The sequence below is a fragment of the Puntigrus tetrazona genome, chromosome 16, assembly GCF_018831695.1.
Source record: "Puntigrus tetrazona isolate hp1 chromosome 16, ASM1883169v1, whole genome shotgun sequence".
Taxonomy (NCBI): domain Eukaryota; kingdom Metazoa; phylum Chordata; class Actinopteri; order Cypriniformes; family Cyprinidae; genus Puntigrus; species Puntigrus tetrazona.
In genome coordinates, this window is record NC_056714.1 from 21,054,109 (window position 1) to 21,198,287 (window position 144,179).

Below are 144,179 nucleotides of genomic sequence, written 5' to 3' on the forward strand. Positions count from 1 at the left end.
CTCTCCCCAGTCAAGACATATCAGTAAAGCAGAACATGATAAGGTGTCTGATAACACAGTTCTGATAATGAGACAGCTCTGATAGGACCACAACAAACAAAACAACAGACTCTTGGCTATCGAAGCTCTCTGAAGCTCACAGCAGTGAAAGCTTTCTGTTTTCTGACATGTGGAAAAGTGATCACAGTATAGTATGTGGTTAAGATTTGACGGCACACTGGAACGCCCGTTTATAAAGTGGACCTGAGAGATAACAAGCACAGCTATGAACTTGAGTGCGCTAAAATGCGTGAAACTCTGCTTCATACTTCATACAAATCTGTAGTTTTTACAAAAACATTTTGGCAGTCAAAAACTGTACATTTACGGTATTAAACTGTCATTTACAAACAAGAAAATGTAAAATGTAAAAGCTGAAGAATGACATGAAGATAATTTTACCGTAAAACTGCATGAAATGTCTGGTTAGAACTTTTACTGTTAACATATTTTTGTTTTTGTCCTTAGCATTTTACAACATTTCACAGTTAAATTTACAAATATTTTTACAGCGTTGGTATCCCAAAATGCTAATTGGCAGAAACATCACTTCCCCTCCCATTGGATCCCCTGCAGTGAATGGGTGCCGTCAGAATAAATGTCCAAAAAGCTGATAAAAACAGTACAAAAGTAATCCACACGACTCCAATGCATCAAATAACATGCTGTGAAGTGAAAATCTGTGTGCTTATGCTTTTTTATTTCACCAGGTGTTAATTAATACGTTGAAGTCATGTAGAGTGTATTATTGTGATATTTTATCTGTTTAGACCCATTCACTCCAGAGGATCCCATTGGTGACAAGTCATGTAAAGCTAAGTTTCTCCAAATCTCTCTTCGCCTCAACCTTCATAGTCTTTCATACTAACAGTGTCACAAACAGCATTACTAGTAAGCGGTACTAGTAATCCATCACTAAGACAAACAGCTGTAAAAACAAATACATTATCTGATGAAATCAAGGATGGTATTGCGAAGAGCACTCCATCTTGGTACAATATGTGCAGTTGAGTTGGCAAGATTATTAAAGCCATCTTTTGGATTATCTTTAATGGGGAAATAACAACAACATTCTAACATTCACGTCATGGAAAAGTCGATAAGTTTAATGAATGTCTCGGTTTGCTTCAGAGATAAGAACAGAACAATGGAGAAGGCTGACTGAGCGCTAGAGTCTCTGTGCCTCAGTGTTTTCTGCTATTGATCTTATACCGTTGCCTTTTACTCAGCTCACTAACTTCGAGCTGTGAGAAATCAGCCAATTTTGGTGAACAGGCACCTCAAAACAGGTCGATTAATAACTGTAATCATAAAACACCAGGGGTTTTAGAAAACAATGAAAAATGCAATTTGTCAGTGCAGTGCAGTTCTTTCAAACCTGGAAGAACCGAGCAATGAACTAGTTACAGGTCCTTCAAAAGTCAAAAATAAAATAAAGCAAATAAAATAAAATAGCATTTAACATTTTTCTTAGTTTATATTTGCAAGAATATGAATTTTATGAAATATGACTTGAATGCACCTCGCATCACAAAGTTGTGTGCAATGAGAATTGAATGAAAAATTCTAACTGAATCCAGAAACTGAACTTATTTATCAAGCAGAACAGAGAATTGTTTAAGAATTTAAGTTTAAGAGAAACATAGTTTTTAATAATGCATTTTACATTCCTTTGAACTATTTCCAATGTAATCTACCCACAAACACACAACATATGAATACATTTCCATATGTTAATATATTTTTAACATTAAAACACAAACATATGAATACATTTCCTTTTTTATGGAAATGACTCATGTTTCATTTATATTTTATAACTGACATTGAAGTGCATATTTTTAAAGGAAGACAGTGGAAATATTATTTAATATGAAATATTCATCATTTGATATTAAAATGTTTCAAGAAAAAAGGTACAGCATTGATGCTGCGATTCAAATTCTGTGGTTCAAAATGTAAATATATATATATATATATATATATATATATATATATATATATATATGTGTGTGTGTGTGTGTGTGTGTGTGTGTGTGTTTGTGTGTGTATGTATATATTTATATTATTAAAAATACTATATATAATTTTTTTTTTTTTTTTTACTTTTGATGTATTTTTATTTAATTTAATATTATAATATTATGTTTAACAACAAAACTTGAGTTGGATACATTTTCTGTTGTGTGAAGTTGAATTGCTGCTCAGTAAAATTCCTAAAATTAAGCACAACCCTAACAAAGTATTTGTGCTCTTACAATATGAAGTTGCATCACAGGTAGATCTTAAAAGTGCATAAGCTGATCTATATAGTTGTTGACCGACAACATGTGAGTAGGTGTGTGTGTGCTTTATAGTTATCTTACGGTGTTCTCCTGTGCCGCCGAGAGCAGCTCTTCATAATAAAGAGTTGATCTACTTCAAAGCAATCATCGGGCCTCTCCACCAGCTGGATCAGAGCCTGTCTGATGTTCTCCTCACTCTCCTGCTTCTGTCGGGCCTGCTTCAGACAGTCATAGACCTTCAGAAACACCTCCTCTCCTAGCTTCTGGCACACCGTCCTAAAAGTCCAAATTTAAATTATAGTTAAGGTAATCCGGTTCGCATTCATGAAGGACTGCAAAAGTCGCAAAACCCGAATGCAAGGTGATTTATGAAGTTCTTGTTCTAAATGTATCCCACAGCATTCGTTCTCGCAATGCATCCAAGCGGGACCTCCCGTAAAAAACACCCCCCCTGACAGGTGTCGGGTATGTGATCAGGCACCGTGAATCACGTCCTCTTCTCAATGTCATCTCTATCAGCACCTTTGGACCCCTCAGCAAGAGCAGAATCTTACACACAACATGCATAATGTAAAATACGTCCACAGCTTACAGACCAAAAATAGAACGTCTTTCCCTTCGAACAGAGTTTTAAAAATAAGTACTGCTTTTGTGAATATGTCCATTTAGTGTGAGACAGCGAGATATCTCAATGAATTATGACTTGATGTAAGTGTTGACCAGGATGGATATTTCCATTTCTTTCTCAAAAATTGACGGTCTAGAGATAGATGAGACAGTATAGTAGTAATGGTCCAAACGAACTCAACGGTGAAGGTCAGATAACAGAAGAAAAAGTAATTAGCTCCATCTGGGTATATCAGAAATTAATAAATGTCATTCTTATAAGCTATGGAATCTCTTGTCTAGGGAACTAAATTGATTTGGACTTTCCAAGACAGGGTACTTCATTGTACTGGGCGATGTAACATTTGCGACTGAAAGTGTAAAAAAGCGAATGATGGATTGCTGGCTGCTCTATAGCTCAGAGGTTTCTGCCGCCATGTCATCTGAGAGGGTTTAAACTTACAAGGTTTGGGTTTGCTTCACTCAGTAGCCTAAAGTCAAAGCAATGCCATCGGTTACAGGATGTAGAAAGAACAAGGAATGAAAAGAGACAGCTGGAAGAGATGAACAATATCACCCTTAAAAGCCAATTAAAAGAAACACAAGGGGTCCAGAAGATATAGTGCCTTTCTTTTGTGTCAGTCCATGTGTATACAGAACTACAGAAGTAGCATCTTTAGCCATTAAGGCCTTGCACTAACAATTTTAAACAAATTATTACATGGTATCACTTTTGATTTTGGTACCTTTGTAAAAAAAAAATACTTAAATCATAAACCTCAGTTTTCTGACAATATAAAGAACTGTGATGGTGATTTTGGTTTTTAACCACCTCCACAAAAATGTAATAAAATAAATCTCTTTTATTCTTTATGATTCATCTGTGCATATGCAAAGAAAAAAATTATGTGTGTTTGTGTTTTGAGACAAGCAACCAAAGGGCATAACACATAAAATTATGATACCGTCACATTAAAATCTTTAGTTTAAATCGATGAACCCACTGTAGCTTTAAAAGTTTGGTATGTGCACTAAAAATATTTTTTACACAGAAATTATTATTATTAAAAAACTGCTATTAAGAGACTGTGTACAATTATAACATAAATGCTTCCATTTCATGCATTTACGAATCATTTATCATTTATAATGAAACGTATTCAAATAGAAGCTAGTTGTCTCAGACATTTGGACCCCATTGAATTTTTTCAAACAAGAAACACCACCTACCACTCAAAGAGAATATGGAAAAATAAAATAACAATTTTGGTAATATTTTGGCCTGGCCTCTAAATCAACATACTTTATGAAAACAAGTCAACTCAAACTGTGTAATGCCCACAGTACTCTTTTAAATGTTTCTCCTTGTGCTCATAAGAAGAAAAAATAAACCCTAGACGAAAACTGTGACTTTCAATTTTTCATTTTTATCTGTATCAAAACACACAGTCACTTCTTATGATAGATAAAAATATTTTAATGGAAAAAACACCCCCTGTTGACAGTTTTATTGATAGTTTGAGAGCATTTTCTTTTGCCCAAAGTTTTGCTTAACTTGGCAGTCAAGGGCATGAGTGAAATTATAAAAACAACTTTATATGTACAACTCAGCAAAACAGGGCAGAAAGGTCAACATTATGATTGTGAATTGATTGTACAAGAATGACTAGGGAAAGATGATTAAAACTGCACTGTCTAATACAAGATCACTTTGGAGAGATGTGATTGAGAGGAAAACAGAAGCAGTTAGAGGGGCCACACTGTTAAATATAAAAGGAGGAAGTGCTGAAAGATATGCATCATTAAAAGGTGGGAAATGGCCAAAATTACATTTGTGAGTCATTTTTGCAGTTCTTGATTAGTCCATTTTCACGTATCTCTTGATGAATAGAAGCAGTTATATGAGAGAATCATATTTAATCAAAAAGAATATGTACACTTCTTTACTGATTGTGGTGGTGAAATCGACGTCCTAAATTCATCTCAAACCTCGTTGGTGCTTTTGTGCCTTAATTAAAGCAAATCGTCACATCCACCATCCAGTGGCCTTCCAGTCTTCCCAGTTAAATGAAAGCCTTTAGAGAGGAACAACGTCAATTAATGTCATTGCTGCTGATTCTGGGTGGGCCTGGTTATGACATAAATCATCCGTGCCCGAGTCAGACTTGTAAAAAGACAAAAACCTAGAGCCACGAGCGAAAAAGGACCAATGGAGTCATTACAGAGAGACAGTGACATGGAGTTAGAGAAATGCTAATTAGCATGTGAATAGTAGATTTAGCGATGATGAGCTGATAGAGTCTGGAATATTTCATTACTTCAGTTAGAGTCTAGTTTGGATTTGGAGGCCATTTGACAAAATAAACAAATGTCTTAATGACAGTTCAGCTATCTAGAATTATTTAAAAATGGTTAATTGCAATTAACTGCTGCAGTTAATGTTTGTTCATTGAAATTAATTTGAAATAAAATAGAAAAATATAAATGTAAATATAATCAAATATATAAATGTAATATCATTTAAAATTGATATTTGAAGTTTGAAAAATTAAATGGATAAAAACCTAAAGAATATATATATATATATATATATATATATATATATATATATATATATATATATATATATATATATATATATATACTGAAACAACAAAGTAAATGACTATTTAACAACATTTATTTTTGAAGTAACAAAAAATATCCATAAATCTTCATGACGTAATCTCTTTTTTCCCACATCTGTTATTTATGTTTGTCAAAGGGGCGATGAAAGGCCAATCCTTTTTAAGCGATTTTATACAGCAAACAGCTGATCAAATGAAACATTTGTGATTTTTAGAAATATTAGTTTCTTTTGCAGCAGTCTTGTATTTCCATAGAAGCATAAAATTAAACACAATTGAACCATATTACAATAAAAACATATTCATATAATGTTCAGTGTAGCGCACAGATTGATTTTAAACACTATAAACTGGTAAAACATCCATTTCATAGACTGCTCCTCCACTTTAACTTTGCCAAACTAAAGCCATTACACAAGCATCCGCAGTGTTTTCCGGTAGGATACCTGTTGTCACTACTTCTCATTAGTTCTGTTATTGCTGTCTTAACAAGATATAACAGGTCACCTGAGAGTGTCGACTGTCAACAGGAAAGTTATGCCTCGAGGCAGACAGCAGTCATATCTTACAGGTGTCAGGCCTGATGAGCAGCAGACAGCTGCTGATGCTGAGGAATGGCAGGGCTGCGGTGGCATCAGCTCCAGCTTCAGTGAGCGCAATCCTCCAGCCTGCTCCATCCTCAGCAGTAATGGGGAGCGTATGCGGTCTGGGATTAAATCGATTGTGCCCCCACCCCTGCCCACTTCAGCGTGAGGTAATTGCTGTCTCCTTCTTTCCACGCTTTCCTGGAGTTTGACTGTGACTCTGGAAGTTTGAGCACTCCAGCACGGTGAAACGGAAAGAGCAAATTATTTGATTTTATGAACTGCATGGAATATGCTTTCAGTGATGTGAAAGTGGCCCATCGTGAGAAGGTTATGGCAATGTCATGAACATGCTTTTAATTAATAGCAAACTTGAAAATAAAAATGTAAAAATATTACAAACTTAAATAATTTTCTATTTTAATACATGTATTATTATTTAAAATATTTTATTATATATTATCATATGTATTCGTTACATATTAATGTATATTAAAATGTAGTTTATTCCTGTGATCTTTACTCAAGTCTTTAGCATGACAAGATTCATTAGAAATCATTCTAATATGATTTCCAGCTTAGAACATTTTTGAAAATCGTATCCAAATTAAAATTTGGATTAATTATCTATGCGTACTAAATAAATTTATTATGTATAAATACACACATACAGTATAAATTTTGAAAATATTAACGTCTATACATTTATATTCTTATATTTTATATTATGTATAAATATATTAAATATAAAAAACATCTTTCTTAAATATATACTTGCATGTGTTTGCGTTTGTATTTATATACACATAATAAATAAACACACACATCAAAAACTTTGATTTTGGAGGCAATTAATCATGATCAATAATCATTTGAGAGCACAAAAAATGTATTGTCTTCCAAAGTGTAACGTTTATGTGGAAAAAGCGATCAACTGTATTATATATCTAATGTATATCCCAATAAAGGAACGGACCTTTTTCCAACTATAAACGTATTTAAAAAATATCTCTCTCTATATATATTTATAAAAATATTTTGCACTATCAATTTCTTTTCCACTGGGATATGATTGCTAGATTAGGGATATGATTACCAGCATTAAAACGATTTGTTATTGATTTTGACAAATAACAGTCTATGCTCAATGTTACTGTCAAACTCTTAAAACTCTGGGGTAAAAAAGGACCAAAAATCTTTGTGGAAATAATATGTTTGTTCATGAGTCAATCAATCGAGATGCATTATAAACGTCCTTTTTTTAGGAAGGACAAAGCTAAATCACGCTAGTTCTAAAGTTTAAGACAATGTAAACGAAAGCAATCAGGCTGCTCTGTTATTATGACTCACGAATTTGTCAGGAAGCCAGGAATAAAGTCAATTATAACTGAGAGACCTCTGAGATCGCAACGACCAGCCCTCTTCAACGCTGTTGTCTCTAAGTCAATTTCAGTCAGTGCTTTCATATAAGAGAGGCGTTCCCGTCTAAGTTGACAAACTTGCTAACACACACACATAAGCCCACCTATATACACACACGCAGTCCATTTCCAGCTGATTAGTGGTGGTAATCAAGGCTGAGCTGCAATCAGCCCCCACTCCCAGCATGATAAACACAGCTCTCCACCCGCCCCTCCACTTCCTGGCCAACTCCAGGCTCTTTCCTCTTGCAATCACCACTCGCCATCCTTCTACAGAGAGCTCCCAAAACCCTGGGAACCTCCTAAACAACAAAAGCGTAATGACTTACAAGCATCTACTGCTCTGGGCCGTTACTTCGACAGCTCAGACATTTCTCAACGGTACCGCTCTGATAAAAGAGGGCCGATATCTCAGTGAATGTACGCTTCCTACCGCAGCTTTGATCAGCTATTTTCAGAGGATTAATGAGCTGCAGTCAACAAAAGAAGTCCTACATAACGATCAACAGAACGTTAACAAGTTTGAGAGAACTCGTGAACCCGTCATGCGCGGATGAGCTTGGTGAAGGAGCGATATCGTCATCAAACGATCGCATCAAACAGCATCATCTTTTGTTTTCAGATATGCCCTTGAGAGCTGTCCTCGAGATATAGCCCAAATGCACATACTGTATAATGTAGCGGAATATAAAGAGGACAATGAAAGAGTTTTTACTGTCAGAAGGGCTGACTCAAGGAGATTCATTCTTCTCAGAGGAAGAGCATGCTGGTCTTCACATGGGGCGTGGGTTCAAATCTTGCGTTTGAAAAGAGGCTTTTAGAGAATTTCTACCAAAAAATAAAAAATAAAAATGAGTTGATACAGGCATGCAACTGTAAGAGGCATTAGAATAGAATGTTATTAAAAGCATCCTTTGCTTTCGAGGTCAAGATTTTGACATGAAAATTTACAGAAATGAAATTAATCACACATGCTGTGACAGGCTAATAGTTAGTCTGATGACATCTGATGATGCTGGTGACCCCGTATCATGTGTCCTTGGACAAGGTAGGATGAGCAACTGAAGTTTAGCTTCAGATTCTTTAGTGAGGGGCACTTTTGATATGTTGTATGATTTTTTTTTTAATTAAAAGTAAAATTAGGTAAAATTATGGTTTTCGTTAAATGAAATAAAATATAAATTGAAAAACTAGAAATGTTTTTCTGTTAACTATCAAATGTAAATAAATAAATAAAAATGTTTATATACACACACATATTTTTAGTTGTAAAATGTTTATTTTATTGTGTGGTAAACGTTTTATAAAAGCAATAAGGTATTTGAGGCAGTGATGCTTATTCATGATACAGCATAGCTTTTGTTAGATAGATAAGATTTACAAACCTTTCCAATATTACCAGATTAAAAATATTTATGAAAAATACACATTTACATTTAGATTTGGTGTACATCTTTCTCCCCTTATTTTCTAACCTCCCTAAGTGGCAAGTAAACATGTTGCCCAATTTCAACAGTTTATTAATTTATCATTGAGAGTAAATTCTAAAATCTTTACTCAAAATTGTGGTAAATTTACCTTTCTGCATTCTTTAACAATCTTTTGAATGTTCTTTAAAACAAACAAATTCAAAATATAAAAATAATAATAAAAAAAAACATTCTAAAATTATTTTGCTACAAAGTTCTTTCAGTTGAAAAGTGACTCAACTGAATAAACCTTACAAAGTAAGAGAATTTGACTTGTTCAGCACTAGAATCTGCCTGCACCTGCATATACCTGAGAACGCATTCACTCCCAATGAAACAAATAGGAGCTGAGAGGAGCTGCATCTGGAAGAACAAGACCGTAGAGTCACCGCACAGCTGACGAGAGGCTGTGTAGGGAGAATGCAGCTGTTGTAAATTGCTACCTGTGCTCTCCTCCTCCCTCCTCCTCATCTTTACGCTCTTATGAGACGTGCAGAGAGGGAGCTGACAGCCTCTAATTCCTGCCCTCACAGGAAGAGCGCTTCTGTTATTAATATCTTCAACCCACACTCAGTAGGGGAGCACAGGCCTGGCCTGCCGTCAGGAAAGGTTCTGCAGTCACGCTGAAAGGAAGACAGAGGACTCTACCAAGCTTATATGGAGAATGGTGCGATACAATACAGATTATAATAATATCAAAAAAGGTATTTTATTCCAGTGACAGCCATAGAAACAATAATGCTGTCTAGGCATATGAAAAAGTATTTTCCAGAAAACTGTTTTTAAATATTTCTCACTGTACAACATCATTTTATTTTTGCTAAAGAAAATACACAACCATTCAAAAGTTCGGTTATACGTTTACATTTCGTCTTATGATCACCAAGACTGCATTTATTTGCAGCCTGAAATATTTTGGAAATATTATTACAATTCAAAATAAATATTCTCTATTTTAATGCATTTTAAAATGTTATTTATTTCTGTTATGAAAAGCTTAATTTTCAGCAGCCATTACTCCAGTCTTAGGTGTCACATGACCCTTCAGAATTCAGTCTAATAATATTCAGCCTTCAAGAAGCATTTCTTAACAATATAAATGCTGAAAACATTTTTCTGCTTTATTTGATAAAAAAAGTTTAAAGGAACAGAACGTATTGAAATTTTCTAACACTGTAAATGTCTTTCCTTTTACTTTTGATTAGGTTAGTTCATCATTGCTAAAGTATAGATTTCTCTCTAAAGAAACCTGACGTTTGCAGGGAATACTTTGTTGCTCTTGCACAGATAAAACAGATAGTGAAGAGAATTATCTCTGTGGAGAGAAAGATGTGTATAAACAACCTAGGAAATGAGAAAAGAAGCTGACGGTAAACAAAAAATGACATAAGATAATCTCCTAAGGAAAGCATCTGTGCACAATAACCTGAAAAATAATAAATTAGCTATATGCATCATAAATGACAATCCAAGCAGAACCTCATATTAAAATGCACCTAGATAAACACTCCACAGGGAGGAGTCACCAAGATTATTGGGTTACAAACACAGCAGCCGCAAATAATTATATATATGTAAGTGTACAAAAAAAACAATAAATATAAATTTTATTGCTTTCAGACATTTGTTCATGTTTGAAAATGCTGTCCAGAGGCCCCTAAATTTAATCTTGAATTCATATAATGTTCATACTATACTCATATAATGCTTAAATTGAATCACACATGGAACAGTGATATATAAAAAAAGGAAATGTGTACTAGAACCTGCCATTGCAATTCAAAGTAATACGAAAGAAAATTGAAACAAAAGGAAATGACAAAGCCATTAAAGTGCTAAATGATCATTTCTAAAATAGTGCTACAGCCTTGATGACATTTTTGCATGCTAATTAGCACCGAAGCCCCTTTTCTCATGTTTGTGGCCTGCTGATGCAGTTTTAGTACTATTTCTGAAAAATCATTAGAGAGTTCACTGTCAGGCTCATGCTGGTTTTAGCTGTGAGCCACACATCTGTCTGGCCCTGTGAAGATCAGACCCGGGCTTTGGGGATTGAAGAGTGGCAGGATGGGTTTAGCTTCATGATCAAGAAAAGCAGGCGCAAATACAGAACAACAGACAATATGCTGATTGCAGTGGAAGGTGGGTTATATCAGAAGTGACCTGGTTTTTAATGGAGCTGGTAAAGCAAAATGTCTGCTTGGAACGGGTCAGCACTGCTTAGACTTTTTTGTTGGGAGACACTTTACACCGTATAGAAACCAAGAGAAACTTCATAAAATCAACAAAGCTATAGGATAGAAGGATGTGGAATGCCCATAAAATGGTTCCAAGTAAGCGCAATTATCAGTGAATAAGACCCATTGTGAGTTGCCTGGGGTGTGTTAGAAACTCTTAAAGAGGTGATGGTTGTGAATAGGTCAAGGATGACACACTCACTCTCTCATGCGCTGTATTCTGCCCTCAGCCATGGAGGTATTGATGCTATTCACTCCCAGAGAACCCAGCTGAGGCTTCTGTTCCTCCGCATCAGATACTGAAACACAAAGGAAGTGCATATACAGTGTCAGATAATAGGTTTGACTGATTTGAATTTATTTGTTATGATTTTGCGTCAAAATACTTGAAATTTGAAAACTAATATAAATAGCTGCTACACATGACTGCATTTACACTGTATGTAAATAAATAAATAAAAATTTTACAAGAAACAAAACTGTAAATGCTTACATTTAACTTTCCATTAAAATACTTACTATTCATCAAATAAATAAGTACAAAAATGTAAGCAGTTTCTTGAGGAGCAAATCAGCATATTAAAATGATTTCAGATCAATCAGATGAATCAGAAGACTGGAGTTATGGCTGCTAATAATTCAGATTTGCCATTGCATTAATACATTAAAATTTAAATAACATTTAAATAGAAAAAAATATTATATGTTTTAAATAATATTTCATAATACTACGGTTTTATTAGTTATATTGATCAAATAAATGCATAAGAGACATCCTCAAAAATATCACCTTTTTTAACAGTAATGTATGTACATATTAAAAAGATTGACTTGGGGTTTCTAACAAGGGGTCTGAATCTGAAGCAATCAGCCTTATTGATTTGGTTTTTCACACAGAGATATACATAACAGATGCAGAAAAATAAGCTAATAATAATAAAAATAAAATCACAAACAACTAACACAGTGCATCCAGTGCAGTGCAATAAATGCATTTATCTGCACATACTTTTCATGTTTTATTATGAGTTATGTATGAGCTCATGTTTATAAGTAGGTGTTTAATTGAATATTGAATATCTAAAAGAATAGTGTATAGAGTTTTCATTGACATCATACTGCAGCTATCAGAGAATAAAAAAAGATAACTGGGCGCAAGAAGATATTTTACATACATAAAGCAAAAGGTTTGTTAACGTTCACTTTTATCCAGGCCAGCCTTGAATGAAGTGAGAGATGTGATAGTGGAGCTCAAGCAGAAAGCAGCATTTCTGAGCTGTCAGCCACAGTGACATGTGCGTTACGGTTCACCAAGCCAAAGCAGATTGTGTGTGTGTGTGTTTCACCAGGTGATGAGGGGACACAGAAATCATGTGTCAGGGACTGTACGTCAAATATGTGTTTGTGTGTATAATATCACTGCTGGTCTTTTAGCAGCATGATCATTAGATGACTAACACTCAATGCAACTATTAATTCTCTCTTTTCTTTCAATCTATTCTTTTTCTTTTGGCTGAGTAAATCTGACACTCTTTGCATTGACAAGGTGGTTGGGAAAAAAAGAAAGAAGATAAGGTTAGAAAATAGTTTCTTCTACTAATGCCAAAAGACCAACCCTGGGCTGATATTACCTGTCTAGAATTGTACTGCTATCATTCATCTTACTCTACAGATGAGATGAGCTCAGAAGTGAGGAGTAACATTTTCATTACAGGTCAATAACGTAATGTTATAATATACGGCCTGATTTAGCAAATTGCCTACCGACTTTCGTGAATAACAGACTTTGACAAAAGCTACTGAGAAATAAAGCTACTGAGAATATCAGCATGCATGAACACACTCACAAATAAATGCTACCTCAAGCCGATATATACAAACACTCAGAAATGTATAGAAAGCCATTGCATTTGATAACAATACCAAGCAGGATGAAGAAGGAATGCACAAACAAGCTTTTCAAACCAAATCATTCCTAAAAGGTGCTATATGATGCGAATAGATTAGAGCAACAACAAAGAAAAGAAAAGAAAAGAAAAGAAAAGAAAAGAAAAGAAAAGAAAAGAAAAGAAAATGTATATAGCACATTTTCACAGTGGTAATTCCAAGTGCTTTACAGAAAAAAAAATCTTAAGTTTCATAAGAAATAAAAAAAAAATAGTGAAAGAATGAAAAAAAAAAACCCATTAAAATGAAGTAAGATTCTAGATTAAAATAAAAATAGCCAGGGATTGATGTGGTCCAAAATGGCAGTTTATATAAAGCACTTGAAACCTAAGAAGGTAAAATAAACCAGGAAAGAAACTAAGTGCTGGACATAAATACTCCAGTTCTATCGATGCACAGAACTTATCAGATGTGGTCAGAGCCTGTAAATAGCCTCATATGAATTGCCTAATCAATGTCTCCATGGCTTCAAGTGGCAGACAAACGGGCTTCCTGACATTCTCACCTCCGAGTCATCAGGAACAAGCAAAAAATCCTCTGTATCACACAGAGAGGGGTCACACTGGAAAATGGGTCATTCATTCTGGAGCTAGATGAGGATTCTCATGTGTCTTTTTTTTTTTTTTTTTTTTTTACGCCTGTGACCTTCAAAAAGCAGTTTTTGTCTGTTCATTGACCTCGTGTGTAATTGGCCAGTCACTATTGTAAAAAGATGCTATATATCTCACAGTGGTAATGGACCAGTGGGGATCATCCAAGAAAAAAGTAGATTTGATGGATTAGTCTTTGTTTTATGCATTTTTTGCTTTGGTTTTAAGTTTCCTGTGTGCAATGGCAGGGAAAATAACATCATATTAATACTCACCAATCGAGTCACCATTCAGAACATCCTCCATGTGTCTGATCATGACCTCCAGGTCACTATCCTGTCACACACAAGGACACACAAGATGGGACACGTTCAGTCTGAAACATACCATATGTTCCCATTGGCCCACATACAAAGACATAATATTATTGGAAATTATAGGGCTGAGAGGGTGCCTCCTGTTAGATCAACTCTCTAATGTCAGCCACACAGGGGTCTTGAAATAAAGGTCCAATAAACGCCATTCCGGATCAATGGCTCTCCAATTTGACATGATGACATGACCAGAAGTGGGGATGTAGCACCATGATAAAGGCAACATGAAGGGTTTTATACTCCCTTGAGACATTCACCATGTTGAGATGAAAGTCTCTAGGACAGACTGAAACAGGGCTAAGGGTCTATCAGCAAAATAATAAGCTGCACTTTTTCCCTTTATGGACTCCAGAAAATAACCTCTTCTAAAATGTATTCACACTCTTACTATTTTTAATAACTCATGAAGAAGAAAAATGTTCATATTCATTTATCACACATTTTTGTTTTTGTAAATCATCATTAACATTTCTATCAAAAGATAATTTTCACCACCTATAAATACAACAAAACCTACTTCTGCTATATTTATATTCATGCAGTTTATATAAATATATTTCATATATATTTTTCTTAACTATATGCATGCATGTGTTTGTATTTATATTACATAATAAAGGCATACACATATATATTATGCACTAAAAGCACTTACAAATGTATTATATTATATTACAGTTTCATTGAAAATTATGCACAATTAATTTTTACAAACTAAATATGGAAATGATTTAGAAATATCTCTAACTCCACTTTTAGACTTCTATAGTTTTGAAATTGCAATACTTATTTCATACTACTATTTTTTAATATTAAAGGTCTTGGACATAAAACAATCCAAATATATACATAAAACTGCATTTGAAACACATGAAGCAGGACCTAGTTTACTGTGAACGAGGCAGGTGTATTGTGGTAGAAGGTAGGCCTTTGGGCAGTTCAAGAGTATCAAGTAGTGCCATCTATGCAAAGAATCGAAATGAGAAAAGAAAAAAATGCTGGTGCAGAAGAACCGGCAATGTATTATTCTGCTATTTACAAAATGCAATTCTTCTATCTGCAATTCTGAAGAATCTCAGCCGGCTACGGCTGGCGGCACAAACGTCGCCACTCCACTCTTACTGTGAGCCAGCTAATTATCAAATATCCACTGGGGCAGAAGTCTATTCCACTCTCTCTTTTGGTTTCATACTTATACCATCAGTTTTTTTTCTTTCCTTCCTCTCAATGGTGACAAATAGTTTTAATCTATCTTGGCCTGGCCTGATCGAATCCTGAAGAAGCTTGGTATTGGATTGCCGTTTTAAGAGTGTGCTGAGGTGCGTAGTTTGTGATCTCTTGGGAGTCCAGATGAGCCCCTAGCTCTTTTACACCTGAACTGAACGTATGTGTTTGCTGTTGTGCCACAAAACTCAAGCACTACAAAGTACCTGCAATAATGAGTTTGAGTTTTGCTGAGAAACCCTCTATGGGCAAAATAAATTTGCATAATGCAGACAACAATGCCGCAGACAAGTGGTATCATATTACCTGTACATTAACTACAACCACTGCATGTGAGATATGACTGAAATCATCTTATTCCGTGCTTCTTAAACAGATGATCCTGTCAATGAGGGCTTATTAAGACTTGAGGGTGTCTTTGAGTTTAGTGTGTGAATAATTCAAAAAGATACTGGAAGGGAAAAGAGGATACTTGAGGAATATCAAACCAAAAGTGTCCTTGAGGATGGAAGGAAACATTGCATTAGCATATGGCTAGTTGATGCAGTTTATATCCAGATATATACTGTATGAATGTATAAAGGAATGTGTAAGTAATTGGTCACCATTTATATGTTTTTCAGTTTAAAAAACATGCTGCCTACCCTAGTTTAACTGAAATGGTTGCAGTGCAAAAAACATTTTAAAACAATGATAACAGAATAAATGTTTTTAAAGTGCCCCTATTATAGGGTTATGAATTTTGGTTCAAGACAAATCGTTCAAGGAATTATTTTTCCAAACTCTTCCGGTGATTGGTTGATTTCATATTGCATTATTTGTGAGATATTAATGCCCCAATCTGTTAAAGAATGAATCTGCCTTTTATTCAGAACAAATTGAAAATACCAAGATGTGGGCGACAGTATGCTAATGTTTCAATTTGGAACTCATTTTAAAAACGACTCATTTCAATGATTTAGAATTGGCTCTTTCTTTTGAGAGACAATAACTTTCTACACTTTATGCACTTTCAGATTTAAGACTTTCCAGGATGCTTTCATTCACTTAGAGCTGTGTTACACACTGCATGAAAAGTATCCACAGAAATCCATAATAGGGCACTTTATTGTAATATATCCTTGCTGAATAAAAGTATTCATTTCTAATATATTTTAACCTAATATGTATAGATTTAAGAAAAAAAGTGCATATCTCACACTCTAAATGTCTCTAAACTTTTTTGTTGTAATGACAGAAACAAAAACTCTAATTACAGTGTGTACAAGATTGAGGCAGCACAGATAGTTAAACCTTCATTAAATGTGAATATCACACAGTCACATAAACTGATTGACAAGAGCTTCTCTCAGGCGCTGGATCTCTCCTCACCTGTCCACATGTCTGACAGGAAGGGTCTGTGGGGAGATTATCCTCTGAGTCTTCCTCTCCATCTGAATCTTCCTCCGAGCATGACTCAAATTCATCTACTGAGTAAAATGCTTCCGCCGCCTGAGGATCCTCAGGGATTGCTGAAACGATTAAAAAAATAGCAAAGATTTAACAGATACTGTGAACTGTCGAGCAATGTTTTGATTCAACAGGTAACCTCTATCATTAACACTTCACATTTTCTGCTCAATGACACTAAGACAATGAGAATGAGCCTGTGCCAGTTTCATCTCTGAACCAGAAAGCAACAGAATACCTCTACACCGAACACGTGTGAACAAATGAACACTGACAACCTCTATCACACACACACACACACACACTGGGCCTGCGACCAAGATGATTACTCAGTTCCATGCCTCTGATTGTATTAGTCAGTGACTGGACTTTCACAACTGGAAAAACAAAGATGGCAGGAGAGATGGAAAGAGATTGAGGAGGGTGTTACTTTACTCTAAAGGAATTTCCCATTCAATATCCATCTATTCACTATCACTATACATTTACACGTGCATCCCACAAACAGACACCTTAAGACCAACAACTACAGGGATAAAAATCCCACCAAAGTGCAAAAAGGACAGAAGCAATTTATTAACAAGGTTCAAGGTTGAGAGGCTGCTGATAAAAAAGATGTAACTGCACTATCTCGCAGGAATTAAATTTAAATGTTATGTTATGTTTTTGTTGTGAGCTAATAACCTGAGAGGCTAATGTCCTACCACACCATGCTCTATTTTTCAGTCTTGTTTAAACTAGTAAATCGCTGAGCCCAATATGAAAGCACAACCTGCAATTTACAATTAAAGAAAAGAGCCCCGGGATCACATTTACAACACTACAGCACTGTTTTATCCAGTAAAGAGGATTAGTCATGACAAAGAGCAGAAAGAGCATTCTACTGCATCACTGTGCAGGAAGCTTCTGTGATTCAGCTCAGTCATTTCATATGATCATTTGTTCAGGCCTCAGTCTTGCCTCATTGACTCTGCTTTTGTCTGTTTTGCACAAAGACGTCATCACAAAAAGTGTGGCCTCAGAGTATTTCTGCACATATTTAAAGAACTTTAGGTGAATTTTGCCAAGGATTGCAGACGTTTGTATTTCTTTATATACACTATCATTTAAAAGTGGTTTTTAATACTTTTATTCAGCAGAGCTGCATTTATCAAAAGTGGCAGTAAAGACTTTTACATCGTTACAAAAGATTTTAAATAAATGTAGTTCTTTTGAACTTTCTATTCTAAGAAAAAAAGTTGTAGAGGTTATCTAAAGTTTTCCACAAAACTATTAAGTAGCACAACTGATTGATAATTGATTGATAATAGTAGCTCCAGATTAGCATATTACAATGATTTCTGGAGGATCATATGACACTGAAGGCTGGAGTAATGATGCCAAAAACTCAACAAAAAAACTGGAAAATAGAAAAGTTATTTTAAATTGTAATAATGCTTCACAATATGTTTTTACAGTCAAATAATGCACTATAGTGTATATTGAAAGAGTATTGTTTTTGTGTAGCATGTACATATTAGACTTACCACTTATTGTACCATTTTACAAGATACAAGGCACAAAATGAAAATCTTTTGTAAATCATTTGGCAGTAGATATTATTAATACAATTTCAGATTGTACTAAAGCATATGACTGTGTGCCATCCAAGAACAATTTTAGATGAAATCCTTATTTTACTTTTAGAATCGATGAGTTTTAAATGGAGATAAATGAAAAGTCCTACGGATGACAGCATGCATTTTTCAGACAACCCTCAATTCCTAACTTTTTTTTATTGATTCTAATTAGCGATGCTAATGACACCCCAAGATATTTAACAACGACTAAACCACCATTAGCTGTTTTCTGGCCATTTACTTTATGCTCTGTTAGTCAATACTAAAAGCTTTTAGAGTCCCAGTCCTGAGGTCAAGGTTTCCTAATAGTGCCCCAGCAAATGACCCTTTACATTCTGTGCCTATAGCTAACCTTTACCAGATAAATTATAATCTTGCATTTTTTAAAAATGCTGCAAATGTTCAAAATGTTATTATTATATTAATGCACCAATCCATACAGACAGATTCTTGGTAAATACACTGACATGCATAGCCTCTTGTGGCTTATTGCTTTATTAAAGCATTATTTCATTTGATGCAGTATACTCTACTGTACAGTATTAATTAATAATAACAGTACGGATGTGTGCATACAAATAAAAGAGAGCCAGTCATAGACTGGAGACAATTACGCTGACAAGATTTGCACATAATGTGCTTACTGACAGTTTTATCATTTGAAAGGCATATTTCCAAGGCGCAGAAATCCCTAGTGTAGTCATTATGGTTTAACTGCAGACATGAGCAGAATCGCACCGTATGTTTATTTACTTCCAGAACTCGACAAGATCATCAGAAAGGGCCGCCTGGGTCCCTGAATAACACGCTAATATGAAACTATGAACTTTCAAAATGACAGGAGCAGTAATGTCTGAATTCCATCCCAGAAGAGCATTTATCTTTATTTGTGATGTAGCAGCGTTAACCTGTTCAATGTTTCTGCTCGGCAACTAAATGCCAACTAAAATGATCCAAAACATGCACATTTTAGCATTAATTATGCATTATTCATTCCCTGAGTTTTTGGTTTTGTTTTTTTTTTGCCTTTGAGAGAACTTAAATCATGAGGTTTTACGGAAGCTGAATAATAAATACATTAGCTAAATTTAAGGACAAGAGATTTAACTCCATTAATTTCAAACCCAGCAGCAATACATCACATCTTTAATTTTTAATAATAAAGATCCACACACTTACACATAAGCTTTGCTACACACTTCTCTTTCCCAAATGCTCCCACTTACAATACAGTAATATTTCAGATTTACGGCAATTGCACCCCCAGCGTCCTCTATCGATAAATCACACCGTGTGTGGATTCTCCCCGAGTCGTCTAAGAGCACAGCTGTGGCTCTCCACTCGTTTAAAACATCTCATTTACAGAGGAATCTAAAGTGATTAGAGAAGGGAACTGATAGATAACCTCTCAGGACTTCCTGAAAACACGTCTCTGAGATTTATCATCGTGATACCAAAACCAGATTAAGGAGGCGTTTTGGCCATAACTTATCTTTCCCTTGATGCATATAATGACGCTGGTAAAAGAATGAGTCACCGAAAACCAGCATTACGCCAGATCAGACTCGCATATTCATAGCCAACTCAAAATTACAGACATGTCAAGAATCTGGTTATCGGCCTCCACACAAATATTAACTTAAGCCAATTGTATTATTAAGCAATATGATTAATGCAAATGAGCACCAGAAAATGACAGGTCATCTTAAACAAATATGCCAACCTAAACACAAACCATGAACGTAATCATATACAGTGGCCTTAAAAATATTTGGACACAATTAAATGTCAATGCATTAGATAACAATATATTAACCAAGTGCTATCTGCACTATTTCCAAAACAAACTTCACTTTCCTGAGTCATTTTTTGGATGGATATTGTTGGATATTAACTTTAATCCAACTTGTGTTAAGGGCTGTGTCCGAAACCCCAAGCATCTGTCGTACTGTCCATCTGCTAATTACTCAACAGACAGTGACACCTACAGTAACTGATTTACAAGTTCATTTTAGACACAAGCAAGAATTTTAAGCTACTATGTTTATTTTGAACTGGAAACAAAATGGATATTTATTAGTTAATTCACCTCATTTAATCATTCTATTTCAATTTTCTACCTGCTACCAGTGACAAACTACATGTAGCCTATATTTGTTATTTTGAGGCACTGTCTTAGCTCAATATGTGAGTTCTTTTGTATTGTGTTGTAAGGGTCCTGGAGAAACGTTGTCTCATTTCACTATGTACTGCACAGCCATATGTAGTTGAAATGACAATAAAAGCCACTTGACTTGACTTGACTTGACTTGACTTGAGATAACGTTTAAGCTGTTTTCAAAAATGTTTTTCAGGTTTAGGACACAACCAATGTCATTTTAGTGGAACAATTTAAATGCAACGAGTCTGTTTTGAGTTGGGAGGTAGTTTTTTTTTACAGTGTAACATTAGATATTTACTGTATTTTGATTCAATGCATCCTTGCTGAATAAATATTGAAATGAATATAAATGGAATGGAAAAATGTGGTTTGGAAACACTTTATTTTAAAGTTTCCATTGCACAAAGTAATTTCTAAATAAGTACTTAGTAGTAGCTGTTGTACTTACGTAAAACAAAATATAACAATGTAACTAAGTTATGAAATAGTTTGCACTTATAGTCTTCTACACGGCTACTTATGTAACCAAAAGTTTGTCACATATGTGTTGCAGACTTTATACAACATAGTTATAAATTCAAGTACACGGCTAAATAAAGTGTATCAAAATTGTACTTATGTCTACTTCGTGTGAATCTATACTGCACACCTTATCTAGCCTCCCCTGTTCGACTTAACCCATTAGCACACAGTTTAATTGCATGTAATACAATATATTCTAATTACATTAAAATTACGGAATATTACATAAAATGCTTAAAATGAAATGTTTCAAGATTGTACTTAAGTGTAAGTAGCTGTGTAGCACACTCGGTCTGTTACACATATGTGTAACAGTAGCTACCTGTTACATCTACATAATTACAAAATGTAATTACAGCCTGTTCCATAATTTAGTTAGATGATAAGTACATTTTATTTCATGTAAGTACAATGGCTACTACTAAGTATCTAATTAGGTAATTACTCTGTACTATGACACCTTAAAATAAAGTGTTACCAATGTTTTGCCCTCTTCTATCTGTTTACATTGGAGCTCATGTAGTCATTATAAGCTTCAAACACACTATAGTAAGTTGTCCCTGATTTGGATAAATGTGGGATCTGGATACCTCTAAAAATGGCATCATATTTTTAAAAACATTAACATTCCTTATCATTTGTTCAAAAGGCAGGCAACTTCTGCTCTAATAAATCTATGAAACATCATTAAAACTTCTAGGAATCATTTGACTTTCAAATTGCAATGGAATATTGCCCCCAACCCCCAATCTCTTTTAGTGTGTGTGTGTGTCTGACAGCACAGTGTAATACTCATGGTACCTCGCTCTGTTCTGGGATCTGTTGTTTGTTAAACCATGGAGAAAGAGGCACTGGAGCGCCAAGCACACAATGAATTTTAATGAAGATGTAGAAAAAGAGAAAGTCATTTCTGACGGAAAGTTAAACTTTCTGATTTGGAAGAGATGGGTAGAATTTCATCAGACATGCATTTCATGATAGACTCTAAAAAGCAGGAGAAACGCACCAGGGGAGCTAGGTTTCAAAATGATTTAATTAATCTACTTTATGAAAGTTTAATTAATCTCCCTTTTCTAACTGTAGGGCTTTTCACGCCACACTTAAACCCTTGCTTACGGTTTTAATAGAGCAGTGGCACTTTTTAACCCTCACAAACGCAATGTCTCACTCTTAAAATTCTGAAAGAGGGTTAAGCGATGCTTTTAACCCTGGGTTATGGATTTTGTCAGCCATCTGACCTTCAGTTATAAATACCACTCACCATGGTCTTTTGACACAGACTTGCACATCTTATCAGAGTTTTGAGAAATGCTTTCTGATAGCTTGGAGTTTCTGTCTGGCGTCTCACTCTGAATTGCTTGAGTCTGGTTAACTGTTTCTTCGGTTGTCACCTTTGGAAAGAAATAAAAAAACAACTGCTGTATGTCATATGTCTATCACTAAAAAAACTAAAATGTCTTATGCATAATAATAATGGTTGTGGTTGAGGAAATCCTCACCACACAATGTAAAGTGCTTTGATTGTCCAAAAAAACTGTAAGGAATTATTATAATATTCTGGGAGCAATATTAGAAACATACCTGTAAAACATCCACACTAACTTTCTGGAAATTTTTGGACTTGTACTCTTGCATGCGCAGGTGGTTTTCTTGATATTTTTCCTCCACAATTTGCCTAGAGTAAGACAAAATTTGTATTTAGGTTTAGACTTCACACAAACCATGTGTATAGGATCTGAAGAAATGTAGCATCACATCAATTTTTTCACCAGTGTATTCCTTTGGAGTGAATAAAAGTTACAACAGCTGATAAAGACATTCCAATACACCCCAATTAATCCACATGTCTCCAGTCCATCTTGTCCATGTCTTGTAAAGTAGAATGCTGTTTTTAAGAAACAAATCTATCACCAAGACATGTTTAACTTTAATAGTTTGTCTTTAGCCAAATACCACTCTATGTTATATAATATAGCTTTCCGAGTTGCCTCTGATATCATGATCCACTAACAAATCTTTCTGCACATATTTTTCTAATTCAGACTGGAGAAGGCAACATTATGGATATATAAAAACGTATTGATGTTTATTTCAAAACATGCAGCTTGCAGCTGCTTGAGGTATTAATTTATGGACTGGAGTCATGTGGATTACTTGTAGATTATTGCAATGTTTTTTTCAGCAGTTTGGACTCTCATTCTGACGGCACCCATTCCATGTAGAGAGTACAATGCTGAGTAAGTGATATGCTACATTTCTCCAAATTTGCCATGATGACGAAATGGATTTATCTACAAAAGAGTATCTTCTGTTCTGTAGAACACTAAATGTCATACAGGTTTAAACAATAGGAGGGAGGTAAATAATCACAGAATAAAATAGTATAATAATGTGCATAATACATCAGTCTGTTTTTGAGTGTGACAGCTACTCAACGCAAAGTATCAGAGCTGACGTGAAACATGCTGCCAAAAATCCTTGCACCGTGAAAACAGAAAAGCCTTGACACTCATGCTTACTTTATGGAATATGAACTGCGAGTCACATTGATTAACATTCAGTGTGACACGGTCAGCGCAAGAACGTCACTCACTTCAGCTTTCTTGCTTTCTCATCTGCTGCCTGGAGTTTCCGGAGCCGCATGCGTTCTCTCGGGCTCATTTTCTGCACCTCTGATCTCTCCCGCAGTGTCTGCAGATGTACCTTCTTCTGCCTGTGGGGTTCAAGGACTACATTTATTGAAATGACTAATGACTACTCCTTTGCTTTACAGACATTGTTTGAACTGTGTGATCAGAGCTGATGTGATGAAGTTGTTGATGTTCATGAATTTGGCATTGGGGTTTATTAGTCAGCATATATTACTTTGTGGAAATGTGGAAAAGGAATAAGAAAAAGAGAATGTGTGTCCACATTTTTGACTGGTTGTGTATTTATAATTAATGACAATCTCAAAAGAAATAGGCCGTTTTATTTGAAGTTAGGATTTAATCCAACAAAAAAAAATAGAATCCAAACAAGGAAAAATATATCATTAGGTTATTCATGAGAACTTGTGTGAGACAGCTTCAGATGCTGTGTGTGCAGTCTTTGGACACCAAGCATACTAGAATAGTGTTTGAACGAGCTAATGAGCAAAAGGTTCAGTCAGATTTCTCAGTTCAAATCAAGGCTGCATATAACCTCATGCATATATCTTTTGTGCCTCACAACGAAGACAGGCAAAAAAGAATATATAAAGGAACTCCCTAATTTTACTGTAAAACAAATTATGTCGAACATTAACTGCCATTTGTTTTTAAAATAGTAGTATTTAAATTTAAAAATGAAGCAAATTATCACTTAAATGTTCTTACCACAAACACACTATAGAATTTTATTCATTTATTAATATAAAAAAGTTTGTTGTGCAGTATCACATACTACCTATGAAACCATGTTTTAATTACAGATCAATACTATTTTAATATAATATAATGTGTGAAAAGAGTATCTTATGCTTACCAAAGCCTACTTATGTGATCAAAAAGAAAGTAAAAGACAGTCTTACTCCACTCTTCAGTGTCACATGATCTTTCAGAAATAATTCTAATATGCTGAGCTCCAAAAACAACTGTTACTTATTACTTTTGTATTCAGAATATATATATATATATATATATATATATATATATATATATATATATATATATATATATATATATATTATTATTATTTTTTTTTTTTTTTTTTGGTCAGGATTCTTTGATGATCGGTTCAACATTTAAGTGAAACAGTAAAGTCTTCTAACATTATAAATGTTTTACTGGCACTTTTGATTCCTTGCTGCATTAAAAAAAAATACTTAGTAATGGTAGTGTACCCAATTTTTGCCTCAAGAACCAATAACTGCAGTTGGCAGATCTCACTATGCACTGTTGACTTTAACAGTGCATAGATTTTCACTAGGTCATAGCTAATTATGATTGGCACATGCTGCTGTGACAAAGTTTTTAATTAGCATGGAAAGTGATGACTGAATTAATGAAAGTATGCTGCTCATAGCCTGCCACCTGATTAACATGTTCCATATGCTGGGTACACAGCAACAGAGCTATATACATATTTTTAGGTTCCCCCCAACAAGGCACTTTGAAAATGACAAAAAAACAGCCCAGAAATCCCTGGTGTAGATAGTGTCATGCATCTCTCAGCTGACAGCATCACTGCAGGAACAGAGAAGTGTGACTGCCTGTAAAATATCTCTCTCTCTCTCTAAATCCACAACTTACAGCGCTCTCAGGATCTGCGACGCGTCTTTCTCACCCCCCATAGATTTGTCTCGCAGCGTCAAGCTAAAAAACCTGTGTTTCATGCTCTGCAGTGAGAAAAATAACAGAAGAGACAAAAAAAAAAATCGGTTAATGCTTTTCTCTGAGGCCTTGCAAAAGGTAGTGTTTTGAGAGCAGACGCGAAAACAAGAAGCAAAACAGCAGCAACAAAGCTAGTTTTCAATCAGTTTAAACTGTTGCACAGACTCCTGCTTGTCTCAGAACTCTTGATTCACAGCAAAAGAGGAAAAAGGGGGAGAAAAAGACTGATATTATCCTCAGGGAAGAATCCGTAACAAGCACATTTAAAGAACAATACGAGACATTTGTAACGCGCAAATTACATGGAGAAAAAAGACTTGAAACCGTACACAACAACAGAGGAAGGAAAAGCCATCAGAGAGTATTGTGTACAGGGTTGTCATTTAGATGCCCTTTCCCTCTCTGATTACATGTTTCTGCGATGGTGATGGTGTAATAGCCAGTGGAAGAGACGCATTCAGATGGGGGTTTCCAAAGGCAGAAATATATTGCTAAATGCGAGTAACAAGTCAATATGTCTGCAAGGGATGAAAGGGTGATATAACTGCAGATATTGTAACTGAGATGCATTAAACAAGGGCTATAAAAAAATAAAAATCAATGCACAGAGCCATTAAGAGTACACACCATGATAAAGATGCCTATAGTGCAATTATATTTTCACAGTGGGATGGTTTCATAATTCTTTATGTAATGAAGAACACTAATGACATGTACAGTAGCTTTAGGATGTTAAGTAGTCATTAGATTAGATTTTTACATGATCTTTGGGTTGCAGTTATTAACAAGACATCTTGGCTGGATGTGGGCGTTAAGGAGGTCATGTGATCTGAGTGTTTACATCTTATATACTGTATTTGATGCAATTATGCATTATGTTATAATTAAGGGGAGAATTCATTAAGGATTATTCCTAAACACAGCTTTGAAAGAAAAATTAAAAGAAAATTGTCCTGTCCAAAAAGGGTAAAGAAATGTTTGCGGAAACGTTTTGAACTTTCATACATTTACAGACTAATATATTGTTTGAGAGAGACATAAAAATTCATATATTCCAGGGAACAAGGCCAACTATGACAAGCCACAATCAATACAATCACCAAGCGGCAACGATGCCAATCACTGACATTTCAAAAGTAGAATCTGAAAAGGTTACGCACCGGGTGAGTCAAATGTGATGGCGAATCGATAATGTGATGAGTATGCATAACAGACTTTTAGAAACCTATTGAGCTTGGCCAGCAATCAAAGTCTTCCTGGTGCATTATGGCCCGTCCCATTAACCTTTGAAGCAGATACTCAGAACAGCTGGTCAGATGCCCTCCTGTCCATCTGATCTGATTAACGGAGCCTCCTCACCTGCAAGCTCTCCTCGATGAACCTGCTCCTCAGCGCATCTGCTGCCGAGATCCTGCATGAAGAATCCTTTTCTAACATGCTGGCACCACAGGAACAGAGAGAGAGAAAGAGAGAGAATTATGTTTAAGACCTCATGAAATGCTGATAGTTCTAGCTGAATGCTTCTAAACCTGCTTGGATTTTGCATAATCTGCTTTGAAAAACATCGGAATCAAACAAGCCATTGATTTGTGTCTATCTACTCATCCACAGCGGGCAGACAGGCAGATATAGTCTGGCGGTGTGGGTTGACATGGGTACAATTTGTGCCTGGAGCAGGGCAGCATCTGTTTCTGGTACCTTTGCATTAGAGAGTTGAGCTGCCATGAGTATGTTTCTGGCAAGGATGGAGTAGGTCCCTCTATAATCTTCATCACCACAGCCAGGAAGTTCTGCCCCTCAAAAGCATGCACCAGACAGCACATTTCATAGAGGATACAGCCTAAAGACCTGCACCAGGGGAACAAATAGAGAAGAAATTCTCCAGGGATACTCTATTGAAAAATTACAATTCTGTCATCATCTATTTACACTTGGGTAGGCAATATACATTTAGACATGATTAACCGGTAGATATCTGTTAACTGGAAGAGATTTTGGACTATTGTCTCTATCGAGGTTACATGCTTAGGTGACGTTTCTTTGCTACCTAACCTAATGTTTACTTGCATTTTTAAGCATTTTAGTTTAAAAACAAGTGATTTTAAGCTGTTGAACAGCAATCAAATGTGAAAGAGAACTTTGTGCATGTGAAGTCGCATAGAACAGGGGTCATCAAACTTGATCCTGGAGGGCCGGTGTCCTGCAGAGTTCAGCTCCAACTTGCCTCAACACACCTTCCTGGAATTTTCAAGTATACCTAGTAGGACCTTGATTAGCTGCTTCAGGTGTGTTCAATTAGGGTTTGATCTAAACTCAGCAGGGACACCAGCCCTTCCAGGACCGAACTTGGTGACCCCTGTCACAGAGAATATCATATTTTTGCTGCTTTATAGGCCTTGAACAGTTAAATACACACAAATGTATATGTGAAAATGCTGAAAATCCCTGAAATACGACCCATCAGAGTGTATACAACAACTGCGTATCTATTCTCTAAGCTCAGTTGGTCGCACGTTGTTATACGATGATATATGATATATGATATATGATATGATATCAGGTGATTACTATCATGAGTTCAATCCCAGAGAACGCATGTGCTTATAAAATGTATATGCACTATAGGGTAGGTTTAGGAGTGGATTAGGTGTGGTCATTTGTTTTAATTGCATCTAATAAAATATGTATGATTTCCGTTCAAATGTTGCTGTGGGCACCATGATCAGGAGTTGTTGTGAAAGTGAAACTACTTTGTTTATGCTTCTAAAAGTGGACATAACCAGAAATCAGTGGTTAAGTTGTTCCAGAACAGTTCAACCAAAATATAACAGTCTGTGCAGTGCATTTACAGAGGACTGATTCATTAAACCTGTAGAACAGCCTATGCTGACTGTGCTCAGAGAATAGTGAGGCAATTCCAACTCTGCAAGGACAGCCTGGCACTTCTGACTCACAACCTTTAAGCAAGTTTATTAAAAGTTTTTAAGAATCTGCTACCCGTGAAGCAAAAAAAGACAGTACTAAATCATGATAATCAGTAATTATGTCCCCACTGTATGCAACAAATGCCTCGTTTGTAATATGTTTTATTGTTTTGGTGTCATAGCATAGTAAGGGGCGTGACATTTCCTACAGCACACTGGACAGCTGGCCATTTAGCATTCATGTATAGTATGTGTAAAACCTTATACTGCACCTTATACCTTATACTGCAAAAACACATTGCATTACACCAAATACACAAAATAATGTTTTTTTTAAGCAAAATATTACCCCTCTAATACATCTTGCAATAAGAATTATAGTAAAATAAATGTAAGAATTAGAGAATTATAATTATAATTGGCCTATTTAAAAATAAACAATAAAAAGAGAGAAATAATAGGAATAATAATTTGCGTGAGGGTGTCTCCGTTTTAGCTCATCCTTCTGCTCTCTATCTCTGTTAAGCAGCACAGTGAACCCTTTCCTCCAGTGTGCTTGGTGCTTGTGTTCTTACAAACTCAAGACCACAGTGTGAAGAGTCCAATTCCCAATGGGCTGCTTTATGAGACTGAACAGAGACCCTCAGCTCTCGGTTGCACATACACAACGAGGTGATTGCGTGAGGAAAAGAATGACCCTTACGTTAACAGCTAGCGCCTGTAGCCGTTTGGCAAATGAGATTGTCTTCTCTCTTTCTCCTTCATTCAATCTTATTGTTTTCTGGTCATTTTTCCCCCTCAGTTTTTCTACTTTACTAATATGCTGTTATCTCACTGTTTCCCAGTGGATCTTGTTTCCCCATTTCCCCCCCTTCATATATCTATCTGGGCACATGCTGTAAGTGGAGGAGGAGGAGAGGACAGAGCTCTGGTGGTGTTAAGGGGCTGTCTAGTGAAGATCTTTAATGGGGGAACCTCACTTTGGTGCCTTTGGAGTCTCATGCCATGAATTTATATTCCACTCTAGTACACATACACACTTACAGCTCAGATAGAGATTGTTACAGCTCAATAAGCAACTGGAGATATCAGATTTTATGCTAATTATGCTTGCCATTTTTCACCTGCACTTTCAACTACACCTGATTGCATCTTTCAGTAAATTTCTAGCTAAAATTACAAAAATAAACATTGACGCAATGAGCTTTCATGGATTGCCAGAACTCACAAATTAAAGACATCCATTCGACAGCAATTAAACACAATACCTCGTTACTTGCAATTTTGCATAAGGCATAATGATTGATTGTTTTTAAGGATTATAAGTTTTGAATCAATGTGGGAATAACTTTCCAAATTACTTGATGAGAATTAAAAGTGCTGGACGATACATCACCAGTCAAATGTTTGGATGTTTCCATCTTTCATAGTCTAGAATATCCATTAAAGAAACAACAACAAAATAAATAAATAACTCTAAGGAACTGAATAATGCTAGGAAAATTGCTAAAGTAAAATCATAGTAAATTTCACAGATAATAATACAAAGTGCACATTGAATTAAATGCAAAATATGAAAACAAATAGTATTATTGTTTTATTCAAGATTGAAACGTACTGAGAGATTATGAGAATTGTGAGAATTAAGCATAATACTTTAAAATTAGATTAAATGATTTTTAATACCACAAAAAAACATAAACTCAGTGAAGTGTGTCCAAACATTTGATTAAGGGCAATGTATAATACAATATAATTCAATGATTTAATGAAATGAATGATGCAGTGAAATGATTGAATGGTTTAGTTATTCTTACCAGATGTCGGATTTGGAGTCATATCCTCGGTGACTGAGGGCTTCAGGGCTCATATAGTATGGAGTGCCTGTGAAGGTAGTCGCCAGGTCACATGACCCCATCAGCAAACAGGATACACCGAAGTCACCTTAAAAGAAGAAAATTAAAAAAGTTCTATCAGCGGTAACTTACATTTTCTTTAGTGTTTAATTAACTAACAAATCTCATAATGGCCTTATAACCTTATAAGTAATGCTGCAGATTTGTAAATAATTTAGTAGTTGCCAGCATGCTTTAAAGCATAAATTATACTTTTACTGTTACAAGATTATTATTGTTCCCCTTTGTTACGGTTTTATTTTTCTGCAGTTGTTTTGTCATTACAGTTTGTTGTGTAATGTTCAGCATTCATCAGTGATATGCTTAACTGTCACAGCTCTTGAGGTTTATGCGTTACCATACACGCAGAGAGTCTATGTGGGTCTTCTTGATTAAAAAAAAGAAAAGAAACATTTTTAGCCTGCAAGTTGTTTTCTCAAAAGCCTTGCAAAATGTTTTTTCCTTCAGAGCTAAGCAGTCATTTAAAACGTAATGATAAAGACTATGCTTCCTGTGTTGCTAATTGAACATCTGCCGAACAAGAGATCTGTGGTTGCTGTGACACAAATTTATTAGACAAATGTGACATTTAACATTTAGTGAATGTGCAAATTAAAGTTGACTCCATTTCAATGCATCATGACTGTTTTTTGATCACGTAAAACCTGACATTATAGACACTTTTGCTACAACTTACAACTATCTTGCACAATGCTGACATGAAATTATTAGTCTCCTCAACATTTCATATTTTACAGTGTGACCAGAGAATTAGTTTGAAGCAAACACTGGCAGGCTAAGCAGCAAACTGACGTGAAGCAACACAAATGCACAGATTAGTGTTCAAGTGAGTTGGCTGTACAAAAGAATTTAACACCCATTATTTACAAATCCATTATCCCACACTAAAATGAGCAAAACGTGACTTTATGCTGACAGGTTTATAACAAAAAGAATGACAGGAAATTTTGTGTGTCCATCAATGCACTGCAACTGAAAATAATGTTCAAAAGCAATGCCCATCTGGCTTTTCTTGCGTTCAATCAAAACTGAGGTACCTGACTGGCACACACTTTTTTTAAATGATCTTGTTTCCTTGTAGATGAGCCTCTTAACTGTCATAAAAAATGGCCTATCTTATCAAATGGGAGGTGTTTGGGCTTTTGGTGCCATTAAAAATCGCCTTTTAAAGCATCGTCGGAACATCAAACACACATCAAGCATCCTTTGGGCTGTGAAGCAGAGCTTACCTATTTTAACAATATTCTTCCTTAGAAATATATTTTTGGCTTTTAGATCTCTGTGAAGTATTCTCCTGTTTAAGCAAGACAAACAAGAATCAATAGTAACAGAAGCTGCGAGAAGCAAGTATTTAGGAAAGTGTTATTTCGTTGTGGGCATATTTGTCTTGTAAAGTTCAAACTTAAATGTAAGGGCCAGCTATAAAAGACTTAATTCATTTTGAATGTAAAAATAGAAAATAGGTCAGTTATGAATTATTCACTGCAAAAAAGAGGAGCAGTGTTCTCGGCTCACCTCTGATGTATGTAATGTACTCCCAGCAGCAGCTGACAGAGCCATTCGCAGACCTGAGGCTCTGATAACGTCCGGTTTGTGCTTTTCAACTCTTCCAACTTACAGTCCAAATCTTTGTCCTGCGAAACAAAGACAAATTAAAGAGGCACAAATATTATAAATGAAAACGCATTGATTTTTGCATAAGCACTGGGAGTCCTGACTACACAGAGCAGACAAAAACTAGATAAAATAAACAGTTTTTGTTCCCAAAAAGATACTTCAAAGAGTAATACTGCAGTGTTTTTCTATGGTTTCCTATGTGTACATTCTCTCTGATCTTTCTCTGTTTGCATTAGTGGATTGTGAAGTTGTCTTTAAGAATGTAAGTCTTTGGGCACCTATTTACACTTCAGACAAACCCACATTTTCCTGCTCAGACACACACTGGCAGCACTAGTCACGATGCCCGGAGTCTCCTGAGACCTCTGCAGGGAGCGTGAGAGAGAGCAAGAGAGAAAAAGACCCCACTGCTAATGATCAAAGACGATTCAAAATAATTCAGGGTGTCAATTAAAAACATAGTTCATCCAAAAATGAATATTCTATCATAATTAAGGCCTACTCACTGTGATTTCAAACTTTTTATGTTTTTTTTTCTTTCGTGAAGCATAAAAAAAGAACACACTGTAACATGCATCTTCACAGCCTAAGAACTGAGATGACAATCAAACAAGCGCTCTTATAAAATGCCCTGTCCTTGTCTCAAGAGCCATGAAAAGTCTGATTCTTTAGTGAATCAGCTCTTTAAGAGAGTTTATATAAATAAACAATTCACTGGTCAAATAAACCCAGAACTTTTTTGTTGTATTTAGTGCATATTAGTGTCAATGCTGTCACCTTCATTTTCATGCCAGAGAAATACAAAATAAATAGCTAACATCTGTTAAAGAACAATACAGTAGGTCATTCAAAAATTTGCTGAAAATGAATCCACTGGCTAAAATGTAGAGGAGTTTGTTTCTTCATCAGAACAGATTAGGACAATTTTATTATTACATCACTTGCTCACCAATGGATCCTCAGCAGTGAATGGGTGCTATCAGTATGAGTCCAAACAGCTAATACAATCACCACAATAATCCAAACAAATCCAGTCTATCGATTAACATCTTGTGAAGTGCAAAGAGGTGTGTTTCTAAGAAACAGATCTACCATTAGGACAAATCTAGCTCAATGAATCTCAAATTTTTTTCGTAAATCAGGATATATGCACAGATGATGCACTTTTTACATTAAACAGTTCTAAAAAAGGGAACATTTTGATGTGAAAGAGTAACAGGGGAGGGAGTTTTTAAATCACTAAACTATTATGGATTATGGACTTGAATTTCGGTAAGAAGTGTCCTTTTAAAGTGAAAATATAATGATGTACTTGTTTCTTATAGCTTAATCATATAATCATATAGCTTTTAATTTTTTGAGACACTGACCCATTGAGTTTGAATGTTCAGCAAACAAGATTTAGAGCTATGATGGAGAGAAAGTTTTGAAACAATCTGAGAGCATTTTTTTGGTTAAACTACTCTCTGGATGTACAGTAATGAAATCAGAATGAGCATATAAACATGCAGCGTATTTAAGGATCTCTCTGTTTTCACCAAGTGCCAACAATAGAATAATCAATCCCACTGATGATATGACTGAAGCGGAGCTCAGTTTGAACACATAGTTGAACTCATTTCAATAACAACAGACATTTGTCAATTTCTCAAGAGAGTGAGTTCCATTAGGAAAGTCTTCTATCGGTAAAGCAGTGACAAGCATGAGTCAGATTAGCACACTGGGTAGAAATACTGCGGGCTTAGCAGTTCATTTGAAATGTCTTTGGATAAGCCCTCTGCACACTGCCCGAGGGAAGTGTTTGCTCAATGTAAGTGTGGCTCGCCACACATCCAAGCAAAGGATGATTCGCATTATGAGTGTAATTGGGACTGGCTAATTTGTTGGCCCCCTTATATATTTATCTACGGTTATGACCATCATCACTCAAAAAGCCTCCTCGAATGCTTTCAAAAAGCTTTCATCAATGCTTTTCATGAGTGCAAAGGTTTAATTGAGCAATGAATTTTGGAATAAGCATTGCAGCATGAACAGAAGTAATGAATACCTCTCTGCCAGTCGTACTTCCATTTCACACACAGTTTTTCATTTATCAGAATGTCATGCATCTCAAATGAAATATATTATGTTTTCGAGCAAATGCATCTGTGATCTCTAGAAAAGTGGAACACAAAAGATTTCTGCAGTGACAGTAAAGACATTTATAATGTTATAAAAGATTTGCAAATAAGTGCTATATGTTTATCAGAGAATCCTGAAGAAAAGTATGCAAAGAATTGTTTAGGAAAGGAAAGGAAAGGAAAGGTTCTATGTACAATTCAGGGTTTAACCATATTTTTCCCTACATTAAATTCAGGATGTTGATACCGCTGAAACCCTAGAGTCAGTAGAAGTATAAGAAAAGGCTATGACTAATGGCCTTTCCATTAGCAAACATACAAATAATTTTTCTAAAGTTAATTTGTTTTGCATCAAGCAGATCTGGACTGCAATCTCTCAGTTTGATTGGGCACGACACTTCTGGTCTCAACAGCCTCTTTGATATCTTGAGATGGGAGCAGCTGGTGGGGTGAGGACTGGCCTGGTTAAAGAGATGAGATGACTGGCATGGACAGATCTGAGCCACACTGCTGGAGAAAGAGCAGTGCTCCTTCTTTATCAGCTCACTGTTACCGTTCAAGCGTTCAGGTGCAAAGTGCTCCGGGGCAATCAGATCACTTTCTTCATGCAAGAGTGTGTGTGAGTGAGTGTGTGTATGAAGGGAAACGGCTGAAGCGTAATAGAGGCTTCCCATCTCTAATGATTCCCACCCAGAGCTGTTTCTAACAGGAAGCCAGACCCACTTTCTCTGTGTGTATGTGTGACTTCAGTCTCTGAGCATAGAGACATGACATTTATCCAAAGGAGTAGGTGGTAATGCGATCTGCAGTGAGTCATGTAGAGGAAATTTTTATTAATTTATAATAGAATATTTTTTTCTCGTGACTATATCAAAGGCAACATTTCCACAAATAATTGCATTGTGGTATGCCAGACAGTTAGACAGTTCAACACACACACAGCCAGCTCCATATTTGCGCCCATTATGCTTTTATAGAACATCCTGAATAGTCACAGACAATCAATTCAGCTTCAGCATATTTGTGTTTTGTTTTTTAATCTGACAGCTGATGGAATAATTAAGGTTTTCTGAATTGTGACAATTCCCACTCAAATTCTCATTATTGCAAAGGGAAAAAAACAATTCTCATTTGCTTAATATATGGTACAATTTCCTGATCTTAATATAGTTTATTTTAAAAAAGGCATATTAGACTAAATATAATATAATATATAGTAATAAGGGTCATTTACTAATTATACACAGAAACCTTACATAACAGAAAAGCAGTATACTTGCAATACAGACGATATCAAAGAGTAATGAGTCTTGAATTTTGATTATAGTGAGTGCCTATCAGATGCAAGTCAACCTATGTGGAGCACATTGACAAACATGAACAAGATGAAAGAGAACAGAGCGAGGAGAACTAGAAGCCGGAAGCAGAGATATTCTTTCATTCTATTCATAAGCTTTTCTATTTGCTTTGTTCAACTGCTGTATATCAGAGTGAACCTTGCCTCGTTGCAAGACACAAGATCAATGGAGAGGCCTATTGTTCATCCCATCTCTCTCAGGAGAGTGGAACTCAATGCACATGCTGAGCACAGGAGGACTCCCCTTAATCTACGCTGCAACAGAACACAATCAAAACAGCACTAACATTAAAACTGTTTTTATGGCATCTGTGATCTTTTTTACCAGCTTGGAAATTATGTGGAATCAACAGTTGGTAAAGTGTTATTGGGTTTTTGTTTTTGGCAAAAAGCTGACAATAAGCTTCTCATAAACTAAAACACATCATCATGACATATATTAATTTGTGCAAGGTGGCCAAATGTTATGATGTTGTGTAATTTTTATCATATAAAACCTTTTTCCCTGTCAAAGAAAAACTTAGAACTTGTATGTTTTCTAACAAGTTCACCATTTTATAAATTAGCATGTCAGTTCTCAAATAGTCATGTCTGATATATAGAAGACAGTTATAAAATAATCTAAGCAACACTTCATTTTTGCAAACGTTGATATTTAAAATTGTCACAGACTAAAAATTCACTTTTTTTAAATAAATAAATTGGCACTCAATTAAATAATAAAGGATGTTCATGAATGTTTCATCACCTTAATATAATATAAAAACAATATAACACCAATAGATCAAATTATATATAAAAAATATATATATATTAGCATCTCATAAGACGTCAGTGTTCATGTTTGATATAAAAAGGGCAATCTAAGAAAAATGGAATTAGACTTTTCACTTTTTCAAATGTTGGACATTTGAAATTTAGTTCGGTCAACACAGGTTCAAATTTTGTGACAGGTTTAATAAAGCTAATAATTTAGTATGGTTGTGGTCTGACACATCAATTTAGTACATCAATTTGGACAAGAAAAAAATAATAAGTGTCCTAAGGCAAACTATCTCCATTGCATTCCAAGGGCAAGAAACACACTTCCAAGGTAACATAGATGTAGCATCTCCAATCAAAACAAAAAGCCCTGGCTTTTGACACTGAAAGGCATGAAACATTTTATTGCTACCCAGGAGACTTCACAGAGTTCTCAGTTATGTGTAATCTAAGTATCATCATAAAGCACAAATTGTTGGCATATAGTAAACATTTGATGAGAAATGTCTTTGCATTCAAATCTTTGGCTGTTTAGTTTGTAACATTTAAAGGGATAGTTCACACACACACAAAAAAAAATTACCTGTATGTTGTACAGGCATGAATTTCTAACCAAACTGGTAGCCATTAGTATAAAAAAGGATGTCAAAGGCTGCCAGCTACTGTTTGGTTAGATGCTTCAAAATATCTTCTTTATTGCGCAACAGTAACAGAAGAAATAAATTCAACATGATGATGAGTAAAAGATGAACTGCCCCTTTAACGTATCTTTTGAGATATATTTCAGTATTTGAAATATCTGAGAAGCAGACAAAGTAAACATCTTAATCTGCTCTCCATTTTTTCTCACTGTTGTTTAAGAGATCAGAGATCTCATTCCTGATTTTTCTTTCCTAAGGGGAAATGTCCATTAAATTCACTGAGAGTTACCTGCGGAACAAAGCAGCTCCGGACAACAGCCTGTATGCCAAACAAAAAGATAAAGGATACGTGCAAAATGTAATAATCACTGACCAAGCCTTCTAAAAGCACAGGGCAGAGATGACACAAGACCGGTCTGACCTGCAGATATGTCTTAATAAGTAAGGAAAAGATGAGAAGATCAGATGGTGAGATTGAGACAGAAGCTGTGGGGCTGATGAGCCTGACCTCTGAGCGATGTCAGGATGCTCTCAGCATCTCTGATCCATCGCTGAACACAGAAAAGACACCACAGGGATGAAGGAGGAGTAGGCAGAGTGCTTTTGAAAGCTGGTTAAAGAATAGGGTTAGGAGCAAATACAGCTAAAAGGCATATGCAATCCATTTTACCTCTATAACATTATGTGAAATTCAAAGAGGAAATGAAAAGAGCAAGTTAATACGTTTCAATGACTTTTTGCACTGTTGAATCATGTATAATAACACCAGAAGCATGTGCAAAGAAATTTTGATTTCATATTGTCTTTAAGATTATAATTTTAAAGCCCTCAAGGAAGAGGGTGACTGTATCGCTCACTTTCATTTGGAACGTCCCTGTAAATAGTATTCCCTCCCCAGAGTGTTTTCCAAGGGCATAACAAGACATTTGCCTAAAATGTCACCACAACAGGCAACCACAGTTTACAGGACAAGATCACATGACTTGCTTCAGGCTCATTATGAATAGAAATGCCCATGAAAAAAGAAATATAATAATCTAAACCAGGTGTTGCCAAAAGGACGATATACCTCACAGTACTCAGTGATGATGCAGAAGGCATCTCTCTCCAGGAAGCTGGTGTAGAACTTGAGGATGGCAGGATGGTTCAGCTGGGAGAGAAGCTGAGCCTCTTGAGTGGCATGGACCGTCTCATTGGGTTTCAGACCACCAACAGGAATCTCTTTCAGCACTTTCCTGCACAATAATTCACAGAGAGGAGGGTAAAAAAATTAGGAAACAACAAACTTGACTTGTTATTAACTGCATGTCCAATCAAAAGATTTTTTTATATTTTTGAAAGTGTGTCATGCTCAGGCTGCATACAAAATTGTGAAACATTATTACAATTTAAAATAACTTTTTCGTAGTTTAATTATATTTTCTATTATAATTATATTCTATACAAAATTCCGCTAAATTGTAAATATATTTCTATAATAAAAAAATATACATTTTAGAAACTTAATCTCCCGTAAAGCTGTTTTGCAACCATTAGTATTGTGAAAAATGCTATACAAATTGAATTTATATTTTTATATTTCAGAATTCAATTTGTTCCTGTGATGGCAGAGCTGTATTGTCAGCAGCGATTGCTCCAGTCTTCAATGTAGCAATCATGCACAATTATTAATGAGGGTTCTTAGCATTATACATTTTCAAAACAGTTTTTGCTGCTTAATATTTTTGTGGTCCATGTGATATAGTTTTCAGGATTATTTGATGATTAAAAATGTCAAGGAACAGCGCTCATTTTAGTCATTTTAGTTCAGACTTTAATTCTCCAGTCTTTTTTCAATTTCCTACTTCTGCGCCCTTCCACCGCTGCTCAGATGCACCATGTTTATATAAGCGTCACGTCTCTCAATTACCAGCTGTAACCTGGCCTCAAAAATGTCATTTAGAGAAGAACAGATTGTTTTCCCTGACCTTTTCGAGCTTGATGGGATCGGGAAGCCAGGGCCACGGACGAAAATTCAGTCTGTCATTAGCTCACAAATTATGAAGGGTCACTGCAATTATTTTGCTTTTAGTGTTAAAATTGAGGCAGAAAGATCCATTGACAGAAAGTTGCCTTGGCCTTTTTGACCTTTTTTCCTTCTCATTGCAAAAGAATTCACCACTCTCTTATGCTTTTCAGACGAAAGACACTCACAATGAACCTGATTTAAAAACAGAGAAAATCCATCTGAATAAAAACAATAAGCATAAATTATCATGCTATTATTAAATTCTAAAAACCAACGGTCTTGAATAATGCAGAACTTGTGATCATTAGCCATTTTTAAAAACGAAGAATGATCTTGGAATGAATGATAATTGGAGAGAAACTCTGGAGGACCATTTTTCCTCTAGTCGGCGGTGAATATGACTGCCACGACTGCTGATCAAACTTTATGCACGTCATAATTCAAGTTAAAGCGACAAATAAAGACTGCTCAGAGCGGCTAATTTAATCCCATTGGCTTTTAGCGAGAAGAAAAATGCAAATGAGCATTTAACACAAAGCATGGGTATAAAATCATATTTTAGTGACCTTATTTCCAGACCTTAAGGGAGTTAATCAAATACCACCAACAGAGAAGAACTGCACTGCATCTGCCTCCTGGTTTTGTTGTAAATTGGTTCTCAGGTTGTTGAAGGAGGACTCTCATTTACCTCTCCTCTCTCTCTACTCCTACATTCAGTTTTTTCCTCTTCCTACTTGAAAATCATTACAGCAAAGGGAACGGGTAAAGTGCACTTCACTAGCTCAATGCTGGCCTTCGATAGCTCTCAATCGGCATGTTTTCCTGGAAGTTCAGACATGGACGTAATAAGTAATATGTTTTTAAAAATGCAAGAAACAACCTCTGAATGAACTTCTCCATTAACAACTAAACATTTCGTCAGGTCAGGTCATTCCAAACCCATATGATTTCATATGGTCAATGGTGCATTTAAGCACCAAAAGTAGAAGAACAAAAGTATCATAAGATTAATAAAAGTCATTCACTTTATGTGATTATTGAGGTCGCATTTGTAAGCTTTTGCAGAGATATTGCAGGTAAAAAAAAGGTCTATAATCCATAGTATAAGAAGTGATCACAAGTGAAGTCTGTAAAATTTTACCAAGCAATGGAAAAAGTGAACACTTCATATAACAGCCATGTGATAAATATACACTTATTGAGTTGAATTAGATATGATTTCATGAACAAATCACTGAGAATGATTTTGTGATCTGGTATGGAGCCAGAATATAGTGATGGAAAAAAACTTATTTGAAAAAAAAAATTATATTTCAATGCTTTGCATTCCTTAGAGAATCTTTGAAATTACTTGCAAAACTTTCTCTTGCAAAAGTTCTGAACTTCTTTAACTTCAATCTTAAATCTCTGAGAATGCCTTTGATATTAGTAAGGGTCTGCTAGCCTTAATGCACTTTTTCAAAACTGTATTTTTTTCCTGCCCACTGCTGTTGTTATCAGTATGTCAGTGATTGCAATTTTGAGAGTTAATCTTACATTTATATGCATATGTTCTTCCCGACACTTTACATCGTGTATGTGGATGCTGGTCTTAATGACCAGCATTAAATGCAAAGCATTTATTCAGATTATGAATGCATTATATGTAGCCTGTAAAGCTCCATTTATAATCAATAAAAAGCTGTCACTTATCAGAGACCATAACAATTTCACAAAGTTCTGTTGGAAGCCATAAAGCTTTACATAGCACAAAAAATGTCTTATTTATTTGTCTACACTTTCGTAGACGATTCACAAACAATTCAGAACTCAACACTGGCCAAAAACTGTTTACAGCATTGAGTGGTTTCAAACTGATCGGCCAATGTGTTAAAAAAAACCTCTGATGCTCTCCAGAGCACAAAAAACAAATCTGTCAAATCTGTTTTGTCAATTTGCTCTAACCAGTTTCAATTTAAGGTTATCTTGCTTATGTGTTAGTATAGATTTTCCTTTTTATTACCAGTTGTTTTGCAAAGGAATGCTAGTGTTTTTTGGAGCTAATGCTTGGAAAAATTATTTCTACTACATAATATAGATTTTTTTTTCATCACAAAACAACTAGTTCACGAACTGGACACTGCAGGAGCTTCGTGTTTTCCTAAAGAAAAATTGTACCAAATTTGCACCGAATGAAAGGATATGAGAATAAGGAAATTATGTCAGATCTTTCGTTTTTTTTGTTTAACTATCTTGTTAACCTTTTCAACGTGCACAACAGAATGTTTTGCACACACATAATACCTCTAAAATGGCACTAAACCCCCAGGGAAATAAGGCAAGATTTCTTTATCATAATGTAAGATATCATGTCTCTCTAGAGGGAAATAAAACTAATGCTCAACTTTAAACGAAATATTCAAGCATACGTGATGGATAACCCCAGGTCTGCTACGTTATGGCTCAAACCAACAATTATAGTTTTTGGACGTTTTGAAATATTACTTAGGTTTCAGTTAGCGGTCCAGATTTTTAACCACCCCTAACAAACAAAATGTGCAATATGATCAACTTCATAAAGTGAAGTAGCAGATCAAATAACAAACAATGATTTTAATGGCACAAACACTAAGCCGCAATATTCTGAAGCTCACATTGGTAGACACACAAAGAATCATTACACTGAAGTATGACAGGTCGGTCTAATTTCGAAAATCTAATTTCGTCTTGGCTACTTCCTCTCATGTCTCATTAGAGCTAACATACCTTGATAATGCATTATGTCACAGGACCAATCTCATGAACAGTTTAGCTGATGTTGTGGAAAGCTGTTTACACTCTGGATTATGGATTCACATTAGAAGCTTCTACCTGAATAATGATAAGTGATCAAAACAACAAAATATTATGATCATCCATGACGCTGTTCCATCATCCAAGATAATGCATTTATGTTAATTCACTTTAAGTATCCAGTCGGTTTATGGACAAATTAAATCCCATTTACAATTGCACAACCTACATGTTGATAACATGTTAAGGATTGTATCTTCTACAACTTAATAGCTTTGCTTACAGAAACATTTTCATGAACCTTTAACATTAAGCAGTTATTTGTAACTATAATCACGAAAGCAATCTCATTCTTTATTATGCTGTTGTATATGAAATCTATAGCACAAGACATGAAAATTCATTCAGGCTCATCTTTGTTAATGTAAAGATCCGCTAAACAATGTTCCCTAGTCTGTTAGATAATAAAGGATAGATAGTTCCCTTGTGTCAAAGCAGACCATCCCTTTTTAACTAGGACTGTAAAACAGTATAAAATACCCTTCTATAGTTTAGTCTTTAGTTTACAAATTTGTCAAGGACAGATACAGTAATTTAAAATACAACAATCTTGATATTAACTTTATTTTGAAGTTAAACACAAGACTGTCCATTCTCTATAATAGGGTGACATAAATGTAAAAAAACATGATACAGAATGATGAGCCTGTTCTGCATATATACTTTTCTGTTGGTAAGGTTGAATGATAAGCACAACGACAATGCATCATTTAATTTAGTCCAAATATAAATATATGAGGGGTTACAATTTCATCCTCAATGTTTTGTTTCACAATACATGTTTATTTAAATCCAAGGCATTTTTTACATTTGCAAGAATGTAAAGAAAAGCTCAGCCAGACCTCTTCTGACAGAAAATGGTATATCATCAATAAAAAACACCAATCACTGAAATTTCCCGTGGTGAATAATTGAACACGCGTTCATGTCCCATTTCTTAGTCTCTCTCTGGAGGCGTAGAGGCAATTTAAGATCTATTTTAAGGATATTGGAAAGCTGAGCAAATAACCAACCGCAATCCTTTGCAATTTTAACCTCCATGGTTCCATATTCTATTTCAATCCATAGATCAGAGGAAACAGGTATGAATATACAGTAAATCTCAGGGCTCTGTTGATCAACTCCAGCTCATTTTCACAGTCTACATCCCTTGAACCAAAGCTTTGCCCCAAATTAAACTGTCACCCCTTATCTGTGATGAGGTTTTGCACAAAATAATGACATCATCCTAGATTATTACATACACAATTAAACCATTAAAAATGTATACTGGCTGCAATATGGATGGATTATATTCACCATTAACTGAGCAACTCTCTTTATAAATGTGGCAAAATGTTATGCTTTTTGAGGTGTTAAGGTCGGATAACCCTAAAAGGCACTGTCAAAATTATTATGATGTTTAATGTAAAAAAAAAAATGGAGAGAAAATTCCCATGATACATGAACCAGGCCAGTGAATGAACCAGTTTAAAGGTCTGGAATCAAACAGATGTACCAAGAAAGCCCCAAATCTGTCATGCAGTGGTGTGCAAGGAAATAGTACCTAAGAGAGAGAGAGAGCAAAATCAGTGGAGAGAGACCAGCCTTTATGAGAGTCTGGGCACCTGCAAACAAATTGGGAGATTTCTGGTGGACCCGAACCCAAGTGGGAGGTTGCATAACTGGGAGCTGGATCATGAGGTGAGCAGAAACAAGCACTGCTGCCAGGAGTCTCCAGGGAATCTTGTCTGACAGGAAAACCCACAGAGGATAAGCTGAAAGTGGGCTAGCGGAGCTGAAGAGAGAAACATTTCCCTCCTTGAGTGAGATTAGCCGCTTTCTGGCCTCTGAGAGGAGAATAAACAAATGATATTCATAACGCTCTAGATTCGCTATACTGCTTTTGAGACTTAATGAACTTATTCATCCGGTACCGAATGCAAGAAAAAGTCATAAAAACACCACAAGCATCAATTTTGTAGTTGTTAACTAAAACTAAAACTAAAACTATTCAAATAAATTTCAGTAACTGAATAAAACCTGAAATGAAACTCACAAATACATTTGTTTTTGTGAATTTTAGGGACTTTATATAGTCTTCTCTTAATTTTATACTGACCAACGTACATTTTTTAAAGCTAACTAAACAGGCACAACATATAACTACTCCACAGATGATCACATGTAAGTGATGAAAAAAATATTTTTGGGTTAAGTATTTCTTAAAATACAATATGAATTGCAATATCTTAACTAGGACGAAGTTGTTAAACCGTCTTCTATTAAAATCATCTTTGTCCCTTAAGTATGTGGATTTATTTAGAAAACATCACCGCTTGGAGATCCTTTGCACCCACAGTGGTACTTCTGGCACATTTGTGAGACTATTAATGAACACCAGAGCACACGACAGGCTGCTCTGCTCACTTTCATTTTTTTTAATAGACATGTTGTTTGAGTAAAGGTCGCACTTTTCAAAATTGCTCCCCATCTGGATGAAAAACAGATTGTGTCAGACTGCATATATATTAGATTATCTGTTCATATACATCAAATTTTTGTGATACTTTACAATACGGTGTCATTTGTTGACATCAGTTAATGTATTAACTAACATGTACAAACAATGAACAATACATTTATGTATTTAATCATCTTTGTTAAGATCATAAAAACACGATCATTAATTGGTTAGTTCACAGTGCATAAAATTTATATAAACAAACACAACTTTTGATTGTAATAATGCATTAATAAACACTGAAATTAGTAATAACTGCAGTCTGCAACTCTAGTTGTTAATAAACGGAACTGCTTGTGCCTTGAGGAAGAACATTGTAGCCGGATCTACTTCTCTCTGTTTATGTCTATGGCGAATCACGCAGTACTGGGCTACTCCACAGCGGTGCTTACCCAAACCAGTCTAAATAGTCAGAATATGAACAGTTATTGTAGGTGTACCACAGTAATTCAGGACAAGCCAAAAACACAATTTGGAAAATGGATTCGCTCATTATATACATTTCTGTAAACATATACGGAAAAAAGTTACGAACTGCAGCTATAACTAATAAAACTTATTGTAAAGTATTACCCCATTTTTTTCCTAATATACAACACCAAATAAGTCGTTCAGCAGAATGTCCAAGCTGCTCTTTTATCATACAAGAAAAGCAGATGGTGATTTGTATTCTCATGCTCCAAAAAGGATCTTTAAGTAGACGAATTTAAAGTGATAAATGAGATGTGAAAACAAAAACAAACCAGAGGTAAGCAATATGTGTAAAACATACATCAAAAGTAGGTAAAGAGGACACCATTATTTACAATCTCAAACAAGCAATAAACACGGCCATGAAAACATACAATCTCCACAGCTTTACTTCATCATCAGTCTCTCTCTCTCTCTATATATATATATACATATACCAGTTCCAGCCTGAATACATAAAGCATTCAATGGACAGACCTGCTATGGGACCCACAGGATGTGAGCCCTACTTTTGGGGCGAATTCGGAACAGGAAGTCATTTGTCTGGGCTAATAAAGCCCAGTGAGGAGCCAGCTGGAGGAAAGGGATACTGCAGTCTCGGCTCACAGCACCCAGCACTGACATTTGGCTCTCACAAAGAAACAAAGGAGTTCATAGCACTGTAAGAGCCACTGAGTCAGTAACAACAAAACACACACCCAGCAGGATTTTAAGGCTGAGAGAAGACTAAGGAAGGAGAACTGGTGTGTAAGTGTGCTGGAGAGAAAGGAACAGGAGGTGCGCTGGTATCCTGAAGGTGGGCATTCAGGTTTGGTGGCAGCACACTGCGTGTGACAGGTCGGAGGCTGGCAAACAGCTGCGATGGGCTAACAAGCAGAAAGCTCAGGGCCAAAGGAACAGTAACCCATAGCGTGACGCCACTAGCCTGTGGGCAGCTAAACGTGGAGCTCTTCCTAATTGGCCTCCATTTCTATCAGCATCTCTCCTGCTTTCAGTTCCAGCTCCTCGTCTGATATGGGCTTCACAGTATGTTGCCAAGCAGAGTGTGATAGACATGAAGAACAGTTAAAAGCAGCAAATGAACTGACAGCGTTGTAACTGGCTCTTCTCCAGGCAGTTTGCTCGTGTATATGAATCCAATTATAAACCCACAGACCAAAAACTGTAAAATTCAATAGGAGTAGGACAATATGCCGCAAGCTGGTCTAAACAGCAAAATACGATGATCAAGACTCTAACAAGCGACAAGCTCTACTGTCCAATATCTATAATACACAGATGAAACTATCCATTAGAAATCCAATATATCTTTAATGGCAGTTTCTAGGACGACCCATACCCTCTAAACTGAATTTCAGGCTATCACTTACACAAATCACATGACTTCAGATGTGAACGAATTTTATGAAATGTGTTTGTGCTTTGCTTCCTCGTTAATTTTAATTACTACGATAGTAACTATGATTCAAATTTCTCCTTTCGAGTTCTACAGAAGGAAAATAAATGTAAGCAATGATATCAGGGTGAGTAAATTTAATAAAACTAATTCCATAAATTCTACTATTCTTATTTTATTTTATTTTACTCTCTACTCGTCAGGAAAAATGACATGAAACTGTGTAGAAATTTGGTTGCCTAGAAAAAAAAGATCAATAGTTTAGGGCTTATTTTCACCTTTGACCAGAATCAACAGGCACGCAATAAATCCACGTATATAACACACACAGCCAAATATTTGCTCTGTTCTGAGAGCAATATCCTCATGAAGTAAGAGCTGTTGGTTTTAAGTCATTGTGGGAGCTTTGCTGTGAACTGAATCTGGGTAAGATGTAATATTGCCATGATCACCAAAGTACCTAATGCCTCCTGAAAAAATGACTCACAATTTCCTTTTTTCTTTTCTTATCTCTGTTTCGACAGCAAACCTGCCTGTTTAGAACCGCAGTCTTCTACAAAAGCAATAAATCAACTTACATATTTCACAACACATCCAGATGATACCAGTGAAAACTCCCCTCAGGACTTCAAATGTAAAAAAACTATAAGAATCTAGTAAATCGCATAATACTACATGCAATTTAGCTCTGACAGGCCATTTATTCTGTGTATACAGAAAAAATATAATGTGCATCTATACAGAAAAATGAATATTTACATGTTAATATTAAATTCCAAACATGAGTTGGACCATGAGTGTATTAAAATTATATGAATTGTAAATATTGCTCTCTAATGAAAGAATAATAGAGAGTTTGATCTTACACCATTTGTGATCATAAGGAATAACAGATATGTTTATAGTAACATCAAGGTTTCCTCCACTATCTCTAAGGAAAATAATGCTGGTTAGTTATAAAGGCCAATGCTGCTCCCAGGTGGATAGACAGAGAAGTGAATTTAAGATCAACAATAAAAATAATAATATATATGTTTTAATATTGCCCAATTAAAGGCTATTTCAACTAAACCAAAATGCACAGGAGAATACATTTTCTTTCCTGCGAAAGATGGAATCATCATTGCAATTCATGAAATCCTGCGTTTAAAAAAATTAAAAAATACTAGTAAAGTAACTAATAAATAAACCTATCTAACAATAGACTATTTAAAATAAAATAACGATGCTACTTTCAGAAGGACTTTTTAATAGAGCATTTTATGCATAGCAGTAAGACTTGCTGTAAGCTTCAAAGCTTACATTAAAAAAAATTGGGCAACATTCATATACAGTATAGACACATAATTAGGCCATGTGCACATGTGTGGGTGTGTGTGACAGTGTGCTTATGATGGGGGTTGTGTTTGTGTGTTATTGGAAGGTTGCCTAAGTACATGCAGTTTTTCCTCAGTTCTTCAAACACATCGGAAACTGATGTAATCTGTGTTATTTCCCACCTCAATTATGATAGATTCTAATTTATGACAGCATGTTATAGCATATTCTTTGCTTACCCATAAATTACCCTGCCTTGGCTAATATTATAACAACCCTAAATGCATTGTGGAACTCTCTCCACAAAAACTGAAGTATTAGAGGGTTTAATTTAGCTGTCAAAGTGGGACCTCTGGAAGCAGACTGTATGGGAATCGCTGCTGGAAAGAAGAATGAGAAATATTAAAGGACTTACAGTCTCTCTGCTGCTGCTGCCTTTGTGTCTTTAACAAGGTAAACAGTGCCGAAGCTTCCCTTCCCGAGTCTCTGCTGGATGATGTATCTGTTAGCTATCAGACTGCTCTGGACAGGAGGTGTTTGAGCGGCAGGGGGACAGTGAGTTTGGCCTGGTCGCTCACGAAATCTGGGCATTTTTCAGGCATGAATGCAGAGCAGTTAACTACAAAGACGTAAAGGTCAACAAAATGTCAGCAAATGCCCTCTTGCGACGTTATTTCTTTTTCTTTTGCTTATTTCTTTTGCGCTTTGGTATTTTAAGGTCTATGCATATGCCACGTAAATAATTATTTTCAGAATGACAATAATTTATCATTATCCGTTTTTATTTATCATTTTATCATTCTCGCTAACATGAACGAGATATCAAAACAAAACTACAGTAGGCTGCAGTGCGACGCATACAAATTAGATAATCAAGAAGACTAACCAAATTCGCCACATTTTCTCACTTTGTTTTATATAATTTATTAAATGTGTTGATTTTTACCCTCACCTGTGCGTCGGAAGTTTGTTCGGACACATGAGTTCCACTTCCGTGTGTTACGCCGTTGTCATGGGAACAGTGCAGTGGGATTTCTCTCCTTTAGATGGCGCTAATGTGCGATGTACATTTAATGGGACTTTGCTGTCAACTGGGCTAAATTAAGATTTATGTGCTAGTCAGAGTTTGGATATCAAGGAAGCATCAAATGGGATCACATAGGCTTATTAAGGCAACACTGATACAAATAAAAATATCACAAAACTTTATTATGCTTATTTGTTCTAAAACAAAATTTGCTCATTCGTAAAATTATTTGCATTTTTCAAAAAATAAAAGTATTAGCAAAAGCAACAAAGTAGTACACTAAACTATGTCCTACAGTTTCAAATGCAGACAGCCCAGCAATTAAAACCCCCCACACAATAGAAAGCATCACATGTAACAGTTTTACTTATAGATATATCTGTAAAGAACGTTATAATAGCAATTGCACTTGTTTTAATTGGAGCTGTATTTGACCCAGTGGGTTTTTACTGGTAATTGGTGACCTTCTATTGGTGGCTTGTTAAAACCAATGTCCCACACTTTTTAAAATGGTTTTAATGGGTAAAAGATAATGGTTTAAAAGGTATGCTAAATGGTAGGCTATTTCTACTAAAAAAAAATCATAGAACTTTTGTAATGGTACTATTGTTTTTTTTTTTAGTGGGGAGATGAGAACTGAGTTATTTTTAGAGACAAAACAAAACTCTCCCACACAAATATACAGTCGGCATTTTACAGTAGAGATGTATATCTTCACTGCTGAATGTGTAAGATTAACCGTTAATCACTGCGCTGTAGATGGTTGAATCATCCCCCTGCTCTGTGTTTGCAGGCCTATAAGAAATAAAGATATGAAATAAATATATAAAGTTTTGAACTCACTGTTATGAAACAAAGATGACAGTGAAATACTCACATACTCATAAATATTACGAATTGCGTTGCATGATGCATCACCGTCATACTGGTCAGATTAAATAAAGCAATTACAGTACGTATGTAGAAATATTTGAGCAGTTGTGAACGCTTACATTTGAAGCTGTTCTTTGGGTTTAATGCTGACAGATGCGTACTCCACCTCATCTTTCTGCTGTACATCCTTGGCTTCTGGTTGATTTCTACAAGCCTAACAGCAAACAGACGAACAGAACATGTCTTTTACTTGCAACTGTAATCTTTTGTCCCGTTTTAATGCCCCGCTGAAAAGACCAGCTTAGCTCAGTATGATCTGTGTGGTTTTTCTGATGAAGCTGCTTGACCTAGGATTTGCAGATATACTTACAGCTTTTTGAGGGATGCTGTAAAGACAATCCTGGGCTTCTTCTCTTTCTTCCGTTGGTTTTCTTTGAGTTTTCGCTTTCCTTCTAAGAGTAAATGAAAATTTACACAGAAATTGATTATAAATAGCAGAATTCAGCTAACTTTGATGATTTCAGAAAAGGGGGTTGATTCTGAGAAAATGCTTACAAATATTATTTATTTCTTTAGTCGTTATTAAATAATAATAAAAAAAGAAATAAATTGGTTGGAAAAAAGTATAATGTCCTGGCTTTATTTTCCTAGTTATTTCCTTCTACCCTAAAGCATAACACAATTTATTTTGGCTGTATGTTTGTCAACTTTTTTGTCGTAAGCCTTAGAGTCCCTGGCTTCATCAACATTGCAAAATTCTTTTCTAAATTGTGCAGTGTCCGTTTATGTTTTATTTAGACTGACTGTATAAAGTAACTCATGCAAAGTACAAACCACTAAAAAATGTCCTACCTTCTTATCAGCATCGCAGCTGCTGTGATGAAAACAAGTGAGACTAAAGACGCCACAATAATCAGAACTGATGGGGACCCGGCGACATCTGCTGGGGACAACAAAAAGAACAGTACAGTATGTGAAAAAAATACTGCATTTTCCAAATATGAATATGATTGTGTACAGCAAATATAAAAATCAGTTTACCCAACCTTCGATGTAAATGGTAAATTCTTCAGATACAGCATTTCGAAAGTTTCTCAAAGAACAAGAGTAATTGCCGGAGTCTTTAGCAGTTATTCTGGTGAAGGTGAGGACGGGCTCTGAATGTTGAATCAGATCACCGTTCTTAAACCACCGAACCTCAGATAAATGATCAGAACAGTTGAGTGTGCAGGTCAGATTCACTGAGTCTCCCACTATTGTGCCTCCATTTACTCTTGACCTGCTCATGGACACTCTTAAATCTACAAACAAACAAGATGAACACCTCATAATGAAACTGAGAAACCAAAGAAATCAGGAAGAATAAACCAAGAATTAATCATTTATATTTACCGTGTACTGAAATATTTGTTCCATGTTCACCTGTCCAACGTCCATCGTACATATCGGTTATAAATTTGAATTTATACAGTCCAGAATGTGTTTCATCAATATTACTGATCAGAAGAGAACAATCTGAGGTTTTGTCCCCAATGTATTGAAAGTTGTTTTGTTTATTCCTGTTACTATCGTATACATATGGTCCAGTTTGACACTCTGTCTTGGTTTGATCTCATTGAACACCATAGCACTCTCTTTACTTTATGTCCATGTGGATATGTAAATGTACAGTTAATAGTGACATCAGATCCCCTCACAGCACAGATCGAAGCAGGATAAATCACTCTCCACTCATCACTGACAACACCTGAGGAGCACAGAATGCTTTAATTAAAAGATTTATTACTATAGATGGATAGTTAAATATCTACTGTGACCGTTTGTAAGAAATTGTTTACATTATGAATCAATAAGCAAACACAAAGATCTAAAACTCTTTTCCACATTGAAAAAGAATTTAAAAAAGCATTAAATAAAGAAATGTTATGGCATAAATAAATAAGAAATTATAGGTTCTGCAATATTAATTTATTGAACTAATCAAATAAGCAGATGTGGGCTTCATTAAAACCAGATTCAAAAACATTTTCACTAGAAAGTAAAAAGAACACAAAATTTTACTAGTGGCATCAGAATTTGAAATACATTTTTAGTTTATTACAAATGTACAATAAAACAAAATGTATAAAATAAAACAAAATCCTTTCTTACCAGTCAGGAGAAGCAGAATAATCTGCAGCATTTCAATCCACTGTATTAGGTGTTTGGTTTACAGAAGATGTTTTATTGTGTCACACAAAACACGAGAAGAGCAAATGAAGAAAAGAAGAAGTTGCTAAGAAGAATGATGATTTCCACTTCCTTCCTAATACCCTTATACTGATGGTCCCGCAAATACCTCTTCTAAATGTCAATTATTAAAAACATTATCTTGCCATTTACACCAGTGCATCTTATGGTGCAATCACGGCATATTATAGGTTTGTGTAAAAAAAGCAGCGCTGGTGCTTTCAAAAGGGTATTGTTACCTTATACATCATTTTCTGTATACATTTTTGCAGCGCTAAGCATGATTTAAAAGATGTACATATCATGTTTAACCCCTAACAAGGAAGAATATTTTTAGTTTGTTTGTTTTTAAATGTTTAACAAATGTTTTTACTATTATTTGAAGAGTGTAAAGAGAACCATGAGTTTCTTTTCTCTCTTTTTTCTATAATTTTTCCTTGAATTGGTGTCCTTAATAAATAAATGGAATAAATGTGGCAGAGATATATTATGAATAGTGCAATTTAACTCATACACCTAGCATCTTTGATAATTTCGTGAAAGGGGTTTAATTGTAAGGAAAAAAAAAAAAAATAATAATATTATATATATATATATATATATATATATATATATATATATATATATATATATATATATATATATATAGAGAGAGAGAGAGAGAGAGAGAGAGAGAGAGAGAAAAGAGGAGAATTATATCTTATTAAATGAAATAAAAACTGTTGTATGTGTATAGTAGCGTGTCATAAGCCTTAACCACTGACTTTCACCAACATCACACATAACGCTCATGACAGCTACACAAAATACACAGATCTATACTTTCCTGTCCAAAGTTCTCTTTTCTGAATGGTTATACATTTGAATTTATACTTTTCAAAATGTGTTTGATTATTATTACTGATCAAAACAGAACAGTCAGACAAAATAGAAACATATTTAGTGGCATCAGAATTTGCGATTATACAATACATATACAAATATAATATATATATTTATTTATTTATTTTTTTTTAAATTTTATTTATTTTATTTTATTTTTTTTTTTTTTTACAATTTGATAATGATAATAGAAGAAATGAACAACAAAAACTATTTGCAAAAGACGATAGAAAATATCTTGCTTTTCAATTCAGTTTGGCTTGCAGTTATGATTTAATCTCTGTAGAATGAATAAAAGAAAAAAATTGCTCAGATGAATGCTGATTTCCATTTCCTTCATATTACTTTTAGTGGCCTACTGATGGTCTCACAAAAGGACCAAGAAAGGGTACATTCTACATTTTATAAACATTATTTTGTCACAGATGTAAAACATGTTCCACGATTTTAACATGTGGATTTCAAAAACACAGACAAAGAACAATACAATGTTAAGGTTAAATCACGTATTTAAACTATTTCTCATATAGCGTCAAAAATGTTGTGCTTTTTGAACTACATTTCCCTAGATCAGAGTTCACGTCGCATGACGTCACTTCCGGAAGCTGCAATCGCTTCCTGTATGGGTGTAAATGGGGACATGACACAGTCGTTTAGAGCTGTAAAATTGAAAATAGTATTTCCGCAGGTATCTTAACAAGTGCGTGATCGCTATAACGCTATTCCACTTTAGGCGGCTGAGCGAATTCGGCGGCTGCGATGGAAGCCGTGCCGCGAATGCCGATGATCTGGCTGGATCTGAAGGAGGCAGGGGAGTTTCAGTTCAGCCCCACTGTCAAACAGGTGAGGGACCAGACAGGCCTTATCGAGACACACACTGCTGTCACTGCTCCTGTATACACTGAAAATAAACCAAACAGCATGATTTGTATAGGTGTTCTGCCCCAAAACTCGGGGTTTCGTTTAGGGCCTTGTTTTTTTTTATCTATTGTGTGAGCTGTTCTGTGTTTTCTTAAAGGAACAGTTCAACCAAAAATATATTCTGTCATTAACCAAAATATCTGTCATTATTTATTTCACAAGGTGTCGTTAAAAATTGCCTTTTCTTGATTTTTGATACAAAATGAGATGGTTTGGAGAATCTTCATGTTGTATTGTCCATGCAGTAAAAGGGGATGAGGACTGGTGATGTCAAACTCTAAAATGACTAGATCAAACAAACAAAAAGAAACATGATAAGAATGATTAAGCTACTCTTGTGCTATATTCCAAATCCTATTTGTACTGTATAGTGTTGCTGCGAGAACCGTATAGCGCCATCAAAACAATTACTCAGTGAAAGTCCTACTAGACACGTGATAATTGTGGTCAGACATTCCTTTATAAATTACTAATTTAAAGCTGCACCTATGTCATATGGGTTTTGAAAGGCATGAGGGTGAGTAAATGAAATTATTACTGTTTCCTCCGCAGTAGCAGCAGTGTCCCTTCCTGAGGATACATTTAACTATTTAAAGGCATTTACACTGTGTGGTAGTAAATTAAAAGTTTATATTAATGTTTATTTTAAAATATCATGCTTCCTTGTCCTTCACGTCCTTACAGTAGTCAGGAATTTTTATCAGCTTGCGTCATGGTAGTTATCAGATCCATTCCTAACAAACTAGGCCAAAGAGAAATTAGCATAGATTGTTGTTTGTATTTTTGCACGTAAAGAAATTGACAAAACTATTTTAATTTAGTCAATCGGGTTCAAGATAATAATTTTCATGATTAAATGAAATTAATCATTTTCATCATAAATTTCAATGATTAACAATTTGTCTTTGTTATTATTTGTATTGTATTTAAGTTATTCCTTTTTTGGGGGGTGTGCACAAAAAAAAATATTTTTTTTCCATGTTTCACAGTTCATACTGAAGAACTATGGTGAAGATCCTGACAATTATAATGAGCAGCTGAAGAAACTAGAACAACTGAGACAGGTGAGTCTTACGCGCATTCAATTTACTTTTATTCATTCTATTTCTTCCCTGAAAAGACTATGGTTATGCATTTAGTACATTATCTGCATTTCTTGGCTTTCCAGAGTGCTGTTAACGTCACACGAGACTTTGAGGGCTGCAGTACCTTAAGGAAGTACTTTGGGCAACTGCATTATCTTCAGAGTCGTGTGCCTTTAGGATTGGGTCAGGAAGCTGCTGTCCCTATCTCCTGGTGAGGACAAAAACCCAGCCATCACATGTCTCTCTTGCAATCTGCCTTCCTCTTACCCTTTTTCTTGTTTAATATATATAGGACAGAGATATTTTCTGGGAAGACAGTGACCCATGAGGACATCTGCTATGAGCAGGCATGCATCCTTTATAATTTGGGTGAGTTAGTACTAGACTGATATGTATTATTGCTCTAGTCAATGCCTGCATTGTCTGTGATTAAAATAACGACTGTGTTGCTGAGAGGAGGGTATTGTTCAGAACCAGGCTAGTTTCGTTATTCAAGTCATGTTTCCCATGTTGCAGGAGCACTCCATTCAATGTTGGGAGCCATGGACAACAGGGTTTCAGAAGAGGTGAGCTAAATTGAAGAGGATAAAATGAAGTATATGCATGGATGAATCATCCTCAATAAGTGAAGAAAATAGTGTGAATTTCATTTCAGTAGTAAAATTATAACAAGTATAACAGAACATAATTTAGCTGTTGTACAATGCTACCTCTCAATGACACCAGATTGAGAAAACGTTTTAGAGTTCTGTGAGCAATATGCATTGGTCAGTCAGTGAACAGATTGTGAGAAGTCCGTGGGCGTGCCACATAATGGTTTGACTAAGAGGGTTTAAGGAATATGCGAATGTTATCCTAACTCTGACATTTCGTATCAATGTTAGGGAATGAAAGTATCATGCACACACTTCCAGTGCTCAGCTGGAGCATTCACCTACCTGAGAGATCACTTCAGCCACAACTTCAGCGTGGACATGAGTCACCAGATCCTCAATCTCAACATCAACCTCATGCTGGTATGGTTTCTTTCGTTTGATTTCATAAGGGTGCTTGTTTATATCTTTTTTTTAGCCATGCTGTCGTTTAGGGCTAAAATACCAATTGGTGTTTTCAGGGTCAGGCCCAAGAGTGCCTGTTGGAAAAATCTATGTTGGACAACAGGAAGAGCTTTCTTGTTGCTCGGATAAGTGCCCAGGTACTTGTTTATTTTGTCTGCCATTTACAAGTATATTTCATCTTAAGATTACGGTTTGTTGTTAAATTTGAGCACGCTTATGGCTATATATATCCTATTTAGTGGCAGTGTGATGGTAAGATATGTTTGGATATGAAATCTTTTTGTCTTCAGGTGGTGGACTATTATAAAGAGGCATGCAGAGCTCTGGAGAATTCAGAAACCGCTTCAATGTTAGGAAAGATACAGAAAGACTGGAAGAAATTAGTGCAAATGAAGATTTACTACTTCGCTGCAATTGCTCATGTGAGTCTTCTATTCAAACTGAGGTCGCATTAATATAGAGCAGGCTGGTCAAATATTTTTTAAATGTCATACAAATCTTTGTTCTCTCAACAGTTGCATATGGGGAAACAGGCTGAAGAGCAGCAGAAGTATGGAGAGAGGGTACAACATGCCTGTTTTTCTGTCTCCGATTTCAGTTAGTGGCCATCTGTGCTCTTGGGCATAGAACTAGTTTCAACCTCATCTTAGCCTCTTTCCTTTAAAAAGTTTTTTTATTAAAATAGAGTAATAAAAAATGTTAGGAAGAAGCGTGACTAAATTACATAGAAAGAGGGAGTTTGTTATTTTATTCAGAGGAAGTGGATGATTTTGAAATAAGTTTGAAATGAGCCCAGAAAGAACCAACTGTTTTGGAAACCTTTTTAATCTAAACTTATACTTCATTTATGTTTCAACAGGTTGCTTACCTTCAAAGTTCCCTAGACAAACTCGGCGAGGCAATTAAGATGGCTAAGGGTCAACCAGACAGTGTACAGGAAGCACTTAGATTTACCATGGACGTCATCGGGGGAAAGTGAGCAGATATGATGGTTATACTTAACTTACCAAAAAGGCATAATTCATTTTGCATAAAAAAGGAAATGAGGAAACTCATTTGTCACTTTTCATTTTAGATTTAATTCTGCCAAAAAAGACAACGACTTCATTTATCATGAATCTGTGCCACTTCTGGAGACCCTGACCTCAGTGAAAGGTATTTTGGCCAACATTATGTTGTAACTGTGTAACTGTATGGGTATGTCATTTGTTTATTGTATGGCATGACTAGAATAAGTGCATGTTTCTGTTAGCTTAAGATTTACTTGAGATTAAAAAAAAAACAAGTAAGAGTCGAAAGTTTGAAACTGCTCTAGAAGTTAATGCATTTCTTCCTTCATCACAGGAGCCCCACTGGTGAAAGCCTTGCCTGTAAACCCAACAGACCCCAGTGTCACTGGCCCAGACATTTTTGCAAAGCTGGTGCCCATGTCTGCCCATGAGGCCTCATCTCTTTACAGGTTTGACTAATTAAGAGTCTTTATCTATATGTACATATATATCTATATATACACACACACTATTCAACACTTCTTTATTCTGATAATTGTCAGTTCCCCATGTGCTATACTTGAAGAAGGGCTATCTGTCTATCTATTTTTTCTGTCAAATTTACAGTGAAGAGAAGGCCAAGCTGCTACGGAATGTCATGGCAAAAATAGACAGTAGGAATGAGACATTAGAGTGAGTATGAACAGCTTAAAGAATTTTTTTACAAATGCATAGAAATGCATCTAAATGTCTCAGTTGTCATATTCCCACAGACAGTTCATGGACTCTCTTGGTCTGGACCCAGAGTCAGTAGATAATATGGAGATGTATAATACCCTTCCCTCTATGCTGATGGAAAAATGTGCTGCGTTGAGTGTGAGACCTGATACTGTAAAAAACCTAATTCAGTCAATGCAGGGTTAGTTGCGTCACTTCCCTTTTCATGATATTTTCTATGTTACTAGCAATAAAGCTTATTAGTGCAGCTAAACATTAGGATATTAAATTCTTGTATCCAATTTCTCTCCTTACTTACTCAGTCCTCTCAGGTGTGTTCACCGATGTAGAAGCCTCTCTGCGTGAGATTCGGGATGTATTAGATGAGGATGAGGCAGAGGAGCAAAGTTTAGAAGAGGCTGCTGGGAAGCAGGCTGTACCAGAACAGCCCTCAGCTCTGGCTGAGCTCCGGAGAGACCTGGAAAAGTATTTGGAAGCACATGAGAAAGCTAGCTTCACCAACACAGAACTTCATCGGGCGATGAATCTTCACATAAGCAATCTGAGACTCCTTGGTGGACCCCTCGACACCCTTAGAGAGGCATTGCCAAGACCTCAACTCAGCGAAGGTAGGTGTTTTATGACTTAATTCATATGAAAGATCATGTTATGTATGTTTATGACATTATGACATTTTCAGATGAGATGGCAGGTCTCCAGACTATGAAGAGAATTTTGGGTAAAGTGCAAGAAATGAGGGAACAACGAAGCTCCCTGGAAAAGCAGCTTAGAGACCTTATTCAGCAGGATGATATCACTACTTCTCTGGTTACAACCGAGCGGGCTGACATGAAGGTTTGCGCTTTACATGACTGTGCCATTATTGTTTTTAAAGGGATTGTATTAGAAATCTGTCACTGCATTATAGTTTTATCTTTGCTTACTTTTACATAGAAACTGTTTAAGGAACAGCTTAAGAAGTATGAGCAGGTGAAATTATACCTTGATCAGAACCTGACAGCTCAAGAGAATATCCTGAAGGCACTGACAGAAGCTAATGTACAGTATGCCACTGTGCGCAAGGGCCTGGCAGAAACTGAACATAAGTATGACACAGAGGATTAACATTTTCATGACAAATATTCATTAAGTTTTGCAATCATAGCATAATCAGTATACTTATTTTTTCCTTTTTAGATGGAACAGTACTGTACAGATGCTTGTGGCCTCCTATGAGGCCTATGAGGATCTAATGAAAAAATCTCAGGAGGGCAAAGAGTTTTATGAAGATCTAGAAACAAAGGCCTCACGTCTGTTGGAGAAAGCCAAAACTGTCTGCAAGGCCCGAAAGGAAGAGAGACAAACCATAATGGAAAAGTAAGTGAGTTTAATCACCAGTCTTTTTACTCCGTTATGTAATTCTTTGTACAGAAACTCAAAACCCCTTTTCTTTTTTCTTTCTTGTTTTAATAGAAAGTTTAATGGGTTGCATTCAATTTCTTTTAGTTCTTCTAATTTGTCTGCTTAATGTTTCACAGAGAGTTAAAAAAAAAGGTGCCCCAAAGACCCACTGCCCCAAAGCCACCCCCAAAGACAGGCCCAAGTGTGGATCCTGCCAATTTAGATGACCCTGAACTGGCAGAGCTAAGCGCTGCTATCCTAGCTCTTGGAGGAGATCTTCCAGAAGAGCTACGCAGCCTGCCTCCTGAACTTACCATCCCACGATCTGGTCATCCTGCTCTGCTTTCTGGAGCCGCTGCTAGCTCTATTCTTCCTTGGCCTGGAGCTAACTCTGGTTTACTGTACACACAACCCAGATTTCCTCCAAATTTACCTCCTCCTGAAGTTCTTGCTCAGATCTCCTGTTTTCCAACTCCTCCCCTTTCTCAGAATTTCAATCATAGTCTTCCCAGGCCACCTCTTTCACATCAACAGTTCCCACAGCTGCCCAACCCACAGGTTCGTCCACCACCATCTGTGCCTGGGTACTGCCCTCCATCTTCACAGAATCAACCCGGTCCACCAGTCACTCCAGTCCGACCTTCCACAACTACAGTGGATAGTGTACAAACACCTATTCCTAGCTACAGTCCTGCGTCTGCCCAGGCAGTTATGCCTCGTCCTGGCCAACACCAACCAATGCCACCAGTGTCAGTGTATGCAGCTCCACCTCAGATGACACCCCATGTCCAGTACATGCAACAACCTGGTGCTCCCATGAACCAACCTCCACGGGCAATGCCAGCCCCTCATCCACAACCTCAACCTCAACAGTTATTTGCTCAACAGGGTGGTCAAAGTCAACCACAGCCATTTTACCCACCTGTACCAACTCAACAACAAATGCCAAGACCTTTGCCTGGGCCACAGCCTCCACAGCATACTCAGTTTCCACAATACATAGCTCAAGTAAGACAACCAGGACCACCAAACTTTCATCAACCTCAAATCCAAGGACAGTTTGGAGCTCCAGCTACCCACATGCAGCCCCATCAGGGTTACCCCCCTGTCTCATTTGTTCCGAAGCCCCAACCTCCACAAGTTAACACTGTCAACCCAGGCCAGATGCAACATCCAGGCATACCTCCACAAATGCCTCCATCCTCTCAGCCAGTGCCCTCTATGTCAATGCCACAATTAGCCCACATTAATCAACAAATTCCCCCTTCCTCCCAGCCAGTGCCCTCTGTGTCAATGCCACATTTATCACATATCAATCAACCGATTCCCCCTGCTTCACAGCCCCAAACACCTCCCGTCAATCAATTACCACATGCTCCTCACCCACAGATACCCCCATCTTCTCATCATTTAGGTCCTGCAGCTCATATGCAGATACCTCCTTCCTCAAAACAGATGACTCCTCCCCAGCAGCCACAAATGCTTGCGCCATCCACTCATATGTCTCCTTCCTCTCACCCACAAATGCCCCCAGTCTCCCAACCACTATCTCACTGCCCGCAGTCACAGATAATCCCAACTCATCAACCCAGCCAACAGCCAGCATACCCAGCAGTCCCTCTGAGGGCTACTGTTCCTATTCAACCTCAGGTACCCCATGGCCCTCTCTCATCACAGATACAAATGCAGCCCAGCACTCCTTCACAGCATCAAAGTCACCCTCATCCTCAAATCCTTCCCCAATCCTGTCCTCCAGCACTCCCTCACAATATCTACAAACCACAGCCAACCATTCCTCCTAGCTCTGCCCCTTTGAATTTTCCAGGAGGTGTTCCTATGGTTTCCAACCAGTCTGTGGCACCTATGCAGCCTCAGTCTCAGCCACCCACTTCACAGCCTTTAGCCCCACAACAGCTACCCCCAGGAGGCCCAATATCTTATGCTGTTCCACAAGGTGGGAACATTCCTCCTGGACCAATGCAGCATCCTGTAGCTGCTGCTCCCCAAGGGCCTCAAAGCATGATGCCTCCATCCTCAGGAGCACCAGGGGCACCACAGCCTCATGTGCTACCTTCTCCTGCCCCATCACCGTCTCCCTCTCCTGGTCCTCCCTCCCTTGGTATGGTCACCCAACGACCATCTCCTGCTCTTACCCCAGTTGGAGGAGCAACATTACCACAGTCCTCAGTTCAGACTCCAACACCCACTGGTCCCATGACTCCATCCGACTGCACTTTGTTTCAGCGACAGAACTCTAGTACTGATGACTTGCTTTCCTCAAGCCCAGAGAGCCAGCATGGAGGCACCAAGGACACCGCCAATGTCTTACTACCCACAAAAGCTGACCCTCAGGAGGAACATCACAGAAAAAAAGCAGAGGGTGTGAGACTTATCCAGGGTGACCCTTACCAAGCACCAGAGAGGGTGTCGAAACTCAGTGCACAGCTAGAACGGTTTAGATCAACAGTTCAATCCTTAGAGCGGCCGACAGGGGAAGGAGGTCTGTCAAAACTTGACGGGCAATGGAAAGAACTGCAGGAGCAGCAAGAGAAGGATACTCGCCAGCTCTCCATCGCTATTGCTCGCTGCTATACCATGAAGAACCGCCACCAGGATGTGATGCCTTACGACTGCAATCGTGTTGTCTTGTGCTCCGGTAAAGATGACTACATCAACGCCAGTTTCATTGACGACCTGTCTCCATACTGCCCCCGGCTCATTGCAACACAGGCTCCCCTCACTGGCACTGCAGCTGACTTCTGGCTCATGGTTTACGAACAGAAAGTTTCTGTAATAGTCATGCTAGTGTCTGAGCAAGAACTGGAGAAGGTAAATCACCTTTGTCGTGAGATTTTGGCATGAGAGTTCAATAATCATATTGGCTTTCACATTATTTTAAATTATTTGCAATAATTTTCTTTTTTTTTTATTAGCAAAAGGTGTTACGATACTTTCCATCAGAAAGAGGCCAACAGCTTGCTCAGGGGCCAATCACCCTTACCCTGACCACTCAGAAGAGCACTCCTACCCATATAGAGCGCATGATCGGACTGCAGTATCGGGACCAAAGTTTGAGACGCACTGTTGTACATCTTCAATTTACTTCATGGCCTGAACTGTGAGAACTCATTCTTAAACGGTATATTAAAATTGCCAAATCTTAAAACACTAACCTTTTGTATTTTTCCAAAAAAAGAGGCCTTCCAGAGAGTAAAAGCAACCTAATCCATTTCATTCAAGAAGTCCATGGACATTACCTGCTTCAGCGCCCACTACACACTCCAGTCGTGGTGCACTGCAGGTACTATAAAGGAGAATAAAAATTATATTGAACACACAGACAAGACTAAACAAAAGTCGAGAAGAACAAGTACATTTACCTTTTTTGTTTCTCACAGCTCTGGTGTTGGCCGTACTGGTGCCTTCTGTCTGCTTTATGCTGCGCTGCAAGAAATTGAGGCTGGTAATGGAATACCTGACATGATCCAGTTGGTGAGGAAAATGAGGCAGCAAAGGAAGAACATGCTGCAAGAAAAGGTAATGTTACACTCCTAATGAGGTTTGAGATTTTACACAATGTTAAGTTGATAAAATTTTATGATAATTTTGTCAAAAACCTCCACAGCTTCATCTCAAATTTTGCTACGAGGCTGTTCTAAAACATACAGAGCAGGTTCTTCAACGCCATGGCATTATTACGTCCCCTTGCACCAGAACCCCAAATAACATTGCATTAAAGGTAACCACCTATTTCTTATTCTTTTTTATTTATCAGTTTGCTGTTCAGTTTATCTAATATTTAGTTTGTCTTTCTAGTCATACTCAAGACAGGAATCTCAGGACATTGTTCTGGGAGGAGATATGCCTATTAGTTCTATACAGGCCACCGTAGCCAAACTTAGCATTCGACCACCCAGTGTTGACCATGAACAAGAGCCTGGCCAAGACCAGATGCCCTCTGTTTCTGAAGCAGCAAGAACACTGGAACAAGATTCTACAGATATTTCACTTCAGCCTTCTCAGGACCCACTTTGTTATGAAACTCTGCCTGATTCCATCAGTCCCCCTCTCTCTTGCACCTCTTCTCCAGGCAAGACGCAGTCACCCTCGCCTCCAAGCGGCCAAGGGAATGGGTTCACTGGGTCCACTCCTGCATCTCCCACCTCAAATCACCACCCATCCACTGAGGCAGCACCTCATGCTCCTTCTCCACCTCCCTCCTCATCTTTAGATCTGCTTGCCTCTCTCACTCCTGAAGCCTTCACTCTGGACAGTGCCCATCGAGGCAAGCAGCGGATTAGCAAGCAAAGCTTCCTTCAGCCGCAAGAAGGCAAAGGCCTGCAGGGACCACCAGAGGGCGATGATCCGCTCAGTAGTTTGGATCCTCTCTGGACACTCAACAAAAGCTGAAACAACATAACCAAGCTCTCGTTTATCTTCTCCCCCACAGGCAGTCCTCTTTTGAATAGTTTCTGACCCCGTGTAACATCTTGTTCGTGTTCATGCCTCTTGGACCCCATCACTGTGTGTACATCTGTCTGCTTGTGTCCTGAAAAGTCTCTTCAGTTGGCACTGATCCTGGTAACATTCCGTAAATCCAGTTTTGTCTCCTAGCATGCACTCTTAATGCCATGGTGTTTGTGATTGCCTGTAAGGTGCCTGATTGTTGGTTTCTCTGCAGTGGACATTTGCCTTTACACCAAAAATGGAAACAGTGTGATAGAAAACTGACATTCAAGCTACTGTTGTCACTATCAGAAAACAAATTAACAGTTAGAGCAACTATCTGCTCGCCCGTTGTACACATGCTGCTTGCATATTATTAATCACCACACCTGTCTTTGAGCTACAGTGATCTGCAACATATGTAGGGACAAATTGAAGCTGGTGATGAAAATACGACTTGATGTACTCGTTATACTTAAAACACTCAAATTTCTGACTCACTTCAGAAATCATAGCATTTTTATGAGTTGATTCTAACTTGTCTTTCTTTTTGAACTGTGTAAATAAATCTTAACAAATGTCAATGTGTTGGTCTCATTGGATGTTTTCCAAATAGCAAAAATATATATATAAAAAAAGATTTTAGCATGGACTCAATAGCTCTGAGTGGTAGATGCTGTAACTACAACTCCCGCTATTTAAATGTGGCAGGTTTGAAATTTCAATTTTTATATACTAATATTGACATTTTCCCAGCGTACTGTACATCACATTTGTTATTTATTCTAACCCACCTTATTTTCACGTTACAATTCGTACTACCAATCCCCTCCTTTTGGAGTTACCCTTTGCAATAAATGCATGGTATTTCCGTCTAGCGTCAGGTTATTTGCAATTTAGTTCACAATCGTAAAAACCTGTACCACTAAGTTAACATTTTCAGTGCAGCAAGCTACAAATACTATTATATTTAACACAGAACACTACTTTTAATACAGCAAGTTTGAAAATGAAGACAGAGAAAACACTTTATATGAAAGCCATTTTATTTGCGAATTAGTACAAAGTTTTTTTTCCTCCCATGTTAAAAATAGAACAGAGCATTAGTTACATCCTCTACTGTCTGGTTACACTGTGTAGTGTATTTGGGAAAGACAGAAGAGGGCAGAGCAGGCCCCCCTCAAAAAAAAAAAGACAATATTTACACCCAGTCTCTCTCTGCCCCCTCGCCGTCTTAAGAAACAGTGCAACATTTAGGCATTTCACATCACTTTAAACATCCTCCACCTCTACTTCAGCAGCAGTAAGATACAGCAAGTTGAGAGCAGTATTTCACTTCAATACCGCATGCATCGGATCATGTCTAGGAATGTGCTCCTCTGGGAAGGGAGAGCGAGCAGTAAAATCAACACAATGGAGCTTGGTGCCATTTCAATCCTCGCAATAAAACAACTGCCATTGTATGTGGCAGCAACCCTGCCATCAAGTAAATGATGCTGTTCAGTATGGTCACGGAAATGATTATAAATCATTGTCTTCTCTCAGCACTCCGTTCTCATGTGGTTAATGCTTAATCTCGTCGTGTGACAAGGTTTAACCACTCATAAATAATTCGGAACTATTCCCAGCTGCTAGCCACACATTTGTTCTCGAGCGATAACTGGCCATACCTCATCACGTCATGGTGAAAATGATTGCTTTTTGCCATTTCTCTCATATTTGAGCATCCTTGCTCTACACTCAACAGCTGCACAGTCTGAAAGACCAGCTGGTCTCATGAAACTTCAGCCATATCAATGCCGCAATCACAAACCCACTGAAAAATGCACATACATACACTTAAAAAAAAAAAAAAAAAAAGTAGTACAATTGTTTTGACCAATGCTACTACATGGTTTCAAGCGTGTAGTTCATACAATTAAGTATTTTAACACCAGTTCTCTCATCAACATTATTAACTAATATTTACATTCGTAAAAGATGGCTAATAACGGACTGAGTCGTGCATTTCTATTGACATGATCAGATGGAAAACCATTTTCCTGTTGTGTTTTGGGGGCTATAGCTATATTGTTGCAAAAATCAATGCAAATCAATATGGGGAATCTATAAAAAGACAATATGCAATGGAACCAAACTTAATCTTTAAAAGTTTAAAGCATCATGTTTCAAATTGATAAGTGGATAAGTGCAACAAAAACACCCAAGACTCGTATGCATTGAAAATGGGGACAATTTTGGTAGATTTTCTTACCAAACCATAAATCAATATGCACAAAGAAAAACACTTGTCAGTGGAATGCACATTCAGTCAAACTTAAATAACGTGTAGAAAATGTTGTAAATTAAACATATTTAAATCTCTGCTGCTGTCTAATGAAAACTAAAAGAAGTCTCTCAGTGCATTTTAATATTTAAATTTCACTATGCACACATTAGTGTGGTTTCTGCAGAGCTGGATTGGATACACTAATGTTTTATCATACACACACACGCACACACTCACACTTACAAACCGGGCCCAAATATACAGTAACAACTAATGGTCAACAATCTTAGAGAAACATGTAAACTGCTCATGGCTCTACAACAAAAAAAAAGACATTTTAATACAGGAAAATAAGAAAATATACACATCTAGTAATAAAAAGCAGCCCTGTCCATCAGATTTCAGCACAGAGAGACATTGAACTCCATCAGAGGGGTTCATGATCTGCTGCATTTAGATGCATTTAAAATGACTTTGGGTGAATCGTACTGATGGCTTCGCTAAAACGTACCTGGCACACAGGTGCTGTAGACATTAACCCTACTAAATGTTCAGGATTTCAGGAAACCGATATGACATCATAGCATGTGCCAAGGAATATTTTTCATGTGTTTAAGGCAGGACTGGAATGAGAACATCTCCCTTTCTCTTTTCTCTAGCCACCCTTCTTGCTGCCTAAAATCTGTCAGAAACTGACTTAACAACTTGATCATTATTTCGGTGTAAGTTAGTCAAAGCTTTTTTTTGTATATTAAAATTTATGACCACGGCTCCACTTTTACTTATCTATAAGCCAAGTTTCATATAAATTGTTAGAAATTTCACTAATAAATAATTGATTTCAATATTAAAAACAGATCCCCCTCACCCCAGAGATTCAGACGTGTACAGTATGCTCTTACAAACACAACCATTCACAGAAACACAGCACCCAGTTCAAATTTCACCCCAAAATCAAAAGAAAAGAAGAAATGATATGCTGCAAAAAGATTTTCCAGACAATTAAGCACCCTCTCCCAAATTCTTTATATTAAAAAAAATATATAAATATATTTAAAAAAACAACAACAAATATATAAACTTAGTAATAATTAGTCCATAATTAGATAATTTAAATGAAAATAAATTTAGCGCAACAAATACTATCATGTAAACATACTTATAGGTGTACTTTAACAAAAAAAAAAAAGTACATTTTCATTTTACATTGCATGCATTATATATATATATATATATATATATATATATATATATATATATATATATATATATATAAAAAAACACACACACTAATCTTTAATAAAAAAAATCAGAAGAATATATATATATATATATATATATATATATATATATATATATATATATATATATATATATATATATATATATATATATATATATATATATATATATGGCAGTTTAATTGTTATTATAAAAATAAAAAAATTATTAGTACTAAAATAGGTTTGTCTTTATGGAAGGTTGCAAGTGGAATTCCAATGCGATTGCTGAGATGTTCAAGAATTCTTTTGATTATGGGGTGCAACATGACCTGAACACTTCTGAAGATTCAAACACTCAAACACTGTTACACACAAAGAACACACTCCTTTCAGCAGGAAATATCTATGCCTTTTTCTGCCCCAACGACCACCTTCAGTTCCTCCTCTCCCTCTGCAAACATATTATTGTGAACTCTCTCACCTCTAGCTGTCACACAGTTGAGAGTTTCTGAGCTGGGCAGCCTGGCAATATCACCGTGAACTTGTTAACGTGCACAAACAGACATCTTAAGGCAGGCCAAAGTGAGCCACCTCTCACTGTCAGCAGCTATGCAATTGTCTGTCTGGATTCATACACAGAATAATCTGAACGATGGAGCATCAGAGGCCTTTTGAACTCCAAACAATCAGGTTTTGCATTTACATCCTGTTCAGACGTAGTAGAAAGTGGTCACTCCCTCCCTACCAAGTATAGGGTGGTACATGAGAGGACCCGAGAAACATCATTCACAAACCTGCGGTGATGCAGGTTAAAGGGTGAGTGCTTTTATGGCAGCCACTCTGAAAATACGCTAAATTTGTGGGCTGGTGTTCACGTGTGTGTTCAGTCCAGCTTCTCCAGAACAGAGGGTACATAGACTAGGCTGAGCTCACTACCAAAGTCACAGACTATGGCGGCATTGTCCAGAACCAGGAGCTGCCTGACGCTCTGACCTTCGCTGCTCTGGCCCAAGTACACCGTCTGCAGCAGGTCCCCGTAGTTCAGGTCCCAAAACGACACGCAACCTTGTCCTCCCGTCACCAGCAGGCTTTCAGAGATCACCCCGAGACTGGCCCCGCAACCCACCTCCTGAAACACAGAGAACGACGATTTTATGAATTTTATGTTATGCTATTGACAGCAAATCCCAATATGCTGTTTTGTTGAAGAAATCCTGCAGTAATATTCTCATAATCACACACCTGTTGTATGGAGTACAGCTTTATGCCTGTGCTACGGTCCCAGATGCAAATGAGGTCATCCAAACCACTGCTAATGATACAGGAAGTTGTGCAAACCAATGAGGTGACGTCACCACGGTGACCGTAAACGTGGCTCACCCGGCTGCCCGTTAGGACGTCCCACACGCATATAGCGCCATCTTGGCCCCCGCTGGCTAGAACCATGGTCTACAACACAGCACAGAAAAAAATTGACTTGGGACAAGTGGATGGATGAATGGATAGATGGATATTGCCTTTCTAATCTACCATCTATTCCTCTATATATCCCTCTCTCAATTTTCCCCTCTTCTCCATCCATCCATCTACAAATCTATCCAACTATCCATTCATTGGTTCATCCATACATCCCACCGCCCGTGTTTTCAGTTAAATTACAGTATTGTAAATTAGAAATATGATCAGCAATATTGCACAAAGTGTGTGTAGGTGAGATAGTGATGTGATTCTGACCTGGTCTATGTAAATGGCAGTTATGCCACCTGAGTGGCCCTGCAGGGTGAAGAGACAACAAGAATCCTCCAAACGATATACCTGAAAAAAAAAAAACTCTACAGATTTCCAGCATCTGAATAAATCATTCACAAATTTAAAGTTCCCCAAATTACCCATATAATTTTCATTTATATTTTATATATAATAACGCTTTTAATAACTAAATATCTGGCCTATTTAACATGTTTTACCATGTTTACATTATATATTTACATCTATTATTTTTTATATTTATATTCTCCTGTAGTGAGAACACAAATATTTTTCTATTTCTGGTGTTTATTTGTGGTACACGTTTATATTTCCATACTCTCATACGTTCCTTACCCTGACTGTATGGTCCTGGCTGCCGGTGACCACTCTACCGGCGGCAGCTTTGAGCACAGTGATGGGCTTCTGGTGGGCACACTGCACGGAGCGTGTCAGCTGACAGCTGATCACATCCTCACTGCTGTAACAGGGCGAGGGGGGCAAACTGCCTCGGCCTGGGGGTCCTAACACAACAATATCAGAAAAAAAATGCTTAAAGGGCCTTGAATGTGGTAGTTGCATTGCTGTCTATGCAAGTTCAGAGAGCTCTTGGATTTCTTCGAAAATATCAGGGCTGCTCCCTAACAGTAGATTAATCGTTAGTCGACCAAGTGTTTATTACTTGCAGGAAAAAAAAAATCCACAGGCGAAGTCACGCAGTCCATTACTAACAGATCGTTAATGGCTAGTCTATGATAATATGTGATAATATTTAATTTTCTATTCTATACTGTTCAGTGCTTTGATACAATCAGTGTTGTTAAAAGCGTTATATAAATAAAAATTATTTGATTTGATAACACAGTCCATTGGGTAGGAAATCCAAATGCTCGCCTATCACTCATTGACATCAAATATTGCTTTACATGGCCATTCAATCTAATGTTAACCCAGAAAAATGAGCGCTACTAAATGGTCTGTGTGGAAAGTGAAGAGCGAGCTCAATGCAGAACAGATGGAGGAGGTGGTGCACTCACTTCTGCTTAAAATTTTTGGTCATACCATAAACTGAACATCTTTCTAATCTATATACACACTATGTTTATTTGTGTACACTCACAATAAAAAAAACAACTTCTGTGAAATAATGAAAGCAAACAAGAGATGTGCTTTCTGCTGACTCAACTTGGAAACTTGAGGGCAGCTTGAGTATTCATGCTTTCAGATCTAATGAATTTTCCATAACTTTTCCAGTTGCTTTTGATTATAAAACAAAACAAAAAGAATCCCCACACATATTCTATTACATATATTCCGTTTCTTTATTTTTAATGGTTTTTCAAGGCTGTGGGAATATTTGGATTTTTCTGACATGACTCACCACGATATTGCAGCAAGCCCAGAGGCTTGTTGATCTCCACTGTGAAGAAATCCAGTGAGCCATTTAAACGAGCTGCCACAATTCTGCAATTGAAAATAGCAAAAAAAGTTGGATGGTTGGGTGTGAAACGAATGTGGCTTATATATATATATATATATATATATATATATATATATATATATATATATATATATATATATATATATATATATATATATATATATATATATATATAAACAAGCTTCAGGTTGTTGTGAAATGCACCTGTTATTAAGAAAAGCCAAGGCGGTGATTCCAGATACTCCATCTTCATTACTGCACCGTAATGATCCCTCTACTGCATCCCACAGCTCAAGGATAGAAGAAAATAATATCAGCATATTAATCACATTGATAGATGAATATGTTCTCCTTATCAAAGCGCTCTCTTTCTCTCACCTCCAGTTTTCCGCTGCTGCGGCCTGTGGCAATGAGGTTACCCCTCAGCTCCATGGCCCACACTGAACTGTCCCAGTCCCCATTGCTCTGCGGGGGGAGCTCTGGTGGTAATACAGGCTGGTCCCCAAGGCTGCGTCGCCTTTGCTGTGAAGCCGAAGGAGAAGGTGGGAAGGCCAGTATTGGTGAGGGTTCATGTTCCTGGTATGCTTTCTCCACCAATTCCCCGAAATCAAAGCCAGAGCTGCTTAGAGCCTGAGATGGGGGCAATGACCCAAAGTTGGTGTCGATGAGAGGAGTGAGGTCTGGCTGGTCCCCAAACAGGGCGGGGCGTGTAGGAGTGGCCCTCCTCCTTATTGGAAAAATATCTACATCTGGCCCTCCCATCGCTACTCCTCCTGGCTCCCAAAAGTCTGCCCCCAAGAGGCTCTCAGCTTCACAAGCACTTATGTGATCCCAGCCATCACGGTGCTCCCAACAACCACTGCTGCTGCTCCTGCGCAGACTAATACACATATATAAAAATACAAATAATGAAAAAAAACAAAAAAAATACAAATACAAACAGACATTTACATTTATAAATTACATTTATCAGTGTTTAACTTAGTTTATACATTTCCTTACCCATTGTTGGGTATAACAGTAAGACAGTCTCCCGTCTGTGCATCCCACACACGGATCTGTCCCGCCAGACAACAGCTGGCCAGCAGCATGCCATCACTGGCCAGACACTCAATGTCCTGGGAAGAGATGCCAACGGTAATTTTAAATCTCACAGTACATTTATGGAAACGCATCAGTGGAAGTCAATTTGAGCCTCACCATGCTGTGGCCTCTCAGCAGCAGAGGGGAAATTTCGCTGATTGGCGGAGAGTAGCCGTACTCGTCGCAGGGCAGGTCTCCACGGCGACGGCGACCATGGGGCACCCCGTTCTGCCCATAGTTCCGAGGGCAGAGCACACGATACAGACAGAAGAGTAACAGAACTAACACCACTCCAGCGAAAAGTCCAAGAGCTGCCACTCTGCAAAAACAAATATTATAATAAATTATGTATAAATTGAAAAATAATTAAAATAAAATATCCATTAATCCACAATGCCAAATGGATAAGAAAACTGGCATTAAACACTTTTTCATAATTTCTGTGGTGCCCTACTTAGTGCTGTCAAAAGACCTAGTACTTGAGAACCATGTCAGTACTAAAAAAAAAAACCCCCAAAACATCACAGAACCAGGGTTTTTTTTTTTTTTTTTTTTTAAGTACTAGTGGTACCAAGTACTCATCAAACTGGTTCTTGATACATACAGAATTTTGGAATTCCTTTTTTTTTTTTTTTTTTTATGGAATTTACATTTTATTGTGGAATGTCATGGAAGTTGTCAAAGTTTAGATGACTTACTCAAAAATAGGTCATTACACTTAAAAATTCTGTCATCATTTACTCACCCTTGAGCAGTTCCAAACCTATATGAATTTCTTTGTTTTGCTGAACACAAAAGCAGAACAATTCTCTTTGGTCACCACTGACTTCCATAGTATGAAAAAAAAAAATGACTATGTAAGTCAGTTTAAAGAACGGCATTGATTTTTGTACATTTTATTTTTGACTTTTTTTTTTTAAATAGCGTGTTTTTGTGTTTTGCTTTGGTCCTGAAATTGGTGCTAGTGGATTTTCTCAGATAATACAGACATTTTGGTACCGTGACAACACTAGCCTACTGATGCGTACGCTAAACACTTCACCTGTAATGAATGGGTCAAACCATCTATTTAAATTTGGCATATGAGCATGAGCCCCTGGAAAACAAGTCTCTCTTGAAATTCCAGTCCACCCACCTCCAGGAATGGGAACTCAAAGGTAAGCATTACATGCAGAAAGTTGAACAACATCTGAACGCATGCACATACTCTTGATCTGTCTTCACAGGGTAAATGCAGCACAGAAAACAGGAAACGCAGGCAGGGGGCCAAAGGAAGAATTAGAAGGAGGGGCTAAGTTTTAGAGCAAACTGACCTACATCCATCTGATTTGTATCTAACAACCATAACAGCCTCATAGATAAGAACGGGGCCTTGGAACAATAACCTTGAACACCACAATCTGAGTCTGTTTGTTTGTGAATGAGAGAGACTATTGTTTGTCTCTGCAGTCACATATTTTTGATCTCCTGTGTGTGCCGGTATGAGATATGAATGAGTGTTCGTAGTTAATCAGTTACAGTTTTTCCATGTATAAGTACAGAACGTAAGTGTTTGTTTGTAAAAAGAATATTTTGGCCATGAGGTTTAAAACCTTTTGACATTTGTTCACAGAAAGACCACAAAGGAAAGTGGTAATGGATGTTTTCTGAGAAACGTCATTGAGCAACTTACAGTTTACCGATGAATGCCTGCTATCTGATCTATAAATACAACAAAAGTTCCTTATCCTTAAAACCCTTTGGTGAACACCCCAATAGCGTAGGAGTTTTATGAAAAAAAAGAATGAAGTCTTTATTTATTTTAATGTGACAGAACTGAATGCAGCACGCTACTATAATTTGCAACACTACAAATCAGACCATTTATATTCTCTTAATGAAACTGTAAGAGTATATTTTACCTCAGTGCAATATGAATATGAAAAACAATGCAGTAATATGCTATATATGAAGATGTAATGTTAAAAAAAAAAAAAAAAAAAAAGCGTAACTTTTTCCAACATAGATGATAAATGCTTTGTGAGTACCAAATTATTTAAATGATTGTAAGACAATGAAGACTGGACTAATGATGCCAAAAAATTCAGCTTTGCCAGTACAACAATAAACTACATTTAAAAATAAGCTTTGACTGAGACATATATAATAAAGAAGCTTTTGACTGAGAAATTTAGAAATAATATTGAGAAAATCGCCTATAAAGTCCATAGCAATTCGTATTACTAATAAAAAAAATTGTAAAATTAGTACAATTATATTTAATATCCGAACAAAACATTTTTGTTTAATTTTGACTCATAGAATGCATTGTTGGCTATTGCTACAAATATATCTGTGCTGCTTATGACTGGTTTTGTGGTTCATGGTCACAATTGAAAACTACTGTTTCGCATTCTAATACATTTTCAAAATTACTGTTTTAACTGAATTTGGATTAAATAATTCAAGCTTTGGTTTTCATAAGAAACTTCTTGTTAAAATTAAAAGAAATCTTACCAAACTCAAACTTTGTTTATCAAACAAATAAATAAAATAAAATAAAACAAGAACATTAGCGGGAATTGCTTCATTTGTTAAATATCTGGAGCGATGTTGCCCAAACTATGGTTAATTTCTAAAAATATTAATAATTCAATCTGAATTGGTAACGAATAAGTAACATTTATAAAAGCAGGTAGAATGGTCAAATATCTGAAGTGCAACACTGACTTGTAGAGTGTGAGGTCTGTCTGCAGATCCGAGGTCTTGATGCTGGGAGGGGGAGCGTGTTGTGTATCTTGAGGATGGCGTGTGTCTATGGCCTCTTGTGGGCTGAGATGGAGCGTGACGGGGATGACTGGAAGAATGCTGATGTACCTGAGGGCACCAGAGAGAGGCATGTTAGGGGCATAACTACTAGAGGGCTTTATTACCATCTATTAATAGATTAGGGAGTAGCACACCTCTTTGCAAGAGTGATATTGTAATAGCTAAAGAGTGAGGGCCAGTGGCGAAAAGAAAGCCGCCTCCACAGCTCCTCATCTTCAGGGCCCCAAGTGATCTGGGGGCTGGACACCGGGGCAACTCCTGGGCGGGCTGCTCGGTGACCCTGCGATTGGTTTTCAGGCAGAGGAGTGGGTTCAGGGGCAGGAAGCACGCTTAGTGTGCTGGTTGGGTCTCCACCAGGAAATACTGGAGCAACACCCAAATGAGGAGGAAGCCCCGCCTCCCCAAGAGGGCTCTGCTCTGACACTTGGGCAGCAAGGAAAGTCCTCAGACCAGCAGGGTCTGTGTAGACCAGGATCCCAATCCAGATTACGGTGCCAACCTATTAAATAAACAAATTTAGGAAAATTCTTTTTACATTTTTTATTTAATTTAGACTCTTCAAAATAGTGGGATCAGTAAGATTCACCTAAAAATGTCAGTTCTGTGATCACTTACTCACACTCTTATCATTCAAAACCTGTATGAGTTTCCTTAATATGTCGAACATAAAAGATGTTATTTGGAACAATGCTGGTAATCAAACAATTGATTGTACCCATAATCTTTCTTTCCCTACTGTTTGTATGTTTCATAGCATTACGTTCCGTGTTGTTTTGTTATTCAAAATTCTTCAAAATGTCTTCTTTTTTTCTTTAAGAAAGAACTCATACAGGTTTGGAACGACATTGGGGTAAGTAAATTATGACAAAATGTACATTTTTGGGTGAACTATTCTTTTAAAAGGGTGTAATTTTTACCATGATGATTCTCTGCGCCAGGCGGGTGCGGGCTAGGAAGTACACCACCCTGAGCCTCTTGGGTAAGCGGAGGTTCCGGAACGCAGGAGCCTGCAGGGTGATTGTGTGGGGAGAAGGGCGGGGTGGTGGAGGTGTCTCTCGTGGACGCAAAGGGCCTGGTTTAGGTGGAGGCATCCCCGCTTCTGCAGGGAGACGCCTGTTCAGATCAGCCAACTGTTAACGTAGAGACATGAGGGTAAGGAAAGAAAATACAAACCAAACTGGACATTCCAGACAAGGTACTCAGATGAAGCAATAAATGATTCATGTATTTCTCATGGAATTGCGAAACGTCCTATCTAGATGGTTCTCTGTGTGGGTGATTCTCACCTCCATGCGGCGGATGTCAATAGACAGCACAGTGGTGAAGAAAAACATCTGCAGGAAGAAATCGGACACCAGACCGACCACAGCAAACAGACAGAACTCCTACACGCAACAGAAAATGGGTGTTTGTGATTTTTAACTACCACCAAAATCAGATCATATATTTGAGTTATTTACAAGAGCTTAACCTGAATTGCTGGTACAAATGTGAAGTATCCAATGAGGATGATACACAGCTCAGTTGCCATATTCTTCATGATGGACCAGCTTTCATTGCTTAAACCTTAAGACAGAACCAACCAGAGTAGGTACCATTTAATTTGGTCTGATATACACACATATAAATTTAATTTTTCTTTTTTTTAAACAATTATTTATTTAGCTTTTCAAAATATAGAGATGTTGTTGTTTATCTTAAAGACAGTTATTTTAACAATATTTTAATTTACTGATTAGTCTAGTTTTTAAGCCTAATATGCATATAACTTTGCATTTTTATTTTAGAAGCGTCAAAACAGTAAAAGACAGTACTTAGTACCGAATGGTCTGCTGCTTGTAATCAAACACTGGGAAAAGAAAACTAAGTGCACATATTTTAATAGTGCTGATAATTGCATCATCTCTGACCTTGAGCAATACGCAGCTTGACTTCAAGATCGACAGGCGTTGACACAACAGACTTGGTGAGGACAAGGACATTCTCCAAACCAATTACCACCACAAGGTAAGGGAAGATTTCCCTGCGAAACAGCAGCAGAGAAAACAACTAAACCTTCAAACAATTTAATCAAAACTAATTGTATGGTGATGTGGAAAAAAATGCTAACATTAAAAAATAAATAAATAAAAAATATATATATATATATATATATATATATATATATATATATATATATATATATATATATATATATATATATATATATATATATATATATATATATATATAGAATGTTAGGAACTTATAACTGCCCAACAGAAAAATTCACTCTTTCACTTTAGGATTCTGTCATTAGCTGAAGAGTTGACCTTATTGCAGTCCTATTTTGTGTGTCTTGGATCAATATGGAGGCCTGAATAGTGTGTATGTACTGACTGCAGCAGACTGTTCTGGTGAACCACGTCAAATTTGTTTGGACAGCTTGAGCTCACACCACTGTGGCTGTAAGTCCATACATGCAACCTTATAGGCTGGCGGTGTACTGTCCCTGCCCACTCAAACACTTCCTGGCACTGAATTCCACTTAACCGCTATCATTATTATTGACGATTGGTTATACATCAACCTGCTCAAAGAGCAAACGGTGACATTTTAATTCCTGTGGGATTAAGTCTACAGCAGCCCTGTGATAGTGATGCACAGAATCATTCTAGTGGTGTGAATGAAGGTGTGTTCTGGCAGAGCTCCTACCCTCCATTCAGCGTGGGCGTCAGGCCAAACAAGGTGCAGAGTCCCACAGACATGAGCAGAGAGCTGAGAACAGTCACCACAGCGGCCAGAGCCAAACCCCATTTGGATTTCACCATGTCAATCTTTCCTGTGTAGTGAGAGGGAGAGATTATCTGAATTATTTGTGTCAAGAGCATTTTACAAAAACGTCATTAAGCATATAAAAAGCTGCTGGAAAAAGGTTATGTGAATTCTTGATGCCGAACGTGCTGTTCTGAGGATAATCGCCAGGCCAGACTAAAACACAAAGGCTGGCGAAAGCTCAGTCAGAAACCAAACAGCTCTACTAATCTGAAAGCTTTCTGCTGCCAATTTACTGCTTTTCCCAGAGACACCTGGAAAAATGTCCAATTTCAACACTGTTGTATTACTTCCTAATCATTTTAGAGATATATGGAATAATTATAAGGGAAAAACAATAGAGAACAGCAGAAAACACTGAATATTCTCATTCCTGGCAGGTCTGCAAAAATTCTGTCAACTGTAGTACTTCCATGAGGAACAGTAGTAGCGCTGGGCAATATATTGCATGATACATTCACACGCATCTTTGATTAGCGGTACATCTCAAACACCTGTTTTCAAATGGAGTTAATACACAGAGCCATAGATCAATGCCTATCACTTCAATGAACTTAATGCATTCTTACTAAAAGCGATTAGGCACTTTAATGACAAAGAATATAAGTAGATAGGACACTTACGGGTGGAGAAGTATATATAAGCAAAGAGAATGATGTAGGTTGTGACCAGAGGGATGAGCTCAGCAATGCCAATCTCCTCTTTGAAATGGACATGCACCATGTGGTCTTCACGCAGAGTGCAGTTTGCTGAAGGATGAAGCTGTTTCAGACGGGCTCGAAGACTGGCTACAAACCTGTCCAAATACACACACACACACAGGATATGATAAACATTTTTGGAAACCATAATTGGTTTGCTACAATAAAATATTCTCACAAGATCTACAATTAAGTTGAAATATTACAAAGGCAGACCTTGCATCATAGGAGCTTAGTGCAATTGTGATTGTGTACGTCACCACTCTCTTCTTGCTGTACAGGCTTACACCCGTCTGCTTCCCCGGGACACCAAAGAGTAAATCTAAAAAGCACACATAGTAAAAATGGGGTTTCTAAATGAAAGGGGTAAACTTTAATTTGAGCAGAGATTAAACTGTATGTAAGCAGCTTCCTGCCTTTCAGAGTGGCTGAAGTATGAAGGCCTTTGGGTTCATGTTGGTGGATCGTCTTCAGGAGGTCTGGATCTGCATCAAACAAGTCACGTCGGTTCTGCCAATAGTTGCCAGGGGATACCAGCAGGCAGCCGTGCTCTGGAAGGACCGCCTGCATGCGCCGCAACCCTGGCAACAGGTCTGTTACCTGCAAGCACAGAGCCTCCAAACTTCTGAGAGGAGAGAAGTGAAGAAAACAGGATAGAATGAGGTTGAGAAACGTGTTGTTACAACTGTTTCGAAATCAATGCATATGAGCTAATAAGCACGAGGGAGGGAATCTTAGACCTGTCTGTGTAAACATGGTTTCTGATCTCCTCCAGGAGACTGAAAACGCGCCCAAGGGGAGAACGGAAAACGTCTACAGGAACCAGACTGTTGTCCCATGGTGAAACTGCTGCCTTGACCAGAACCTGCTGGATGTAGGCCACTGGAGGACCCCGATACTGCAAGACAGGCGGCATTTTTAGATTAACGTTAACAGGTCTTAAAAAGAAACTAGACTTTTACATTTTAAGGGGTGATTAAGCAAGCGAATAAGCTGATGTTAAGGTGTTGCAGCTGGGTATTTGCTGCCCTCAACAACTTTTTATTGCAATTTATTGCTTAGTCGGGGACACTTAATTTTCCAGCGATATTGTAAACTTCATTAATACTATTTAAACTGAACTGGACATCATTCACTCACTCTTGAGTAGAAGATATTTCGAAAGTAGTTTGTAAACAGACTGTTTTGGGTCACCATTGACTTTCTTAGGATTTTTTGAAACAACTTGAGGGTGAGTAAATGATGACAATTGTTTTGGGTGAACTATTCCCTTAATTGAAAATTTAATGTTTACTATTGTCTTTTTGAATGACCAACAAACTACTTTCCTGCTGTACTGTATTGTAAAAATGCTACAAAAATAAAGGTGACATGACTAGAACTTTTTTTATGGATAAAAATAATAATACAAATCTTACAGAATTACAATTTTACCAGTAACGTATATCATTGCTTATATATAAAAAAAACCCTTTCATTTTACCCAATCAGGGTGCTCTGATGGGTCACCCTGAGACTCATGGGATGGGACTGAGTAATCTCGTACTCCAGTGGTGAACTCGACAGGCCCTGTTCCAGGCAGAGGCAGCTTCAGCAGAGGGTAACTGTAAAAGAAAGCATGGTTACAGAACAACACATCCATCCTTATTACCAACATCAAGCTGCATTCCTCACAGACAAAAAGAGGAATGGCCTCACGACGAAGAGCCCGAGGTCCATAAAACAAATCATATTTGAATGAAAAGGGCGACAAGTATGCAAAGCGCTGTTTTTGCATTTTTTACTGACAGTTTTATAGCATTCAATCAGTCACACAGGTGCCCGCAAGAGTGAACTTAAAACTGCACTAGGAGGAAGCACAGACCAATATGATTAACATGTCATCTGTGATGTCCTCAGGCTAGCAAGCTGCACGCAAAAACTAGGGATAGTAAGTTTAGACTTTTTAGGAAAAAATCATTGCACAAGACCCACAATACTGCCTGCAGCACAAACACAAAGGTCTGGGATAGGATGGATGGTCTCTCCAGATGGATGATCTGACCAACCCCTACTTCTCACAAAAGGAGCATCTGTCATTCCCCTTTAAAGTGCTTGAAAAGCCACGAACATCCCCCGCTAACAACAGCAGTGTGTTAAAGAGAAGAGCGTGGGCTGATAAGGCTTAAAACACATGACACTGTTGATATCAGGGAAACAGAAGGCTATTGTGTAAAATACATTATACCTGGAATCTCTGAGTGTGCTTTCCTTAACACGGTACATACAAATAGGCCTGTCACAATATCAATTTTTTGTTGTGCTATATATTGCCCGTAAATAATCGTGATAAGTGGTATTATTGTCAAAGACCATTTTATGCCTCTGAATATATAATCATAACAGCATAATAATGCAAGAGGGCCTACAGTTTCAATTGACAACAAATGTTTAATTCTTAAAAATATTTAGATCATGGAAAAGTATAAAAATATTAGAAAAAAAACTTAAATAAATAGTAAATACAAGCTGCGTAAATACACCTCTTTTATTTTTCACCTTTCACTGCCTTTTTGAAAAAGTACAGACCTACCACACGTGGCCTTTCCAGCGCAATTACGTAATGTGTGAAGTTGCACATCCAATTTATTTATTTTTTTATTACTTAGATAATTAGATAAAGCCCTTATTCCTTGGCTGAGATCATGAAGAGAGCTCTGAAGCTGTACTGAACCTGCAGTTTGGACCTTCAAACCGTTGGGACCCATTGAAGTCCACTATACAGAGAAAAATCCTGGAATGTTTACTTAAAACCCTTAACGACTGACGAAAGAAAGAAATGAACATCTTGGACGACATGTGGGTAAGTAAAGGATCAGGAAATTTCTATTCTTGAAGTGTACTAATCCTTTAATTTGTGTTTAATTCAGTATATTCCTCCATTATCCATCTCAAGGCTGAGTCAAGCTCAGTACCTTCTCTTCTCTAGCTGAGAAAGAACTCAGACGTCCGCAGTGACAAGTAGCTGCCACTTCACAAAGCCTACTTCTGTTTCTCCAGGCAGCTGAAGACACTGGGCTGTTCTCTGGGAGAAATGTTCACACAATCACTCTTTTCCACATGGATTTTGCCCTTTATCTGAAGCGTCAGACATTTAATTCACATTTTGCTGACTGAGGCTAAAAGAAAAGGCATGAGAAAACCGTTTCTTCAGCTCAGTGCTCCACGTTTGTGCTACACACAGTCCTCCTGGCACGATATTGCAGTCCAATCAAACTGTGCAGAACAACCGACCACAAGCCAACTTCATTCCTTTGTTGCCCTCTCTCACCCTTTCACACCCGAAAACATCCCACCCGCAGATTTGTACAGATAAGCTGCTTTTCCTAACCCACAGAAGTACATGAAGTACTTCAACGTTGACAGAGGCCATCAGAACCGTGGCCTAGCAGCCATTGTGTCCCTGATTAGTTTAAATCTCGTCCCAATCCCATTACTTCCTGTTTGAATTAAATATCACGACTGCAGACTCACCAGCAGGTCAGGATGCTGGCGGAGGTGAAGAGAATGATGGGAACCGGGTAGGATGCGCATAGCAGGCCGTGCCGGTAGAAGGCGGCCGAGATGTTCTGCCGAAGCCGCTCTCTCACCATCATCCTTGGAGGAGGGGTCAGCTGATGGCCATTGAGTCTGCGTGTGCGGCCAGGGCGAGGGCACCGGCGGGCATCCAGGGATCTGTGCCAACAAGCATGTACAGAACTATAATTGGCTCTGTTATTGATAAAACACACAACATTTTTAGCACTTTAAAGCCCATATTAAAAGCATTATCTATATTTTTGCTTTATAAACCGACTAAATGAGTAGCATCTTATGACAAGCTTCATTGCTACTAACCACCTACAGTATAGAAACATTTACATGTGTGACCAACATAAAAATTAAATGGAAAAACTCAGTTGAATGAATACATCATAAATGCATTAGCATACACTGCCAAATGTTTTTTTACATCTATAATGTAAAGAGATTTCTATTTTTTTAATAATACTCCTGCACTTTTAATTCAAAGAATTCTGGAAAATATTACTAATGTAATATAAGGCTGTTAAAAAAGTTATTTATTACTTCTTAATTTTAGACTCTACTGAAACAGAAAAGAGTTATTTCACAATATTACTCAAATCATTGTATATACTTTATTTGTCCCATTTAAGAGAAATTTACTTCGGCCAATATAAAACTGCATAAGAAAGCCACATCAATAAATAAACATTCACACAGTCCAGTCCCTTGAGCTAGAATTAATGTTTCTATGGTACAGGTCTTATAAATGCAGCCTTTGTTATAACCTACCAACTGCAAAACGTGTAGACATTAAAACCAAACCTAGACTAAAAAAAAATATATAATAAAAGTCTCTTGCTCCTGGTTAGTTTATGATACCCAATGCATTTAATAATGTTAACTACTTAAACCTCTAATCCTTTACCAACCAAACAAACCTAAAACACTTATAGGAGATAATTCTTTAAAAAAAAAACATATCTGTTAGAATTAACCCTTTGCCTAGAAGTAGTTCCTGGACTTTCAAACTCTGAGACCAGAGGGTTCAAGGGTTTTGCTGGCGATCTATGGTTTACAAAGAGCTCTTTTTTGTCATCAGGTGCCCCTGTGACTATACCACAGAGCACAGATTTTCCCCCCAGGAATTTACCTCCTGAGTGGCTACCGTTCATGCTTTTCTATAAATATTACATAAACAAGATGACACATAGAGCCTCACAAAGATGCTACACATGTACTGCTCAAGTTTGTGGGAAAATTTCATAACACATGATGCAAGAGATTTCAGAAAAACGGAATTATGATGGGCTAAAACACTTTATTGAAAGCAGAATTAACTAATTCGAATCAATGCAAGTCTTTTACATGATGTGGTATCAATATAAAGTTCTTTTTTTTTTTTTATTTTTTTAGAAAATCTAAGCTCATAAATACATTTTTATTTTGTAATACCTTAAATTTTTATGCAGATAATTTTGCCAAAGCATCATTAAGACAACGAAAGCAATGATAGAATCAACAGAATTAAAAAAATTATAATAATAATTAGATATGTCAGTATGGTAATAAAAAACAATAAAAGCAATAATCATTTGCCATAAAATAAGAGTGCAAATGCAGACCACAAGTCATTTGTGAACAAGTGAATAACAAAATATATATATATATTTTTTGTTTGAGGACTTGAAGACTTACAGCACAGCAGTCATAAGGAACACTTTCACGATAGTTGTATTATTTATTAGCATCCTTCCTGCAGCTTGAAAACTTGAACTGTATGAAAAATATAAACTAACAGAGACCTGTTTGTTCACCCTTGGAAAGAGAGTCATACACGTTTAAAAAGACATGAGACTGAACAAATTCATTACGATTTGGTGTCAATCATTTCAATTTACCTAAGCTTAACAGTCCCTTTCCCATTCCGGCTTAGAGAGAGACAAACTGTGTCAAACTGAATCTTAACCGTCTCTTTCTTACTACATTCATGCACTTCCTCCTCCCCCTCTATTGTCGAATCTGGAAGATTTTCAAGAGAACAGAGTCCAGATACTCCATTCGAAGTCTGCAAATCTTGGCAAACCCGAATGCTACAGAATGGAAACAGGCAATGAATCTAAATTCCTAAGGGAATGTGCAGGCGCGGGCTGATAAACACGTGCGGCCGACAGAAGGACCGGTTTGTGCAAGGCAACCCTGTTTGATAATTTGGTAACAAGAACCTGGTAACTTTCACACATGCTATGATAAATCTTTGAACACAAAGATAGATCCACCAAAACTGTAACAGTTCAGTGATAACAGCACTAAATACAGAAAGGCACTTCTCTGGTTAATATGGTCTTCACAAATGAAGGTATTTTTAAAAAAATAGAAACCTGACGATTTTTACGGTCTCTGCTAAATTCATGTCTGCTTCAAAATGTTCCACTGTAAATCATCTGATCGTAAACCTACTGCAAAACAGCTGTCCGTGATATCTGCCTGCTCACATTCACTTCTCAAAATGTTATCCTTCATAATAAACACCAGAGAAAATCATTCAAATTAAGAAAATGATTTTCACTTATTATTCTCACGCTACCCTTTTTGTTTAATTTGTTCCAAAAAGATCTACATCATTATTATTGTTATGTTTATGTTTCCTTTAATTAGACACCATGCAAAATAAATTTTCAATTATTATATCCAAAGCAACAAAAAGAAGCTAAAGATACATGTCAAAGGTTCATCAGAGCATTAATACAGGGGAAACAATTGCCAAAACATCTCACAGTAACTTAAAACCATTATGATAAATAAACTACCAAACTCCAACACAACCATATAAACACGAAAAGTATAACGCGACAAAAACGCATATATGCAAGACGAGTTTCCAGGTTATTTAGACTAATATAATTACTGCTGTGATAGCACCATGGTATTGTTAGGAATAAGACAGTAACACAGTGTTATTTTTATATAATATTTGTATTTCCTAAATGGCGTAACATACCTTGCCACCTTTTAAGTGTTGCACAAAATACGTACTATATTGTAACGTGCGCTGTACAGGCTGATGCAATTTCCACGTTTCTTCTGCAGTTATTGTCAGCCAATTAAACTGTAAATGAGCTGAGCTGAAATCAGTCTAACACAGCTAAAGCTAACATCACTGAACTACCCATGAACACGGTTTCTCATTATCTCCCTTGTCTGTGCTTTCCTGCATTTCTCGCCCTTCCCTGAGATGCTATTTTTATAATCGTTTTGTTGTGCAAGGAGATGAAACCGATACACGTTTCCATGGCATTAACTTTAGCCGAGCTGCTAACGCCTTAGCATTAGCAATAGTTCAACTATAAAGCACCTGCCAGTTGTTTTTAATTAGCTTGACGTATACGGACAAAAAATAGAACGCATCGCCCTAAAAATACGCATTTCATTGCCTCGTGGCAGCATCGCTATGCCCATCTATCTAGGAAGCGCTTTGACAGCATGTTACTGGACCAGCTAACAGAAATAGTGAGCACTAAGGGCCTGCCTTGCCTCTAAAATGCTCTAATTTAGCAACACAAGCACACAAACCATAACAACAGCTAAAACCATCGCTTACCCCAATGACAGGTTCTACCCTTGCTCTCCGAGGGCTCGTTTTAACGCTGATTCGGCTCCTGTTGAGTTTCACAGGCAGGTGGCTGTAAGTCTGTACTGTTCTGCCTGCATCATGTCAGCTACTGTAAGCCAACCTGACCCCTCAACTTCAACCTCCAGAACAAAGCTAAAACGCGTCAAACTACGACCTCTATTGACCTTAAAAGGAAACATTAAAGCTGTAAAACGAATAAAACTGCGAACTCTACTGGCCATAACTATATATTCTATAACGAAATTATCTGTTTTGCATTATACGAACCCAGTGTAAGTTATAATGTAAGGATATATTCTCAATTGTCGTTATTTGCAAACAGGTGCATTTCAAAGCAGTAGTCCCTTACAAGTTCTGAGGAGACACGCATAAGTTGATTTCTCTAGTTCAATCTATTTTAAAGCCATAAAAATATATATTACATATGTATACACATACATGCACAAATACAATGTTTTTAATAATTGGCGGTGAAATGTTTGAATATTTTATTTTCTCCCCACCGTTAACACTCCCTGGTGGTCTAGTGGTTAGGATTCGGCGCTCTCACCGCCGCGGCCCGGGTTCGATTCCCGGTCAGGGAACGATAGCTTTTGGTTTTTAAACGTAAAAATTTGGTTGAAGGCAGCTGTTTTTAAATCTAGGAGCGCCTAGTGACAAGCAGTGGTGCTCAACTCGACGCCCACTCGATCCAGGGCCACAGAATGAATAGTAATTATTCAACTGAATATATTATTATTATTATTAAAATGACACATGGAACAACTTAAAAAATAGTTACAACACACATAATCAAGATGCTATTTTCTATGAAAAATCAATTTATTACAAAATAAACGCACATTTTCATTTTGTAGTTTCTGACACGTTATGAGCAATATGACTGATGATAACTGATAAACTGGTTACTGAGGTCAGCGTATACAACAGATCAACCTTAACTCATGTCTTATAAGAAAACCTAATCTACAACACTGACCTGCAGGTATGAGTAACATCTCAGACTTAAGATATTTGTTCCTTAGGACTTGTATTTAAAAATTCAAAATAAAATAAGGAAAAAAATACATAAAAGGCATATTTACAAAAATGAATCATAAAAAAAAAAATCAATGCTTTTTGCTTTTTACAAATTAGTATTAAAATCCCAAATTCCTGTTAAGCCAACACTGAAATTGAATATTCACTTAACCTTAACCTTAACACTTCTGAATGTTTTATAATGAAATACATAATCTGTCCAAAAGTTTCTTTTCATTTAGCATTTAGGACCTTAGAAATAAAACTCGGCACTAATAACAGTTGAAACCAATCAAATCTTCCTAAATATTGCATATAACATCTTGGCAGTACCATGTCAACGATAATGCAGCTGCAGGACATGGTAACTTGTAGGTCTTAAAGACACAGCCAAAAAATTCACATGTGACTGTCAAAATGCAATATGACTATGTGCCATTAAAATAAGAGGGGAAAGGTTCGCTTCGGAAATGTGGCATATTTCAGCAACCAAAACCATCCAGATTATTTACTGTCAAACGTGAAAATGTACATTTTTAGAAAATACTTTAAAATACATAAAAACAGAATTTACTTGAAAGTTGAAAACTTATATAAAATAATAAAAAGAAACTACACAACAGTGAACAGTGCAATGAAAATCCAGTTGTCCACAGGACCTTCACCCTCGCTGTCCTTTTAAATAAGGCATTTTCTTTACTTCAGGATAACAACTGAAAAACAAGAAATCGACCCGTTATAAAAGTGACAGCTGACAAATCGATCACGAAGCATCGGTATTGAGCATTTTGGAGGTACTTACACCTTTAACTGTTTCCTTGATGAATTCCTTTCTGCTGGTCAGATCAAAATCAGGATACTTGTCATAAACCTACAACGAAGATGAAGTTCATAATTAATAATTACCTGTAAACTTTTCAGGATGTGGAACATTAGGAGTAATAACGTGGTTTACGCCGAGGGGAAAGCGTGCGTTGTGATACTATCAATGGCAGAAGATGTAACACGGGGGAGAAAATTCGGTTGAGTAAATTATTTTGATGTTTTCTTGGCGCATGAAAGTATCCTCGTAGTGTCGCAAAACTGAAGAGGAGCCACTGATGTCACTCGGACTGTTTTATCAGTGTATTAACTATGTTCCTGGACCTGGGAACATTTCACTTGTTCTGCAACTTCAGTTGGTTCAAATGGATCAGAATATGAGTGACTATGCATCTAAAGTTAAACGTCTCATTTGTTTCGAGAAACCATTTGTTTTGATATTTTTGTCAATTCAAACGACATGCACACATTTACAGCGCTAAAAGAGACACTGTAACCCCTGAAAAAGCCCTTTTGTTCCGATAAATGCTTAGTAATAACATACTTGTCGGGTGATCTGCTTCATTGTAACTTCCTCCAAGTTGGCATCTTTCAATAGATCTTTGATTGCCTCCTTCAGCTGTTCCTCAGTCGGTGGTTTTTTAATCATCTTTATCAACGGCTGATCATCATCATCAGAGCTTTCACTTTCATCTGGAAGAAAAATTACAGCATGTCAAACCCTGCGCGAAAACGTGTACCGTTTCAGTTCGACGCCAAATAACTTTATGTCCTGTCTGACTCCTGACAAAACGTCAACTTTCGGTGAAGCATTAGCTGCATTATTACCCTTGCTCTTGCTGGCTTTCTTCTTCCCTCGGTTGCTGCTGCTGTCGGCTTTCTTTGTTTTAGGCACAGGTTTTGCTGAAGCTTTCCTCTTTGCTGCAGGCTTTTTTGTCTAGAAAAGTTGTGAAATAAACCGTTTTGATGTAGTCGCATAGAAGTGGTCACAATGGCAGTAAGAAAATCAGACATAAAAGCTGAAAAAAAATTTCTGGAGCATCTGTAATATAAACTACTACAAATGCTGCGCTTGTTTTTACGGCAAAACTTTTTGCACAGAGCGGTTTTTGTTGTTTAATTAAGCTGTAAATTAATTGCTCACAACAGCAGACCAAAACGACAAGCTCAAACAACCTTGAATTTATTTATATTTTCAGAATTCAAAAATATCACTTCCAAGTTTGTGTCTAACCTTTTTTGCATTCTTGTCTTCATGAACGTCTTGGTCACTTTCATCTGAAGCGGTCTGTTCTGACTTCTCAGATTTCTTTGTGGATTTCATGTTTGCAGATTTCTTCTGAGAAGTTTTCTGCTGATTTGCAGACACAACACAAACAATTTAAAAACAGTAAGATTGTCAATATATCGCCTGAATTGTAAAACCATGAATATGAAAAATATATTAAAATCTTTGTTGCTTAAAAAAAAAAAAATGCTTTCACACACTTCTTCCTTCTTGCTTTCCTCTTCAGGAGCATCCTCGTCCTCCTCGTCTTCATCATCTTCCTCGTCGTCGTCCTCCTCGTCTTCATCATCTTCCTCTTTATCACATGATTTATCTCCAGTGTCTTTATTTTTTTTAATTGCCGTCACAGACTTCTCAGCGTCTTTATTGTTCTCTTTACCCTCTTCATCATCGTCGTCGTCATCATCATCACTACTGGAATCAGTGACAATGGGTTTGGACTTCCCACTTTCTACCTTTTTCTGTGTTTTTTTACTTTTGGATGAAGACTTTTCTCTTTTGGCATCTTTGGTTGTCTTCTTTTTCTTCTTTAGGATAGGCTACAGATGGAAAACACACAATAAGCCAATAAACTCAACAACAGTGTTCTGCAGTACATTGGCAATGATATTGTGTATCAACAATATCCAGAGACAACACCTGTGGCTGCTGCCTTTGATGATTGCAAGATGATCATGATTATTATAATAATTATGCTATTATTAATATTAGGGCTTATTTGTACCTTTATATTTCTTCTTCCATGTTTTTTTACAGTGTTGCGTTTAGGTAAGTAATCGCTAAAATCCTGAAAAATTATTGTTCTGTGCAAGCTGACTGATTTCTGACTGGCCAGTTCTCTCTTCATAAAGTGCAGATGTACGTGCAACATTGTCTCGAGTAACTCATGCGTAATTCATTGCGCCGTTAGACAGACGTGTCAAACAACCAATCAGTTTGTTTCAGTGTCGAGTTTCAGGGCATGGAAATGTCAGCACAATAACAGACCGGTGTGTAAAACTCTCAAAAGCATTTTAAAGATTCTTTGCCACGAAATTTAAATATTTCACATACTTTTGATAATTCAGTGTTTAGTTGATCCTGATAAACATGAAAGCTTTCTTCTTTCGTGAGGAAGTTCGGCGTCACGGCAACTTTGTTTCCAGGCGGAATGTTAAAGAACGCCAAACACATATCTCTCTGGAAGTCCTGTATAATTCGACGACGACTTTGAAACTTCTGAAGTGCTTCCACTTTTGTGTGGCCTGTGCATGAGACATTTAGCCAACATTCCATTTTTAATTATTCTGATTCTTTATTATTTTGATCGGTTAGTTGGCCGATTATCTTGTTAATTATAATCGATTAATTTAAATTTTTTTTTTTAAAGCCCAAACAAACCAAAAAAAAAAACACTTCCAAATTTTGCACAATGTCCTTCAAACAAAAATGCCAACTGAATGCTATATATATATATATATATATATATATATATATATATAAAAAAAACTTTTAAAAATTCCCTGAATTTTTTTTTTTTTTTAAATCCAAAACAAAATATTGTCACTTACTGGGCAAATAACAAACTAAGTAGGCTAGTATTTATTCACAAAAATGGTCTACTATGCATTGAATACATACAATGAATGTTTCTGCACTGAGTACTTTATTGTCTCTTCTCTGTTGATCCACACATATGTACATGCTCAGACTTTTATTCAAAAATGGAAATACCTGCGCAAATTTGTGACATTTAGAGATAAGGATATGACCAAAACATTTTTGTGCTGAGGAAGCACACTCATCTGTCAAAGGGCCTGACAGGGCATTATCTTAAAGCTTAAAATAATGAATTCTCATGTTTCGGGCAGTTTGGAAATGCTATAATTTGACCTGACCAGCTTAAGTTGAACGTGCACTGTGGGCAGACCTGACTAATCAATAATGAGAATTTTCATTATCACTATTTAGCAATTTTAATGGTTAGTTGTTGCAGCCCTAGTAAATAGTTAATTATATAAATTAGCAATCTCACAGGTTAAAGATAGGACAATATGAAAATTGAGCATATCGGCCCAACACTACTGTACAGTGACATATATGTGCATTGTTATTGCATAGACAGAAACAAAAAAATAAATAAAAAAAATCCCTCACCTTTCCTGAGTTGGTTGGATGTACAAGAAATTTCATGATCCTTTCTGAAAGAACAATCTGCGTTCCAGACCTCTCCAGATCAAGAGTTTGACAAATGGTTTTGAGTTGTTCCTTGTGAAGCCTGACAGAAAGAAAAAGCTCATCATCACACCCACTATAAACCAAATAGCTGACTTAATAAATAATTATTCGAGGACGTCTCGCTAAGGCTTGTACACAACAGGACGATCATCATGAGCGCTGTTCATACCCAAGTGATTTTCACTGACGGTGAGCCCACGGTGCTTAAAGAAAAAGAGAAATAGCCCAGTAGGTGGCTTTTTATACATCGGACACTCGCTTGTCACAAGAAGGGAGCCAGAAGACGCGCTTGTCAAGAACATTCACACGCGTCTTTGTTAACTGGCAAAAAAACATGGATATTTTAAGCAGCAGCTCCAGCTCTTTATTTTCAGAAGCCGACAAGACCAGCAGCTCTACATTCATCTCGCCTCAGTGCATCTTCTTCATCTACTTACTTCCATGTGCTCAGCAAGACTGTTTGTGCTTGTGCACCACCAAACCGCTTCAGCAGCTCCAGGCACATGAAGAAAAGCATCGGTCTCACTGGTCTATCAGTTTTTAACGCGGCGCGCAGAACCCAAAAAAAAATTAACTGAGATTTTTTTTTTTATTACGTTTTTGCGATTCTCATTTTAGACTTCAGTGTGCACACTCACACTGGCGCCCTTTGATCAGTCACAAGGCATTAAACGTTGGTCATATTTGCATGCGGTATTCGTCCTGGTGTGTACAAGCCTTTAAACTGACACAGAATAAACCAAAACAAAAAATTGTCAGAGCACACCTAATAGTGTCTTTCCACGTATGTGTAAAAATATCAAAACAAAAAATGAACTACCTTTTCACCTTCTCCATTTTTTTGTTGTAAAGGTCACTTTCCTCCCCAAAAGGAAATCCATTAAACAGCCTAAGGTTTTTTCGTAGTGTTGATGCCTGTAAAAACATTACGCAACATTAAACGGTTGCAAATCTCAGTCTAACAAATAATCTGTATTCACATGCGTTTGACCATTAGTGTGTGTTAAATGAAACCTTACAGTTCCTGGCCGATCATAAACTATCTTATGCAGAGGTTTGAGGAGAGGCGCTTTGAGCTTTCCGATGGAGTGATTAATCCGTACAATGTCTCCCAGTTTGGCACCTTCTCCTATGCTCTCAATCTTTGGCTTTTCCTTCGGTTTGCTCATCAAATCAAGTCTCTGGATAATTTTTTTCTCCCGTTTTCCTTCAAGAATTTCAGGTTCAACTGCAAAGACAATTAAAATAAAATAATTGTAACTTTTCACTGGAGAATTTGAGAAAAATTTAATTAATGAGCTAAAAAATAAAAATATATATATATATATATATATATATATATATATATATATATATATATATATATATATATACACACTCTATAAAAATAACAATACTTTAAGTATGATGATACTTCTCATCATAAATATTTCTTGAAATAAAAGCTTTGCCATTTAATTCACATCAACTATCACTTACACAATTTGGGTTTAGACCTGCTTTTAGGTTTAGGTTCTTCTGATTCATCCTGCTCCGTATCATCAGATGGACTCTTCTTTTTCTTCTTGTCATCCTCCTCTCCCTTTTTTACCGGCTTTCCATCCAAAGGAAGATCCTCTGTCTTGACAGCTTCCATTTCTGTACTGTATGATTAGGTTCTCAATTGCACCCTAAATGAAACGGATAAAAAGAAACGTCGCGGCGCTTTATTCGCCGAATTCAACAGAGCACTATTAGTAGACGTGTATTACTTCTATAATGTCCCCACACACACACACACACACACACACACACACACACACACACACACACACACACACACACACACACACACACACACAAGCTCTATTCGTCGCTTAAATCCCATCATCAATAGTGCGCTCTTGCTGCAGAACGAATTTGGCGCGTGTTTGTATCCCAGTGGTGTCTGCCCCAGACACAAACCTTCTACATGCTAACAGGCTACGAAAGTAAGATAAAGGAGAGCTAAACTAAGTGAAAACGGCGGAAAACGCACATGACATAATCAAACGTGAGGGAAATACAAACTTGTACTAAAACATAAGCTGGCTACTCAAAGCTTTTAGGCGGCGCGGGACTGGTAGCACAGCAGACTAGCATATTCGTCCCGCCTACTTGCTCACAAAAACACAATTAACTTTACCTTTGCAGCAAATCGCAGCAAGTCCCGCCGTCTTATACGTAAACATCCATTTTAGGGAAAAGAATTACAGGCAGTAAAACCTCTAGAAATCTCACAGGCTCATACTTTAATACATATACTCACTGTACGTTAGTGTTGCTGCCAATTGGTCGCGACGGAGGTGCGCAGTAAACATGGCGTTTGAAAAGAGAGGGCGGGCTATCACGTGACCACGCGGACGCAAAACCGTATTAAAAGGATTGGCCCCCAAATACAGTTTTCTCACTTACTCACCCCGTCTTGTGTTTCATTTACTTAATAAGACTTTATGTCTTTATTTATGTCAGACTTAAAAACTCACTCGTTATTGTCAACATTTACTCTCCTTGTATGGAGAAAAGGTCCAGTTAAAGTGATTGAAGACATGCCTGTATTGTCCAGAGAACAATATTCACAAGGGTCAGTCAAATACGAGTTTTCATCTTTTAAAAAAGAAATAATGTAAATAAGATGTAGCCGATGTCCTTCATTCATTTACATTTTCCGGTGTTTAAAAATTGCAATTCAAAATTACTTTTGTATTCATTACATACATATTTTTTTAAAGAAACATTAACATTTACATAAACATTTAACAATAGCATATATATATATACACACACACACACACACACACACACACACACACACACACATATATATATATATATATATATATATATATATATATATATATATATATATATATATATATATATATATATATATATATATATATATATATATATATATATATATATATATATATATATATATATATATATATATATATATATATATATATAAATTTTTGTGATATCTTACAGAAATTATATCCAGTTTTTATTCACACGCAAATTTTAGTATGCCATTTGATATTTTGTGTGGCCTGTTTATATTATATTATAGTATGTTTCACAAAATATATTTAATATATTACATTTTGTTTCCTCGTTGTAAACAAAGGGAATAGTATCTTTTACGTAACTAATACTATAGGCACCTGATTAGTTCTAGTTTTCTACTTGATTGGTTGTGGCAGCAATACTTTTACCAACAGCAGGGGGCAACATGTTACCTTATACTGCATGGATACTAAAAAATAGTGCTTCCAAAAGCATTTACTACATCTGTTACACACTATGCATCTTTTACTATTTATCATACAGTCACTGTGCAAGTTATATTCATCAAGTGGTTATCATTATAAAAGCAATTCTTAATCCAGTTTTGTGTAGAAATGTTTAGGCCAAATAATGAATTAGTGTGTATTCACAGGAAACGAGGTACACATTATAGTTCAGCAATAGTGATAGTATGATAGTGTGCTATTCTAAACACAGTCCTCCTACCACACTTTTGTGATCCATCTCACCTGCTGATTCAGTAATTACTCATTCATTCATTAACGCATCATCAGTTATACAATTATGTAGTTATACAATATGCAGGCCTGCTGTGAGATCAGCAATTTTCTAATCAAAGTGAATATATTGTACATTTAATTCCATGCTGCTGTTGTTATTTATATATCCGACATATCACGTAACATGATAAAACCGTAAAATAAACACCTGAGGTGTTAAAAAAGTGTTCTTTCATGTGCTTCTGCAGTTCAGGTTTCCTAAAAGCAGGCACTGCCAGACCTTTATAACCCACTTCTCTGCATATTCACCTCACAGAACCATGTTTGTCAGGTTTCATGCTCTAAAATCCTAGTTTGTAAAGCAGCTGCATGGCCACCAAACCATGGACTTTGTTTTGAAATGTGTGGGAAAAGTTATTTGAATCAAGCGTAGGTTTAAGGGCAAAGTTGACCCACCCACGAGGAACAAAGCATGGTTTGCTTTCTACGTGCTGCGCGCGCATCCAAACGTAGATCTCGTGACAGCGAAGGCTTTGATTTTTCCAGACGATTACAACGCGTCTAATTTTTTTTACTGGTTGTATTAAGTGTCTGGAGTTTGTTGCCTAGCAGCCTGAAGATGTCTTCTGATTGGTTGATAGCTCGCACTCTCTCCAGCGCGAGTTAAAACGCTCGTGAAAGGTGCGCGAGCGCGCTTCAGAACTGTTCCGAACTCCGGTGAACCTCTGAAACCGAGAGCGGCATCGCTTCTTCACTGAAAACATTTCGGAACATTCGGGTTGCATTATGTACTTCAGTTTATCGACAGAGGAGCAACATCTTCTGAAGTGGGAACAGGGTAAAGAGACAGATGGATCCAGCTCACCTCACAAAAGCGCACAAGCTTTCAGTGTAGGCTTATAGACTGAAGGTGGGTGTCCACAGTTACTGTTATTTCTGTATTTTTAGATATTTGTTTGCTATTTAAAAAATTTCATTAGTTTGTGACTTATTTAAATGCAGCTTTTTTTAAATACGAATATTGCATAAATCGCTTTAACTGTGCGCCTTATAAAATACCCGACAGAGAGTGCATGGATTTTTTTCACAGGCATTATTAGACTGAGAGATGGGCATTATTTGAATTTGATCAAATATTAATTTGTACTTTTCTGGTTTTACACAAACCTCTCGTTTTTGCTCCTCGTGGAATGTGTTTAGCATTGAACCAGCTTCTAAACAAAAGCCTGTCAGTATAATTTTAGTAGTTTGGACGTTTTTATTTTCGGAATGCAGATGAAGCTTGTACTTCTACGCTTTTTTTTTGTCTATCTCAAAGAAGAGAATCTTTTCAAGCGCAATTAATTTATCTTAACATTTCTTATGTTGTCAGCGTGCAAACAAAAGCACCAAATTAAACCTCAGGTAATTTAAAATCCCAGCATGCACTTAATATGGTAACATCTAAACTGATTAAGTCAGAAATATAACTTAATGTGACTGAACTGACTGGGTATATTGGGTTACACTAATGACAGTATTTTTAAGGATCAGATGAGGTATAAACAGCGTTGCTTTTGTTCACTTATACAGCGGTACAGTACATCGACAGTGGGTTGCTTTAGTGTACAAAAATAAATCTGCTTGAAAATAAAATCCCAAATGAAAGGTATTGTTCTCACGTTGTGCTCAGATCTCTCTAGTGTCATCCCGTGGGATCTTGTTAAAAATGCAGGCTTTAAAATGACCATCTTGACAATATTATAGAGGATCTTACCAAAGAGAATTAATGATTACAAGAATAGTACCATTAGTTCAATTAATTAGACAGGCCAGCTAAAATATTTAAATCTCAACGCGGCTTTCAAGAAGTAGGACACTGCCAAAGGCTTCTTCTCCCTCCCACCGTGTCTGATGTCTGCCAGTGATGGCGTAAAAGAGAAAAAAAAACATTTTCATTAAGGGAATTTGCTCATTCAATACACAGAGCTTTCAATAAGTTGGTATTACACTTAGCCTATATACACAGACTACCCAAACTGTCTTTTTAAATGCATATGTGAGAATTATAAGGCAGATGAAGCATTTTAATGTATGATATTACGCTGAATTAAACACACGCCATATTACATGTTAATGTCTTTTTAAGCTAAATGACTAAATGTGAGTTTTAAGCATTTCAAGGTTTTTAAGGTGAAACAATGTGTTGCTTGCATATTACAGGGAGTTTTTAGCAGCTGATAACCACCATAAACCAGTCAAAAATCTCAGCGCTTACATCCTCAAGTATTCATGTGCTTTGTACAATTGCAGAAACGTGCAGAGCTGAAAAAAAACGGTAAAAAACATCAGCTTAGAAGTATTAACTGGAGTGAGGCAAAGACACTGCTATTTCTGCATGTTTCTGAAGACTTGAAGATATAGTTCACTCAAAAATGAAAATTCTGTTATCGTTTATTCTTTTCAAACCTGTATGGTTTCTTTCTTGTGTGGAACTCAAAAGAAGATATTTTGAACAGCTTCAACTGTTTTTGCACAATGAAAGTTAGTAGGGTTCAAAACAGAACTGAACCCCACTGACCTTCAAAGGGATGTACCTGTGCTTTAATATTTCAGAATATCAGAATGTAATATTTGGAAACAGACAAGGGTGAATGATGAGAGATATATTAATATAACCAGATATATTTTGTGCGTTATTGTTATCGCCATTAACCGATGGTTCACAAATGTACACAATAAAAATACAACTGCACATTTATCAGACCTTTTGAGTCTCAAATAAAAAAAAAAATACTATTTTCTTGAAACTGCATAAAAACCCTTGTCAGACCAAACAATATTACCCAAAATGTTGTTCTAAACACAGTTGTCTGAACAAATAAATTAATGTTATTGAAATGTTAAGGCTTTGAGTTCCCAGCATGCATAAATTGTTCAGTTACTTTTATAGGATTGTTTTGCTGTTTGCCGACTTCATTTAAACTCTTTTATTGTTTTATCACTTTTGTTGGTACGTTATGCACTGCGATGTAAAGAGCTCATCTTTTTAACAGTTTAATTAGTGTGTCTAGTTTTGAGGCCTAGAGTATGTTAAACTACTTGTGCCCGTTTTCTGGATACCTTAGTTTTGTAAGTTGTCTTACAAGCAAAGATAACGTTGTCTACTGCTTATCACTCATAAGCAAGTATAAATTTGATGATGTGGTGACTTTAAGATACTTTTTTTTCATCCAGGAAAGAAATAATCACTTCAACAGCAGTCATTTTTGTTTCAGTTGCTGTGAAAAGATTTTTTCTATTAGCAAAACAAGACAATCAGCATCGCATGAACAAACAAATTTACGTTGGCTCAACAAAGCGTCTTTGTCAAAAAAAACTATCGTTGAGAGAACTCAAAAGTCTTACTGCGTCATGTTACCTTATTATTCTTATTTTTACATTTTTGCAACTATTTATTTTTACAGTTTACGGTGTGAAATCTCAAAACCTGACTAAACCACGATAAAATAAGAATAGGGTAAAATACGAAAACACAATTCAAAACAACCTCCCAAAACAATTCAAAATGTAAAAAGCTCAGATGTGTCAGTTTTGTTCTAAATTTAGACCAGTAGCCAAATCCTCATTATTATTGATACTGCTCTTTCCAGTCTGTCATACTAATGCACTTTCCATCACTGGGTCTCTTAGGGCTCACCATGATCACGGATTCATCAAGTCCGGCAGAGTTCTACGAGGACAACGCATCGCTGCTGTCCTTGGACTCTAGCGTGTTCTTCAGCGAGCCTGCGCTGCCGAGCGACGACCCACTGGACTTCTTCATCATAAATGTTGGAGGCAGCCGCTACATCCTCTCTCAGGAACTGCTGGCCTCTCACCCAGAGACTCGCCTGGGCAAGCTGGCGCTCTCCAACCGAGACTCTGCTTTAGATCTGTGCGATGATGCAGATTTCTTGGAGAACGAGTTTTTCTTCGACCGCAACTCGCAGACCTTTCAGTACATCATGAACTTCTACAAGACCGGCCGCTTGCATGTGCGAGAGGAGCTGTGTGTGATCTCGTTCCTCCAGGAGATCGAGTACTGGGGCATCGATGAGCTCCGCATTGACAGCTGTTGCAGGGACAAGTACTACCGTAGGAAAGAGATGAAGGAGTCGCTGGATATCCGTAAGGATGCTGATGTAATTGACAACGAAGAGGAGGACTTCACCGGCGTTTTGTGCCAGGACTTACGCCAACGTCTATGGGACCTTATGGAGAAGCCGGACTCTTCTAAGGCAGCCAAGACGTTTGGGACGCTATCCATGTTTTTGTGGTGGTGTCCATCGTGAACATGGCTCTGATTTCGCTGGACTTCACTATACTTGGTGCACCCATCATCTTGGACGCTCTTGAGTACATTTGTATCATTTGGTTCACCGGTGAGCTGGTGCTCAGGTTCATGTGTGTTAGAGATAAGTGTAGGTTCAGCAGGAGTGTGGTGAATATCATTGACCTGCTGGCTATTCTGCCCTTCTATGTGACTCTGGCCGTGGAGAGCCTTCATGGAGGATCTACGGAGCTGGAGAATGTTGGTCGGGTAGTTCAGGTGCTACGGCTAATGAGGTCTCTCAGGATGCTTAAACTTGGCCGACATTCAACAGGTGACATACCTATTAAAACATACAATCATACATTACTGGTTCAAAGGTTTGGGGTTGGTGAAAGTTTTTCTTATGTCTCTTATGCTCATCAATGCTACATTTATTTGGTCAAACATACAGTAAAACCAGTAATATTGCAAAGTATAATTTCAACATAATATATATATATATATATATATATATATATATATATATATATATATATATATATATATATATATATATATATATATATATATATATATTTTGTAAAATATTTTAGAATCCCGTTTATTAGTACTTTTACATGATCCTTTAGAAGTCATTATAAAATTTCAGATTTGGTGCTTAAGAAAATTTTGTGGAAACAGTGATACAATATTTAAATAATCTCTAACTATTAAAGAATAGCATTTAAAAAAAAAAAAAAAAAAAAAAAAAATATATATATATATATATATATATATATATGTGTGTGTGTGTGTGTGTGTGTGAATATATATATATATATATATATATATATATATATATATATATATATATATATATATATATATATATATATATATAATTGAAAAATCCACATATTATTATTTTATATATTATATATATTTGATGTATATTTCTGCCTCAAATTGAAGTTAAATCAGTTGAATTCATGAAAATTAAGAAAACTGCTTTGGAACTGCGTATTAAATAATATAAAACAGTCAGCAGATCATTTGGGCATTTTAACACTGTCCTGATGGACCCTCAACCTGGGAAATGAAATAATTCATGAAGATGTCAGTCTATTTTTGGGAGAATGAGTAAATTTATTCATCCATTCATATTTTGACAGCATCCCAGGGAGACTTAGAGGAAGATCCTTAGACACAAACGGTTACTGAGCACAGACTTGTGGCTTTGATCTTGCATTTTTGTGGAAGGAAGGAATCTCTTTCTAGGATGCTGCCACAAAGTCATGAATAATTAAACAACATTATATGCGAGAGCTAAAAGAGGAGGGTACGATTGAGGAATTTGGTGGGACTAGGACTTATCATTTCAACTTTATGGGGAAATGTAAAATAAGAGAAAACAGAGTTTCATAATTAATCCTTTGGATGGGAATTCATTCAAAAAGGTATGTTTTAAAGGAGATAAAGCCATATTTTATTTAATGGCTAAATAAGAGACTGAATTTCCACAGGGTCTCGCTATCATTCTGTTTCTATTTAACACATTTCTAAGCAGACAATGTTGGTTCTATTCTCAGGATAAATATCTGAAGTAAACACTGACAGATAATCCACGAGGGAAGGGCAGAGCCTATTTTCATATCCGTCACATTTTAATAACGAGGTCCCTCTCATCTACAACGTGCTCTGCCCCTCTGAAGATGTTTATTCTCAGTAGTAGCTAATCTGATAAGAAGACACAAACCAAATGAAAATCAGTGGAGTCAAACAAACAGTCCCCATAGTCATAAACATCAAATATGAGCCATGTTCAGACAAATTAGTCAAGATGAAAATGAATGAAAAAACTAATTCAGTATCAATCTTCTGAGTGTTCCCCAGTGCATTTTCATTTTCTCAAAATAGAAGCCTAGTTCTTCACAGCCACTCATGTTGACTCCAGCACCTCAGACGTGGGTCAAGGGGCTTTAAAAGGCAGCACATTAATGACAAAATTCAGTTTTCTACTTCTAAAAATAAAAGGACATACTTTGATACGCACAATAAGTAGGCTAGGTGTCGACTTTAGATGCTTGATGTTCTTTCTGTAAATGTATTCAGCGAGGCCGCTAAAAAAAGAATAAATAAAGCATTTCTCGGGAAGCCGTGCCATTTTGGAGTGAGAAAGTGTAGCAGCTGTTCTCAGGTGTCTATATTTAAAGGCTAGATCATCTCTTGAATGATCTGATTACTGTTATATTACTTCTCGACTTATCTTTTGCAGTAAGATTCACACCCCTGGCAGATGCAAGTTTTTTTCTGTATGTAGTAAAAAAGACGTTTAGGTGCTATGGGATCTCGCCTATATAAGCTAGCATAACGTAAAGCATTCATTCTGAAGGCTCTATGAAAGCTAAACCAACACTTGCTTGCATACGAAAATCTGCTCAACACACTTTCGTCCATTACTAAGAGAAGTTCATGCTCTCTGCAGAACATGTTACACCCAAAATAAAATCATGCGGTCTGTGATTCAAATTTTGTCAACAGCATCTTTAGTTAGTAGGTAGAGAAGTAATGATTTGGCATGCAAATTGTCCAGTAATCACTTGCTACACTTCAATTGGTCAGTGGCAAAAGAGGTCAAATATTAAATAGTTTGAACGACAAAACAAAAATAACACTAAACACTTGCTGTAGCTTGATTCTTTGTTAATTAGAGTACTTAGAGTGGCATTGGGGAATGCTGACACAAATTAACCAAAAGTGCCATAATGTTTTTCCTACCCTAATTATTTGAGAGGCCTCTCCTATTTCATGCTATTGTTTAAAGGTAAAAGTAATTACATAATTAGGATAATTACTTGTAGTAGTCTCTATTCTTTTGGCACAGTAATAATGTTAAAATTAGTTATTTCATTTGGTGCACTATGCAATATATTAAAGTGTTTTAAAACAAAATAACAGTTTTAAAGTTTTAAAGTCACTTTTTACAACGTCTATTACATTTTCATTTAATTAATTTTGGAATAATTTGCACCCCATTTTATCATTTAATATGAATATACTATAATTGATTGACAACCATAAAAATTAAAATTTTATTAGTCTTAAGGCCTGTTCACACTATTATCCTTTCTTGCTTCCGTGTGAATATTTTAAAGAATGTTGATGCTCAACGTGTTTCCCATTGAATTGTATAGTATGGAAACACACAGACACAAAAAAAGGGAACCAGAACTATCTGGTTATCTGCATTCTTCAAAATGATGGCGGTCGTTGCGTCTGTTCAAAACGAAACAAATTCACATGCCACCAATGTGATTTTCTGAACAGCTATGTAAATACTGTTTGAATACATTTCCTCTCACTGAGGAGTTTGTGTTGATGTGAACAGGCCTTTGGATTAAGGAACTTTATCTCTTCTTTGTGTGTTCCAGGCCTTAAGTCTTTGGGAATGACGATCGCCCAATGCTACGAGGAAGTTGGCCTCCTGATGCTATTCCTTTCTGTAGGCATCTCCATCTTCGCCACAGTGGAATACGCCATCGAACACGACATTCCAGAGACCACCTTCACAAACGTGCCCAGCGCATGGTGGTGGGCCACCACGTCCATGACCACAGTAGGGTACGGAGACATCCGTCCGGACACGGCCCTGGGAAAGGTGATGGCCTTCATCTGCATCCTATCCGGCATTCTTATTCTCGCTCTGCCTATCGCCATCATCAACGACCGCTTCTCTGCCTGCTACTTCACGCTCAAAATGAAAGAAGCGGCGCTGAGGCACGGGGAGGCGCTGAAGCGACTGACACGCAGCTCGGCCTCGGATATGTCGGCGATAGGGGTGAACCTGCGGGACGCCTACGCCAGAAGCGTGCTGGAGATGCTGCGGTTGCAGGGGCGAGAGCGAGCCAGCACACGCAGCAGTGCAGGAGATCTTTGGTGGTAGAAGTAAGCTTGCAAGCTACCGGAGAGAGAGAGACAGATAAAGAATAAGTGAGCGTCTTTTAAGGACCGCAAATCCTTTAAAGGCCTCATATCACGAGTGGTCAAAATTTGCTTGATCTTTAGAGTTTTATTCATTAGGAAAACTTGCCTCAAAACATTTTTCGACCATACTGCAAAAACAACTGAACGTTCACATGTTTCTGATGTCACAAATTTTATTTTGCGATTCTGTAACAATCTAATACAGCTTTCCAAAGTGGCTAAAGTGGTAAAACTGTATTACAAATGAGTGCAAACCTGCAGCTTGCAGACAAAATGGTGCTGCTAATTTCACATACAAATGGGGCATTTGATTATGTTGCAATATAATGGAAGTAGCAACAGATCTTTTCTTCCATACTGTGATGTACATTCATTGGGGACTTGGTTCAGTTGTTGATTGGATAAAGGCAGCTGTACATGTAAACTTGCAGTCAATTTTTAGAAAGAGGCATGGTTTAAATGGATAGTTCACCCAAAAATGGCAATTCTGTCATCATTTACGCTCTCATGTTGTTCCAAATCTGTATGACTTCTGTGGAACATATTTTGAATTGATATTCTGAAGAATGCTCATGGCCAAACAGGTTTTGTTTCTATTGACTTTACAAAAAATACAAATGAAATCAGTGTGAACCAAAATTGTTTGGTTGCAAGTAGTCAGAATATCTTCTAAAGAGCATGAGGGTGAGTCATGATAAGACATTTTGATTTAAAAAAAAAACATAAATAATGAATGAATGAATGAATGGTTCACAGTAAGATCAATAACATGCATTTAGAAAATAGATTGCTTGATTTTCCATTTCATACCAACAGCAGCAGCAAAAGCAGAATGGAAATGATCTTAAAATCTACTACAACTGTTAATATAAATTATAAATTTTAAATTGTTATTATTACATTTACATTTACATTTACATTTAGCAGACGCTTTTATCCAAAGCGACGTACAAATGAGGTAGGCAATAGAAGCAATTAATGTCAACAAAAGGGCAGTATGATGATCTGAAATAGCTTCAAATGATCTTTTATCAGTGGCCACACATAATGCAGCACTGTCATCCTTCTGTATTATAATAATAAAAAAAAAAAAAATAAAAACATTGAACCTCAGGGAAAAAAACAATTAAAGACAAAAGTATTTTATGACTTCTTTTTAGGGTGAAGTGCGTGATTTCTTCACAACTAGTGGCACAAAACAAATTAGCAAAAATTAAGACTTTACTTAAACAGGTTTCCCAATCACCGCCATTGGCTGGACAACAGTTAACCCTGCCCGAATCTCGCACCATTAGCTAAAACAATGGTGTTATACTGCTTAAAAGAATCAACTGAATCAACTTGCAAATTACTTTAAATTGTCTCTAGACATTAAGCTGGTATTTTAACATGAAATTACAATCATGAACATTATTTTTTAAAAATTGCTACATGCCTGTTCTGTTCATCTTTGTGCAACTCATTGATTGTTTGTAATATAAGTAGTTTTTACTGTTCCATTTGAAGATATGTAATAAAATCTATGTCTGAATTTGTTTAGGTTGTGTATTTAAGGGCAACACTTTTTCCTGTGCATATTCCCTGAGACTTATCGGTCCTTTTAAAATACCACAAATGGCAGGAAGATTACGATGACCTTGTGAGATCAGCAGGTCTGATCAAAGACGCATTATTTGACACACTGCTCTGAAACAGTCGCAGCTGCAGACATTCAGAGCTTAAAAGCTTAGTGAGAATCCGTCACTTCACTGGCCACAGCTAGACATTATGACTTGCACTGCAGGAACATGTTATTATATGACAAGATATATAAATGGATAACAAGCCTTTAGAACAGTTAAGCAAAATTTCTGTGAAATTCTTTTCCTTTTATTTAGATCCCCATATTCATTTATTTCCAAATGACTAATTCTGTATTGTTTGTGCTACAGATTAATGATATATTCTTTCCTAAGATATTTTTTTGTTCCAACCTGCAAAAAAGACAAAAAATATACCATAGACTTTCAATAAAGGAGGGAACTGAGACATTATCTAGCAACTCCATAGCAACACCCTAGCAACCACCCACAACATTTAAGTATTATGTAGCCGTATTTTGCATGGAGGAAAAATATGTAGAACTCTAGCTTGAAAATAATCAATCAACGAAAAGCCTCCGTGTCTGTGAAAAATACATCACCAGGCTTGCTATCCTAATAAATCCACTGAATCCAAGCTGAATGCTAAATCCACAGCCTGGAGATATGTTGGATTTGTGCTATTTCTATCTCTCGTGCCTTTTGAAAACTTTCCAAATGAACAAGAATACCTCCTCTCTATCGCTCACGATATATCAGACTATGAAAGTCCTTAAATGGTGCTTTGGTTCCTCTAACAGCAGACTGCTGATCCTGTCCCAGCACATTTAAGGGATGCTGGCTCAAACTCCTGAATATGTTTAAACACCTTAAGGAAGTTTGCTGTAGCCATCTAAAAATACGAGCAATTATGACAACCATTAGTTAGCGTAAGATTAAAAAAGTGAAGGAAACTTTTCTGTTATTAGCAGATTACTTTTTGCAGGAAAACGAAGGTGTCTGAATGTCTTATAAAAGATAGAACATTTCTTTGAAATGTGAAGCAAGATAAAGCAGGTTTTATTTGAACCTATCAGCTTTTTCAGTGTTTAATAGGAGAATGAGCGTTTCATTCTTCCAGCTACATTCATAAAATTCAAATTGACTTGGTTCATTTGGGACTCAGTCAGAGGAAAACAGCACTCTACATGCCCTGGTTGAGCTATATATAGGGTGCATTTGAATGTGTTTGATCTACAGATAAGAGCTGTGTCTATTCCCTAGTTGACTGACGCCTCCCCAACCTGTCTACCTGGCACCAGAAATTCAGATGCGAGTCCAAGGGGCCCGTGTGTAATTAGAGTGCACTGTCTGTCCAGCTGCATTTGTGAGTGTGTGTACAGGTTTGTGTGCATGCATGCATGAGCTGAAATGAACGGGACAAGGCAAAAGCAGAGGGGACATAAAAACACCTAAGGGGAAGTCACTGGTTAAAGAGGTTTGCAGTTACTGTTGTGGCACTAATGTGAAACAAAAACATATAAAATACTGAAGTAATACTATTTGGACAAAATCTTTATGCATGCTTTTTATAGCAGAAAACATTAAATTGACCAGTATATATATTTTCACAATAATATTTTGATAACAGTAAGAAATGATCATGTGACACTGAAGACTGGAATAATAAGACTACAATAATGCTGTTAGTTAATTAAATTCGGCCTTTTTAAAAACTTTACAGACCACAATCTTTTAAACAGTAGTGTATTTAAAAAGGTGAAAGGTTAGTAAAATATGGGTATAATCTATGAAAGGCTTTTTTAATAAAAAGTGGATTATTTACTACAAATAGTTCAAAATGACCTTTAAACAGTTAACCTAATAAAACATGCACAAACACACCAGTTCTTCATAGACTACTTATCATTTCAAAGGGAACCTATTTTGACTCCTGGGTCTCAAACCAGTACTGAAAAAGAAAACATTGTGTTTTCCAAATGCTATTTTTCCAGTCACAAAAGTTTCTTTATTGTTCTTTATGTGCCAATGCCACAGCTTTCACCTTGGAAAGCACAGAAGACAACGTCTTTTAATAAGAGAAGCACTTCTTGAGACTATTTTGACGAAGCACAGAATAACGTCTGAACGACTGTCAGCAGAGAAGTGTAGCAATTTTAAAATCACGTCTAGGAAACACTAACCGAATCCCCCGTGTCCCTGAACAATCACTCCAAAGCAATCTTCCATTTAAATGATTCAAGAGCACTATATTTTACTATAATATGGATGCTTTACATACTTTTCATCAAAAGTATCTAAATTTGTGTTCTAAAGATGACCTACAGGTTACAGGTTTAAAATGACTTGAGGGCGAGTAATTAATGACAGAATTTTCATTTTTTGTGTGAACTATACTTTTAAGTTTGACTTAAGAAAAGCAATAGTACACTTCTCTTTTACAAGCTGCATTAGACATTAACATTGTGTGTGACTACTAGACACTGGCTAATGGTAATAAAATCATCCATTTACCTGGTAACCAGGATATCCTTCCTCTTTGAAGTCAAGGACACCGGTCAAGCTGTTCTCTTTCTCTGTGAGACCTGACAGCGGTGATGAAAAATGAGTGTTAAATGACCCACGATTCCATGAGGAGTCTCACAACTAGGTCAGGGCACCTGGAGAGGGTTGAGGGCCGTGCCTGAGAGACAGACAAGCACAAGCTTAGAGAAAAGACTAGAAGACTGTTTATGTAAAAACACTTAATATGTAACTGGTGATGTATGGTGTATATATTTAATGCAGTGTGTGTTGACTTCTTTCATAGCAAAAATCCTAAACTGACTGCCACATCATGGACATTCAGCAATTTAATAGACTGTACAGCTCTCTTCGCTCTTTGCGTATTGCACTCACTAAACAAATTGCCTTTTGGTTCACTTACCTTAATGGCCGAAGATCTTGTTGTTATCGATTTACCATGTTTGTGCAATTGCCCCACTGATCATCCTTGCACTAAATGGATTTCACATCATCCATGTGGAAGGAAACACAAGCTGGAGCATCAAGGAGAAGTGAAATGGATCATCTGTTTTTGTATATAAAGTACAGATTTGCTCAGTTGGAACCTTCATGCTCTTGTGCACCACAGTATTTTGCTCTTTGACTTCTTTAACACCAACCTCCTTCTTCGATCTGAACAAGCCCAGGGCGATGTAGTTAGAAGCCCCCACAATCTTTTGGAGCATAGGCATGGACAGCCAGAATTTTGTGAGGCTTCAGGACTGTATGGAGGATGGTGGAAACAGTCACACACACTGTAAAAATGTTGCTGGAAAATGTTTACAGTACCATATTTTGATTTACAGTATCAGTACTAGAGTGTTTATTTTCAGTTAACATTTTTACCTGTACCAAAAAACAATTGTGCATCACAGTAAACCATTATTTTTACCACCACGGCCCCTGCAAAAAAAACACACATCACAATAACTCATGAGTTTTATTTTTGATAATATTCTTTATTGCATTTCCTGAATGCACTAGCTGAAAATAAGGGCATTACCACAGTCCCCTGGGGACTGCATCATGGCAAAACATACTTTCCAGTTGAACGTTTTAAAATGTAATATATGCCTGTTTGATTCAGAATATAGCAAAAGCAGTTATATTGTGCTTTATCTTTACAAACTGCTGTCTATTTGAAATGTTTTAAAATATTATTTATTCCTGTGATTTCAAAGCTGAATCTTCAGCATCCTTACTCCAGTCTTCAGTGTCACACGATACTTAAGAAATCATTCTAATTTAAATATTTGTAATATAAAGAAATATTGAGTCATTTTTTTCATGATTCTTTGATGGATAGAAAGATCCAAAGGTCAGCATTTATCTGAAATAAAAAGCTTTTGTAACATTATACGCTATACCACTCAAAAGATTGGAGTCATTATAATTTTTTGGGGGAAAGAAATTAATTCACATTAATACTGCTCTTCTGAACTTTATTTTCATCAGGAAAACCTAAAAAACACAGCAAAATCCACATATTGGAATGTTTTCTGAAGGACACTGAGGACTAGAGCAATGATCTTGAAAATTTTAGCTTCGATCACACAAATAAATTATACTATAGTGGAATACAAAATTGTAAAGACTCAAATGTACTTTTGCTTGTACTGTAAAATTGTATTTTGAATCAAATAAATGCAGAAGAGTGAGCAGAAGAGACTTCTTTCAAAAAGTTCAGTAACTTTTTACAGGTAGTGTAAATGAAATACAGTAAACATGAGTTTGTGGTGTGGTTACATTTCAGTAATTTTCACAGTTGACGAGCTGACAAGTTCTCCAACAAGAAACAGCAGGATGGGATTCAGGCTGCACCATCTTTCCAGAATTCCAGCTAATCTGCAACTTTCAATACATTTGAAATGCTCTCTGAACCTGAAAAGCACAAGAAAAAAAGCTTCTTCTTTTTTTAAAGCAGTGTTTACTGAATTTCCATGACAAGTCAAACTTGTTGGTGCTGTAGGTACTTATTTTTAATAAAAAAATTTTTATTAAAAAATTAAAAATTACATACTACATCTGAACGCACCTACAATAATGGATTTGATTCATTTAGTTAATTTAATTAAATTAATTTAGTTTATTTGAAACACTGATGTGTGAAGGGATGCCCAACATGGCATTGCCAGCAACTGATTTTGTCAAATGAGGCAAAAAGAAAATATTTTTTTAATCACTTATTATTTTAATATTAACTATTATTAACTTCTTGTTTGTTAATGTTTTACCCTAACACTTATTGAAGCCAGCCACAGACTAACTAACCAATCTGTTCATATAATTGTTCTAAATGCATTTGTGTGTTTGTGAAGTCTGTGCATATAATAGGCCTACTATGGTTAAGAATCTATATTTGATGCTACACAACACCAATCAAATTTTACCATAATAAATTTATAGGCTACAGTAAAAGACACCTGTTACAGCTGCATTTTGCCGAACGACTAACAGATAGAAAGAAGGACAGACAGACAAAATGACATGGAGACAGAATGACTGAACAACAGACAGACAGAATGACAGACAGACTGATTACCGGACAAAAAGAAAGACTGACAGACAGAAAGAAAGAGAGATAGAAAGACAGACAATGCATTTCTCTTCATGTCCTTTCAAGTCATTTAAGTCAACTAATGAATATCTTAAATATGGAAATGTTCTCGAATCTATGCATCTCTCTATCTATGCTTTCCAAAAATTGAGCATACATAGCAACAGGCTTGCGGCAGGGCAGCAGCAAAGTCAAAATGGAGGCCAGGTGATGGCCTTCAAGTAAAACCAAGTGAAGAAGTGAAGTGGAGAAAGCCCAAGGCAGATATGCAAACAAATTACAGCTGGGACACATGAGTAGGACAAGGCCACTGGAAACCAAGGATGGGCTTATTATAGCTGTATGAAACATCTTGAATATCTAAGTATATGAATTTGCCAAGCACACGTAATTGCGCAATGACCTTAAATATGCAGAAGAATAATTAAAAATTGCTCTCATTCTGTGACTTTTTATCCAATGAGCAAGTCTTTTGGCCTTCGGATAATTTTACCGATAGCTCAGTTGTGTAACTTGTCTTTTTCAACCTTAAAAAAACTATTCCTTTGATTAAATAATGATCGCCCGAGCACAAATCTTTGATGTCAGACATCAAACATTTGGGTTTTAAACAGTCAGTCCTTAAGGAAAACTCACTTTGAGACGTACAGTAACTAGTTTAAGCCTTTACAGAAGCACACTTGCTAAAGGAGAGTTTCCAGTGCATGAAATAAAAATAAATAAATAAATAAATAAAGCTAATTTTTTTTCATATTTAACAGTCAATGTTCCACAGACAGCTAAAATTGGACTTCTGCCTGTAGGGTGAGTGGGAGGAAGCTTTATGTATCTGAAGTCAACCTGTTGGTGCTAATGGTTGCCCCTGTTTTATGACAGGACCTCTAAACTGAGTTTAATATATCAACTAGTCTTTGCCCAAGGACCATCCTTGGCCTTATCCTTGGCCTATCCATTTCCACAAGGCCAGATAGAAATGGGCAACGATTATCTATTAGGTGTCTGCTATCTGCTTACGCATATCTCTAGTGTTGCATTAATATACTGTACTTTATCGCAGAAAGATACAGTGTTAAAGTGAAGCAGGACCTCAGAGTGAGAGCATGTTTCAATTTAGCAACTCTTTGGTCCTTTTGCAGACCTGTGATGCCGGATTAAACCACTATCTACCACACTTCCTGCAACAGATCAAACATTAGTGCTACTTATGTAGCTCAAGAGAAGATCAGCTGATATTTTTCTCTTTTCTGTGTCAGTGGGAGGAATATGTTATCCCATATCTGAAGCAGAACTGTGTCAGAAAACATTTTCTTGCACGCCAAAGACTTTTTCTTGATATTCTACACATGTAAGATGTGAAAGACGGAGGGTTTGTTTTATTTCTGGTACCGCTGACTGACAGTTTGCTGTAATATTTTTTTTATAGCAAACATGAGCAGGTACACAACGTACATAAAACATTTAACATTTCGAAGTGAACTTAAAATACGTTAAATGGGAGTTTGCTTAATATGCTTAGATACGCATTAGCTCAGTTCCAAAACGTAATAGTTAGGATAAAATAATTACACAAGTAAAATAATTGCATAAGTAGGATTTAGTGCTGACTTTGAATTTGGCTAAATGTAGCAACTTGATCGCCGATGGCTTTTGGAACGGGTCTCAAATTTGGGATGCACCAATGACTTTGGAGCTGATATAATGCTGTATATCATACCTTGGGGAAAAAAACTGGTTTGAAAGGTAGAATGCTTTTTCCTCTCAAAACAACCAAACAGCATTCAACAATTCATTTCAGAATGCCATCTATTTTCACACTAAGATAGGTGAAGAGTGAACACAAATATTTTAATTCTAGCACAAATGTCATGTAATTGCTAATCTGGAACAACACATGGTGAGGGATTTTAGACAGCTTTTAAATACCTGCCAAAAACGCAGCAGTGAGTCACAAGCTCACCCAATTCTGAAGACAGGATTTTAGGGGGCTGACCATTCATGGATCATCGTGCCAGCCAGAAAAGAGGGAGAGAGAATGAAACGGAAGAGAGAATCAAAAAGAGATGGAAAGCTGTGGAAGCCCATTGTGCTGTGCACTTTTCTCTAAGACTGCAATTTTTTGGGACGACAAAAGCAGTAATTCACAAAGACTTTGAGAAACCTTCTTTTAAATCCGAATTTATTGTTTCTCAAGAGATTCCCTTACAAAAATGTGCTTTTTGGAATCTATAAGACGGTACCCTGCTAGTTATGACAAAGTTATAGTTTAAGATGAAGAAATACTTAAGAAGTAATTATAAAATAACTCCATAAAATATGCAAATTATTTGATTAAATAAAAACACAAATGACAGCTTTTGTCCCAATTTTAAGGGAGGCATACATTTTCACTTCATTGTCAATATAGAAATATGTATATATAGAAAATTTCAAAAATTTCATTAAATAGTTATATTTATTGAAATTATCACAAAGAGTACTATATTATTATAATGATGTCCAAACATGTCCAAAATACACTGATGCTACTTTTTTTTAATGCATAGTAGAAATGCATCAGTGGACTTTCAAATGAATTCAAGATGTACTGTTTGCTTTTATTCCACTCACTGTGCTGTCATTAGAAGACCCTGGTAAATAGGACACTGTGAAAGAACAGGCAAATAAATAAATAAAAAAATCTAAAGTGTTATCTAAAGCTGAAGTGCCGTCTGTGTGCTTGGATTGGGGCCTAGACACGACAACCATTTCAATCAAATATTAATGCAACCCTTTAGCCGCATTCATTCACAGCTGCTTTTGTGGTCGCAGGCCACTCTCATAGTCGTTCTTTTCCCAGGTGGACCCTGATGATCAGGTTAATTATCTCAGCTTTTAGCTACACGTTAGTCTTTGGTGTTGTTTGTTCATGTTCCAACTGCTCACAGGTGTGCCCTGAAGTGGCCCTGTGAACCAGCGGGTATCTGATCAGAGAGAACGATGCCACACAATGGCCTCTAATTAGAGAACAGCAGACCGCGCGTGTCTGGTTCGGTTTGCGGTTTGCTTTGAAAACAGCATCTTCCACTTAGCATTCAAAATACATTTTGTTGTCTGGTAGGCGTCAATGCAATTCAAAGCGTTTTGGTGTCTCCCTGGTCATTAGTACAGAACGTTCTTGCATTTAAAATCGCGAGAGGCAGCGCAGTAGGATTAAACAATTTAATTTACCTTGAAATTTAAATGTCAAAAATGAATTTTTTTTGTGTCTGTTGAGGGAAACATTATTAATGCTAACAAAGGCTACACAATATCAAAACTTACATTACATTTTAGGTACAGTGTTTGTTAGTTGGCTACAGTCGCAGTGACTTTTTGTGGCTGAATGTGTTTTGAACAAACTGGTTGAAGAAATCATTCAATGACTCACTCATAAAAACAAGTCACTTTTTTACATTTCTACACGAATCAGTGGTTTGAACGAGTCAGCCGAATGAACGATTATTTGATTCGCTCATAAAAGCGGTAATCTGCTGGCACCTACCGGTTGAACTAATGAACAAACTGAAAAAAATATGAACATTGAAGAAAGTATCCAAGTCATTTTGACACTTGGCAGAGCACTTTTGCTTTTTTGCTTGCACCAGGCCACCAAACAGAACAACCTAGCTCTAAAACAACCCTAGCAACTGCTCAGCAGCTTGTTAACAACGCTGCATGCTGCATTCGGCCAACGTAAGTAAAATGTCCAGCTGCATAACACATCATGAGAAATAAGGAGACACACCACATGATCTCAAAAGCGAAATATCTGCCGGCGTGACTCACCCTCGCCTTCAAAGCAAGAAAATCAGTAACACTCTTTTGGTTTGGATCTCGGATCCCCTTATTTCATCATCGTCACTTGTGATGTAGGTCAGAATGTAGGACAGGACATGAGAAAAAATGTTCTTATGTAAGGCTTATGTATAATTTTTTGAGCCTTGGGTGTTTGTGACATTTGAAAGAACAGCAGAAGCCTCTGGTGGCTGGGGATGTGAGGTGAGAACTGTGCCGTTCCTGCGTGACTTTGAGGATGCGCGGTTTAATTCAGCAGACAAAGACAGCTGGCGCATTGTTAAAAGTTAAAAAGGAGCTTCTGAAGGGTCTAGATTCTCTAGACTGAAGCTAGGCTAAGTGAACCAAAACAATAGCGTTCTAACTTCATTAGTTTGATTAATGATACAATGATGAACCTTGAATGGCCAAAAATAATAAACAAAGGAAAATTTTGCTTTAATAGTGGAGAAAGATTATTAAAATGTACTTCACACTAAGTAAACATCATTCTTTTAAAAACTGTTAACTGAAAGGTTATTTGGTAACCCCAAAATAGTCCATATGGCATCACAGACAAAAAAACAACCATCAATCAAATAATCAATCAATCAATTGGTAATGAAATTTTAACCCTGCATATTTTTAAGAGGGCATTCTTTCTACTCATTTGTCTTGTGAATATTTTTTTTTTTCATTTTCTTGCTTGAACTGGAGACTTAGCTCTCAAAAATAGCTAAATTAGCTATCAAAATATTTATATTCACCATACAACTTTACACTGAAATCCCACAAGCCAATTTTTAAATACTTTTCTTCAGTACCTTTCTGAATTGCAAGATGGCGCCAGTGACCTTGTGCTGGTACAAAAAGTAGACACGGAAATACCGCAGCTTTGTCAAAATATGTACTATATAGTCTAATATATGGCAAATAAATGTAAATAATTTAATTTTAAAATATCCCTGATGACCTGCATATAAGGAGATTGCCAGCAATCCACGCTTTGTTCAATAAAACTGACAGTCAAAATCCTCAAATATGGAAAATGTCGGAGATCTGTATGCTTTGATCCCAAGAGAGTTATTTTGTTGTTGTTGTGGTTAATAATAATAATTGTAAATTTGATACCAATATAAATAGTTTTTTTGAATTCAAATTCAAACAGCAACGAAGGTTGATGTAGATTATGCCTGGGAATGTATTCATACTACACACTCTAAGGAACTTTGGTTAAAGCTATAGACCTACAAGGATATAAGAACGATATGTGTCAGTGTCATTGACCAATCAGAAGGGAGCAATGTCAATCACATGGGTTGAATCAATGAATGCAATCTTGAGTTGCTATTTTTGAAATAAAACACATAATGCATGAAACGCATGTCAGAATTAGTCACTCCTAACTCCTAATGCGATAAATCTTTATCCCCTCAGATTTTCTCCAGCTAGCGACTAGCATCGTGCTGCCATCTGCTGAGCGATTAGACAAAATACCTTAACAGAAAGTGAGACGCCAGGTTTCTAACCTCATTTGTATTAGCTAGACACTACAACAACGCTATGTTTATTAATTACTAGTCAATAATCAACTTTAAATCACAAACCGGGCTCAAAGAGCACGGCTAAGTTTATCGCTTCAGATTCCATAGTTGTGGTGAGTCAGCTTGTTTTTTCTTAATAAAGTTACCATTTTCTTAAAAAACTTATGTTGATGTTTTCTTAATGGGTGTAGAAAACCATTATAGCACTTGAGGACAATATAAATTATAATGGTAGCCTACTTTTTGTTAGCATTCTTCATAATTTAACAGCTTTTCCAATGAAAATCTTTTATTTGAGTATACTAATTTCATAATTTTTGATTTTCTCTTTTTCAATTTTAAGTCTCCAAACTTGATGATGATGATGATCCACATAACCGATACAAGCATTAAAAAAAGCTCACACACACCAGAGATGACACGAACAGACATATGAAGCCATCTTATGCAAAAAAACACCATGTTTATTAGACACCAAACTCTCTGGACAATCAGAGTTTTTAAAAACACTTCGTTGCGAAGCATACGCAGAGTTTACACAGAGTGAAAACAAAACAAATTAAATGAGAACTCCACACTGGAATCAAAAAGCACCACAGTGTCATCGTGTTGTGATCACATCCCCCGGTGTATAACACATTTACCCACACGCGTGTGAGTTTGATCTCGTTTTCTCTTTGAGAAGGAGTGTTGGCCTGCTCCTCACGTGGAAATCAAAGAAACGGAGAACAAGGACCCCGCACACGGGGCCGGTCTGAAATCAAAATAGCAATGTATCGGTATCCAAACATAGTTTCAAAACGAGTAAACAAAAAGTGTGACCCGTTGCCTGATCTAAAGGAGGACTGCAGACCAGCAGCCCGAGCGCATCTACATTGTAAACAAAGCAGTTGAGCAGTTGTTTGCTACTGACACACAGTGCTGAACTCCAGCAAACCAAAACACGATGCACCATTCTAGGACAAACCAACCAGGGGCCGGTTAATGCTATAATAAAATGCATCGCTATAGACCACTAGATTTTCGCATCACATTTGCATTTCAATCCAAACACTGAGATTTAAAAACGGGCGAATAAGGTAGGGTCACGTCGCAAAAGAGTCCAAATACAGAACGTTTCCATCTCGGCGATATACAATAGGAAAAAAAAAAGAAAAAGGTTGTGATATCAAAGTTAGTAAAACCGACGTATGACAATGAGCTCGGAAAACGTCGGGACGTTCATGCATCCGCGGGCTCGCCGAGTCAGTCTACAGATTTGGAGATGTCGTGCTCCGTTGGTTCCGAGGAAAACTGAAGCCGTCTGACCGCCTCCTTGATCAGGTTCCCCGACAAAATGAGTTCCTGGAGGAGCTGGTGCGGATCGTCCTCGTCGATTTTCTTTCGGTTCCAAGAGGATCTGAAATGGTCCCATTCCTGATCGCTGGATCCGGGCGGGTTGTACGGACTGGCCCGGCTGGTGCGTAAACTCCGGCTGCGGAGACGGATGCACCGCTGAGCGCCCGCCGCGCCGCTGCCGCTGCTGTTGTTGCCGTTAACGTTAGGTCTGCCGTTCGCGAGACCGTGCAGACGTGACATCGCCTTCTGGCTCGAGCTATTGTTGTGAAGCTGCAGCGCCTCGCCGATTTTCGACACGAGCGCGTCCACTTCCTTAGAATCCACCGTCACCGACTGTTCCAAAAAGATATAGTTCTCCTTTCGACAGGGCATTTTCAATATAGCTCCAGATAACAAATATCCAGTCTTGAAGTTTGTTTTTATTCAAATAGATGGGACCGTTTAGCCGGCGTCCGCCACGCTGCCCAACAGAAACAGCTCAAGGGTTGATTTGTAAACAATGGATGACGCAGAATCCGGCACGTACCACTTCTGGGCAAAGGGGCGCATGCTCGGTCGTTTTAAAATGTAAACGCTTGCGTTCTATTGTAATCAGAAAGTTTAGAGATAGACTTTGCAGGTATTAGCTGCTACATAAAATACACCATCCGCTCGGTTTAACGTGTATATTTATTTTGTCACCGCCATACGTCTCCGTAGACCACTGTATTATCAATCAAAGCATTACATAACAGTCCCGAGTGGGTAAAAACGATGTACTAGACAGCCACATGTGTGAACTCCATGCACCCAAACGCTGTTGCAACTGAATGTGAGATTACTAGACGTACTTCATTTCTAAGAACATTCTGGATTGCAGACGGTCATCAAATCAGTATCTTGATAACTTAACTTGATGATATGTTCGTTTTGTGAAGTGGTCAAAATGAAATATTAAAATACAGTTGTATCAGAAGCATTGCTAGTCTATGGAGCTAACATGAAAAAAAAAAGTTAACTAGAGGATGTAGACAGCATACATGCATGCATACACGCATATCTATTAAATAAGGACTTTACAGTGCACTGTGGGTGTGTTTGCATAATATTTGCAATCATTCCAGTATTAAAGGTGTGTTCTGTCTTTATGAAACTGTCAAAACCTCACTAAATAACCAGATTTATTCAGACCTGCATCAGTGACTCATTACAGCAGTTAGGTGAACTGCAGCAGTTTGGTTTGTTGAATCATCCTCACAGATTAAAGCAACAGTTCACCCTTAAAATGAGTAATCTTCATTATTTACATACTGTTTGGTCCATACGACTCTTGCTTCGTGTGAGAAATAGGCCAAAATGTATTATGTTTGTCTCGACACCAACGCTCTTTGAATGAATCATTCTTTTAAGTTGCATGTTTTAAGCAGTTAGTTGACCAAGTTCACGAAACCAGAATCAACTGATTTACTTTTTATGTCCTTGAAATCAACACTTTTTTTTAGTGCAACCGCATGAGTCACTTCTCAAAAAATAAGACCGATAAGAGAAGAACATTATTTTGAAGTGAATTATTCTTAGCCATGCCAAAATGTAAATAGCATTTCTTTAATGTCTCCTGTCACTTTCTGTTCAGTTTCACAGTTGTCAGTCTGACCACGTCCTCTTTCAGAGGAAGAGGCCTCTGAGTTCTTAGAAACAGTTGGTGAATTACTTTCACACAACTGCTATGTGTGGATGTTCGATTGCATATGGAACCAAAACCATATAATTAATGTCTAAAATATCAACGGGTTAATAATTGTGTATCCTTATTGTGCCCAGAAACTCGATTTTGGCCATCCATCCCAAACCATTTTGCACCATTTTGTTTGGTCACCGCACTGAATATAGCACAAGGCTGCTTAAATTTCTTACCAGCTGTTGCACAAGCATCTTTCAGTGAGTAGGGTTTCATACATGACATAAATTGCAATGTTTAAATTAAGTATTAATCTAATAATGTATGCTGACAGTTTGCAGAAAAAGAAAGAACATACACAAATATCGTATTTCTTAATCGGTCTTGGGGGCTGTATTGCACAACAAATTTATACTCTTATTTAGATGTTTGTGCACATTATTCTACATCTAAAAATGAGATGAGGTTCCTTAGGTTTCGTTTTCATGGTAAATTAATGCACGCCAGGCTTCAAGCTGTGATTCAACATTAGATTTTGTATCTGCACAGATTGCACCATCCAACATCCATAGCGGCTTTCTTTGTTTACCTCACAGCAGGAGAAGAGTCTTAAGAACAGACTGAAGTATCAACACAGGCTACTGGTGTGCCGTTGCTCACTGTCTCAGTCATCAGCATGCCCACAGGGACCTTGTTTCTCAGAATTCACCTTACTGAGAAACTAATGTGCCATGTGGTCTTTGTGATAAAAGACGTTAAGGTCATTATTTGTTTTTATTCAGACACTTTTGTTTACTGTGATACGAGTGAATGTTTAATAAGTTGTCTGATCACGTGCATAAAATTCAGTCAGAGACTGATTGATGCTATTAGTAGGTATACTCAATATTTGCTTATATTAGGGTTAAACCTTAACCTTAAATATTGATCTTTGTTGGTGCCACAGACATGACCGTTATCTCAAATCGTGTACTGTTGCTTTTAGAAGCATCAGACTTAAATATCACCCGATGGATGATAAAACAAGTGAAAATGTTCTAGAAACTTGCATTGAAGGAGTAGATATGAATCTAAATACCATGATACAGAGACTTACGCCAGTCAGCAACACCTTGGCAATATGTTACTAATATCTTATATACAATATATAATCATTGTCCCAGCAACTGTTGTTTTCTTTAGAAAATGTATTTTATAATCTAGTTTAGTGCTTCTATAATATACCTGTTCATTAAAAAAAAATTCAAAGGATCTCTTAGATAAAATAATACTTATACAGTACTGTTCACATTATATTTATTGTGAAAAAGACCTGTTTGAATTTGAATCAAAAATCAAGAATGGGTTGTATGCATAAACATATAGCTTTTGCTCTTGTATATTTGACGAAGGAGACCCTTATAAGAGAATCTTGTCATCTGTAGAGGGCCTTGGTATCAAAACTCATCTGCTAAACATTGGAACGGAGAGGAATGGTCCATAATCTTGTCCACCTTATGCAATGCTATCGTCAAAGTTGTAAAACTTGTTCTTTCGCTTTTGGGCTATCTTAGATTAGTTTCTCAGAAAGGAAGAACAGGCCCGTTTCTTTTTGGACAAGTCAGTCCTTGAAGTTTATGTGGGTGGGGAGCATGGGTTATTTGTTGTAGGCGAGGCCAATAAACAGAAAAAACGTATTGCGGACCCATGATGTGAGGAAGGAAGAGCTCTGTCTGTTTCAAGGATTCAAGAGGAATTGTTTCAGATGAAGGGTCGAGGGATTCTGGGTATTTCTAAGTGTTCTGCTAGCTTTGTTTTTTAAATGGAAGCATGCAACAATCAGGGCCAAGTAACCAAGGAGATAATCCATAAGCAAGTGAATGCGTAAACACGGCAGTGAGAGACAGAGAGCCTCTCCCTGCTGATTTACTGCCTTGTTTTTTATATAGCTGTAAGTGAGAAGCTTTATTGCTTATTTCTTCCTGTTTAAATGCCATCTGCAGTCTAATATTAACTCTTCAACTCTATCAACTCTTCTTGATACAGAAATAAATGCATGAACGTAAATAATTTGCTATTTTTAAAGTGTCGACATGCTTATTATGAGGTTTGCATCTGACTACATAAAAAGATTTTTAAAAAGGTGGGTTGTACAGCAACGCCACAGAAGAACCATTTCATATCCTTTCAGTGAACATTTGTAAAAGAGCCGTTTGTCTTCATGTATTTCATGTTTAAGAAACTTTGCGTCAGATACCAATGTTCCACCTGCCGTAACTACACCTTTTGGAGGCCCAAAAGTATCTTTTTACATTAACTGCCATGAGCAACGTTGGCAGATTTGAAATGACGCACTTCCTCGGAGTCCTGCCCCAACGCAAAAGTTGCTTTTAACATGAATGTAAAAGCTGGCTCTCTTAAAGCTCTCTTCCTCTGTCAGGTTGCATTGTACCTGTGTGAATTGTGGGGGTGGATGAATGGTAGTTGAATAAAAGCAAACAATTCTGACTTTAGTCAAACACTCAATTAGATGTGTTCCAGAAACTCCTCCTGTACTATCCAAGGAGTGTTACTGTAGCTGGCTGGTGTCGACCTCCTCAGATGAGTGTGCTCAGCTCTCAGTTATACACGCTGACTGATGGGGGTTGGGCTGTACTGGATTAGCCAGACTTTTCTTACTCAAGGGACAATAGTAAATCTCATACAGTCTAACTTTAGAGAGCTCATCCTGATCAGGGCATGTGATTACAGTGGGAACAGTTCTGGAAGGCTGAGAGTCACCAAGCTTTTATGCCGCACACCTCTTGATTATATCAGTTTCATGACTACTTCAATACAAACTTGTAATGACAGAAATAGTGGGACTAGTTTTACAGTACAGCACACTTTGTCGGTTTCTTTGTTTAAATACTTTTTTTCAGTTAATTGAGAAGAAGATGACATCAGTGACTTTTTCCTGAGCACAAAATTACAAGAGAATTTACAAAATTACAATATACAAAATACGTTGTATTCAGGTCTGAGTCAAATCTTTATTTGTAAGACGTCTACACGCTTCACAGTCAATGTAATATGCCTGCATGCGTGTAGTTCGCATGCACTTTGCTCATTCTTATCCTGGAATCTCTTCTGGAAATACTGGATATGCTCGCTCTTGCCATTTAGTACGATTTATGAAACAGCTCAATACCACTCATTCATAAACAACACTCATACAACAGTGACGAACTGCAAAATGTGGAACATGACGTTCGTTTTAATGCTTTTAAAATGTTAATTGCTACAAAAGATTCCAAAAGCTATTATTTTGGAATGCACACGGCCTATGCATTGCTTTAGTAGATATTCCAAACTAGGTGTTTAGATGACCCAAAATTGTGTTTATTTTAGGCATATGCCAGCTGCGTTATTTAGATTTCTAGAAATATTCGTTTAATATAGCTACATACGGTAAAGTTAATATATGTATATGACACTATGAGCAAATACTAAGCATCAGAATATACCAAACACAGTCATTGAAATTGCAGATTGCCTGAAGTTGCCTCTTAACAAACAAGTGTTTATGCCATTCCTGACATCATCATAGTCTAGAAATAAACACGACTGCCTGGTAATGTGTAGATAGGGTGAGCATGTGATATATGATCTTGCATAATGCTCAAAATAAGTGCTCAAAAAAGCAAGAGTGGTCGATAATTTAGGCCTGTGCAAAATACAAAACATTACGGAGACGCTAAAGCGAGTCGTTCGTAAAAAAAAAAAAAAGGAGGGGGGGAATTCTTCAAGCCACATGTTAGTTTTAGTGAAGGTTGCATTTGTGTCAGTCAGTTATGATTTCCTAGAATCAGCGCCCCTTCCCCGTGATAGAGGCCGTGTTTGTGTACAGCGGGAGCACGTGTTTGAGAGCTGCACTGGCTGCCCTCGGCCCTTGAGCTGCAGCCAACACGCTAGCTCTAATGGCTGTGTTTACAAGAGCGCGCTCCCCTCCCTCTGCTTTTTTGACTTTCTCTGGATTTCCAATTCGCAGGCCACGGCTGAAAGCGAAGGGGAAGTGCTGTGGTCAGGGGTTCTGGTGCGAGCCTCACGCGTGTACGTCTCACGTATATCACCCTCTCACACAGCAGAGCTCGTGCCAGAACAATCACAACGTGAAGCAAGTCCCAAATGGACTGTGGAGTGCCACTATTATTGATAGCGTGGCCAATGTAGAAATATGGGGGCTATTCTTAGAAACACTTGCATCTACAGCAAACAGCTGTCCGATTAAAGTCTGCGTGAAATGTTTTATGAGTAAATACCATAATTCAGAGTAAACTCGGGATAAAATAAGAGGAAATCAACAGAGGAATGTTATTATCTGATTTTTGGTGGAATTTAAAATTTTTCTTTATACACAAAGCAAGTTTTCTAAAAATCATGTTAAAATGATTGTTGTTTGAAAACCATGCTATTTTGTTTTCTTTCTAAATAAAACTGCTTTTCATACAGTTTAAGTGGGATTTAGGTTTTAGGCTTTAAAACCGACTTTTTATTTTCAGACTTGGCAACTCAAGTAAATATATTTTGAAGACTACTGTAAATGTAAATATTTAAAGTGAAGGTAAAAAAAAAAGTAAACAATAGAATCCTAATAGAAACCATCAAAAAAATTCCATTAAAATATCAATAGCTTTTTCTAGTAAAACCGTTACAAAATTACTTTTTGTAGTGCATTATGGATATTTTACCATCCCACCAATAGAATCCATCACATACCAGTAGACACCCCTATAGTTTACATGAAAACAATATTTCTATTTTAACAGTTAAATCCGTTACGTCTATTGTGTTTTGGGCAGGGTTTGTTTGTTTTTCTCAGCAGGGCTGTGGCAACATTTTTTGTTTGCATTCATGAGAAGTTTTACCCACAGACGACAATGTTGACAAAATGTTTCCACAAATCTGCAAAAATGACAAAAACACTATTATGCATGCCAGGCCAGTAGCAATGTGACTTTGTAAAGAACATGCTATTTCTTTTAAAAGAGCATGCACTTTTGAATCGTTTTCAGATCCCCAAAACGCCAACGTCCAATAAATGGCCAAAGTGTATTAAAAATGATAATCTTTAGCTGAAAATATCATTGTGTAAACACCCCTTTGGTTTTATTACATTTGAGTGACAGGGCTGTAGAAGAATAATATGTGCCATTCATACAGAACACATTTGTGCGTTAAAAACCAAGGCATTGGAATAAATAAATGAGGCTGAGAGACACGTTATTGTAAACTTTTTTTTTTAAATCGGTCGCTGCATTTTTAGAACGCTGCTTTATTCATGAGACACTAATACGTATACAATATTTACATTTTAAATAATATTTATTGTGAAGAGTGCTGTTTGAATTGGAATCAAAAGTTAGTATTAGCTTTCTAAAGCCTTGTCACACAAATGCAATAAAACTAAAGGAGCCATTTAGACAGCATGCGGCCTATTTTTGCATTCAAAAACACACAGGGTGGAAAGTCTGAAAGAAAGTCTAAAAGAACATCCTTTTGATCCCCATTTTTTAATTAAAAGTTTTTGCGTATCGGTTAAAATGTTTCATTATAAGCACCGATTCATCGTTATTTAATTGCATTATTTGTAATGCAATTAAAGGTCAATTAAACACGGGGGAGTGCCATGTTGCAGTGTTTTTTAATTCATCCGCAGAGGACAGTTTATCCCCCATGATGTCATAAAGAGGGACAGTAGCGAGTTTAATCATCGGGTGATGTTTTTTCCTTACGCTCTCTAACTGACCTCAGTACAGAGTGAGCAAAACATAGAGTGTAATGAATGAGAAGAGCAGCAGAGGGGTCTTCTTCCTGCCTCAAGACGTGCACATATCTCACGTACAACACACCTGTTCCTCTCATGACATGTGTAAGCATGTGTGTGTTTATTTAAGACGCCGTGGGTTGTAATGCAGAAGAGCAACCAATGAACACTTTCATTTTGTTGTTTGGTAAGACTTGGACTAGTCTTAACAAAGCCTGTATACTTTAGTACTGAAGTAAAGTTATATATATGTATAGAATTTCAAAGAAACTGCATCGGTCAGTATACTAGCCAATGGCAGGTGAACAATAGAGATTGTTCATGAAGTAATTAAATATCTCAATGAGAATGCTGTTTTACATTGTTGGCGCAAAGCCTGAAATAACCAAGTTAATGTGTGAAACGATGTAGGTCATGTAGTAACATGCGGCTTGGAAACACTGGGTGAAGGAAACGTACTGCACAGCCGCTCCCTGCTAAGAATGTTTGGTGTTTGGATGTGCTTTTGTTTTGTCTCTTTGGGCTATGGGTAACGAATTAACTGCTCTCTTTAGCGCCATCTTGTGTTGAAAACAAAATTCAAGTCAGTTGAAGGCAGACAAAAAAAAAAAAACTTTCTCTCTATATATATTATATAATTAAAATATGTGTATATGTTCAACATTGCTATATAATAAGCTGTATACATATGAATGAATAAAAACAAATATAATATCTAAATACTTATACATTTGTTAATTTATTAAGTATATTTATATTTATTATTAATATATATATATATATATATATATATATATATATATATATATATATATATATATATATATATATATATAGTACTAATATAATAAAATATATAACTAATGTATTATATATTATTTATTAACTACTTATTCATTTAATTATTAATAATATTTTATTATGTATACATTGTGTTTATTTTAATAAATGAATTTTATTACATACACACACACAAATGAACATCTAAAAAACAAATATATATTAGTACTGTTAGTATATTAGTGCATATATATATATATATATATATATATATATATATATATATATATATATATATATATGGGTATATTAGTGTTTATGTATATGTATATAAAAATATAAAAAGAAATTGGTTATATTTAAATATTTACATACAATATAAATTAGAAGAATAGAAAAATATACATGTAAATATTTTCTAAATATAGACTGTATGTGTGTGTATTTATATAATAAATAATACACACACACATATATAATGTACACAAAAACGTTTATTTTGGATGTGACTGGTGGCGATTAATCATTTGACAGCACTAAATATAAATATATAAACTATAAATAATTAACAGATTATAATAAAAGCACTATAATAAAAACAGTGCTGTTCCATATACTTAACCTTTAACTGGGTGCGTCACTCATTTTCCGTGCTTGTGATCAGATGATTCACCGCAACAAACGAAAACAATAAAGTCTTTTTCAACAGGTATGACATCACTGAGATCTGTTTATGCAGATATCAATATGTAGGTTACTGGTAAAAGGGAACACCCTCATAATCGAGCTGTAATCTAAAAGACTAGAAGATCAGACTAAACTGCTGATTTGTTAACACTGAATAACTAAACTCAAATTTAAAATGGATGGTTTTTAAATCATTTTTTGAAAAAGAGTAAAGTTTATATATATATATATATATATATATATATATATATATATATATATATATATATATATATATATAATAAATATATAATATAAATATATATAATTTATTTATTAATTTATATAAACTGAAATTGTATTGTCAAATTGTGTTATAAATTATATTGTTGTTGTATATTGTCATTGTCTAGATCAGTGGTTCCCAACCTTTTTTAACTCACAGCCCACACAACCAAACACATATGTTTCATGGCCCACTGCAAAAAAATTAAAAATTTTTAAATGTATGCAGCAAAAATATGTTACATAGCCTAAATCATGGGTTGTTTTTAAACCAATCAACGACCTGGAATAGTGAACGCATAGTAACAGTTTATTATTATTTTTTTATTTAATTAATTATGATATTTAATTATTACTACACATTTTTACGTACATTAGCAATATTATTATTTCTATTGATAATAACTGGCGGCCCCCTAATACCGTTGCGGCCCACTGGGGGCCGCGGCCCATTGAAAACCACTGGTCTAGATTCATAGACCCTAAATGCTGTTTTAAAATATTCAACAGGAAAAACATGTGGCCACTAGATGGCAATTCTTCCACACTAAACTACATTTTCTGCCTTTCTGATTGTTCTGTCTTTCTTTTTATGTTCGAACATCCATTGATCTGCTCTTTTCACAACAAGAAAAAAAGGAACAAATGAAAATGTGATCTCTGTGGGCAGACGACTGCAATGTTTCAGTCTCACTGTGCGTAACCGCGAGGAAGTAATTGGGCCCGTGCTCTTTTTAATGTAGGATCAGTTGAATGACGCAAGACCGGAGCCATATAAGCTTAACGGTATAGAAATGGCTTTGAAGAAATAGTATGTTTTCTGTGCTGCTTATATTAGTTTGTATTTTACCGAGGTGAGGTCAGTCAAGTACACGACATGTTTCTTTCTTGTGGGCTGCTGTTGTTGTCACGTTTAATGCAATACGGCTGCACTTTTGTTTGGTGAACTGTATTGGAATCGGATGTGTTGGACTGCGGACCAATTAGCTTCTGTATGCTTTACTGACCAATATCGCCTAGGGCAGGGAGGCAGGACACGTTTCATGAGATGGTGTCAGGGTGGGACACAGCAGGATTACTGCTGAACAGCTAGCCTGTCCTGTCAGAAACACGAGGTACTGAATTATTGGATGTAGGGCCTGTTTCACACTTCAATCAAGTAATGAATGCAGTATTTTGTGTTAGGCAGTTAGGATCCTAAGGTTTTTACAGCAGTGTCAATGTATTCAGTATGTGTGTGTGTGTGTGTATTATATATTCACTTTTACACTGTCAGTCACATATCAATTTTCTAAATTTCTAATATATAATATAATATTCAGTTCATTTTTGAGGTCGGTCTCACTTTGTTTCTTTCACTCTCCTGACTGAGGGACGAACATCTAAAGTCCTTGCAGAAGACGTAGTGCTTTGTAGTGAACTTCAGGTACCTGATCTGTTCAGATTACTGATAGCGCTGATTGAAGCTGCTTGTTTTGCGGCGGTGGCAGAGACGAGGCGGGTTATTTATGTTTATACGAGGCAGCACCTCAGAATTCACTCGTCAGGGACAGCACTGTAAACAACAGCAGTCAAACACAAGGCCTGCAATATCACCCACACTTACAGACAGCCAAGAAAGACTTCAAACAATACATAAATCACTGGAAAATTAGCATACATCCTTCTAACTTCTGCTTCCAAATGAGACAAGTGTGCAGAGGAAGTGGGCACATCCCAGAAAAGTTAATCGAGGTCAAGAAAGGCCTGTTTGGCATGTTTAAGCATATTTACTTTGGGATTAATATTAACAGGTTACAGTGTTAAAGAGGCCAAAATCCAAGATTGTTTGAACATAAATGTGTGTGCACATCCATCCTATAATGCTTAAAAAAGCCACCTATTTTTTTTTTTAAATGCTAGTTTTAAAATCCCCTTTCTCAAACCAGGCTGTTCTGGGATTCCTGTCAGAATTATGTAGTGCTGCATAGGCCCCTCCCACGATAGTTGATTGACAAGGCTATTTTACCCTTAGACCCGCCCTAAGTGATCTGTAATTCTGTCATTGTTTCGACAAAATGTCCACGATTAGGAGATTGAGGAGTTTTGTTGTTTGGTATAGCAGTCGTCATTTGCTCCCGACATCTGAGAGAGGGGTGGGGCCTAAAAAGCTCATTAGCATTTAAAGCAACATGGACCAGAATGGCTTGATGAAAACACAGATTGGGTAAAGAAGTTACACTATCATTGAGAATTTTTTTTTTTTTTTTTTACCAAAGTATGATATAAACTTTTCATTAAGGCCCTAAAGAATCTTTCTGTGTCAGGTGTGCTTAATGGAAGTTATGATTAAACTAAAATATATATCAATGAGCCGAAAGGTAACCTTCAGAGAAAGTAGGGCCCTATATTTTCTGTAATGCATAAAATGCAGAATGGCAGAATCGTGTCATAAATAAAATTAACAGTTTAAAAAGAAATGTTACATATATTTTTAATGAACCATAAGACATGAAATAAATTAATAAATTCTACACACACACACACACACACACACACACATATATATATATATATAGTCAACATAATTATAAATACTAAACTTCTATGTAGACAAAAGGCCTGTGTCTCTCAAATATTGTTCACAAATCTGTCTAAATCTGTGTTAGTGAGCACTTCTCCTTTGCCTAGATAATCTATCCACCTCACAGGTGTGGCATATCAAGATGCTGACAGCATGATTATTGCACAGCTGTGCCTTAGGCTGACCACAATAAAACACCACTCTATAATGTGCCGTTTTATCACACAGCACTGTAGGCACAGATGTTGGCACAATGGCAAGTTTTGACAGAGATTTAGACAGATATGTGAACAATATATGAGAGAATTAAACCTTTTGTGAACATAAAAAAAGTCTATACCAAGAACTGGTATTGCTTTGATTTTAGGACATCTTTGATGAAAGGTTTCGATCCACTTGAAATGTTGACAACTAGACACTTGCGTGAGTATATATGCATGTATATAAACATTAAATAAAAGAAAACATGTCATATTAAATTTAGCTTGATCTGAAACTGTCAGTTAATGTGTTTTAGAGGTTAAGCGTTTCAGGCCCTAATTATTTTAAAGTCCTGTCATTAACAGAGCATCTTTATTCATGTGCGATGACTTTTCTTGCATCTGTGCTTCTTTCTCTAGTCAAGTGTTTTGAAGACATCACAGGGAGCTGTAATTAGTGTTTCTCTGTTATCCCGTATGTCTCAGACAGATAGCCATGACCTGGAGGTGCTGCGGTGCTGGCACAAATGCGATCGTGAAACTGCACGCTATTTTTAGGTGGTGCAGATGCTTCACACAATGGGAGCCAGAACACTTATTATACTCCATAAAAACCTCCCCCCTCCCACCTCTGCTAAAATTACTTGATGTGATTCTTTTGTCTGCCTTCTAAGCCAGTAACATAGGATGACTGATACAGACAATAACATGCCAATATTATTATCCTAGCCAAAGGGAATATGGCAATAAATAGTTCTTCGTGGACTTGGGTTCCAATACCGTAATCAGATTTATTTTGTACTTTTCACCACTGCGTTCACAAATAGGATAATTTCTTCTCAAAATGTTAAACCGAGCTACAAATTAACATTTGTTTCAACACACAATGCAACAGTTGATTTCCCATGCTGATTTACATGTACAACAATAGGAAAATGTAAAAATTCTAAACATATTCTAAAAATAGAATTTAATGTTTGCAATAAAATTATAATCTGTAAATTAAAAAAATAGATTTTTTGATTGCGACCATTAAAATATATATTATGATTACAGTCAGAATCCATATAGCACATTCATTTACAATTAATATATTATTATATTGATTATTTGTTCTAAAATGATCCTTTTACTTATAAGGATATTTAATATTTCTTTGTATTTACACAATACACGATACAGGAAAATGCAGACACACACACACACACACACACACACACACACACACACACACATACATTCTAAAATGTAACATTATATATAATATTAAGATTATATATAATTTAATAATGGTATTTGCATTTAAAATGAAAGATTTTCTAAACTGTCATTAAAAATAGTTTCTGATTAAATGTTTTTGAATTAAATGTATTATCTTATTGAAAATAACAAGATTGTAGAATTTGACTGGATGCTCATCAACTACATACCACAACACGGGCAAAATATTTGTACAACTTTATGAGTTTATTTAGCATATTTTGCTTAGGCTTGTACATTTTATCGTTTTCATGTAACATTTTTTTTTCCCCTCGCTGTCAACAATCCCATCAGCCAACCCGGCAACCCACGTCTGCCTTGCTATCCACCGCTTGAGAAGCACAAGTTCTAGTCTATCTCTATCCAGCCCTTCCAGAAGAGATATCAGTGTGGCAACATCCGACCCTGATTTCCTCCGGCCCCTGACAGGCTTGTAACCAAACATGCCCCGTGAGTTATGCTTGTATAACAGAATGGGAGGCAATCCATCCAGCAGAGGTCAGGATTCACAGCGTTTGCCAAGGCGAACGACTGCGTGCTGCCATCGGCTTCTGATTACAGCAGGCGAAGGTCAGCCGGGGAGACGGTCAAACGCGGAGGAGATGAATGACTCAAGCGTCAGAGACAATGACACAGACCGTTCAGGGTGCACGCTTCTATATTTTTAGCATCTTAAAATACGGTGTACAAATCACTGTAATGGCTAGCAGGACGGGTATAAATGTGGCGAATAAATATGGCAACTGTTAAAGGTGCAATGTCATTTTTTTCAGAGGAAACTAAGTGGCACTATAAAAACATCGCAGCGTTTCTCATCTGATTGCCGCGGACTCGATGGTTCACGTGATAGTCCAAATACTGATGCCTGATTCTGGCCTATCGTTAATTGCATTGCACAATGGAAGTGTATATTAAAGAAACATCGATTTTATCTTATGAGACCGTACTATGTATATTTTGTTATTAGCAGCAGTGTTGTTTTTAGACACATGGGGGAGACAGAGATGCGGTCTGATTATGAGCAGTCGTCAGACCAATAGCCATCTTTATCCTTGTAAAAGTTTTTTTTTTTTATCTTTCAATCCCCCTTTATCTCTGTACCAGTAATTATACATTTCTGTTGCACACTGGCCACGCCATTCCCCTTGCCTAAGGCAGAGTGAGAACACACACACACACACACACACACACACAAATATGTTTCTGGTCACCAAGTAAGACCCCAAGTTTCGCCCCAAAATATATAAATTCAGAGTAAACCCACATATATCATGTAAACAAATATTGGATGCCATTAATGGCGATTAATCGTTTGCCAGCACTTAGAGATTTCTTTTCTTTATTTTTTTTTTCTCCACAAACTGGCTTTTTGTTCTCAAAATGTAAAAACGTGCACCAGGTTATCTATGAAGGGATGTTTTAAAGCGATAGTTCACCCAAAAATGACCATTATGTCATTAATTAGTTGATTAATTCTAAAACTGTGAGACCTTTGTCAATCTTGTGAACACAAATTAAGATCGTTTTGTCGAAGTCTGGGAAGCTTTCGGGCCCTCCATAGACAGCAATGCAACTGAAACATTCAAGACACAGAAATGTAGTAAGGACATTGTTAAAATAGTATCATGCAATTACGATTGAACCACTGACGGGGTCAGAAAAGCTCTCAGACTGAATACAAATATTGTGTTAATAATTTGCGTTCTGAAGATTAACAGAGGTTTTACAGGTTTGGAATGACGAGGTGGTAATTAACGAAAGAATTGTCAAATTGTAAATAAATATGAACAGGTCTGGGACAATGAGAGGGTGAGTAAACTGCCCCCAGCCAAACATCTGGTTATCATCCTCTCAGTGCGTGACTGAGGTGATTTACCTTTCTTTGTTTTTCTTCTACAACTCCCAATAGCATTGGAATTCCTCCTTTACTCTTTAATCTGCATATTAATTCTACATACTACTCTAATGTAAACATGCTGGTACGCTGGTACACTTCCACACACTCCCAGGATCTTTTGACTTTGCGGAGCTGCTACAGGGACAGAAGCACTGCAGCGGGGAAAGAGAGAGAGAGGGGGAGAGAGAGAGAGGGAGAGAGAGAGAGAGAGAGAGAGAGAGAGAGAGAGAGAGAGAGCAGGTGAGAAGGGTTTCCAGATTGTCGTGGAGAGGATCTGGGTCAGTGGAAGTAATGAAAGAACTGGGAGGAGCCAGAAAGAAGACTCTTATGGGACAAGGAGGAGACATCTTAAAAAAACCCTTACAATTGTTCTTTAGCTATAATTATATATTTTACGATAATATTATATTATGTTATATTATAATAATTCCTGGAATATTTGGCAATAAATAATGGCTGCTGAAAATTCACACTAAAGGAATAAACAACATTTCAAAATATAATAAAATAAAAAGAATTGTTATAAATTGTAATCGTATTTTTCTACTTCTTTTTTGATCAAAAGAATACAGATTTGGTGATGAACAGACCTCTTTTATACAAATCTTACCGACCCAAAAGTGTTGAACAGCAGCACACTCAGTCACACAGACACATGTGCATGTATTTTTATTAATTTTTCTATTTTTTTACATTTTAAAATGTATATTCTTCTTCTGATGTCAAAGCTGAATTTTAACCAGCCATTACTCCAGCCTTTATTGTCACATTCTTCGGAAAATTTTGTTGTAAAAAGAAACATTTCTAATTATCACCAATATTGAAATCAATTGTGCTGCTTACAGTTTTTTCCAACTGCTTGCAAACATTTTCGAAACTTTTTTTTCCTAAACTTTACGCACAAATTCAATTTAAAAAGTAGACATTTGCAAACACCTTTGCCATAATATTAATTCTAGCTTGACATAGTGTATGGTTCTGCATCTCTGGTGTGTGCTTCTGCTGTTTGTGTGCCAGCTTTCAGAAATCGTGTGACAAATATTTAGAGTGTAAGCTGCTAAAAAAGACTTTTGCATTTTGCAGAAAATATTTTTTTACCCCTTTGACAGATTCTTTTTTTGTTAAAACCTTACTAAATAGATCATACTACTGTAATACTACTGTATTAACAAATAGTACAGTCTCTAGCTGACATCTGTTTAATTGCTTTAAGCATAAATGCATCTTAATCAGAAGAAAATTGTGTTATTTTGGAAATAGACGCAAAATTTTCACTTCAGTCTTTTTTTTTCAGCCATTAAAATACCTATTGAGAGCAATTCAAATAGAAAATTTAAATCAAAATCATTTTGGGCTTAATCAGCGGTGATAACCTTGATTACGCTTTAATCATCTTTCCGATGTATATTCCTCCCTCTAATGGCGAGTCATCTTCCTCGTCAGTCCTTTCCCGCTGTTTTTAACCTTTTTCTCTTTCTGTCAGTCCTCATTTCCCTCCTCGGCAGAGAGAGTCCCCGTGCGTTTGCAGCAGGTCAGCAGACTGTGAAAATGTATATTCTGTACCGGTCACTTTTGTCAGGGTTCAGAAACAATGAGGCAGGAGTGCAGGGGAAACAAGCGGGGTAAAATGAAGCAGGCCCTCGCGAGCAGCAGACGATCTGTCACTGCCAGCAGACGGGCGATGCTCAGAATCGGGCGACCCGAGCTGAATGCTGATCCACCTCAAACTCGCTCTTCTGCTCCCCGCTCATGATGTTTAGAAAATGGCACGGTGCCGCGGTGGGGCCCTAAAATGTGCCCGCCGAAGAATGATGTCATTGACGGGTGCTGCTGAGGGAGAGAGTGAGAGCTCACCTTTATTTGACTTTAATGCTACGAGGAGCCGAAGCAGAAGGACCTTCAAATGATCATGCATTTGTAAGGGATTGTGTTTTCTTTCTTATATTTTTCACTGTATCTGGTGCGTGTGTGAGTCGGCGTGCGTTTTATGTTTGTATAAAAATTGCTATATATGAAATATACACCTTTTTGTTCATTTAAATACAGGTGAAACAATGAAATGAGCAATAGTAATAATATAGATATCAAATAAATAAAATAAATATTAGATAAAAACAAAAACTTAAACAGAAGGAAAATGAGAAAGTAAATTAGCCAAAATACATTTAGGGTGAAATGTATTACTGAAAATTATATAAAAGCAAATAAAAATGACAAAATCAGAACTATTAAAAATTTACCTAAAATGAAAACTAAATATATAAAATTAAATAATAACATCATATGATTTTATATATATTTATATAAAAAATGCTATAAAAATTTTAATACTGTATAATAGTGAAATAGCACTGAATTGGATTTGATAGACTTGATGGTCTTGGTAGAAATAAAACTAACACTTTACAATAAGGTTCATTAGTTAACATTAGTTAATTGTATTAGTTAACACGAAACAATACTTCTACAGCATTTATTAATCTCATTTAATTTCAGTATTTGCTAATGCATTATTAAAATGACACATTTTGTTTGTTAACATTAGTTAATGCACTCTGAACATTAACAAACGAATAATAACGAGTGTAATAGATAGTGTTCATTGTTCATTCACGTTAATTAACAAATCAACTAAACAAAACAAAAAACAACTTAGTGTTACCAACTAAACGTACTAAACTAACTACAATTAACTAACTACAATTCACAATTAAATTGAATTAAGTGAAAACTAAAACTACCTTGAAGAGAAAGAAATCCAATAGAAACAAACTGAACTGAATCTTACTGAATGTAACTAAATCAATGAATAATTTTGAATCAGTGATTCAAAGTTGATAAAAGTCAAGTTGATTTGGTAGACTTTAAATGAAAGTAAACTAACTGCAATTAACTACAATTAACAACAATTCACAATTCAGTTGTATAGAAAAGAGCTTAACTGAATTAACTGAAAACACTAAAATAGAGAATATCTGCCCTGTAGTGAAATAAATCTAATTGAAACAAGCTAAACTGAATCAAACTGGATATAACTAAATCAGTGAATCGTTTTGAATCAGTGAGTCAAAGTAAGCTGAAAAAAGTGGATTTGAAATAAATGCATTAAGCCATAAGATAAGATTCTTAATGCATTAAGGCTTCTAAATCAAATAATCTGAAACCAATGAAGGTCTATAAGCCAACATATGGGTAGTGAAGATTGATAGCTGAGGACTTTTACTTCACACTGTGTTTGATGGGATGTTTGAAGCAGTCTGAACATCACCGTTCTTTCAACTCCACGCAGTGATTCTTCAGAACAGCTGGTAAAAACACTTTAGATGCACAAAACATTCCTCCCTTGGCTTTCCTTGGCCAAATAAGGAACTGTCACGAAACATACGTTTCACTGGATGCCATGAAAGGATAAAACCATCTGACGCACGTTTCACCACCGCTTTTCCCAGACTGCGAGTGTCACAGGCCTAAACGGTTGAGTTGACGTCACAAGAGGATTTATCCGTCTTTGGGTTTTGTGATCGCTGGCTCGGTGTAACTGCTCCTGACGGATTCTGCCGTTCATCACACCATCGCGTGCACAAACACACACGTGCTCGCTTATACATCAGCTTTGGTCTGCTGTCGTTTGTGCCACGCCACGGAGAAGGGTGCACAGACTGAATATTTTATACTTAATTGGACGGCAGAATCGAGGCTGCATTATTAAAACTTTTCCCTCTCTTTTTCCCTTCTTCTCCACAGCGCTCTCTCATCCTCCTTTGTGCTGCGTCTCCTTCTGTTCTCGCTTTTTCAAAACAACACATTGTCTTTGATCAGCCCTGCATAGTCAATGCGGCCCACCTCATTTCTGCACTCTGATTTGTCAGACTGGTGGCAAAATGTGAAGGGCAGAGGAATTATAGTGGAATCATTACTGCTCCATTTCATCATTTCATCACTTTTTTGCACCACAGACCACAAGTTTCACAGCTCAACCTGCTTTTCCGACTTCATCTAGACCGACCAGTGACTGACGTTTGAAAAATCTGAAGTTATTAACAGAGAGCGGCATCCCACAAGATCACTAAACACTCCCACTTCAAAATACACTAGCTATTAAACACACTCGCTACACTTCACTATTTCATAAAGCATTAAAATGACCACACCAGATGCTATTAATCTAACAACATTATCTATATGTTTTCACATGAGAAATGTTACCATTTTTGTACCCTTTTTTCGGATTAAACCATAATTAAAGCATACTTAGAACTTATCAATAAAGCTTGTTGAATAGTGTTTAGCGTGCACATTTTTTTTACATTTCTATCTTCATCCAAAGAATTGGTTTAGGTTTGTGTTTAGGTCTAAATATGACAACTACCCAACATGCTTTGCAGCTGTAATAATAACAAATAATAGTGAAAACACACAGAATGGGTTTAGGGGCTGTTCATAGTTCATTGCATGTTGTTTATGTTTCTTACTATAGTTGAGTAGTATAGACCTGAAAATTTGATTTTTTTTTTTTGTTAGTAATTTGCTGATTATTTTATTACTATTTTGTTTATAGCTGTAAAAACAAAGTAGGGAAAAACTGGTAAAAATAACTAGAATAAGAATGTTTTACAGTTTCAAAGTGCTTAAAAATACCGCCTGAGGGTGAAAATGATGTAAATGCAAATGTAGAGTAACAACAAAAATATTAAATATAAAATATAAATGTAATATAAAAATAAAATAATTGAAAGTAGGATATATATATATATATATATATATATATATATATATATATATATATATATATATATATATATATATATATTTATTTTTTTTATTTTTTTTTTTTATAAAAACACAGTTCATTAAAGAATCCTGAGAAAATGTTTCCACAAATATATTAAAAATATAATCTCATTTCACAATAATGGTTTCACAATCATGTCTTTACTGTGTTTTTGACCAAATAAATGCAGCCTTGTTAAACATTATAGAGATTTTCTACAACATAAAAAAAACATTTACAGACCAAATCTTTTTAGTGCTAAGTAAAATTATTTTTTATTTTTAATAGACTGGACTCTGCACATCAAGTGAGATCAGTGAAGAGAGTCCGTGATTAGCAGCTTGCGCAGGATCTGTCGCCAGAGGCCTTGTCAGCCTTCAGCCCCTCAAACGAAACGGACTGGAGGCAAGAGGGAGAGGAGAAAGTGGAGAGATGGACAACTAAACAAAACAGCAAACAATATTAAAGATGCAGCTCAGAGAGATGTAACCCCACCAACTGCCAACATCCAAATGAGATCCAGTGGTGTTTAAAATGTGGACAGAATGCCCAAAATGAAGGAGGTCACATGAATAATGAATACTGAAGGGCTGTGTGTTTGTGTGTGTGTGGACCCTCAGTTTCCTTTGTCAACTTAGTAGGCAAGGTCACATTTATAAAGCTGGCAGCCACAGCAATCTAAGACTGCGGCTCCTTATTATGCACCTCAGCTGCTTTAGGAAATGTCTTTTTTTTTTACCTATGTATAAAAATGCACTTTTTTATAGCACTGCCGAAAACACATCTGCCTCGATCTCTCTCTCTATCTCTCTTTCTCTCCAGAGCAGTAGATGCCATTAGAGAATTGGAGTTCCCCCTCCCCTGCTTCTGTCCCCACTCCCCTCATTATGTCCATGCACCAAGGTGAAACACACCGCCACAGCTTTCACTCGCAGGCTAAAGTTAGATTTACCCATTATCTCCCGCATCAGAATCGGCTTCCGAAGCTGGGAGCTTCAAATAGGCGACGTGAGCAGCACCTGCTGCCTCGGTTAGTGTCTGTAGAGTGGAATATCGCTCTTCACCTCGGGTGACTGGTGCTGAGGATCTGCTTCATCACTGGATGAGGCTGCAGTTTTCAGTGGCACTGCAGATGTGCTATATTTAATCGCTAAGTTGGGACGGCTGTGCTGCCTAAATGGGACGAACAGCTGCTGGCTGGCCAGATCTCAGTCACTCAAGTATTTTTAAAAGTCCTGAGTTGGACACATTGTGTGTTCGTATGCGCCTGACACACACTTACGTACACACACACGTACACACACGCGCAATGTAATATATGAGAAGAAGCAAACAGAGCCTTTAAGGTATTTTTAAAAAAATGTATCGATAACAAATCAGTTGCTCACTATACAGCACAACAACAGTAATACATGCATAATATGCAATATTACAGTGAACTGTACTTCAAACTTGCGTTCAACAATGAATACCCTTCTAAACCGGTTTCACACACTTTTACATGCTCGGCGAGACAGAAAAGCATGCTGGGTTACCAGCAGTTCCACATTATGTGAAAGTTTAGAGGTACTAAAATAGCACATAGTACAAAAAGTACAAAATAAAGAGCAGCTGTGAGTAAAACTAATGAAAAGGGCCTTTTGCCGAAATAGTTCACTATTTGAATTCAGTGAAAACAGAAATTGGCAACTATTTTTCTGCGATTAAAGCTTTTGGGCTCGGTCTGATAAGTGATGAAGTTATCCTTTTATGTAGCTTTTGCATCACTGTGCAACTCAGCGGAGCAATGGTTGCTTAGCAAAACCGATCAAACGTGATGAAGTAGATGTGAGGGTTTCTGCTGGAGAAATATAGAAAACCGATGCTGCTAAAACTGTGTAAAGTTCCTCATAAGTTATTCATAAGTTCAGACTGATGACTACTGACTGGTATTAGCATCACATGACCGTCCTTAAGAACTGGAGAAGTCTTGGAACCGGCCCGCTGTCCTAATGCCCGTATCTCACACGAGTTCCAGTGCCAGCCCTTGGCTTGATTGTGCTTTATGAACACAGTTTAAGGCGCAGACACCACAAGAGGATCTGCGCTCCCGCGGAAGCTGATTTAGCATCTCTCCCGCAGATTATCCCCGGAGTGGGGAGACGCCACTTAACTGCAGGGAGTGCGGTGCATGTATTGAAATCCTCTCTAAGCTCCTCCAGTCCAGTTCTGCCGCTTGGGGCGGGCCCAGCAAAGCAGTCTGGGATTTCCTTCCAGTTAAGAGTCGAGCGGAGTTAGCTCAAAAAAAGTGGCGAAGCTGGAGGGTGATAGTTGCAGTAATAATGAGATTAGCTTGTGTGGGTGTGTGTGTGTGTGTGTGTTGGAGAAAAACGACTTCTCACGGAAAGCGGATCTCCATTAAGTGGGCCTTGATGGCGTTCCTTGACAGATGTTTTGGGTTTTTACTCTCTGGATAAAGACAGGCAAGGCCAGCGCGTGTGTGAAGAGCGGGACCGGTGTTCATGTGAGGTGTGCATTGTTTAAAGGTTAGCTGTGAGGCAAAGGCGTTCCTCTGATGATAACAGGCCATCGAGAAGGCCGTCGCCAGACTGACTCTTTTCATTTATTACATCTGTCCTTTCTGTATTTCTGGAAGATATCTCTTCTCATGCTCTGACAGGTGAGCTGTGTGGAGTTGCGGTGTGTGTTTTTACCTTTACGGTTCAATAAAATCAGACAGTGACGGATGCTGACATTCTTGTGTTTGAAGTCGGCGGTAAAACATGATGTAGATGTAGAGATTTTACTGATTATAAAAATATATATGCGATGTTGGACCACAAAACCAATATTAAGGGTGATGTTTGTACACTACGTGGAAGCGCAATAAATAAGCTTTCTGTCGATGTATGGTTTGTTAGGATAAAACAGTATTTGGCTGAGAATGTCTGAACTCTTTCTTTTGAAAGACAATACACATGGTGCATTTTCAAGTTTATGTGTTACATTGCATGAAAAGTCATTTTCAAAAATCCATAATAGTGGCACTTTAAAGTTGTCCTAATTAAATCATTAGCATTGTATATTATTGATCAAAAATTATGTTTTTGATATATTTACAGTAGGAAACTTACAACATATACAAAAATTCCCCATAAAATATATTGTTTGCTATTGCCTATGCTACTTAAAAAATGGTTTTGTGATTCAGGGTCAATATATGTCCATCAAATTTATATTAGTGTTATTTTATAATAGTTTTTATTAATGTTTTGAATCACTTTTTATATTCTATATTTAACATTTATTTAAATATTTAGTAATTTTGTTGTGTTTTTTTGTTTTTTTTTCGGTCTGTATTTTTATGTTTTCTTAAACAGAGATGTTTGCACTTAGTTTACAATTTATATTTAACTATGTTTATGGATTTATTGCACTTTTTAATACATTTTGTAATAAGCTTTTGCACTGGAAAAAAAATAGATTTAGCATTTTGCATCCAAGCAGCCTTTTCCAACAAGGTACAATTTGTGCTTTGTGTAAACAGTCAGAGCATATATTTAATCAGCATTTTTTTACTGGGCTTGTTGCACTGCATTCTGGGACTTCCTTACCCATGAAAGATAGATGTGGAGCTGACTTTGACTGAAACTGTGTCATTTAACATCATGAATTTGCTGGATGAGGACCGCTTTGTTGTTGGGTTTTAGGTTTTTTTTTTCCTTTAGAAATTCTAAATGGAGTCAAAAATTAAACAATCATACAATATAAATGAAGCGAAAGTATTGATTAAAAATAATTATTCATATGAGCCGCTCATTATGGCTCAAAAACAGATGCATGCAAACAAACAAAACACACACACACACACACACACTCCTCTCAGGGCCACATCAGACCCACCAAAATAAATAAAGAAAACATAAAAGAGGCCATGAAAAGTAAAATCAAAAGATCAAAATCCCCTTCTCAAATAAAAGATGAGAAGAAATCAATAAGCATAAAATAAGCTTTAGATTTTTCATCTGAGCCTTAAACCCAATTTCTTTCTTGTTTGTTTGGCTTTTTCTGTTGCAATGAACATTGTCCAGAAGAAGGGAAATCACAAATCTTTTAATCTCTTTAAAATAATTGTTTTTCCTAGAAATGACATGAAATAAGGAACATATCTGCTTCTGAGCAAAACCTGTATTAAAATTAAAAATATATATATATTAGCACATTTAAAACCGACTGCTTTTAACCAAGTGATTTTAGCATTATTTTCCATCATAGTATTTTTAATTATTTTATATATTTTGTTGTTAGTTTAAGGTTTAATGATTTTGATTTGTGCTTTTTAGTAGTTTTTAAGTATTTGTTAAAATAATTTAGTAGTTTTAGTATTTAGTAAATGGAGTAACTTTCACTTAATTCAATTCACTTCATTATTAATATTATATTATATTTATTTTTTTAAACTTTGTTTCAGCTTCATTTCAAACAATTAAAATGAAAGGGGTCATATGATGTTGCTAAAAAGAACATTATTTTGTGTATTTGGTGTAATACAATGTGTTTTTTCCATTATTTTCCGCATACTGTACATTACTGTTTCTCTCTGTAACGGTTTTGGTTTTGAGACTTTAGTCTTTGCAACTTTCGGGATCTTATTTATCTATGCACTAACAACGTGTAATGCTCCAAAGAGAAAGAAAAAATTGACCCCTTTAATAACAACAATGCTTTGATTATGGTTTGAATAATCAGACCACAAAAATATTATGGATTCTAAATGATCAGATCACTTAAAACCAATCTTGAGACATGTTAACAATCGTCTCATTGTTTAAGTAATCTTCGACGCCCGAGATAAATTTCCTCTTGTGCTAAGAAAGATCAGCTTCTGAGAACTAAATGTTCCTCTGGGGCAGGATGTTCTCTGATGAGCTGGAGTCTCCAGGTTCAACGTCAAGTAGGTTAAATTGCTCTGATCTCAGATTCTAACACATTGTAAGCCATTAGGAACCACCTCTGAGGCCGTAGCGAAGCAAACTGGCATAGAGAAAGAGTGAGAGTGAAAAACACACAGAAATGTTTCATCTGCAGAGGACACAGGGTCTCAAGCACCGTGAAGCACATGTTCATTAGTGCTATTTTTTTTCCTCTCTTTCTTTCTGGAACTGAGTATGTCTCAGTAAGGCCCATTAAAAACAGGCTAATGGTTATTACTCTGCTCCCCCATTATCAGCCGACGTTCATTTTTTTGTTTATCTTGTTCCACTGTATTGAGTACATGTTCTATGGAAATGCACCAGATTAAATTGCCAATTCATTCCTCATAATTCTTTGGCGAGAATTAAATTGCTTTTAGAATAATAATAGGGTTTGTGTGTTGCACTCTTTGGGATGTATAATTTTTCATTTCCACAGAGGAACAGCTTCTGTCGGCTAGCTGTAGAGCATCTTCTGGGGCCCAGACGCACTGCTGCGTTCGGTGTATAGAGTATCAAGAGAGACTGTTTGTTATAAAGTCTAGAGACGTTCGAGTGCCTAGGGTTTTTTTTGACTTGAATGTGGATGGAGCGGTGCAATTTTAGCATTACTGTATTTATTAATGATTCGAATCGGCTTTTATTTGTTTCATTAGAAATAGTTTTCATTTAATTTGAGTTTAAGTCATTTTTAATGTGATTTTCTTGCTTTATCTTTCTAGTTTTCTTAGTTTTTCATGTGCTAACTTTTTTTTAGTTTTAGTTTTAGTTAACAATAACGACACTGGAAGTCTATTAAGGGTTGGGGACTATGAGAGCTTTAGGATATGACTGTATTATGATCTAGGTTATGAGCGAACTTTACACGTCCACCAGAACATACATTCACTTGAGCTGAAACTGAGGGATCTGCTGAGCCTCTGTCCAAATACAAACAGAAAGAGATGATGAGAAATGTTTCTGGTGTAACCAATTAACTTGACTTCATTATTTGCTCTTTTCTGTCCTGTTCACTTCAAGGCTTCTGTTTTGAAGTTCTTTGTTGTTGCTTTCTGTAGAAGTCCAATTAACAGTGCTGAGAAGCATTAACATTAACTGTTACGTGCAGGGTGATTCCCTGCCTCCAGCCTCTATGCGGTTTGGAAAATAAATGTGTAAAGTTTTACATTGTTGTGTTATTTAGTTTTAACAATATTACATTTAAAGTGCCCCTGTTATGCCATTTCCAATATTGCCTGCCATGCATTTTGTAGCTGTATTTGAACGTAAACGATCTGCGAAGTGTGGATCTTTCTGCAAGGTTTCATTAAGAGACGTGGTCATAACTCAGGCAGGGTCAAAACATCGGTGAACATGTATGACACAGTCGAGATCAGAGGAAGTTCATTGCTTAAGTACAGTGTGTCTGAACGGATGCAGCTGTGTAATCAGGTGAGAGTGTGTGAGATTGAGTCCCAGGTGGTGTACAACAGTCCGTGTGGTGTGAAAGTCAATATGATGGAATAATAACACCAGGTTATGAACACATGGAAGTTCGTAGACCAAATACATGAAAGTAGGAGACTCCCAAAACAATATTTGGAGGCTTAAAAATATCGTAAAAGAGGCACTTTAAGGTTACATCATAGATTTTTGTTAAAAGTAATATGCTATTTACATTTTACACTATGATTTTTCTTTCATTTATTAATAATATTATTCAAATATTTTTTCAGGTTTGGACAAGTATTTTTTCCCATGCATTTTCTTAATGATTTTTTCATTATTGGGGAAATGTCTAGATGTTGCATTGCAGACCTAAATAAAAATAATAATATGATTTTGTAAGGTGCAGTTTCCCCAAATACAAAAATCCTGTCATCCAGACCTGTGCTCTAAACCTATATTATTTTTTCTATAAAAACTATAAAAGTAAATGGGAACCAGAAATGATCTGGTCATCCGCTTTCTTAAAAATATCTTCTTTTATGTTGATAAACTCATGCAATGTTGGAGCACATGTGAACGATCCTTTTAAAAAACTAAATCTGATTATCTAATGCATGCTGCTTGTTCCGCATCACCCCCAACACTGTCAAATGGAAACAGCCTTATTGGTATGAGCTTTCAGGAGAATGTTTATGGCAAATTGTGCGTGTGTACACGGGCACATTAATACTTTCAGTGTGATCTGGTGAGAGGGATGTGGCCTTCTCTCAAAGCAGGTTTAGCCAGGAATCTGCTCCCTCTCCTGCTCCAAGATGAAAGATTTATTGTCAGATGAAGAGCCTGGCGGTGTGGCAGCCTCACAACAGCGTCATGCTAAGCTCTCTGACTTTGGTGGCAGATGCGTTTGCTTTTCCCTCTGCTTTCTCTCTCCCAGGGCACACCAGCCGAGCAAGTCCCCATATCAAATATTAAGCCGAGCAAATTTCAAAATTCATTGTTTCGTTTCGAGTTCACGCTATCTCGACTTTACGGTATAGTAAATGTTCTCATTTGGGCCAACTTGGGCTGGTTGGCGAAAATCGCTCCGAAATTGGGTATCGGTTTGATGTGAGATAAGAGGCAGTGATAATCATGTCCCAGTGCCCATGGCATCTCTCAAATCATGAGGGAGGTGGTTTTGTATCCGGTTGCTTAGAAACAGTGGGCTGAGAAAATTAGTTGCCATTGTAACGTTGAGGCCGAAAAGATTGGCAAGACCACCAAACGCATTCAGCCATTCAGTGAGATTGCTACTGTGAGAATGACATTATTTAGCTGCCTTTCTGCTTTTGTGCTTGAGTTTGGCTTTGTACTTCTACAGCACACACACAGAAGAAAGACAGGTGGGTCTTCACATACATGATTTCTTAGAATATAATTAAATATGCACATTGGATGCCCTACTATGCATCAGTTAGCAAGCAAAAAAAGCAGAAGAAGGGTTAGGCTTTATTTTGGTAGTCCACTTTAGACTATATTCTACTTACTATAAGTAACTACATGTCAACTAATTCACATTAATTTGTAACTACATGTCTACTAACTCTCAGTGTAGGGTAGGTTTAGGGTTCATAGAATAAGTTGACATATACTTGCAAAGTTTCTTATAGTCAGTATGTTGTATGTTATTTTGACATAATTTTCTAATTTTCACTAATATGTCTAAAATGTACTAAATGTAAAATGTATCTATTCTGTACATTTGCGTTCCTAACCAAAATGTGAGAAGCCTCCACAAAAATCCACACACCTGCATAATATTGTTTGAGTCAAAATAATTTAATATGGCTTACTTGTTGATTATCTATATTTAAGGTAAACGATGTTCCATTTCCCTGTGTAAACATCAAACAAAAATAAAGCAAAGATAACCAAAGCCAGATAGAGGCTTCACCTCCTCATTTCAGAAGTCCAGCACACAACACTGCTGTCAGTGCTATGTCTTCAAGCATCAGAGGTGTTGTGGTTACTCAGGGAGATTGCACGCCTGTCACGTAGTATCGCCTGCTTATAAATTTAAGTAAGTGAATAACAGCGTGTGAGCGAGGGTGCTGTGTGTGTGTGTCTCACCCGGTGGCCTGGAAAAGCATTTTCACTCCAGTGAATCCGTCGTGACAACAGGTATTAGGGTATGATTTGCCACTGAGCTTAATGGAGCTTAAAGAAAGTGGCCCTGAGCTTCTCTCCTGTCTGTCCCTCCCATCACATCACGAGAGTGTTCGTGAAGGCTGGTGTCACCTTGATATCAATGACCTGCCACTTTGCATGGAGGATTTAGGACTGTGTGGAGCTGAAGTAATGCCTCGCAAACACAAGTCCAGCACAAGTTCTGTTTGTCTCTGTCTGTTGGGGTCTTTTCTTTATTGGTGTACCGTGGTCTTAGGTCACAGGTCGTGAGCAGGTATGGTGGTTGGAGCAAGAAAGAAGGTACACTGGATTAGAGTAAGGTCATCAGAGAAAGAGGTCACAGTCACAAAGACAAACGGCAGGATTTCAGGTGCAAACCCTCTTAAAGGATGCAAGGTTAGGCAAAATTTAATATGGTAACTTGCTCATATCATTCCAAACCTATATGATTTTCACATTCAAGATATTTTAAGTATGTCTAAACTGCTAAATTTCTAAGGAGTAAATGCGGAACAGAGCAAAAAAATAATAATTTGATAAATAATCACAAATAAACAGCATGTAACATAATAACTGGAGCAGAAGTTAAATAGAACGTCTTTTTTGTAATAGACATTTTATTTTAAAGTGTAAACTGTGGGGAAAAACGATCAGAAAGTTTTGCTTGAAAGTTTTGGAGATTTTCAATAATTATAATATCTTTTGTGTATTCCTCAGACAAATCTGTTGCATGGTTTTCAGTATAACCACTTTACTTAAAAAAAAGTCATGAGGTTTTAAGTTGATATTTTAATAACTAGATTTAAATTGTTTTATGTTTAAAATCTTATACTGTATGTAAAAAAGCATTTTTACTGTTCGTTTTCATCGTTTTGAAGCTTAAATTCTTAATCTTTATATTTAGTTACGTAATCAATGCGAATAACTGGAAGAAAATATCTTCTATTGTAAAGCTTGAACAACACGAAGGTGATCATAAGAAAACAGATTTTTCATTTTATT

The 144,179-nt window shown here is 36.7% G+C and overlaps 7 protein-coding genes, 1 long non-coding RNA gene and 1 other non-coding gene across 13 annotated transcripts; 4 read left to right on the plus strand and 5 right to left on the minus strand.

Annotated features, from left to right (window-relative positions):
* Positions 1-2,191: 2,191 nt before the first annotated feature.
* LOC122360412 (serine/threonine-protein kinase Nek11-like) lies at positions 2,192-48,360 on the minus strand. Its single transcript, XM_043260999.1, has 16 exons — positions 48,323-48,360; positions 47,786-47,989; positions 37,913-38,078; positions 31,862-31,980; positions 31,576-31,640; positions 30,248-30,374; positions 27,205-27,354; positions 26,866-26,944; positions 25,426-25,511; positions 23,748-23,867; positions 22,736-22,829; positions 22,416-22,545; positions 16,775-16,914; positions 14,081-14,141; positions 11,471-11,567; positions 2,192-2,600 (listed from the first exon to the last, which is right to left on the minus strand). Exons 2-16 carry the CDS (start codon positions 47,959-47,961, stop codon positions 2,402-2,404), a joined length of 1,809 nt encoding a protein of 602 aa, XP_043116934.1. The 5' UTR covers positions 47,962-47,989; positions 48,323-48,360; the 3' UTR covers positions 2,192-2,401.
* A 258-nt stretch (positions 48,361-48,618) lies between these two features.
* Positions 48,619-51,109, minus strand: LOC122360714. Its single transcript, XM_043261534.1, has 6 exons — positions 50,663-51,109; positions 50,317-50,571; positions 50,123-50,213; positions 49,641-49,722; positions 49,390-49,484; positions 48,619-49,192 (listed from the first exon to the last, which is right to left on the minus strand). The coding sequence occupies exons 1-6, from the start codon at positions 50,712-50,714 to the stop codon at positions 49,132-49,134; spliced, it is 636 nt and encodes a 211-aa protein (XP_043117469.1). The 5' UTR covers positions 50,715-51,109; the 3' UTR covers positions 48,619-49,131.
* A 1,869-nt stretch (positions 51,110-52,978) lies between these two features.
* On the plus strand, positions 52,979-63,582 carry ptpn23a (protein tyrosine phosphatase, non-receptor type 23, a). Of its 2 annotated transcripts, XM_043261058.1 has the most exons (24): positions 52,979-53,224; positions 54,292-54,366; positions 54,471-54,598; positions 54,680-54,756; positions 54,904-54,953; positions 55,272-55,403; positions 55,502-55,582; positions 55,736-55,867; positions 55,961-56,008; positions 56,305-56,420; positions 56,521-56,600; positions 56,790-56,904; positions 57,062-57,127; positions 57,208-57,353; positions 57,475-57,780; positions 57,852-58,006; positions 58,106-58,257; positions 58,349-58,528; positions 58,690-61,381; positions 61,486-61,670; positions 61,749-61,853; positions 61,951-62,089; positions 62,178-62,291; positions 62,369-63,582. In XM_043261058.1, exons 1-24 carry the CDS (start codon positions 53,141-53,143, stop codon positions 62,960-62,962), a joined length of 5,952 nt encoding a protein of 1,983 aa, XP_043116993.1. In that variant the 5' UTR covers positions 52,979-53,140; the 3' UTR covers positions 62,963-63,582. The 2 variants fall into 2 exon arrangements, with proteins under 2 accessions (XP_043116993.1, XP_043116994.1); XM_043261059.1 differs by lacking the exons at positions 52,979-53,224; positions 54,292-54,366; positions 54,471-54,598; ... (2 more) ...; positions 55,272-55,403; positions 55,502-55,582 and having other exon boundaries at positions 55,767-55,867; positions 55,961-56,042.
* Positions 63,583-66,660: 3,078 nt separating this feature from the next.
* Positions 66,661-84,373, minus strand: LOC122360614 (SREBF chaperone). The gene is made up of 23 exons (XM_043261386.1): positions 84,228-84,373; positions 80,597-80,797; positions 78,567-78,687; positions 77,824-77,981; positions 77,500-77,708; positions 77,300-77,405; positions 77,006-77,178; positions 76,263-76,389; positions 75,479-75,591; positions 75,040-75,134; positions 74,855-74,953; positions 74,486-74,698; positions 73,703-74,067; positions 73,470-73,616; positions 70,878-71,079; positions 70,680-70,795; positions 70,056-70,557; positions 69,882-69,967; positions 69,618-69,700; positions 68,594-68,760; positions 68,225-68,305; positions 67,733-67,939; positions 66,661-67,619 (listed from the first exon to the last, which is right to left on the minus strand). The coding sequence occupies exons 2-23, from the start codon at positions 80,716-80,718 to the stop codon at positions 67,374-67,376; spliced, it is 3,738 nt and encodes a 1,245-aa protein (XP_043117321.1). The 5' UTR covers positions 80,719-80,797; positions 84,228-84,373; the 3' UTR covers positions 66,661-67,373.
* On the plus strand, positions 75,020-77,997 carry LOC122360615. The gene is made up of 4 exons (XR_006252821.1): positions 75,020-75,155; positions 75,356-75,575; positions 77,507-77,746; positions 77,859-77,997. It is a non-coding gene; the product is annotated as an uncharacterized LOC122360615 (long non-coding RNA).
* A 399-nt stretch (positions 84,374-84,772) lies between the features above and the next one.
* trnae-cuc lies at positions 84,773-84,844 on the plus strand. The gene has a single exon. It is a non-coding gene; the product is annotated as a tRNA-Glu (tRNA).
* A 217-nt stretch (positions 84,845-85,061) lies between these two features.
* Positions 85,062-91,969, minus strand: dek (DEK proto-oncogene). Of its 4 annotated transcripts, none has more exons than XM_043261890.1 (12): positions 91,895-91,935; positions 91,772-91,802; positions 91,087-91,277; positions 90,627-90,835; positions 90,428-90,522; positions 89,527-89,647; positions 87,591-87,929; positions 87,337-87,453; positions 86,931-87,039; positions 86,647-86,795; positions 86,083-86,151; positions 85,062-85,993 (listed from the first exon to the last, which is right to left on the minus strand). In XM_043261890.1, exons 3-12 carry the CDS (start codon positions 91,241-91,243, stop codon positions 85,982-85,984), a joined length of 1,377 nt encoding a protein of 458 aa, XP_043117825.1. In that variant the 5' UTR covers positions 91,244-91,277; positions 91,772-91,802; positions 91,895-91,935; the 3' UTR covers positions 85,062-85,981. The 4 variants fall into 4 exon arrangements, with proteins under 4 accessions (XP_043117825.1, XP_043117822.1, XP_043117823.1 ...); XM_043261887.1 differs by having other exon boundaries at positions 87,337-87,456; XM_043261888.1 differs by lacking the exon at positions 91,772-91,802 and having other exon boundaries at positions 87,337-87,456; positions 91,895-91,969.
* A 1,679-nt stretch (positions 91,970-93,648) lies between these two features.
* kcnv1 (potassium voltage-gated channel modifier subfamily V member 1) lies at positions 93,649-102,941 on the plus strand. Its single transcript, XM_043260165.1, is given in 4 exon segments — positions 93,649-94,065; positions 96,828-97,439; positions 97,442-97,780; positions 100,860-102,941. Coding segments are annotated over 3 exon segments (1,455 nt in total). The 5' UTR covers positions 93,649-94,065; positions 96,828-96,835; the 3' UTR covers positions 101,372-102,941.
* A 10,931-nt stretch (positions 102,942-113,872) lies between these two features.
* On the minus strand, positions 113,873-115,296 carry LOC122361118 (glycogen synthase kinase binding protein). The gene has a single exon (XM_043262084.1). The coding sequence runs from the start codon at positions 115,137-115,139 to the stop codon at positions 114,675-114,677; it is 465 nt and encodes a 154-aa protein (XP_043118019.1). The 5' UTR covers positions 115,140-115,296; the 3' UTR covers positions 113,873-114,674.
* Positions 115,297-144,179: the final 28,883 nt, after the last annotated feature.

Bases quoted from the DNA above. Each gene is read 5' to 3' on its own strand.
- dek (XM_043261888.1), bottom strand. From the start codon at position 91,243: ATGGAAGCTGTCAAGACAGAGGATCTTCCTTTGGATGGAAAGCCGGTA. The intron at 90,523-90,626 runs GTAAGGTTTCAT...ATGTTTTTACAG, and splicing joins TTTATGATCGGCCAGGAACT to GCATCAACACTACGAAAAAA. The intron at 87,040-87,336 runs GTTAGACACAAA...CAACTTTTCTAG, and splicing joins AAGACAAGAATGCAAAAAAG to ACAAAAAAGCCTGCAGCAAA.
- LOC122360614 (XM_043261386.1), bottom strand. From the start codon at position 80,718: ATGATGGTGAGAGAGCGGCTTCGGCAGAACATCTCGGCCGCCTTCTAC. The intron at 77,179-77,299 runs GTCTGCCTTTGT...GTATTTGGACAG, and splicing joins CTAAGCTCCTATGATGCAAG to GTTTGTAGCCAGTCTTCGAG. The intron at 69,968-70,055 runs GTGAGAGAAAGA...TCTATCCTTGAG, and splicing joins GCAGCAGCGGAAAACTGGAG to CTGTGGGATGCAGTAGAGGG.
- LOC122360412 (XM_043260999.1), bottom strand. From the start codon at position 47,961: ATGCCCAGATTTCGTGAGCGACCAGGCCAAACTCACTGTCCCCCTGCC. The intron at 38,079-47,785 runs GTAAGTCCTTTA...ATTATTGTGCAG, and splicing joins GCAGCAGCAGCAGAGAGACT to GAAAGTGCTGAAAGAGATTC. The intron at 26,945-27,204 runs GTACCAGAAACA...CTGTGGTGCCAG, and splicing joins CTCAACTCTCTAATGCAAAG to CATGTTAGAAAAGGATTCTT.
- ptpn23a (XM_043261058.1), top strand. From the start codon at position 53,141: ATGGAAGCCGTGCCGCGAATGCCGATGATCTGGCTGGATCTGAAGGAG. The intron at 61,671-61,748 runs GTGAGAACTCAT...TTCCAAAAAAAG, and splicing joins TTTACTTCATGGCCTGAACT to AGGCCTTCCAGAGAGTAAAA. The intron at 62,292-62,368 runs GTAACCACCTAT...TTGTCTTTCTAG, and splicing joins CAAATAACATTGCATTAAAG to TCATACTCAAGACAGGAATC.
- LOC122360714 (XM_043261534.1), bottom strand. From the start codon at position 50,714: ATGTACGATGGACGTTGGACAGGTGAACATGGAACAAATATTTCAGTA. The intron at 50,572-50,662 runs GTAAATATAAAT...GTTTGTTTGTAG, and splicing joins AACAAATATTTCAGTACACG to ATTTAAGAGTGTCCATGAGC. The intron at 49,723-50,122 runs GTAGGACATTTT...ATTTACTCTTAG, and splicing joins GCTGCGATGCTGATAAGAAG to AAGGAAAGCGAAAACTCAAA.
- LOC122361118 (XM_043262084.1), bottom strand. From the start codon at position 115,139: ATGCCCTGTCGAAAGGAGAACTATATCTTTTTGGAACAGTCGGTGACG.